The sequence below is a fragment of the Phacochoerus africanus genome, chromosome X (genome assembly GCF_016906955.1).
Source record: "Phacochoerus africanus isolate WHEZ1 chromosome X, ROS_Pafr_v1, whole genome shotgun sequence".
In the NCBI taxonomy this organism is placed as follows: domain Eukaryota; kingdom Metazoa; phylum Chordata; class Mammalia; order Artiodactyla; family Suidae; genus Phacochoerus; species Phacochoerus africanus.
Window position 1 is genome coordinate 128,741,594 of NC_062560.1, and position 109,445 is coordinate 128,851,038.

The 109,445-nt window shown below is 61.4% G+C and overlaps 7 protein-coding genes across 25 annotated transcripts; 2 read left to right on the forward strand and 5 right to left on the reverse strand.

Moving 5' to 3' along the window:
• The first annotated feature begins 12,050 nt into the window (after window positions 1-12,050).
• AVPR2 (arginine vasopressin receptor 2) lies at window positions 12,051-14,522 on the forward strand. Of its 2 annotated transcripts, none has more exons than XM_047764776.1 (4): window positions 12,051-12,161; window positions 12,634-12,683; window positions 12,980-13,864; window positions 14,073-14,522. In XM_047764776.1, exons 1-4 carry the CDS (start codon window positions 12,082-12,084, stop codon window positions 14,315-14,317), a joined length of 1,260 nt encoding a protein of 419 aa, XP_047620732.1. In that variant the 5' UTR covers window positions 12,051-12,081; the 3' UTR covers window positions 14,318-14,522. The 2 variants fall into 2 exon arrangements, with proteins under 2 accessions (XP_047620732.1, XP_047620733.1); XM_047764777.1 differs by having other exon boundaries at window positions 12,054-12,161; window positions 13,997-14,522.
• Window positions 14,523-14,776: 254 nt separating this feature from the next.
• ARHGAP4 (Rho GTPase activating protein 4) lies at window positions 14,777-28,758 on the reverse strand. 2 transcript variants are annotated; one of them, XM_047764775.1, is made up of 22 exons: window positions 28,609-28,758; window positions 24,929-25,136; window positions 24,691-24,853; window positions 24,435-24,497; window positions 23,960-24,175; window positions 23,529-23,657; window positions 23,222-23,443; window positions 19,717-19,818; window positions 19,404-19,595; window positions 19,225-19,309; window positions 19,014-19,041; window positions 18,683-18,785; window positions 18,015-18,075; window positions 17,837-17,914; window positions 17,607-17,741; window positions 17,384-17,489; window positions 17,046-17,279; window positions 16,882-16,955; window positions 16,611-16,794; window positions 16,406-16,498; window positions 15,979-16,072; window positions 14,777-15,323 (listed from the first exon to the last, which is right to left on the reverse strand). In XM_047764775.1, exons 1-22 carry the CDS (start codon window positions 28,673-28,675, stop codon window positions 15,090-15,092), a joined length of 2,871 nt encoding a protein of 956 aa, XP_047620731.1. In that variant the 5' UTR covers window positions 28,676-28,758; the 3' UTR covers window positions 14,777-15,089. The 2 variants fall into 2 exon arrangements, with proteins under 2 accessions (XP_047620731.1, XP_047620729.1); XM_047764773.1 differs by having other exon boundaries at window positions 16,611-16,812.
• A 3,123-nt stretch (window positions 28,759-31,881) lies between these two features.
• Window positions 31,882-36,157, reverse strand: NAA10 (N-alpha-acetyltransferase 10, NatA catalytic subunit). Its single transcript, XM_047764663.1, has 8 exons — window positions 35,974-36,157; window positions 35,406-35,504; window positions 34,933-34,991; window positions 34,050-34,095; window positions 33,851-33,966; window positions 33,591-33,635; window positions 33,045-33,129; window positions 31,882-32,211 (listed from the first exon to the last, which is right to left on the reverse strand). Exons 1-8 carry the CDS (start codon window positions 35,992-35,994, stop codon window positions 31,975-31,977), a joined length of 708 nt encoding a protein of 235 aa, XP_047620619.1. The 5' UTR covers window positions 35,995-36,157; the 3' UTR covers window positions 31,882-31,974.
• A 262-nt stretch (window positions 36,158-36,419) lies between these two features.
• Window positions 36,420-46,068, reverse strand: RENBP (renin binding protein). Of its 3 annotated transcripts, none has more exons than XM_047764655.1 (11): window positions 45,550-46,068; window positions 43,679-43,788; window positions 43,476-43,551; window positions 43,198-43,273; window positions 42,842-43,014; window positions 41,626-41,850; window positions 40,987-41,068; window positions 40,546-40,721; window positions 39,817-39,948; window positions 36,654-36,741; window positions 36,420-36,566 (listed from the first exon to the last, which is right to left on the reverse strand). In XM_047764655.1, the coding sequence occupies exons 2-11, from the start codon at window positions 43,783-43,785 to the stop codon at window positions 36,493-36,495; spliced, it is 1,209 nt and encodes a 402-aa protein (XP_047620611.1). In that variant the 5' UTR covers window positions 43,786-43,788; window positions 45,550-46,068; the 3' UTR covers window positions 36,420-36,492. The 3 variants fall into 3 exon arrangements, with proteins under 3 accessions (XP_047620611.1, XP_047620612.1, XP_047620610.1); XM_047764656.1 differs by lacking the exon at window positions 45,550-46,068 and adding an exon at window positions 44,045-44,117; XM_047764654.1 differs by lacking the exon at window positions 45,550-46,068 and adding an exon at window positions 43,923-43,941.
• Window positions 46,069-46,742: 674 nt separating this feature from the next.
• Window positions 46,743-68,010, reverse strand: HCFC1 (host cell factor C1). 8 transcript variants are annotated; one of them, XM_047764648.1, is made up of 26 exons: window positions 66,839-68,010; window positions 61,682-61,830; window positions 61,410-61,570; window positions 60,821-61,029; window positions 59,796-59,880; window positions 59,261-59,367; window positions 58,106-58,285; window positions 57,659-58,018; window positions 57,407-57,567; window positions 56,680-56,877; window positions 56,152-56,376; window positions 55,925-56,029; window positions 55,521-55,740; window positions 55,261-55,403; window positions 55,019-55,157; window positions 54,646-54,866; window positions 52,779-54,237; window positions 52,430-52,593; window positions 51,372-51,948; window positions 50,761-51,081; window positions 50,546-50,634; window positions 50,286-50,423; window positions 49,818-50,003; window positions 48,956-49,256; window positions 48,742-48,805; window positions 46,743-48,587 (listed from the first exon to the last, which is right to left on the reverse strand). In XM_047764648.1, exons 1-26 carry the CDS (start codon window positions 67,029-67,031, stop codon window positions 48,548-48,550), a joined length of 6,195 nt encoding a protein of 2,064 aa, XP_047620604.1. In that variant the 5' UTR covers window positions 67,032-68,010; the 3' UTR covers window positions 46,743-48,547. The 8 variants fall into 8 exon arrangements, with proteins under 8 accessions (XP_047620604.1, XP_047620607.1, XP_047620606.1 ...); XM_047764651.1 differs by having other exon boundaries at window positions 50,516-50,634; window positions 50,761-51,078; window positions 51,372-51,816; window positions 66,839-68,009; XM_047764650.1 differs by having other exon boundaries at window positions 50,516-50,634; window positions 51,372-51,816; window positions 66,839-68,009.
• Window positions 68,011-68,337: 327 nt separating this feature from the next.
• On the forward strand, window positions 68,338-73,202 carry TMEM187 (transmembrane protein 187). 5 transcript variants are annotated; one of them, XM_047764657.1, is made up of 4 exons: window positions 68,338-69,187; window positions 69,697-70,469; window positions 71,291-71,332; window positions 71,919-73,202. In XM_047764657.1, exon 4 carries the CDS (start codon window positions 72,165-72,167, stop codon window positions 72,960-72,962), a length of 798 nt encoding a protein of 265 aa, XP_047620613.1. In that variant the 5' UTR covers window positions 68,338-69,187; window positions 69,697-70,469; window positions 71,291-71,332; window positions 71,919-72,164; the 3' UTR covers window positions 72,963-73,202. The 5 variants fall into 5 exon arrangements, with proteins under 5 accessions (XP_047620613.1, XP_047620614.1, XP_047620616.1 ...); XM_047764658.1 differs by having other exon boundaries at window positions 68,338-69,036; XM_047764660.1 differs by having other exon boundaries at window positions 68,338-69,036; window positions 70,332-70,469.
• Window positions 73,203-91,798: 18,596 nt separating this feature from the next.
• On the reverse strand, window positions 91,799-99,098 carry IRAK1 (interleukin 1 receptor associated kinase 1). 4 transcript variants are annotated; one of them, XM_047764722.1, is made up of 14 exons: window positions 98,878-99,098; window positions 98,623-98,790; window positions 98,356-98,487; window positions 98,131-98,234; window positions 97,771-97,956; window positions 97,498-97,562; window positions 97,195-97,309; window positions 96,626-96,738; window positions 96,125-96,332; window positions 95,856-95,921; window positions 94,637-94,873; window positions 93,841-94,225; window positions 93,299-93,442; window positions 91,799-92,826 (listed from the first exon to the last, which is right to left on the reverse strand). In XM_047764722.1, exons 1-14 carry the CDS (start codon window positions 99,011-99,013, stop codon window positions 92,765-92,767), a joined length of 2,121 nt encoding a protein of 706 aa, XP_047620678.1. In that variant the 5' UTR covers window positions 99,014-99,098; the 3' UTR covers window positions 91,799-92,764. The 4 variants fall into 4 exon arrangements, with proteins under 4 accessions (XP_047620678.1, XP_047620680.1, XP_047620681.1 ...); XM_047764724.1 differs by having other exon boundaries at window positions 93,841-94,135; window positions 98,878-99,056; XM_047764725.1 differs by lacking the exon at window positions 97,771-97,956 and having other exon boundaries at window positions 98,878-99,058.
• Between the last annotated feature and the right edge of the window lie 10,347 nt (window positions 99,099-109,445).

A 109,445-nucleotide genomic window follows, 5' to 3' on the forward strand; every position in this document is an offset into this window, starting at 1 on the left:
TAGTCACCAACATAGACAATATGCCTCAACAAATGTGCAAAGGCTAGAAATCGTACAAAACAGGATTTCGGACCACAATGTAGTCGAATTAGAAATCAGTAACAAGGACTTCCCGTCGTGGCTCATCGGAAACGAACCCGACTGGGAACCCTGAGGTTGCGGGTTTGATCCCTGGCCTTGCTCAGTGGGTTAAGGATCCGGCATTGTCGTGAGCTGTGGTGTAGGTCACAGACACTGCTCCGATCTGGTGTGGCTGTGGTGTGGGCCGCTGGCTGCAGCTCTGATTCGACCCCTAGCCTGGGAACTTCCATATGCCATGAGTGTGGCCCTAAAAAGCAAAAAAAGAAAAGAAAAGAAAAGAAATCAATAACAAGGAGTTCCCACTGTGGTGCAATGGGATCAGCAGCAGCATCTCTGGAGCGCTGGGACTCAGTTCAATACCCGGGCCAGCACAGTGGGTTAGGGATCTGGCGCTGTCTGCGACTGGGGAAAAAAAAAAACAGAAAAATAATACAGTAAATATATGAATCCAAAGGCTGTGATCAGAAGAAAAGTAGAGAGAAGATACAAGTTACGAATAGCACAAATGAAAGAGGGATGTAGTTACTCTTGTGGCCCACAGGAAACAAATCAGACTAGGATCCATGAGAATGTGGGTTTGATCCCCAGCCTCACTCAGTGGGTTAAGGAGCCAGCATTGCCTTGAGCTGTGGTGTAGGTTGCAGACGAGGCTCGGATCTGGCGTTGCTGTGGCTGTGGCGTAGGTGGCAGCTGTAGCTCCAATTTGACCCCTAGCCTGGGAACCTCCATATGCCGTGGGAAGCGGCCTTGGAAAAGGCAAAAAGACAAAAAAAAAAAAAAAGAGAGAAGAAAAAAAAGAAAGAAAGAAAGAAAAAGAGAAGAGGGGCCCTCAGTACAGATCTCACAAACTTAAAAAAGCATAATGAGGGAATATTGTGAAAAACATATGGAAATACATTAGATGAAATAGATGAATGTTGAGAGGGAAAAAACTAACAAAGTTCATTGAGGAAGAAATAAAGCATCTATTAAAGGAGTTGACTTTGTAGCTAAAAACATTCTCACAAAGAAAACTCCAGGCTTATATGGCTTCACTGGTGAGTTCTACTAAACACTATGGAAGACACGACGCCAATTCTACACCAACTCTTCCAGAAAATAAAAGAGGAGCGAGGAGTTCCCAGCTCATTTTACAAGGTAAGCAGTATCCTTAAACCTAAACCAAAGACATTACTTGAAGAGGAAACTACAGACCGCATCCACTCATGGATGCAGGTGATGTAAGAACACTAACCAAAGTTTTAGCCAATCAAATTCAGCAATATATAAAAAGATAAGACATCATGACCAAATGAGGTTCCAGTTTGCTTTGACAGTTGAAAATCAGTCAATGTAATTAGTCGTATTAACAGAGCAACCACTAAAAAAGAAATGAGGGAGTTCCCGTCGTGGCGCAGTGGTTAACGAATCCGACTAGGAACCATGAGGTTGCGGGTTCGGTCCCTGCCCTTGTTCAGTGGGTTAACCATCGGGCATTGCCGTGAGCTGTGGTGTAGGCTGCAGACGCGGCTCGGATCCCGCGTTGCTGTGGCTCTGGCGTAGACCGGCAGCTACAGCTCTGATTCGACCCCTAGCCTGGGAACCTCCATATGCTGCAGGAGCAGCCCAAGAAATAGCAAAAAAAAAAAAAAAAGAAAAAGAAAAAAAGAAATGACATGATCATCTCAACAGACGTAGGAAAAACATCTGATAACATTCAATACCCAGCCCTTTCCTGTGAGGCATGAGCAGAGCGAGCCCGGGAACGTGGACCCGATCTTCCCGTTCTCATTGTGAAGAGGCCTCTGTTGCAAAGATGGTTAACGCACCGAAGATCCAAAGGAATTTCTGTAGGAAGTGTGGAAGGCATCGGCCTCACAAAGCGACCCAGTATAATCAGAAGGGCAAGGACTCCCTGTATGCGCAGGGACAGAGCCCCTGTGATGGGAAGCAGAGTGGCTATGGCGGGCAAACGAAGCCACTTTTCCAGAAGAAGACTAAAACCACAAAGAACATCGTGCTGAGGCTTGAACGTGTGGAGCCCAAACGCAGATCCAAGAGGTTGCTGGCCATTAAGAGATGCAAGCAGGAGTTCCCGTCCTGGCTCAGTGGTTAACGAATCTGACTAGGAACCATGAGGTTGCAGCTTCCATCCCTGGCCTCGCTCCGTCGGTGGAGGATCCGGCGTGGCCGTGGGCTGTGGTGTGGGTCGCAGACGCGGCTCGGGTCCCGCGTGGCTGTGGCTCTGGCGTAGGCCGGTGGCTGAGGCTCCGATTGGACCCCTAGCCTGGGAACCTCCATATGCCGCAGGAGCAGCCCTAGAAAAGGCAAAAAGACACACACACACACACACACACGAACAAGGCAAGGCTGTCTCCTGTCATCACTTTCACTCATCATTGCACAGGAGGCCCTAGCTAGCTAGCGCTGTAAGATGAGAAAAAGGAATGAAAGGAATATAGATTAGAGATTAAAAAAGTAAAAACGCCTTTATTCAGAGATGACAGGATATTCTATGTAAGGGACAATCCTAAGAAATCTAAAAAAACCAGTAGAGCTAATACGTGAGCTTAGTAAGGTTGCAGGATAAAGAGTCAATGTGCAAAAATCAAGTATTTCTTTATACCTGCGACAATCAGAAATTGAGATTGAAAAGTACCATTACAGGAGTTTCTTTGTGGCTCAGCAGTTCAAGGATCCAGCATTGTCACTGCTGTGACATTGGTTCAATCACGGCCACACTTGGAGAGACACTGATCAAAACCAGGGAGAAGAGGGAGCTCCCATCGTGGCGCAGTGGTTAACGAATCCGACTAGGAACCATGAGGTTGCAGGTTCCATCCCTGGCCTCGCTCAGTGGGTTAAGGATCTAGCGTTGCCGTGAGCCGTGGTGTAGGTCGCAGACACGCCTCCGACCCGGTGATGCCGTGGCTGTAGTGTGGGCTGGTAGCTGCAGCTCCACTTTGACCCCTGGCCCTTAAACTTCTATATGCTGCGAATGTGGCCCTAAAATGAGAAGAAGAAAAAAGAATACTTAGGGATACCTCAGAAACATATGTGTAAAATCTGCTTGGTTTTTGGGGGGTTTTTTGGGGGGTTTTTTGGGTTTTTTGGCCACTCTGTGGCATATGGAGTTTCCAGGCCAGGGATCAGACCTGAGTCACAATCGTGATCTATGCTGCAGCTGGGTCACCCTCTGGATCTTTCACCCACTGTGCTGGGCCAGGGATCAACCTGCATCCCAGAGCTGCAGGGACACCACCGATCCCATTGCCCACCACAGTGGGAACTCCAAAGCCTGTATTTTGTTAACTACAAAATATTGCTGAGGAGTTCCCGTCGTGGCGCAGTGGTTAATGAATCCAACTAGGAACCATGAGGTTGCGGCTTCGGTCCCTGCCCTTGCTCAGTGGGTCAACGATCCGGCGTTGCCGTGAGCTGTGGTGTAGGTCGCAGACTTGGCTCGGATCCTGCGTTGCTGTGGCTGTGGCGTAGGTGGCAGCTGTAGCTCCAATTTGACCCCTAGCCTGGGAACCTCCATATGCCGTGGGAAGCGGCCTTGGAAAAGGCAAAAAGACAAAAAAAAAAAAAGAGAGAAGAAAAAAAAGAAAGAAAGAAAGAAAAAGAGAAGAGGGGCCCTCAGTACAGATCTCACAAACTTAAAAAAGCATAATGAGGGAATATTGTGAAAAACATATGGAAATACATTAGATGAAATAGATGAATGTTGAGAGGGAAAAAACTAACAAAGTTCATTGAGGAAGAAATAAAGCATCTATTAAAGGAGTTGACTTTGTAGCTAAAAACATTCTCACAAAGAAAACTCCAGGCTTATATGGCTTCACTGGTGAGTTCTACTAAACACTATGGAAGACACGACGCCAATTCTACACCAACTCTTCCAGAAAATAAAAGAGGAGCGAGGAGTTCCCAGCTCATTTTACAAGGTAAGCAGTATCCTTAAACCTAAACCAAAGACATTACTTGAAGAGGAAACTACAGACCGCATCCACTCATGGATGCAGGTGATGTAAGAACACTAACCAAAGTTTTAGCCAATCAAATTCAGCAATATATAAAAAGATAAGACATCATGACCAAATGAGGTTCCAGTTTGCTTTGACAGTTGAAAATCAGTCAATGTAATTAGTCGTATTAACAGAGCAACCACTAAAAAAGAAATGAGGGAGTTCCCGTCGTGGCGCAGTGGTTAACGAATCCGACTAGGAACCATGAGGTTGCGGGTTCGGTCCCTGCCCTTGTTCAGTGGGTTAACCATCGGGCATTGCCGTGAGCTGTGGTGTAGGCTGCAGACGCGGCTCGGATCCCGCGTTGCTGTGGCTCTGGCGTAGACCGGCAGCTACAGCTCTGATTCGACCCCTAGCCTGGGAACCTCCATATGCTGCAGGAGCAGCCCAAGAAATAGCAAAAAAAAAAAAAAAGAAAAAGAAAAAAAGAAATGACATGATCATCTCAACAGACGTAGGAAAAACATCTGATAACATTCAATACCCAGCCCTTTCCTGTGAGGCATGAGCAGAGCGAGCCCGGGAACGTGGACCCGATCTTCCCGTTCTCATTGTGAAGAGGCCTCTGTTGCAAAGATGGTTAACGCACCGAAGATCCAAAGGAATTTCTGTAGGAAGTGTGGAAGGCATCGGCCTCACAAAGCGACCCAGTATAATCAGAAGGGCAAGGACTCCCTGTATGCGCAGGGACAGAGCCCCTGTGATGGGAAGCAGAGTGGCTATGGCGGGCAAACGAAGCCACTTTTCCAGAAGAAGACTAAAACCACAAAGAACATCGTGCTGAGGCTTGAACGTGTGGAGCCCAAACGCAGATCCAAGAGGTTGCTGGCCATTAAGAGATGCAAGCAGGAGTTCCCGTCCTGGCTCAGTGGTTAACGAATCTGACTAGGAACCATGAGGTTGCAGCTTCCATCCCTGGCCTCGCTCCGTCGGTGGAGGATCCGGCGTGGCCGTGGGCTGTGGTGTGGGTCGCAGACGCGGCTCGGGTCCCGCGTGGCTGTGGCTCTGGCGTAGGCCGGTGGCTGAGGCTCCGATTGGACCCCTAGCCTGGGAACCTCCATATGCCGCAGGAGCAGCCCTAGAAAAGGCAAAAAGACACACACACACACACACACACGAACAAGGCAAGGCTGTCTCCTGTCATCACTTTCACTCATCATTGCACAGGAGGCCCTAGCTAGCTAGCGCTGTAAGATGAGAAAAAGGAATGAAAGGAATATAGATTAGAGATTAAAAAAGTAAAAACGCCTTTATTCAGAGATGACAGGATATTCTATGTAAGGGACAATCCTAAGAAATCTAAAAAAACCAGTAGAGCTAATACGTGAGCTTAGTAAGGTTGCAGGATAAAGAGTCAATGTGCAAAAATCAAGTATTTCTTTATACCTGCGACAATCAGAAATTGAGATTGAAAAGTACCATTACAGGAGTTTCTTTGTGGCTCAGCAGTTCAAGGATCCAGCATTGTCACTGCTGTGACATTGGTTCAATCACGGCCACACTTGGAGAGACACTGATCAAAACCAGGGAGAAGAGGGAGCTCCCATCGTGGCGCAGTGGTTAACGAATCCGACTAGGAACCATGAGGTTGCAGGTTCCATCCCTGGCCTCGCTCAGTGGGTTAAGGATCTAGCGTTGCCGTGAGCCGTGGTGTAGGTCGCAGACACGCCTCCGACCCGGTGATGCCGTGGCTGTAGTGTGGGCTGGTAGCTGCAGCTCCACTTTGACCCCTGGCCCTTAAACTTCTATATGCTGCGAATGTGGCCCTAAAATGAGAAGAAGAAAAAAGAATACTTAGGGATACCTCAGAAACATATGTGTAAAATCTGCTTGGTTTTTGGGGGGTTTTTTGGGGGGTTTTTTGGGTTTTTTGGCCACTCTGTGGCATATGGAGTTTCCAGGCCAGGGATCAGACCTGAGTCACAATCGTGATCTATGCTGCAGCTGGGTCACCCTCTGGATCTTTCACCCACTGTGCTGGGCCAGGGATCAACCTGCATCCCAGAGCTGCAGGGACACCACCGATCCCATTGCCCACCACAGTGGGAACTCCAAAGCCTGTATTTTGTTAACTACAAAATATTGCTGAGGAGTTCCCGTCGTGGCGCAGTGGTTAATGAATCCAACTAGGAACCATGAGGTTGCGGCTTCGGTCCCTGCCCTTGCTCAGTGGGTCAACGATCCGGCGTTGCCGTGAGCTGTGGTGTAGGTCGCAGACTTGGCTCGGATCCTGCGTTGCTGTGGCTCTGGCGTAGGCTGGCAGCTACAGCTCCGATTCAACCCCTAGCCCGGGAATCTCCATATGCCGCGGGAGCGGCCCAAGAAATGGCAAAAAGACCAAAAAAAAAAAAAGTTGTTAAAAAAAAACAAAATATTGCTGAGAGGAATTAAAGAAACTTAAATAAACAGGAAGAAATACTCCTTTCAGGAGTTTCTGTTGTGTCTCAGTGGTTAAGAACCCAACTAGTATCCATGAGGACATGGGTTCCATCCCTGGCCTCACTCCGTGGGTTAAGGATCTGGCATTGCCATGAGCTGTGGGATAGCTCACAGACATGGCTCGAATCCCGTGTTGCTGTGGTTGTGGTGTATGCTGGCAGCTGTAGCTCTGATTCTACCCCTAGCTTGGGAATCTCCATATGCTGCAGGTCAGCCCTAAAAAGAAAAGAAAAGAAAAGGAAAAAAGGAAAGAAAGAGAGAAAGAGAGAAAGAAAAGAAAGAACCCACATTCATGGGTGGAAAGACTCATTGTTGTTAAGATGCCAATTCTCCCCAGATTTGTCTCCAGATTTAATGTAATAGCAATTAAAATCCTGGCAGGCTTTTTTTTCTTTGTAGAAACTGACAAGCTGGTTTTAAAATGTATATGGAAATGCAAATTACCTAGACTAGTCAAAGTGATTTTGAGAAAGAGCAAAGCTGAAGGATTTATACTCTCTGATGTCAAGACTTAACTAGAGAAGAGGCATATAGATTAAAGGAACAAGGTGTTCCCTGGTGGCCTAGTGCCACTGCTGTGGCATGGGTTCCATCCCTGGCCCGAGAACTTCTACATGCCAAGGGCGAAGCCAAAAAGAAAGGGAGAGGAACAGAACTGAGTGCTCAGAAATAGACTCGCACACATATGACCCACTTGTGGTGAAGGGGGCAAAGCTAATCGGTTCCGGACCACCTGCATATTCACTTGCAACAGAAGGAACCTGGGAGTTCCCGTCGTGTCTCACCAGTAACGAACCCGACTAGGATCCGTGAGGACGCTGGTCCGATCCCTGGCCTCGCTCAGTGAGCTGGGAATCTGGCATGGCTGTGAGCTGGGGTGTCGGTCGCAGACGCAGCTCGGACCTGGCGTGGCTGTGGCTGTGGCAGAGGCCGGCAGCTACAGCTCCGATTCGACCCCTAGCCTGGGAACCTCCATAGGCCGCAGGAGCGGCCCAAGAAATAGCAAAAAAGACAAAAAAAAAGGAACCCCATAATATGCCCAAGATCTAACTCAAAACGAATCATGTACAGACCTAAATGTAAGAGCTAGAAATATAAACTTTCTGGGTGAAACCATAGGAGACCATCTTTGTGACACTGGGTCAGGCAAAGACTTTTATTTTTTATTTATTTTTATTTTTATTTTTTGTCTTTTTGTCTTTTTAGCGTCGCACCCTCAGCATATGGAGGTTCCCAGGCTAGGGGTCCAGTCGGAGCTGGAGCTGCCGGCCTACACCACAGCCACAGCAACGCCAGATCCTTAACCCACTGAGCGAGGCCAGGGATCAAACCGGCAACCTCATGGTTCCTAGTCAGGTTCGTTAGCTGCTGAGCCACGACGGGAACTTTGGCAAAGACTTTAGAGAAGACACAAAAACCACAAACCGTGAAAGAAAAAAAGGATAAAATTAGACTTTGTCGAAATTTAAAACATTTGCCACAGCATGGGAGAAAATAGTCGCAAAACCTATTTGCCTAAGGACTTGGAGCCAAAATATATTAAAAATGAAAAAAACTCTATAACCCGATAAATGAGAAAACTTTAAAAAATTGCCAAAGATGTGACTAGATACGTCACCAAGGAATATATACAACCAACAAATAAGGACATGAAAAATTCTCACCGTCATCCGTCATAAAAATGCAAAAGATATTTATTATATTTTTCCCTTTTGGGGGGCTGCACTGGCAGCAGGCCGAAGCTCCCCTGCTGGGCATCAAACGACCCAAGTCACAGCAGTGACAACTTCACCAGGGAACTCAGAAAAAGCAACATAGGGAGTGCCCGGTGTGGCTCAGCAGGTTTAGAACCTGACTCATCTCCACGAGGACGTGGGTTTGATCCCTGGCCGTGAGCTGTGGTGTAGGAGGCAGACGCAGCTCGGATCTGGCGTTGCTGTGGCTGTGGCGCAGGGCGGCAGCTGTAGCTCCGATTCGACCCCTAGCCTGGGAACCTCCATATGCCGTGGGAGCGGCCCTAAAAAGAGAGCCACGAAAAGAAAATGCAAAATAAAACCAGAATAAAATGGTTAAAATTAAAGAGGCTAAAAGAGAAATTTGCAGACTGATGATAGCAGTGCGGGCGAAGATGCGGCGCCAGTGCAGTGTGCTGGCGGGATGTGAGCCGGTGCGCGGGTAGAAAGCAATCCCATTGGTCATAGGAGCCGCTTCCCTCCAGAGCAGCCTTCTTCCTGAGCGCCCCAAACTGGAAACAACCCCTGTTCATCAGCCGGGAATGGAATAAGCTGTCTCTGGTCCAGCCCTGCCACAGAATCCTCCAAAGTTCTGACTCAAACCGCAGTACAGAGGAATTCAAAGGCATCCTGCCGAGGGAAAGAGCCAGACACAGAATACTGCCTAGTCTATGATGCTATTTATATAAAACTCCAGGAACGAGAAATCTACAGTCAGAGGGAAATCGTGGTTGCCAGGCTCCAGATTGGGAAGGAGGCTGCAAAGGGCCAGGAGGGAAGTTTCTGGAATGAGGCAAATATTCTCTATCATGATTGCGGCGGTGGTTATGAGTGCGTGTGTGTCCAATCTCATGAAACGAGGTGTGAATTGTGCTGTACGCTAAGCAAACGTCAGCAAAGCTGATTCTTAAGTTCTCGACGACCCGGAGAGAAGGCTGACTGCCATGGCCGGGCCGGGGAGAGTTAGACGTGGCTTACTTTCCAGTCTGAGCCACCCGAGCTCCACAGCAGCGCCGCTGGCTCCTTATTTCCCTGAGGGCACCTGTCTCCCTCCCAGTGTCGGGAACCTACGCCCTCCTGGCTGTCTCCTGGCTCTTTCACTGCCCTTTCTCCTTCATCCCTGAAATAGCTTCAAGGATCTTATCCAAGGCCTGGGACCCGCCTTTCCTCCTCAGGCCGTCTGCCTGCCTGCAGGCTTCTCCCGGGGCCTTCCACCTCTGCTCACTTGTTTTTTTGTTTTGGTTTTGGTCTTTTTAGGACCGTGCCCACGCACATGGAGGTTCCCAGGCTAGGGGTCCAAACGGAGCTGTAGCCGCCGGCCTACACCACAGCCACAGCAATGCAGGATCCAAGCCGCATCTGCGACCTCCACCCAAGCTCACAGCGACGCCGGATCCTTAACCCACGGAGCAGACCAGGGATCGAACCCACGTCCTCATGGACGCTAGTCAGATTCTCTTCCACAGAGCCACGACGAGAACTCCAGCCACTTGTTAAGCAAGGGCTTCTGGTTACTGAGAGCCAGTGATGGATGCCCTGCCCTGGCAGCAGGCACCTGGATGGTCCGTGCCCCCCTGCCCCGGCGGCCTCCTGCCCACTTCTGCTCAGACTCGGGGCTGGGGGAGATCAGGGCCCAGCTTCGCCACCCACAGAACCCTTTCCGAAAGTGCAGTCCTGGAGGGAAAGTGTACTGGGCAGGTTAGAGGGGGCATCGTCCTCAGTCCTGCCCTGGGCCTGAGGCCGCTTGAGGCTGACTGGCAGCTCCAGAGCCAAGTCCTTCTTGGTGGCAGGGCTGGGGGTGGGATGCTGGGGCCTCTGGCCTCTGATGAGCTCTTTGCTGCAGGCCTCGGCATTCAGCCTGGCCCGGCCTCTCACCTGGCCCAGCGCCCATGCAACACCCTCCCATGCACCCATGGGCTCCTGAGCCGGGGGGGCTCTCAGACAGGGAGCCAGACTCTGTCCAGCACCCCCTCCTGCCTTGAGGGCTCGGTTCCTCCTAGAGGTTGCCAGCACCTTCCATCCTGGCCTTGCTTTTTGGAGCTGGGAGAAAGCTGGGGGCGGGGGGCGGCCCTTCCCCGAGACTACCACCCCGCCCTGGGCTGAACAACAGGAAGCAGAGACGGCCTGGCCCTGCGCCAGCTCTCCACAAGATGCAACCCTGGGTGACCTCGTCCAGTCCTGCAGAGAAAGCCATGATGGGGTGACTGCCCGCTGACCCAGGAGGCTGGCGCTGCTTCCCTGACCCACCTGGGGCACCTCCCTCCCTCGCTTCCTGCGCGGCCCTCCCCAGGACAAGAAGCTGCTTCATCACCTGCTGGCTCCAGGCTCTGCCTGTCCTATCGCCATTGGTCAACTCGTTAGCGTCAGACTCCCATTTTACAGATGGGAGCTGAGTCCCAGATTGGCTATCCAAGGCCACACAGCTGGGAAGTGGCAAAGTGGGGACATGCGCTCCCCCACCTCAGCTGGCAGTCTTGGGGACCAGGGTCCCAGGAGGCACCCAAGGGGGCACAAGGAAAGAAGACAGGACACATTGGGTGTGGTATGACTTTCCACCAGTGGCTCACAGTTTTCCTTGAGAAATCTGTTCTAGAATCTTGCCCAGGGAGTCCCCTTTCTATCATTTCTGTGGATCTATCGTTTCAAGCGGTTCCAGGGAGAAAGTGAGGCATCCTGCACCCTCCTTCCAAAAGCCTCAGGAAAAGTCATTCTAGGAGTTCTCGTGCAGCTCCGTGGGTTAAGGACCCAGCATCGTCACTGCTGCGGCTGGGGTTGCTGCAGAAGTTCCTGGGACAGGGATCAAACCCGCGCCGCAGCGGTGACAATGGGGGTGTGGTGAACGCCTGCCTCGATGTCCCCTGCTGGCACCGCCAGACTCTCTGGCCAGGAAGATGAGGCCTGGCCTTGGCTGTGCTTGGTCCTGGTCCGGGAGAAGCGGTCCCTAGCCTTGCAGGTCAACAGAGAAGATGGACAAACAGGAAGAAAAGGCCCATCTCAGCCCAGAGCCCAGCGGGCATGCAGGAGACTGCCTCGGGCTGGGCTGGGCCAGCCTGGGCTGAGTGAGGCCAAGGTCTATGGCAAGAGCGGGGGTGGAGGTGGGGTGGGGAGGGGCGTGGGGAACGTGGGTTTGTGGGCCCATGGCTGTTTCCCGTATGCGAGGGTGTGTGTGAGAAGGGGGGGGTGGAGCTGGAGCGCCTGCGTGGGTGCAGGAGCCCCCCTCCTCCCAGGACAGGTAGCAGAGGTGGGGGAGGGGGCAGGGTGGGGCATCCCTGGCTCCCTCAGAGCCTCGGGGAGGAAGTGGATCTCACAGGGGCCCACGGAGCCCTTGGCTGGACCCTGCCCCACCCCCTCCCTTCCTGTCCCGCATCTCCGGCCCTAATTGAGGAGGGGGAGGGGCATGCACCTGAGCGATGCCCTCCGTCTTCGTGGTGGGACCTAGGGAGCCTCGCCCAGGGCCAAAGAGGGGCAGAAGGAAGAAGAGCTTTGCCACGGCAAAGCCATGGGATCCTGCAGCCGTGCCACCCATTTCTCGTCTGCGTCCCCACCTATAAAATAGATGGACTTTCCAATCCGGTGGGCCCCGCGAAGCAGGGGCAGGGGTGGTGCGGGACAGCCGGTTGCTGCTGGGCCGAGCTGGCCACCAGCTCAAGAGGGCTCCGGTCCCTCCAGGGGGGAGAAAGGAGTCCTGGGGCCAGAACTCGGACGGCTGGGGCCAGGAAGGGAAGCAGAGGAGGCCAGAGGCGGGAGGCTCGCAGAGGAGGGGGGAGGAAGTCTCTCCGCGGCAGGTCACTCCCAGGGGCTGGGTTGGGGCGGGGCAGGCGATGGAGAGCAGATCTGAGCTCCTGGGCCACCTTCGTGCCCGCTGCTGCCCAGCTGCCCAGGAGGCCGGGAGCCTGGCCAGGTAAGGGGCTGCAAGGGGGCACAGCAGCTCTCCCACCCTGTCCGCAACCTTCCGATGGCCACCTCTTTTGGCCTCTGTCATGCAGGGGGGGTCCATATGTCTGCCTTGGTTTTCGTGGGCCGCTGAGGTGGGTCCTAGGTTGGTTCATACATCTGTATGTCCCTCTGTCAATCTCTGTCCAGTCCCGAGAGGAGCGTAGCAGGGCTCCCACGTCCATGTCTGGCTCAGTGGCCAGACCTCACCAAACCTGGTCAGGCTAAGGATGTACCCCCAGAGCCTGACCACTGGAGCGCGCGCGCACGCACACACACACACACACACACACACACACACACACACACGCAGGTACAAGCACAGGCTAGACCCCTACCCCGCCGCCCCGGCCCCTCTCTAAGGACCCCTGTCCGAGACTCCGGGCAGCAGGGTTGGTCCCTGGGCTGGGAGGCTGAGCTCACCACCCCATCTCCTCCAGGCACTCCGCACTCCTGCCGAGCCCCACCATGCTCAGAGCCACCACCTCAGGTGAGTTCCTGCCGCCGGGCCGCACCCGTTCCCCCAGCCTCTCCCCAGTGAGATGATGCAGGGGGGGCCGTGCGGGGTTGGAGGAAGCCGCTCTTCTCCAGGCTGCTGCCACGCGGAGGGGAGGACGTGGCCCTGTGTACTCACCGGGGTCGGGGGCTGCCCTTCCCTCGCGGCCACATGAGCTTGGGGGGAGGATGTGTGTTCTGCTGGCAGGCCGGGGCCGGGAGCCGGGAAGTGGGAGGCTGGCGGGAAGCACACGCCCTAACCGGGCACTCTTCCCCCGACCCCCCGCCCAGCTGTGCCCCGGGCCCTCTCGTGGCCCGCCGCACCCGGCAACGGCAGCGAGAGGGAGCCGCTGGACGACCGGGACCCGCTGCTGGCCCGGGTGGAGCTGGCCCTGCTCTCCACGGTCTTTGTGGCCGTGGCCCTGAGCAATGGCTTGGTCCTGGGGGCCCTGGTGCGGCGGGGCCGGCGGGGCCGCTGGGCGCCCATGCACGTCTTCATCGGCCACTTGTGTCTGGCCGACCTGGCCGTGGCTCTGTTCCAAGTGCTGCCCCAGCTGGCCTGGGATGCCACCTACCGCTTCCGTGGGCCTGATGCCCTGTGCCGGGCGGTCAAGTACCTGCAGATGGTAGGCATGTACGCCTCCTCCTACATGATCCTGGCCATGACGCTGGACCGCCACCGCGCCATCTGCCGCCCCATGCTGGCATACCGCCACGGAGGTGGAGCTCGCTGGAACCGGCCTGTGCTGGTGGCCTGGGCCTTCTCGCTGCTTCTCAGCCTGCCCCAGCTCTTCATCTTTGCCCAGCGCGACGTAGGAGACGGCAGCGGGGTCCTCGACTGCTGGGCCCGCTTTGCCGAGCCCTGGGGCCTGCGGGCCTACGTCACGTGGATCGCCCTGATGGTGTTTGTGGCGCCTGCCTTGGGCATCGCCGCCTGCCAGGTGCTCATCTTCCGGGAGATTCACACCAGCCTGGTCCCGGGGCCGGCGGAGAGGGCTGGGGGGCCCCGCGGGGGGCGCCGGGCGGGCAGCCCCGGCGAGGGAGCCCGGGTGTCGGCGGCCATGGCTAAGACGGTGAGGATGACGCTGGTGATCGTGGCTGTGTACGTGCTGTGCTGGGCGCCCTTCTTCCTCGTGCAGCTCTGGTCCGTGTGGGACCCGAAGGCGCCTCGGGAAGGTGGGTGTGGCGGTGGCGAGGGCCGCGGGGGGCCACCGGGGCTGGGCCGCCCCCCCCTCCCATCCGGCCCCAGGCTCGCCTTCTCTGGCCTCCCCCCCCTCAGCCGCAGCCCACACTCCTCCACCCACGCAGGGCCCCCTTTCGTGCTGCTCATGCTGCTGGCCAGCCTCAACAGCTGTACCAACCCCTGGATCTACGCCTCCTTCAGCAGCAGCATCTCCTCGGAGCTGCGGAGCCTGCTCTGCTGCCCCCGGAGGCGCACCCCGCCCAGCCTCAGGCCCCAAGAGGAGTCCTGCGCCACCGCCAGCTCCTTCTCGGCCAGGGACACCGCGTCCTGAGAAGCCAGGGGCTGCCTGCCTTCCAGGGGCTCCGGGAAGCTCAGTTGCCTGCCTGGGTCTGGCCTGGGAGCCGCTGGGAGAAGGGGCCCGCTGGGAATGGGCTCCGAGATTGTGAGGGGCCCGGCAGGCAGCTCCTTGGCGCCGGGCGCGGGGAGGGGCTGCGGGGGTGCGCTGCAGGCTCCGGGGGCCGGCACATGGCTTTCAGCCCGACTGGTGCCTGCTCTGCCGGAGAGATGGAAGCTTCCTTTCCCCACCCCTCCAGTCCGCCTCTGCCCTCCCTTCTGACTCTCTCCCTCATAAACGTTCCAGCTCATTTTCCACCTGGCGAGTCTCCTTGGATCAGGGTAACAGTGGGTGTGGGCAGCAAGGCGAGCGTCTCAGACCCCTCCCCCGGCACGCAGGTGACTGGGCTTCAGAGGTGCAGGTCCCCAGCCCACACAGCCCAGCGCCAAGGAACCCACCTGCCGTCTTTCCTGAGTGCCCCCCGCGAGCTGGCCTTGAGCAGTGGGGGTGCTGGGGGGCCGACCCCACACCCACCTGCCCAGCTCCCCACGACAGAGAACTGGCTCGCATGGGGAGTAATGCGCAGGACTTTATGAATGGTCACCAACGCCCACCGCCCCCCACTGGGCAGGTGCCCTCGGCTGACGAACCGTCACAGCCAAGCCCGGGAAGGACCCGTTCCCAGCCTCCCTCCTCGGCTGCCTCCCAGGGGGGGCCTCAGTCAGGGCGGGGGAGGCGGGGGGGTGGTAGGGCAGCTGTGTCCTCCTCTCTGCAAAGGGTCGTGAGCAGGCGTGCCCGACGACGGGACCAAGGAGAAGCAAAGGGCCTGGGGCGCATGGCCAGTCTCGCCGGCGGCCGCCTGGGGCAGGGAGGCTGGCCACACCTCAATGTGGCTTGAGGAGGGAGTCCAGGCCCTGGGGATGGGCTGTCGAAGGTGAGGCTGGGGTCCCAGGGCCACGCGAGAAGCCTTTGTTCTTGCCCAGGCGGCTGCAGGCTGCGGGCTTCGGGCTGCGGGGCCCAGGGCCAGGGGAGTTGGTGGGCGCTGGCCCGAGGCCCTGCCGGCTAGCAGTCTTCCCCAAGAGCTCCTTAAACACAGAGTCCATGGTCTGCGCCACGGCCTGGCGGGAGGAGGCGGGGAGGGCATCCGGTGAGAGCGGCCCCCCGGCTGGCCAGGCCCCTCCGCAGGTCAGTGCTGCCAACGGGCCCAGGAGCGAGGTGCCCTCCGGCTCCCTGGCCTGGACACTGGGCCACACCCAGGACACCGCGTGCCCTTGCACTCTGTCCTCGTGGTCACACTGTCGTCCGGGCTTCCCCTGGAGGTGGTGGCTGGGCCCAGCGGACAGAGCAGGGAGCCGGGTCTCCCCAGCCTGCGCCCGCTGCCGGGGCCACATCCAGCGAGAACCACGACTCTCCCCGGCTCCCCTGTCAGCTGCCTCCCTCGGCCTCTTTTCCATCTGTCCCTTTCATCCTCCCCGGCTCGCCAAGTGCCTGCCATGTCACCACCTGTCACCTAGCCTGGCTCTTGATGCCAGTCTGGGAGACTGCCCGGGAGCCCCTGGCCCACGCTGCTCACCACTGTCTGCTCAGGAACCAACATGAGACCCCTCTACCCTGCCCCGCCCTCCCTAGCTTGGGCCCGGCCAGCAGGTCTCAGGCCAGGAAGGTCAGACTGGAACCTCAAAAGGGAAGACTCGGGTTCAGAAGGGAGAGCAGAGACCGCCCCCCACCGGAGAAGTGCCCCGCGCCTGCCGCACAGCCAGTCCCAGCTCTCACCTTATCCATTTCCACGTGTCGCTCTGGGGACGTTGGGACCAAGCAGTGCCGTCTGTGCCCAGAGGGGCCCCCGAGTGGGGTGCATGGCTCTGGCCTGCAGAGCACAGAGAGTGAGCCAGGGGAGTCCCTACGCTGCCTGGCAGCGGCTGCTCCCAGCCCAGGGCGTGGCCGAGGGGAGGGGAACAGCGGGGCCGGGCTCTCCACGTGGCAAAAGCCTGACCCCACCCACTCCAGCCTGGGGTGGGCAAGCAGGCCACCGGCAGGGGTCTTCCCGAGGGGCCAGACATCTTCCACTTGTTCACCTCTAATTTTTTTTTTTGTCTTTTTTTTTGGCCACACCCAAGATATGTGGAAGTTCCCGGGCCAGGGATCGAACCCTTGCCCCAGCATTGACCCAAGCCCCCCACGAGAACTCCCCCTGATTCACCTCGGGATGAAGTCCAGGGCCGGGAGACCCTCTGGACCGCTTGCCAGCTCCCCGGCAGCCGGCAGCCCCTGGCCCGCGGCAGGCTTCTCTGCCCTGGGTCAGCAAGACAGGCTGGTTAGAATGCTCGTTCTGGGCTTGGGGTCACTCTGGGCCACCGCAGGCCTTGGGTCACGGGCACTCGGGGGACAGGGCGCCGTTCACTCACCCCCCAGGCAACGTGATGTACTTGTGCGGGATGAGGCCCCGGGCCCCGGCGAGCTCGCCCCGCCACCAGTCGCCTGAAGCCCGCTCGTGCAGCCGCAGCACATCCCCGCGCTGGAAGGTCAGCTCCTGGGCCGTGCGGCCCGTGTAAGCAAAGCAGGCCACGGCCTCCACAACGCCCTCCAGGTCTGCGCAAAAGAGGGGACCTGGATGAGGGGTTCGGAGCGGACACCCTGGGCCGCGTCGGGGTGGGGCCCTCTGTCCGGCTCCCTCACCATCCTCCTGCGCCAGGGTCCCAGCTTCCAGCTCCGGCTCGTTCTCCCCGGCTGCGCCCTCCAGCTGGGCATCCCTGAGGTCCAGAGCAGAGGGAGGAGGATGAGTGGATCAGGGCTGGCCCCTCGGCTGCTGGCCCTCCCTCCCGGGGGCAGCAGGCGCCTACCCGAGGCAGCTGGCAGAAGGCGGCGCCATGCACTTCTCATAGACAGGCCCGGGCAGCAGGGACAGCGGCGGGAAAACCCGTGCGGGCTGCACGATGAGCGTCTGCACCAGCTGATTCACCCGGGCCTGCAGGGCCACCGGGTCCTGCCCGGCAGGCACGGGCAGCAGCGTCGGCCCGAAGCACACGGCCAGGTTGTAGGGGTCCATCATGTTCTCGTCGCTGTACTGGGCCAGGCTGGGGGCACACGCTGGTCAGGCGGGGGGCTCTCCGCCCCGGCGCCCCGGCACCCCGCCCGCAGCTGGGCCGCCCCCTGCCCCCCGCCCCCGAGCAGCACTCACTGGTTGAGGAAGGTGAAGAGGTAGCGCAGGACCACCAGCACCGGTCCAGGCAGCCGGGCCAGGAGGCTGCTCACCTGCTCCACGCGCTCTGCCGGGGCCTCCAGCTCTGCGGCCCAGGCCAGCAGCCAGGAGAGAAGGGCGTGAGGGCCATGGCCACGGCCACGGCCGCCGGGCAGCCCCCCCACCCCCACCGCCCCCGGGCCTCGGCCCCGCCCGGCCTCACCGGCAGGAGCCAGCAGCTCTCCAAACAGGTCTGGGGGGAATATCGGGGGCTGCAGGCTCCGGAAGTAGAGCTTCAGCACCCCTGCCACCGAGTCCAGGTCATGCGCCGTGCAGCCCTCCTCCAGTGGGTCCTCTCCTGAGCGCCACGCGGCGGGGGCGGAAAGGGGATGGTGGGTCACACGGGCTCTCCCAGCGCCCCCGCCCCACCCAGCCCGCCCCGTCGGTCCCCACCTCTTTCAAAAGCGTCGCGGATCTCGGAGACCCGGGGCTGGGCGCCCGACACTCGGAAGATGCCTTCGTGCTGCAGGCCTGCAGGAAGACCAAGAGCCGGTGGCGCTGAGTCTCCTGGGTGCCCTCCAGGATGGGCGCCAGGCTGGCGGTGGCGGCAGGAGGGCCCAGGTCCACTCACCGTTGAGGTTAATGAAGCGGATGCAGCTCTCCACGACCAGGGGCACAGGCTGGCCTGAGCTCTGGGGACAGGGACAGAGAGGGTCCCGTCTTGTCACTGGCTTGCTTTTGTCTTCCCTTAACGAAGCGTGACCCAGTGGACAGCAGGGCCCGTGAGGTTCACGCCTGGCTGTCCAACCTCCCGGGTGCTCTGGCAGGCCGTGCCTTACATCAAATATGCTATTTATTTACGTATTTATTTATTTTTTGCCTTTTCCAGGGCCGCTCCCGCGGCCTATGGAGGGTCCCAGGCCAGGGGTCTCATTGGAGCTACAGCCGCTGGCCTACACCACAGCCACAGCAACGCGGGATCCGAGCCGCGTCTGCGACCTAACACCCCAGCTCACGGCAACGCCGGATCCTTAACCTACAGAGCGAGGCCAGGGATCGAACCCGCAAGCTCATGGTTCCTAGTCGGGATTCGTTAACCACTGAGCCACGGTGGGAACTCCTGTTTCTTCTTTTCTGATCTTTCCTGCTACCCTTATTTCCCTGGCTGGTACCCAGTGTTACAGTCAACTCCTCAGCCCTAAAAACGTTCCCAAGGGCCCCAGCCGGGAAGAGCCCGGCGGCTGGTCCCGGAGGTGGCCTGGGGCTGGACAGGGAGCACAATGCCGGAGGGACAGGTACCTGGATAAACTTCTCCATGTCTCCGCCAAAGAGTTTCTGGTTATACTGGGAGCTGGGCCGAGGAGGACGGCTCTTCTGGAACTTTCTCTGTGTGTACTGGGTCCTGTGGTGAAGAGGAGCTGGCTCCGAGGGGACCGGCATGGAGAATAGGCTGCCCAGACCCCCCGCCCAGCCAGACAGGATGCTGGAGCTCTACGGATCTTCCAGAACCCACCGGGCAGAGTGGGAAACTGAGGCCACGGAGGACCGAACAGCAGAGCTGGGCCCCAAAGAGAGGAGGGAGGGACGCTGCAGGGCCTCAGGACGAACGGGGCCCTCGTGAAGGACTCACCGAGACACCTCCTGCTCCTCCTTGTCACCTGGGGAGGAGAAAACGCCATGAGGTCCCTCAGGGCACCGTGGAGGGCCAGGCGCAGCCTCAGGGCCAAGGGCAGGATCCAGGCTGCGGCCCTCGCTGGGCAGAGAGGACGTCCCAGCCGGGAGAGCCCAGCTGCGGCAGGGGCGGCGAGCAAGGGGCCACGGGGGCCGGGAGCGGGGCCCACCTCGCTGAATGGCCTCCTGCAGCTTCTCGTGCTTGGCCTGCAGCTTGGCGAGGATGCTCCGGCCACTCAGGTACTCCTGCAGTTTCTGGAAAGAGCCCCAAGAAGAGTCCAAAGCTTTAGCGCCAGCTCCGGCCCCTCCCCCTGCCACCCCGGGGCCGCCCTCCCGGGCCGCCTCCCACCGTGACATAGAAGGTCTCCGTGTCCTGCTGCTGGCCCCGCCTCCGGCCGGCCTGCCGCGCACCGGGGTCCGAGCTGGTGGACTTGAGGGACTCGGTGGAGGGACTGGCCTGGAAGGAGTCGAGCATGTCCCCGTCTTCCGATGCCACCACCTCCAGCAGGGCCTGCAGGGTGGCCTTCAGCGTCTTGTTCACCTGGGGAGGGGACGGCACCAGGGCAGGAAGAAGGGACGGGTGAGGGCCAGGGAGTCAAGGTCAGAAGGAAGGGAGAGCGGACGCCACCGCCACCCGGCCCCACGTCTCCCGCCCCTCACACCTCCTCTGTCTCAATGGTCTGTCGGTCCAGGCGGCTCTGGATGTTCTGAGCTCTGGGCAGAATTTCATCCCGCAGCTCCGTCTCAACCCGGATCTCAGCCACCTGCACAGAGCAGCACCCGGGGGCTGAGGGCTGGGCTGGGCAGCGGGCACCCAGGCCTCCGGGGCACATGTTCAGATCTGAAGCATGGCAAGGACGACGTCCCGAGAAGAAGAGCACACCCGTGCCACCAACACTTGTGCACGGATGTTCTCGGCAGTGCTACTCAAAACACCTCTCAGAGTTCCAGTCGTGGCGCAGCGGAAACAAATCCAACTAGTAGCCACGAGGTTGCGGGTTCGATTCCTGGCCTCGCCCAGTGGGTTAAGGATCGCACATTGCTGTGGCTGTGGCATAGGCCGGCAGCTGTAGCTCCCATTCCACCCCTAGCCTGGAAACCTCCATATGCCGCGGGTGAGGCCCTAAAAAGCACAAAAAAAAAAAAAAAAGCTTGAAAAGTGGAAGTAAACCCAATGGAACGTGATTCACAAAAGGACAAAGATATGATTCCACCTGTATGAGGTCCCGAGAGCAGCCAGATTTCTAGAGACAGAAAGTCGGCTGGGGGAGGGGGAGGGGGGTCAGTGTCTAATGGGGACAGTGGGGAAGGATGCCATTTGCAGCAACATGGAGGGACCGCGACATTTTCATATCGAGTGAAGTGAGTCCGACAGAAAGACAAGGACCCCAAGATATCATTTATATGTGGAATCTAATAAAAACGATACAAAGAACTTACTTAAAAGACAGAAACAAACGAATACAAGACTGTAGGTCAACTATACTATACTCAACTAGCATCCTTGAGGAGGTGGGTTCGAGCCCTGGCCTCGCTCAGTGGGTGAAGGATCTGGCGTTGCTGTGGCTGTGGCGTAGGCCAGCGGCTACAGGTCCGACTGGACAGGCCCCTAGCCTGGGAACCTCCATGTGCTGCAGGTGCGGCCCTAAAAAGACAAAAATAAAATAAAATAATACAATTGAAATTTTTTTAAGTTCTGGGGAAAGATGGTGGTGACTGTTGCCCAGCAATGTGAATTCACACATTTACCACCTCCGTACATTTTCTATCTAGGCTCCAGGAGACATTCGAAGACCCACTCCCGCAAACCTACACAATGAGCAGAAAACTAGAGATTTACTCTCTGGAAAGGATAAACCACAGAGATTCTGGACTCAGGGACACTAAGACAAAATTCCCCACTGATGAGAGAGAGCAAAGCGGCTGCCTCCTTCCGGGGTCGGCCGGGAGCTCACAGCTGCGCCTTGGTGTCACCCTGTTGGACACAAGGAACATCACAGAGCATCAATATCAGACAGAGCCACGGGCGAAGACCGAAACAAGAACCTCGCCCAAGCCACAGCAGTGCCCGAACGTCCGTCTGTGACTGTGCCGTCCTCCCCGATGACAGCCAGCCTCACCTCGCCCCCGCTCTGTCTTCTCCATAAGGTTTATTAAGACACCCGGTCATGGTTACGCCTGCCTGCTGACAGCATCCAAGCCAGAGCCAAGCCCCTCCCCCGAGTCCCCTAACCCTCGCCCAAGTCCTGTGAGTCCTTCTAGCACCCGCTTACCGAGCCATCCCCGGTTCCCCATTGGTATGGGTGCCCCTCGCCCAGCCACCCTGCGAGGAAACCCACTGTGACAAGCTCCGTCACACACGTCAAATCCCCAACCCGTCTCTTAAATACAAACGGATGGCCAAGAATTGCCAGCCATCTGAGGGAGAGCTCTAAACGGGAAGACAGATCAAAGCAAGAAAAAGGAGGGCAGTGTCGAGAAAAAAAGGAACATTTCAGAACGATCTGAGAAGACACTGTACCCAGGAAATAAGAACAAAGGGTTATTTTAAACAGGAATTTGGAAAACCAAGCAGAACTCTCGTTTCTACGGCCACATCAGTGGCATATGGCAGTTCTCAGGCCAGGGATTGAATCTGAGCCACAGCTGCGACCTACGCCACAGCTGGGGCAATGCCGGATCCCTTAACCGTCTGCACCAGGCCAGGGATTGAACCTGTACCTGCACGGCGACCCGATTCTTACCCCACTGCACCACAGCGGGAACTCCTGAAAGTAAAATTTTTAAGAAAAAGTCAACAAAGCATTGGAAAAAAGAGTCCAAAAAAGCAGTATTAGAAGGTATAGTAATGACATATCTGGGATCTAACATACGGCACAAATGAACCTTTCCACAGAAAAGAAACTCATGGACGTGGACAACAGACTTGTGGTTGCCAAGGGGAAGGGGGAGGGGGTGGGATGGACGGGGAGCTTGGGGTTCACAGATGCAGACTATTGCCTTTGGAGTGGGTAAGCAATGAGATCCTGCTGTGTAGCACTGGGGACTCAATCTAGTCACTTAGGATGGAGCCTGATGGAGGATAATGGGAGAAAAAGAATGTATACAGATGTGTGTGACTGGGTCCCTTTGCTGTACAGTAGAAAATGGACAGAACCCTGTAAACCAGCTACAATGGAAAAAAGAAAAATCATTTTTAAAAAAAGGTATAGTGATGAGAAATAGGAAAAAGAAAAGGAAATGAGATAATTAACCCACAAGATCGAATATCTGATTATAAGAATTCTTGGAGTTCCCGTCGTGGCTCAGCGGAAACGAATCCAACTAAGATCCATGAGGAGGCAGGTTCGATCCCTGGCCTCGATCAGCGGGTTAAGGATCCGGCGTTGCCATGAGCTGTGGTGTAGGTCCAGACACAGCTTGGATCTGGGGTGGCTGTGGCTCTGGCACAGGCCAGCAGCTGCAGCCGTGATTCAACCCCTAGCCTGGGAACCTCCACATGCCACTGATGTGGCCCTGAAAGAGAGAACAACGACAAAAGAATTCTTGAAAGCAAGAGAAAAGAAGACGAAGGGAAGGAAATTATCAGAGGAGTAATATGACCTCAAAACGTTAAGATGCAAGGAAAAAGCATCCTTAGGAGTTCCCTGGAGGCTCAGCAGGTTAAGGACCTAGTGTTGTCACTGCTGTGGCTCAGGTTGGATCCCTGGCCTGGGAACTTGTGCATGGAGGTGCGGTGGGAAAAAAAAAAAAAAAAAAGATGCCTGGTTATATGGTATTGCTTGAGTGGCTCATTTCCCCCAAGTTTGCATCATAAAATGTCTAACATACACAGAAGCACGACAAGAAGAGTACACGGACAGCCATATACCACCTAGCAGTGGCCCGAGAACTATTGGCATCTTGCCACTGTGGGGAGCGGGGTGGGGAGCGGCACGCGTCCCTTGGCTCAAGGGCAGAAGGGACCTGCTTGCTTCAAAAGCCATTGCGGAAAACTCTGGGCTCCATTTGCCTTGAAGCCATTATTGAATGAAGGTCTGGGAAGTGAGCTGAATGCAGGAGTTTCAACTCCACAGCAACACGAAATTCATTCGGTTCACCTGCCGTCACAGTGAAGACCAGAAAACACAAAGCCATTTGCCTCAAGCGGCAGGCAGCAACCCTCACCTCATCCCCCTCGTGGGGCTGGTAGTCAAAACGCAGCGGGGGACAGAAGGCAACTGCGTGCACCTCCAGCACCTTGGCCTTGTCCCCTGGAGGATCCAGGGCCTCCACTGCCTCTTCCAGGCTGCCCAGGGCCTGCATCTGGGAGGCCTGAGTGCATCTCTCGGCCGCCGCGTAGCTCCGGAGCACCTGCCCTAGGGCCAGGTGGAATCCTGTGTCACAGCACTGGGGAGAAAGCGCGGACGCAGCTCGCGTGGGCTCCGGGTACCAGGCCACCGGGCCCCGGCCCCGCCTGCCAGCCAGCACTCACGTCCATGAGATCCAGGACATCCTGCAGGTAGTAGTTGCGGACGGCAGCATTGACACTGGCCAGGGTGAGCAGGTACTCGTTGCGAGCCTTTGTGCACTTGAGTTTGTGCTCCAAGAACTTGGCGTGACGCTGCCCAGAGCCACGCAAGCCCCAGGGTCACCACGCAGCCGGCTGCCCCTGCTCCGCCTCCCATGCAGCCCCCACCCCCACGCCCCTGCCCCTGCTCTCTCCGCCCGATGCTGCCCCACGGCCGTCTGACCACTCAGGCCTGGTGGCTGGCCTCCTGCCCCTCTGCCTGCCACCCGCGCTGCGGGATCCCTCCAGAGCCAGCCCTGCCTGCTGCCCCCCCCCCAGGGCTGAGGACTCATGACAAAGGACAAAGACAGGGCGCCAGAGCCTTGGGCGACAGACGGGTGCCCCCCCAGGCCCACCTTCTCCACTAGCCGCCCTCCCTTCTTGACGGAGCTCTTGCGGAGGGGCCCTGCCTCGGGGCTGGTGGCCGCGGAGGCGGCGGTGGCGGCGGCGGCGGCCGCAGCGGCGGTGGCAGTACTCCGGCCCGACCGCTTCTCCTCCTGCCGCTCGGCTTCCCGGAGCTTGGCCTCGGCATTCACGCTCTCCGTGTGGTAAACCTGGTACGTCTTCCTGGCCTGCAGCGAGGCCCAGGGCCGGACCGCCCTGCTGAAGGCAGCCGGTCCCCCCGCCCCCCACCAGCCCATCTGGGACTCCGACCCGAGCGCTTAGCCCGACCGCCCAGGGCCCAGAGCGGGAGACAGGGTGCTCTTGGTCCCTGAAAAAGCAGGTGTCTCCTGGGCACGCCTCGTCCTCCACCTCGAGCCTGGCTCGGGGAGATGCGGCGGGCGCGCTGGCCTCCCTGTGACCCGGCAGGCCCGGCGGCGGCGTTCTCACCGTCTGAAGCTCTGACACCACTTCCAGGAGCTCCTCCTGCAGCTGCTGCTCCAGGTCCTTACTCTGGGGAGGAGCGGCTGTGAGCACAGGACCGCCCCCGCTGGGCATCAGGCTCCAACCTGCTCCCCTCTGCCCGCCGCCCCGGGGGGGTGGGGGCAGCCCAGGGCCTCTGCATTGAGCAGCCAGGGGCTCCCGGCTCGCTAGACCCTGAGGCCGCCCACACCTCCGTGCCCCGGGCCAGGACGGGGGGCCTTGCCTTCTTAACTATGCGCCCGACGTCCTCCGCGATGTGACTCAGGCGCTGGGCGACGGGCCCACCCAGCACCTCGCTGAGGGTCGCGCTCTCTCGGCTCTGCTGGCGCGTCTGCTGCAGCAGCACAGCCCAGCAGTGCAAGGGCGACAGGAGGGACGGCTCCTTCCTGGGGGCAGAGGGCCACTCAGACCGGGAGCGGGCCTGGGGCCCCGCCTCGGCCACCCCACCGGCCGGTACCCACCGGAAGCTTTGGTGCTCCCGGCCGCTGCCCCCGAGGCGGCCTGCGCGGCCCGAGAAGCGCTCGGCCAGCCTGTCCAGGCCGCGGGAGTACTCCAGCTCCACCTCGGCACGCCGCCGCATGAACTCGGCCAGCTCCTGCAGCAGCTCCCGCCGCAGCTCGCCCTGCAGCTCCAGGCAGCGCAGCTGCTCACCCAGCTGCCAGCGCATCTCTGCAGGGGGACGGGGGACCGGGCCTCAGGCCGGGGCAGGGCCTGCTGGGGCGGGCGGGCGGTGGGGGGGGGGAGGCAGACACAAGCCGCTGCTGTCCTGCCTGCCCCGAGGGCGAGGGCCTGGGTCTCCGGGGAGGAGACCCAGGCAGAGCCGTCCAGCTGGGCTCGGGCCAGGCCTGAGGCAAGGGACTTCTGGGCTGAGGCTAGAGGGCAGCAGCTAGTCCCAACCGCGGCGGACCCTGGAGGGCAGGAGCGGGTTGGGCGGTGGGACCGCAGAGCTGCCCCGGCCCCAGCGGGCCCGTCCCCACTGGGGCTTCCCATTCTTCCTGGGGGCCCGGAAAGCCCCCAAGTTGCTTCCCCTGCCACTTCCTGCCCCTTGGGTGCCCCGGACACCAGGCAGGGTGGCCTCCCCTGCAAACAACCAGTTAGGCTGGGCTGGCCGCCATGGCGCTCGGCCAAACCTGCAGTGAAGTCGCGGCCTCAGCCCCAGGGCCAGGGCTGCCAGTGACAAGACCGAGGCAGCTGGTCTGTTTTCTGTCCCCAGTACCGACTCCCACTTACCCACCCCCAGGGCACCCCCAACCCCCGCCTCCCGACAGAGAGAGCCGCGCCCTCCAGGGCCCCCACACTGCTGGCTTTTGTCGCCTTATCACTAGCTCGATTTGGCAATACTGCTTTCCCCACACAGACCTAAGGCAGAGAACCGCCTGAATGACAAGCTTCGGCAACTCGTAAAGGAGCAACATTACCAATCTCGGAAATGAATGGATTTCTTCACTCGGCAGAATGTCGGGCCTGGGGTGGGAGCTGGGGGACAACAGAGCGGGAGGTGGGGGGCAGGGAGGGGTGCTTCCAGAGGAAGGTGGACAGGAACCAGTGACACTGGAACAGAGAGCTGAAGGAAGTGACAGAGGGGCCACAGAGACATCCGGGGGACCAGTGTTCAGGCAGAGGGGACAGTGGAGGCTGGAGGGGACGTGGGCGGGGGGGGTGGTCAGAGATGCGGGCGGCGCCGGGCCCATGGTGGGGCCGGACTCCCCCCCCCCGGACCCCGAGGGAGAGGGAGCCCCAGCAGCCGAGCCCTGCGGTCTGGCTTCGTGCTCAGGGCTCCCTTGGGCTGCCGCAGGGAGGTGACAGAGGAAATGTGCCCAGCCTAGGTGGCAGCTACGGCACCAGTCCAGGCAAAAGACAGTCAGGGGCTTGGACCAGGGGTCGGCCTGGGAGGAGGCAGGAAGTGGCAGGACCCAGGGTGGCTGTTGGAAGGGACGCTGGCACCACGTGGATTTCGGCCCCAAATCCAGTGACTTCCTGGGGCTGCGGGGCAGGTGGCAGCCGGCATGGGTTCTGCCTGCCCAGCATCCCCCCTTCTCTGATTCCCCCCGACTCCCTGACTCCAGGCCCCCAAGATGTGGCTCAGGCTTAACCCATGCCCCGGCCTCCCCACCCCCATCCATCACTGGGACTAGCTCAGTGAGACGCCCAGCGGCCACCGCCCCCGCGCTTTCGGTGCAATGACTCAAGGGGGGGCACTCTTTCCACGGAGCAAGTGAAGCCCACGCGGAGGCTCCTTAAGCCGAGGCCAGGCCCCAGGGTCAGCTGGGGTGGGCTCTATGCCACCTGTATCAGGAGAGTCTTCACTGAATCAGGGTAACATTTTTGGGGTAGAAGTTAATTTCATTTCATTCCAAGAGGGCTCCAAGATGTCACCTTCCCCTGGGAACCTAAGACAACTGAGAGCACTGAGTGGCCGGCTGGCACGCCACATCGCTGGGTTTCTTCTTCAGGGCATGCAACCAAGCCTGGGCGGGGACTGGGACCTGCCTGCCGGCTGGGGTCGAGCAGATGCGCGTCCGTGTCTCTCGGACTCCGCAGCCTCTAGGCCCCGTCCGAGTCCAGCTCTCAGCTCGGACGCGCTCATCGGGGAACCCCTCCCTGACCCCCCGCACCAGCTAGGTCTGGTCCTCTTCCCACCCCCTTTGTCGACATCCGCGATTTCCCTCGACGACGGTGCTTTTCATCATAATTGAAATGAATGGTGTGATAGCTTGTTTACGCTCTGTCTCCCCCGCTAGACCCGTGAGCCGGTGCGGAGCAAGGCTGCTTCTCCTTTGCTCGGCACTGTATTTTCAGGGCCTGGCCCGTCTGTCAAAAGGAAGGATGGAATCCACGGATGCTTGAACCACAGAGCCGAGCCCGGGGCCCCCCAGCACTTCCTGTGAGCGAGGCATTCAGTCTCACTTCTGCTGACAAACAAAGCAGAAAAGATGGCCTCCCAAACCACGGCTGTGCTGACCTTTCAGAAGCTAGGGTGGCAGGAGAGCGATCCTGTTTTGCTAGCACAGTAGGAAGTTTCTTTTGGCCGGTGTGGGGGGCAGGGGAACAGGGAACAGAAGCTGAAGTCACTAGACATCCAGGGCAGGCAAGGAGCATCTTAAAGGACAGCCTCGCCCAAGCCCCCAGTTTTTCAGTGTGAATGGACAGCCCCGTATCTACTGACTGAAGAGTCTCCCAAGTCCTTCGGCCTCATGACATTTGGGGGGGGGGTGCAGGCTGGGGGTCACTCTCTCCAGCTGAGAAATGGTGCAGGCAAGGCTTGGAGAGCTGGCTCGCCCTGCACAAAGTCCCCTCCGGGGAGGACTGGAGCATATTTTGGTGTAAATTGCTTTCATTGGACAATCACGTTGGAACCTGCATCTGTGGACTGGAAGGAAACGCAGGGGTCATTTGACTCTACCTCCTGTGAACTACAGGGCTGTGTGACCCCAAGCAAGTCACTGCTCCTCTCTGAGCTTCGATTTCCTTCCTTGGTAAAACTGAGCCACTCAGGGGCGATACAGGAGGTCGTGCGTCTGAAGACACCAGAAAACTTTAGGGCCTCAAACTGCTGGTGCTTGGCTGCTGCCTTCTTCCCTTTGTATGAGTCACCACGCCCTGAATAAGACCCGCAGAAGCTGATTTGCATGCGATGCGACAGAGTGTTTATCAGAACCCAAGGAGGGCTACTCTCCAGGAGGCCCAGATTCCCGGCCCTGGCTTGACCCCGACACAGTGGCCTTCAAACGCTGAGGCAGTCACCTCGGTGCCCAGGGGGAGGGCAGAGGGACGGGGCTACAGGGAATGGAGCGGTCTGAGGGCAAAGCCATCAGGACGCCCTTACCCACCCACTCCCGCCCCAGCAAAGCCAAGGTGTTCGGCTTCCCCCGAGGCTAGAAAGCCACGCTCTGGGCGGCACCTTGGTGCACCCGGTGGATGTCCCCTTCCCTCCTTGGGCTCCTTAGGTGAGGTGCAGGGAGAAGCGGGGAGGGAGAGAAGGGGCGAGGGAGGCAGGGGAAACTGCAGGCGGCCGTGGAGAGGCAGGCAGGCGGGCGGGCGGCTCGGGTTCCTTCCCCCAGCCCCTCTGGGGGACTTTTCCGGCTCCCCCAAGAACACCTCCTGCAGGGCGCCAGGCCGAGCGCGCCCAGCGCCCTCTCACCTTTGACTTGCGCCTCATACTCGGCCTGCGGCCCTCGCTCCCGGCGCAGCTTCCCGTGCGTGGCCATGGCCGCCCGGCGGCCGCGCCGTCGAGCCCCGCTCTTCCCACGCGGCCGTGAGCGGGCCCGGCGCTGGGACCTGGGGCCCAGCAGCCAGCACCCTGCGCGGAGCCCCGCCCCGCCCCGTCCCTCCCCCCCCCCCCCCCCGCGTGGCTGGGGGGGCGGGGCGGCCCAGGGCTGGCACTGCCGCCACCCGCTGCCCTGCCTGGGGCTGAGCGTGGGGGTGGGGGGAAGGAGTTCCCACTGTGGCCGGGCCTCGTGGCCCGCGCACCACCGGGGCGGCCTTGTGCCCAAGCAGCCAGGGCCGGTGTGAGAGCCCCCAGGTGCCATCTTCCCCCCAACCTCCAGAAGGCTGTCTGATCACCACCGCCAGACAGCGCCCTTCACATCATGGCCATTGGCCCTCAATGCCAGGGGACAGGACAGCATAGCCGCCCCAGGCCGTGGGCTCCCCTGGGTCATCTGCTTCCCTCCGGCCCCCGGGACATGAGATGGGGCCCCGTCCTTCCCAAGTCACAGCCCCAAGCGATAAGCACAAGGAGCCTGGAGAGCCAGGTGGGAAGGGAGGTCGGTCGGCAGCAGAAAACAGAAGGGGTGTCCTCTGGAGGCCCCCCCCCCGTGCGGTGGGGGTGGGGGGCAGACAGCAGGGCTGAGCTGAGGTTCCCCTTCTGCTCAGCCCTGTAGGGAGGAACGAGCCTGTTTCCCCATAGGTGGTTACCACTTCCTGCTGCCGGAAGAGACTCTTCTGCCTCCCTTCCCCGGCAGCTTTGCACCTGCTCTGTCCTAGGCCTGGGGGGCTGGGGAGGGGCCGCCCTCTTCCTTCCCCCCTCAGAGGAAGGCCTTACTGAGCCTGGGGGGGTGGTGGTATCTGGGAGCCTCTCTAATCCAGGGGCACTGGAGTTTCCCCTCACCCCTCTCTACCAACTGGAAGTCACAGGACTACAGTTTTTCTCCAGTATACTGAGACGGCAGGGTGCATGCAGCAGGTGACGAGCCAGATTTGACAGCCAGCCATCTTCGGTTGGGTGGGAGGGACATCCCTGGGGTATTGTCGCCGGTGAAAGAGGTGAAGGCAGTTAGGCTCCGGGCTTGTGTCCGGGGAAGGCAGGCTTGTAGGCACTAGTGCAAGGGATCCAGGAGTGTGTGCACGGATGTCAAGGTTGAGCTCTGTGCAAATGTGGGCACATGTGACCCTGACCTGCAGCTCTGGGAAGGAGGGGAGTCTGTGAAGGTACTTCTTGGCTTTGGACTGTGGGCAATTCTCTTGGCTCCTCAGCTCCCTGCCCCCCACCTCCAGAACCAAGGCCCTTCTCTGAGGCGCAGTGTGCCTACGGGGCCCGGGCCAAAAGGCCTGGAAGCTGCTCTGAGGCCAGCAGGGACCCATGCCCCTCATCAGCTAGCCCCAACACACCTCGCCCCCTCCCCCCCATCTGAGCACTGGCTGGGCCCTCCCCCATCCAGCAGAGCCAGGCACCAGGCTCGAGCCCACTGGAAACTGCTGCTCAACTGGACTCAGCTCCTACTTTCAGATACTCTCCTCCAAACTGCTACTTTACACTCCAGAAATACACGCACGTGATGCCCCATTTGGCTACTGCTGTAAAACCTTGGGTAGCCCTGGCTTTTAGGGTGCATGTCTGGCACTTAAGGCCCTACTGCTTTGCTCTATCCTCAGCTCTGTCGTTCCCCTGCAAAGAACCCAAAAGCCTGTTATCACGCAGAAGGGTAGGGCCAAATCTGCAGGACCTTGCTAAAACTGCTGACGGGTGGAGTGAACACTCGGGACTGAGGGGTGACGGCAAGGCGAACGTGGTCAGGTCTGCTGCGTGGAAGATGGACCAGAGGGAGATGAGAGCAATGGGGAGGCTGTTAACAGCTGTCCACGTCAGTCAGATGAGAGCGTGAATCAGACAGCGAGGGTCCCACATCAAGACGCTGTGATGCCCCTCCTATTTTCCCACGTTGGTTTTCTAGAAGAAGTTTCGCAACGGGGGTTTCAGGGGTCAAGGTTGTGCACCTCTCTGCATAGGTTCATCCCCTGGGGAGACGTCCCCCGGAGCCCACTCCCGGCCACAAGGCTAGGGAACAGGGGTTCCTGCTTTTCCCACTCTCTCGGTCTCCCAGCCTCAGCACCTTGGCATTGAAGCGGCCCCTCCCACAGGCGGAGGAAGTGCTGGGCCCCCAGGGCCAGTACGGCCTGCAGCTTCCCCACCCTGCCCTCCGCCCCCGCCGCAGCTCCCACCTCCGCCCAGGAAACCCGACCGCCGGGGGGCAGCCGAGCGTCAACAGGCCGGCCGGAGACGCAGGGCACGGAGGGCAAGAGGGCGGGCCGGACGGCGGAGGAAAGAGAGCGCCGCAGGGAACCGTGGGAGCCTCCGCCGGCTCCCTCCCACCAGCGCTGGGGCGCGGCTCGGGTAGCGCGCATGCTCTCTCGCCCCGCCCCGCCCGAGGCCCCGCCCCCGAGCCAATCAGAGCCTGGGAATGAAGCCCGGCGCTCCCGGCGAACCGAAAGGGACTGACGCCAGCGCGGAGGGCGGGGCGAGGAGCAAGCCCGCAACTCGAGCCAATCAGAACACAGCCTCCCTCCCCCGCCCCGCCCGCGAGCGAGCGAGCGTGCGCAGGCGCATCTTCCTGTTCCCGGCCTCGCCCACTCGTCTCCGCTTCCCCCGCTGCCTGTTGGTCACGTGTCAGGCGCCAGCCAGAGAGAAAACCGAGCTCCGGATCTCAGAGGCGAATTATTCAGTGTAGCAGGGGCGCAGTGTGCCATCTGCGGTAGCAGAGGCATAAGGTACAGTGACAGCTAAGGAGTCCTGAGCTCCGCTGGGAGGTGGGTGGTCCAGGCATGGCTCGCCCAGGGATGAGGAGCAGCAAACAATGGCGCTGCAGCCAGAAGGAATAGCAGGCATGAAAGGCGCAAGAGAAAATTTTAGGGCTGGAGTTGAAGCTGTGAAAAACAGAGGGCTTATATTCTGCGTGAAATGACATGATGCATCTGCATCTGGAGCAGGGCTCAGAAGGCTCCCAGAACTCCAGGGTCTCCTTCCCCCCGGGGACCCCTCAGACACCTCAAAGACCCCGACAACGCTCTTCCCTTCTACTTGGGCTTAGCAGGACCCACTGTGCCAAAAGGACGTGAGGTCCACATCCACAGGGACGCAGAAGAGCCAGAGAGGGGCATTCACACACCCCAAAGATGTGCACACTCGCACACAATCTCCCCAAGGCCACTGGGTGAAGTTTATTGTGAAACCTCTCGCGGTGAGGATGGGATGGGCAGGCCAGGGCAGGGAGCCGAGCACGTGCAGGCTCTAGGAGGCCGAATCCGAGGCCTCTGAGCTGTCCTTGACGTCGGTGCTCTCTGTGGTCTCGCTGACCTCGCTGAGGTCCTTGCTGTCACCACCGCTGTCCTCAGCAGCCAGGCCCTTTTCCTCACGACAGGCCTCTCCCGAGCTTGGAAGCGAGTTGCCCTTGCTGTCTGCCTTGTTCTCGATGGAGCCCAGCACCACGTGCCTGCCCTTGTCCTTCAGCTCCAGGTGCCGCCGCAGCTGCCGCCAGGAGCCCAGGGAGAGGCGGGAGGAGGGAGACAGGGCCTAAGTCCCGAGACCCCGAAGGCCCTCTCCCGCCCCCTGGGGCTTTTCACTTGCTGGGGCAGGGGGCGGGATGCCAGGGAGCCCGGCCAGGGTGGGAAACACAGGCTGAGGTGGGAGAGCCGACGGAGTCCTGGCGCTGCCCTCTCTGTGAGCCTGTTTCTTCTCCCGTAGAGCGGAGGCGCTCCAGACTCCCTCCCACGGCTGCTGTGGCGCCCCCGTCTCTCAGCACCTCTAGGGCCTCCTCCCTCTTGCATCACGCCTCTGTGGCGGTACAGGTTCCTTCCTCTGAGAATGGAAGCTTGGGTCGATGGCCGTCTTTATTTATTTACTTGTTGTCTTTTTAGGGCCGCACCTGCGGCATATGGAGGTTCCCAGGCTAGGGGTTGAATCGGAGCCATAGCCGCCGGCCTGCGCCACAGCCACAGCCACACGGGACCCAAGCTGCATCTGCGACCTACCCCACAGCTCACGGCAACGCCGGATCCTTAACCCACTGAGCGAGGCCAGGGATCAAACCCGCAACTTCATGGTTCCTAGTCGGATTTGTTAACCACTGAGCCACCACGGGAACTCCCTCGATGGCCATCTTTAGAGCTCTGCCAAGGTCCAGCCCCCGCCCCCGACAGCTAGGGCAGCTGAGGTGAGGGAGGGCCGTGACTCCCAGCAAGGCTGGCGCCTAGTCCACCTGGCCTCCAGCCATCACGATCTCCTGCTGCCTCAGGCCATCCCTGCCGGCCTTGCTTTGCTTCATCTGCAGGACGGTGGCCCTGACCCCACTGGACTCTTACCTCGTCGGCCATCTGGGTGAGATCTCGCTTCATCGCATATGCATCCTCCCCGTCTGCGTAGTACTTGGGCTCCACTTCGCTGATCCTGGGGGCGGGGGGGGGGGGGGGGAGAAGGAGGACCACCCAGGTCAAGAGGCAGCCTCTCCTAGTGGGCAGGGCGGCACAGCCCCTCCAAGGACCCTATCAGAGACACTTCCATCGTGGCTTGCTTTCCCTCTGCTCCTGTCCTGGGCCCTTGTCTCTACTGCCGCCCTCCACCAGGCCCCCGCCAGCATCAGGCAGTCTTCTCCCGGCCCAGCAAGAAACACCAAACATCCCCTGGAATCACATCAGGCCTTGAGCAGGCGGCAGCAGGCGGGTGCCCTTGCCCCTGAGAGCGGAGGAGGCGTCAGGGCAAGGTGGGGAGTCCCCGGCCCCCTCCCTGTGTTGGCAAACTCCAGCTATTTCCCCCCCCCCCCCCCCGAAGGCAGCTCAGCCCATCCCGCCACCTGGATAAGCCAGACCTGGGCCCATCGCAGTCCCTCGGGAAAATCCGGATCTACTTACTGAAAGTTGAGGGTGTTGGAGTAGAGGTGCAGGGCGGCCCGGTTACTGCAGGGGAACAAGGCACTGCTGAGCCCCACAGACTCAGCTGTGGGCAGGGACGGCTCATCCAGGTCCTGCCCCCACTGAGTCCCGTCCCCCCCCCCTCCACGCCCCACCCATCCCACTTCCCGACCTTTTCCAAAAGCCAAGGAAGGCACCCCAGGACCCGCATCAAGACAGTTCCTCTCCCCACCCCCCCTTCCCCTTCCCCTGGCTTCCACCTCTTCCGGACATGCAGCGAGACGTATTTGGCGTTGAAGTTCTCAATCATGGCTCGGGAGGCCTGGTCCATCAGCTTCTGAGCCAGGCCAAGGCGCCGGTGGGAACGCTTCACTGCCTGGTGGGAGAAAGGTGGGCCTCGAGGGCTGCTCCCACTAACTCCCACTCCCCCCAGAGCCCGGGGGGGGGGGGGCTACGCACCAATGAGGTGATGTGGCCGTGGGGCACGTCGTCAGGGTCCTCTTCCCTAGCGCAGGAAGAAGGGGTTAGTGAAGAACCTCAGACGTCCCAGCCCCAGGGGGCGGGAGCCAGGACTCTCAGAACCCCAGGCAGCAGCCAAAAGACATGCAGGGTCGATGGAGTATCGTTCAGGGCTAACAAGAAAAGAGCTCTCTGGAGTTCCCTTGTGGCGCAGCGTGTTAGGAACTGGCACTGTCCCTGCAGCGGCTCGGGTCGCTGCTGTGGCAAGGGTTTGATCCCTTGCCTGGGAACTTCCACCTGCCACAGGCAAGCCCCCTGCCCCCCCCCCCCAAAAGAAAGGAGCTCTCAAGCCATGGAAGCAGGTGGAAGAAACTTCAACGCACATGACTAAAGTGAAAGGTGGTTTGAAAAGGCTACACACTGGTTCTAAACATGTGGCCTTCTGGGAAAAGCAAAACTGTGGAGAGAGGAAAGAGATCAGTGGCCACCAGGGCTGGAGGGAGGAAGAGACGGCTGTGAGGAGCACAGGGGCTTTCAGGGCAGTGACACTGCTGGGCCTGACGCTATAGTAGGGGCACAGGTGCTGGGAGCCATCTGTCCACAGAGGGCAGAAGGCAGAGACTGTGGACTTCAATGTAGCAATGTCGCCTCACCACCTGTAACAAATGTCCGGCAGGATGTCAAGGATAGGAGACTAGAGAAGAGGGGAGAGGTCACATGGGAACCCTGGACTCGCCCCTCAGTTGCTTGTAAAGCCACAACTGAACCAGAAACCAACCAACCAGCCCACCCCAGGCACAGCATCCCGCATTGGTGCTTCCCCCCCCCTCCCCCCGGCCCAGGTCAGGCGCCAGGCTTCTCTGTCCATCCTTTGGTGACTCACATTTTGGCCAGGACGTACCCCACGATCTTCCCATTCTCATCCTCGGCGATGTAAGAGAGCTGGGTGACAGCAAAGAGAAGGCAGAAAACAAGCGCCTGTCAGACCCGGAGGCGCCCTTGGCGGACTCCTGGCCCGACCGCCTGCCTCTTACCGTGTGTGTGACAGACGGCAGCCGAGCACAGGCGGGGAGCTCAGTGACAGTTCCTGAGCTCTGGCCCAAGTGGCTTGGTTTTCCTGCACCACACTGTGCCCCGGTCCTTAACCCAGAAAGGGTGGACAGGCACAGAGGCGATCCCTACTTTGGCCCTGTTCCTCCGCCCTCTTCAGGCACCCCCCCCCGCTGCAGACACTCAGGGCCTGTTCACCCCTTCCTCCCTAGGGTCTTGACGACCTTGCCTGCCCCTCCCAAGCTGACCCAGGCTGGAATTTCCTTGGTCTGGTTTCTGCCATCCCTAAATTCAAAAGCTGCCCACCTGGGGCCAGGAAAGGCCGTGGTAGAAGTAATATTTCATCTGGTAGTTCTCGGGCAGGCACAGGAGGTTGCAGTGCTGCATGTTCATCAGGTCCTCTGGCTGCGGGGGAGGAGGGCAGCGGAATGCGGTCAGGCCAGGGGCTGCGGTGACTAAGTAGGCCTCAGACCTGTTACAACTCTGCTGGCTGTCTACTCACCCCCCAACCCCCACCGGGCTGGGCGGGCGCCGTGACTATCTGTCTCTGCACAGGCCTGGCTCACACCCACTGCGCAAAAACTGACTGTTCCAGGAATGAACGTGAGCGCCAGGAAGCTCCCAGACACCATCCAGCTGCGCCCCGACGTCCCGGAAAGAACGGGTTTGCAAGCCCCGGCCCTGCGCCCCTGGCCTCCTATTCGCGTAGGTCCAGTCCCACCGGCTCAGTGGCCTTCACTGTGCCGCGCCGGTCGGCCGCTGGCGCGCAGGGCGACTGGCCCGGGGCTCGGCTGGGCCCCTCGGGAGCATGCGCACGCGGCCACCGGGCCCCGCTCCCACGCGGCGCGGACAGCCTCCGGCCCCGGCCCCTCACCCTCGCATTGCGGATGTTCATAACGGCGGCGGGGCTCGCGGCTCCCAGCGGGTCGTGAACGCGCAGTCAGCTGTCGCCGCGCTCCGGAGCGTCGCCGGAGCTGCCAGGGCACGGCTGGGACTGGAGCTGGGTCCGGGATCGCGGGGGCGGTGGCGGAAGGGGCGGTGCGCACCGGGCCCGGCCACCGGCCGGAAGTGCGCGCCGCGGGCCCGCCCTCTCGGCCGCTTGGCCAATGCGCAGGGTGGGCCAAGGGCGGGGCGGGGCCTCCCCGCGGGGCGTGACGAGGCGGGGCCTGGTCGGGCCAATGACCTGGCGGGCCCCGGGCCTTGTTGGCAGGGTGGGCGGGCCCAGCGCGCGGGGCGGGTCACTGTCCTGGTGAGCAGGTGCCCTCTGGCCAGCGCGGCGGTCTCTCCCTTCCCGAGACCCCAGAGACTCTCGCACACGGCCATGGTGCAGGCTCAGCTTTATTCTGCGCTTCGGCGGGCGGGGTCAGCGGGCGAGGACCGGGCGCCGTAGAGCCTAGGCGAGGCGGCTCAGCAGGGCGCTCAGCATCTCTTCGCACATGGCAAGGCACCGCGGCACGTGGAAGCAGCCTGCGCAGAGGCAGGACGGCGGGTTGGGAGGGCCAGGGGCAGCCGAGTGCTCCGAGCCCCTGAAGCCCTGCCGTATCTCCCACTCACCTTTAAAGGGACCCCCCTTGATAGTGAGGGCGACCTTCCCCTCTTGGCTCAGGTAGCCAAACCATTCCCCGTACTCGGGATCACGAAACTGCAATAACAAGGAGGAAGTGACAGGTGGTGCCTGCAGGAGCCGCCCCGACGCCACAGGCCCTGGGGAAGGGGCGTTCCCTGTCCCCACTAAACCGCTCCACAATCAGTGCTCCTAAGTGAGTCCCGGACAAAGGTGAATGCGAGGGCTTTTCCTTTTCCTTTTTTTGCAGGCGGGTGGGAGTCTGCACCTAGATAACACTGCTTGGGAAAGAGGCCACAGGCTGTGAGATGAAACCTTGCAAGTTGGAATAAGAAATTCTCTATCATGATTGCGCTGGTGGTGACAGATATACACATTGTCATGTCTCAGTGAACTAAATGCTTACAATGGATACGTTTTAGAGTATATAAATTGTACTTCAATAATAATTGATTTAAAAGAAGGAAACAGGAATTCCTTTCATGGCTCAGCGGTTTATGAACCCGAACCCAACTAGTAACCATGAGGATGCAGGTTCTATCCCTGGCCTTGCTCAGTGGGTTAATTGGCAGATGCGGCTCAGATCCCACATTGCTGTGGCTGTGGTGTAGGCTGGCAGCTGTAGCTCTGATTCGATCCCTTGTCTGGGAACTTCCTTGGCCCTAAAATGCAAAAAAAAAAAAAAAAAAGAAGAAGAAAAAGAAACAAAGAAGACATTGATGATGGAAGCGCCCACCCCTCATGTAACTTTATAACAAGTTACTCCCTAGGAGGTCCTGGTTCCCTGCTCCTCCGAGGCCTAATCTTCAGGCCTGTCTTCCAGGGAGATGAGATGGTGGGCATGTAGCAATGGCATCTGACTCCGGCCCTGCCCACCACAGGTCTCAAACACACTCCCCCTCCCCTGGAGCCACCCGAAGCCCGCCCCTGCCCCACAGCTCTGTTGATGCCCTGGGACTCCCTTCTCTCCTGCCCACATCCCACCGGGCACCTATCCCGTGGAGGCTTCTCCAGTTCCTTCCCGACACTCCAGCATAGACCTCAGACCCCTGGTCTAGGCCCTTCTCTTTCCTTTCCAGATAAGAGACTTGAGCGGAAGCCCTTCTCAGAAGGCCCAAGGAAGAAATCAGCGATATTGAAGTCCCCTATCAAAATGTCGTCCTTGGAGTCCCCTCCTGGCTCAGTGGACTAGGATCCATGAGGACGAGGGGGTCGATCCCTGGCCTCGCTCCGTGGGTTAAGGGTCCGGCGTTGCCGTGAGCCACGGTGTAGGTCGAAGACGCAACTTGGATCTGGCGGTGCTGTGGCGGAGGCCAGCAGCTGCAGCTCCAAATAGACCCCTAGCCTGGGAACCTCCATCTGCTGCGGGTGCGGCCCTTGGAGACAAAAACAAAGACAAAAAAACAAAATGTCTGTGTAAATGGGCGCCTGTGAGTTGGTGTACTCTTCTTTTTTTTTTTTTCTTTTTAGGGCCACACCTGTGGCAAACGGCAGTTCTGGGACTAGGGCTCGAATCGAAGCTGCACCTGCCGGTCACAGGCACAGCCACACGGGATCCAAGCCACATCTGCGACCTACACTGCAGCTTTCGGCAACGCTGGAACATTCACCCACTGAGCGAGGCCAGGGATCGAACCTGCGTCCTCACAGAGACAAGTTGAGGGAGTAAGATTTGTTCTGTATGTACTCGGTCCTTATTTTTCGACTCCTGTCTTTCTGTAACGTCTGAATTTCTGCGTTTTGTATATTCTGTTATGATGCTTAGTGAATAATGGTTGACCTGTTGGCTATAACTTTGGCGATGGTTTAGTGACATCGCTACCTCTTTCTTGAAAATTTATCCCTTAAATTTCACTTTACGGCAGTTTCCGTTGTGGCTCAGTGTTTAGGAACCTGACTAGGAACCACGAAGTTTCGGGTTCGATCCCTGGCCTCGCTCCGTGGGTTAAGGATCTGGCGTTGCCGTGAGCTGTGGTGTAGGTCGCAGACATGGTTCGGATCCCACGTTGCTGTGGCTCTGGTGTAGGCAGGCGGCTACAGCTCCCATTCGACCCCTCGCCTGGGAACGTCCGTATGCTGTGGGTGCGGCCCTAGAAAAGACCAAAAAAAAAAAAAATTCACTTTATGCAGTTAAAACCAATGGCCTCGAACGCATGTTCTTTACGAATGCCTTCAATGCTGATACATCGCCTCGGGTCTCGCGGCCCGCATGGTTGGAAGTAGAGACAGGCTCGTGCAATAATTGGAGACGCCTCTCTAACTGCAGCGTCATATGAACACGTTTGGGATTTTTCTTCTGGTGACAAAGTCGGACACTGTAACGCTGCTACGGTTCGCTGCTTTCGTTCATGATGGAAGCGAAAGCTGGATTTCAATTAGAGGTTAGTTTTCTCCTGGGTTTCAACGCCCACAGACCTCAGAATAAGACGCCCTGTTATAACCCCTCCCAAACTGGGCTTTACCAGTGCCGGGAGTCGTGGCTTTAGACACAGATGAGGAATCATCCCTCCTCCACCATCAAGCTGGTACGCGAGGTGCGCCTCGGCTGCAGCAGCTCGGCGCTCTGCTCAGAGCGCTCTGGGCTCAGGGAAGGGGCTTCCTTCCTACCTCACAGCCTGTCCCTCTGTCCTCAAACGCTGGCCTTGCCTCCTGGCTTATGTAGTCGTGTGCCACTCCAGCAACGGTGGCCAGCCTAGACCTCGCCGCCTCTGCAGCTGCCGCCCACGGGCCAGGATGACAGCCACAGCCCTGGGTCCCCTCCCGGAGCCCGGGGACCCAGGAATGCCCAAGTCGGACAGGGTGACTCCTCTGTGCAGAGCAGCCCTTCCAGCCTTTTCTGTCCCACGTGCCTCCCAGTCCCCGGCCGTGCTTTAGGTCTCAGAGCTCTCATCAGCAGCTACATGGTCGGTCCTGCCACCACCACCAGCATGACGCACCCTCAGGGGGCAAGGGCCACTCTGGTGACTGAACAGAGGGTACCAGGGCCAGCCCTTCTGCAGCTCAGACCTGCAGAGGCACCACACCCAGCAGCGGCGGGGGGGAGAGGTGCACGGGGTGAGCCTCCCCATCGCGGCCCAGCTTCCTCCCACCGCCCCCAAGCCTGGCCCTGGCCCGCCTGGGAAGAAAGGGCTGCCCACTGCCGCCTCCACGCACCTGGCGAAACGTGTACTCGGCCACCTGGTAGAAGAGACGCAGTAAGGCAGGGTCCCCGCTCTCACTGTAGCCCATGAGAAAGGCGATCATGGCTTCGCTGTGCGGCCACCAGAGCTTCATGGCCCACTCCAGCTGCGAGCAAGCAGAGGCGGGCGTCTGAGGGCCCAGGGTGCCACCCTTCCGGTCCTGGCTCAGATGCCATCTGGCCTGAGCGTGGGGAGCTTCACGATGGGATGGACGTCCCTGGGGGGCCGAGGGACTAGCTTCCTGACCCGGCTGCAGCCCCAGGAGCCCCTTCCAAAGGCCAAGGGTGGGGCAGGCTCCCCTTTCGCCTTGGAGTCGAGAGCCTTTGTGTCTCGTTAGTCTGTCGAAAGCCCCTTGGACACTCTGCTCCTGCCGGTGGCAGAGCAGCCACCCTCTGTGCACCTCAGCAAGATCCAGGCGCAGTCGCAGACAAGAACAGAAGGGAGCCGGCTGGCTCCCACTGCTGATGCCCCTGAAGATAAAGGAGCCTGGGTCTGCCGTCGTGTTGCTTGCTCCCTTGGGGCATGCCTTTGAGCTTGCGGACCACTGGCACAGGAGTCGAGAGCTCACCACTGGGATCAGAGTGGACCAGTTCACCAGGCCGAGCCCTGGGCCCCTCTGTGAAATGCACGAGGACAGCACCCACCTCCCAGGGCAGGAAGCCTGCAACAGGGGAGGACCATGGCGCCCTGGGCACATCCCCACCTGGGTGGGGCAGAGGCCATCGGCATCCTGGAAGTAGAAGAGGCCTCCGTGATCAGGGTCCCATCCGGAGCGGAAAGGCAGTAGCAGGAACGTGTCGATGATGTGGGCTCGAAGTTTGGCATCACCGCTCCGGCTGCTGTGGCGGAGCAGGAACCAGCCAGCTTCCAGCGCGTGGCCTGGTGAGGACTCGGGGTGAGGCAGGCAGCGGGTCCTTCCCCAGGCAGGGGCTCAAGGCCCTGCTCAGACCACTGACTCGCTTCCTCTCTTCCCCACAGTGGGAGCTGCTCTGAGCTCCCCTGGAGACAGCCGGCCCTCCCAGTCCGTGCCAGTCGCTCTCGTGCGGCTGACGCCCTGGCACAGGAGCCGCATCTCCCCTTCTCCACCTGGTGCTCCGGGGCGGAGGGTGGAGGGAGGCCTTCCCCACGCTCCCCGCCCCATCACCTGGGTTCTGGTGTCTCCCCAGGCAGCCAGAAAGTTCCTCGCCATCTTCCGACACATTCTCCAGCACAGCCTGCCCATCCCTCTGCCGAGGGAGGAGGAGAGAGGCCGCTGGGCCTCGGCGCCCCCCCACCCCCCACCCCATCATCCAACCAGCAAGATGCCCCTCCCCTGCTCCCTCCCTCCTGATCTGCGGGCTTGGGTGGCCTGGCTCTGAGGAGCATTTGAGAGGGAGTCCATTCACTCCCAAGGGTCTGAGTGGGTTCTAACCCTTGCTCTGGGCCTGGGTGTGTAGGCTAAGACGCTGAACGGGGACTGAGCTTGGGCGGACTGGACTGCCCACAGAGGCCCGGGACCAGCTTGGTTCTGGGCCGGGTTTCCTGCGCCGTGCGGTGTCTGGGGCTCTGACCCCGACCCTCGGGCCCTCAGTCCCCCCCAGGCTCCCTTGGAGCCCTCCTCCCCTTCCCGAGGGGCCCGGGCCACACCTCACCCTGGCCCGGCCTCCCCATGCCTCCAGGTGCCTGAAGGGGGCCTTCGGGGCCCAGCTGGAGCGAGGGAGGCGCCCCGGGGTGGGGGCGGGGGCTGCCCTGCCCCCCAGCTCCCAGGGCCCGTCTGGCACCGGTGTCTGCCCCCGGGCCCTACCTGGACGTGCTGCAGGATCCTCCGAGCGCACCAGTGCCCCAGCTGCGCGTAGCGGCCCGCCAGCTCCTCGTCCTCCTCCCCGAGCTGCTCCACCAGGCACAGCAGCATCATGGGCACTGCCATGGACTCCGAGGCCACGGCCCCGGGGAGCTGGGGCCGGCCCAGCCCGGAGGGGTCCTCTCGCACCCAGTGCACGATCTGATCCATCATCTCCACCGCTTCGCTCTGGGGGTGGAGGGAGAAGAGGCTCAGGCTGAGGCTGCATGCCATCCAGTCTGGTCCCCCAGGTCCTGACCTGCCAGGTCCCCAGGGCTCAGTCCTGGGGTGGGAGAGCTGTGTCCTCCCACCCACTCATAGGACACCTCACCAAGGCCTGCTTTGGGGCCTGGGCCTGGTCTCCGGGTGCAGACCATTCCCGGGCAGTGAGGTCAGGTCTAAACGCCAGAGGGGGACCGGGCGAGGGGGGTGCAGGGAGCGAGCGGCCCCTCCCAGCCAGGGCAGCTCCCTTCAAAACTAAGCAGGACCCTGCGGGGCCTTCTGGGTGATAGGCGTCCCCTGTGTCCCTCACCCCTTATTTGTAGGCAAGCGTTAGCCCTCTAGGCTTTCCCCAAGTTCCAAAGAGCAAACTTGACCGGAGAAGTGAGCAAAGGCAGAAACAAAAGAAAACAGTCCAACAAGACGAAATAATAACAGTTTAGCCATGAGAAAAAGCCAAGGACATTCTAGCTCCTCCTCAAAGGCTGTAGGTGACATCCGGACTGACACGCTCACCGCGTGGAAGACGTTAACTGCTGCCCAGGGGCACGTAGACCCCAGACCCGTTGGAACCAGAAGGTTGATGATGCGGCCTCCCGATGACCTCACCACCCACCCATCAGAAGAATGTCCCTCACCTGGCTTTTAAAGACCCTCCCCTGAAAGCCGCCGGGGAGTTTGGGTCTTTTGAGCACGGAGCTGCCTTTTCTCTCTGCTTGGCCTCACGCTGGGTGCCCCGCGCTTTGGTTGGGAACCACCTCTGTGCCCAGGGTCCCTGTGGGGCTGTGGGAGCGGGGGCAGGAACACCCGCAGGCCCACAGTGAACGTGCGGGGGCCCAGAGGACGGGTTGCCATCGATGACAGACCCGGCCTGCGGACAGGACCCGGGCAGCGGCTCGCACACGGGGACGCAGGCGAGGGAGGGCGCGGAGCCTCCCCAGGCAGCCTTCCTCCCGCGCACCTGGTACCGTGCCTCCGCCGTCACCCTCCACAGCTCGTTCATGGCCATGGTGTAGAAGCATTCACTGAAGATGCTCCGCTGCACCTTGACGGGCCGGCCATCCCGCGTCAGCACAAAGGCACACTTCTTTTCAGGAGGTGCCACTCGGGCATGGCGCAGCAAAAATTCGCCCCCTGGTGGTCAGGAAGGTGGCAGCTAGAACTCGGGGGAGGACGGCCCCGCCACCCCTCCCTCCCTGCCTGTGAGCCTTCAAGGCCTTTCGTTGCTTCTAGAGCCCTCTAGGAACTAGGCACACGTGGTGCACGACTGGGTAACTTGAAGGGGCCTCCACGATGCTGGGGACAGGGAGGGGGCACCTGCTTTAGCCGCATCCAGAAGCTCAGGGCGGTGGAAGCGCTCAAGCTTGCGGTACAGGCGACAGTACATCCACACCTGTTGCGGGCGGGGGTGGGGGGGACATGGCTTAAGTCCTTAGGGCTGGGATGAGGGGGGAGTCCTCAGTGCCCCTGGAGTGGGAGGAAGGGTGCTGAGCCGACAAGCCCTGTCGGCGTGCTGACCGAGGCAGGGCAGAGCAAGCCCAGGTCCGACTGGCTTCCGCCCCTGGGAGAGCTGCGAGCCTGGGCACGCCTTGTACCTGCCTCCCCTGCAGCCAGACGTACTTGAGGTCGTCATACACCCGCCCGTCGCGGCCCAGGCACGTGAAGAAGCCCCTGTGGGACAGGCAGCATTAGCAAAGGGGCCAGGAGAAGCCCAGCAGAGCCGAGTCGGCTGCGAGTGAGGCGGGGGGCTCCGGCAGGGCAAAGCCCCTGCTGAGGGCTCCAGCAGGGCGAGGCGCACCCGTGCTCCCGGTCGTGGGAGTGCTCCAGCCAGAAAGCCATCACGCGGTCCAGCTCTTGCCCCACACGCTCCTTCCAGGCTTGCAGAGTTTCGCGCTCCTTCTCCATATCCTGGGGAAAAAGTTGGGGCTTGGGGACGCAGCTACCCCACAGGCCTCCCCATCTTCCCGGGTCCCAGCCTCCCCCGTGGGCTCCCTGGGGGTCCGGGTCACTCCAGGCTCTGGGGAACCCCAGGGTTCCCTAACCTGTGTCCCCTAGGTCCCCGGGCCTCAGCACCCCGCCTTCAGGGTTCCCCCCAACCCCCTGTGCAGATCTGCCCTCGGGACAACACCCTCCCCGGCCCCGGCCCCGGCTCCCTGCCACTGGCCTGCCACACTCGGAGACCCCCCCCGCCGCTCAACCCTCCCTCTCCTCCAGGAAGCCAGACGGAGCTGATCGCTGTCCCGTGACTGTCACTCAGCTGACCCAGCCTAGCCCCACCCACCCCCTCCTCTCCGGGGTTCCGCCGGCCCTGGGGGCGGGGCCTGCGGTGGGGGCGGGGCTTGGCGGGCGCGCTGCTCCGCCCCTAGCCTCGGCCCTGCCGCGCCCCTCGGTGGCAGAGCCCCGTGGAGCCCCCCTCTGGAGGCGCCCTGGCTCCTCCTGGCGGGAAGCGCCGGGTGAGCTGGCAGGACCGGCTGGGACCCGGGGCGGGGTTGGGGGACCGCAGGGCCGTCTTTCCTCCTCTGGCTGAGGCGGGATCGCTGTCTACTCAGGTGGTCAGCGTCGGAGCTCCGGCTTCCATGCTTTCTTTGATAGGGCCGTCGACTAAGGTTTGTGGCTTGAGGCTCCAGGGAGTACCGTCGCTGCAGGCCCTGTTTAAGGCGGGGGGGGGGGGGGGCGCGGTACCTGTTTCACGTCCTGGTGGACGCTAATCTCTAACCCTCTCTTAGCGCGAGGAAAGGAATGAGCGGAATGGTGGTGACTCTCAGTCTAAGGATGAGGCTCACGGGCGCATCTCCAGCCCCAAGACGGCTCTTGGGCAAGGAGACTGGGCCAGGCCAATGGGAGAAAACCACATCTTCCTGGACCCCACGTTGGTCTCCCCCCATCTTTAAGGGATACAAACCCCTCTAGGACAACAGAAAGGGGGGGGCTCTTCTCCCCCCTCGCCGCCGTCCTGGGAGCTGTTTGCTTTCTTGTGATAAAGACTTGGCTTGCTTGCTGCCTGTGTGTTCGCCAAGTTCATTCTTCAGTTCCGGGGTCAGTCAAGAACCCGGATTCCAGTAACATCTTTCCGGCATCATAGCCACCTCTGCCCCTCACCGCCCCAGGAGAGCGTGGGGTGCAGTGGGAGAGGGAACAGCTGGAAATGCCTGAATGCCGAGCCTCCTCGGGCCTGGGACCCACAGGATGGGCAAGTCCTCCGATGAGTCGGCTCCTGGGCACCCGACTGCACTGCGAAGGGCAGAGTGTGCATGCTGGCTGGCACCTCTCTGCCCTCAGCTGCCCAAGTTCTCCAGACCTGGCTACCAACCCCCAGGTCTGGTTCTCGTGGCTCCTGGGACCTCCATTTTCCCAGCCAGCAGAATTACGTGCAGGGGAGGCGTTGCAGGGCCCCGAGGGGGTGTGGCTTGGGGAAGCTTGGACTTTTTGGGGGTCGGTGGTCCTGTCTCCTGGAAGGATGGATGGCAGCCCGGGCGGTGTGCAGAAGCTCGGCTCCCGGGCCGTAGCTGTGCGGGGGGCTCGCGCTGCTCTGGGCTGCTCAAAGTCTGACACAGCAGCCGCGGCTGCTTGGCAGGCAGAGTCCTTGCAGCAGGTGGACCCCCGACCCTCAAACAGTCGCCCTCTGCCTGGGCTCCCTGGAGCTGCCCTGCATCCCCCCCACCGCCTTACCTGGTTCGCGGGGTCCTGGCTCGCAGCTGCCTGTCGTTGGGTTGTGGCGTAGCCCTGGCCTTTCCAGGCCTTCCTGGGACTCGGTCTCCCTCAGGCCTCGCCCAGGACGAGCCTTGGGATGTGGAGGATTCGAAGGTTCCAGTGGACGGGGCCTCAGCCAATCCGGCAGCACTCCTCTGAAGAGTGCGCTCTTTAGACCAGAGCCCAGCACTGGCGCGGCCTTGGCTTCCAGAGTGCAGGTGAGCAGAGGGGCGGTGGGACACCCCCGCGGCCCCCACGGAAAGCACCCCCTGAGCCATCTATCATGGGGCTGGCAGATCCGCACAGGCCCCTCCCCTTCCGGGGCCAACCGCACAGGGACCCTTGGCTCCCAGCCAGGCCATGTCCGTCAGGCCTGGGCGTCGCTCCCCCTGCTCCAGTCCTTGGGGCACCTGTCCACCCCTGTCCCCGGGCCTCAGCCCCTGCGAGGCAGGGGGCGCCTGGGCTGACGCAGCTCAGGGTTGCTGTGGAGGGGAAGCCAGTGCCTTGGCTCCCGGTGTCGCGACGGACGGTGCCATGGTGACCTGCCAGCGGGGGGGGGGAATGAGGCGGGACCGAGGGCCCCAGTCAGGAGCACGGGGACCGGGCAGCATGGTGCTGCTCCCTTCTGCCTGGCTGGCACCCAGGCTGTGCTGGGGCTCTGGCCTCTCCCCAGGCCCTCTGCCCAACTAGCCCTGGCGGCGCCCCCACTCCAGATATTCCCCCCGCCCCACCAGTGGCACCGTCACAATGGGCTCAACACCAAGTTCTGCCGCTTCCCCTTCGGGGGCCTGATGGGTATGTAGGAAGAAGGGCCAGACGTGGGAGCCACTCTGCCTGACCCGGCTGCCCCGCAGAGGTGACACCCTGAGGGCCTTGAGCTCTTGGTGGGAGGAGCTCAGGCCTGGCCCACGGGCCAAGGAGGCCAGGGGTGGAGACCTGCCAGCCCGCTGGTCCGGAAGAGGGAAGGTGACTTGGTGTAGACACACGGAATCAGCAGCAGCTGCCCCGGGAGCCCCCGGGTCTGTGCCGCGCACTGCGGCTGCCATGGGATCTTCCGGGCGCCACCCAGTCCTGGTCCAGCAAAGCTTTGAAACACGGGAGGCAGCTGGAGGCGGTTTGGCGAGTCTTGCAGGGCCACTGCCACCTCCCAGACACAGCGAGACAGCAAGTGGTTATTTCAAAAAAAGTCTTTTTAATTGTTCAAAATAGCACAAAACGACATCGCACTATGGTAATATTGAGTCACAGGGGTTACTCTACAATAGATGAACGAGAGATCAAAGGGACAGGAAAACGACGGGACCAGGCGAGCGGGCTCCAAGGTGACTAAACGTGACATTTTTCCACAGCGAAATATACTATAATACAACCAACCAGAGGCCCCAGAGGGCGTGGGCTGGGGTGGGGGCTTGAAGAGGCTGGGGTCCCTCCAGCCACAACTGCATCTCCAGGGCAGAGAAACGGGTTTTGAAAATATCGGCTGCTCGTTTTAAATTCTTTCTTCTGTGCGACCTGCTCGCAAGCCTGGCTCCTTGCCCAAAGCTTGGGCTTGGGGCAGAAAGCTGCCTTGCTAGCCACTCCAAGCAGAGCCCCAAGCCCCCCCCCCCCCCCGGCCAAGTCTGGCCCCAGCTTGGGGACCGCACTGCAAATTCATAGAATGGGTGGCACCACACCACCGGCCCTCCCAGGCCGCCTCTGAGGCCGAGGCCCCTCCGTCCCGCACCAGCTTTGCCGTGAGGGGGTGGCTGCAGGAAGCCGCAGCCATGGGTGTCACATGCTCTAAGCCGGTCATAGGAGCCAGGGAGTGCGCTATGACCCAGGCCTGGGGACCAGGCCCCGGCCCCCACCTCGGGCCCATCCTCCTCAGACATCCGGCTTCGGGCTCCGGCGGCCTCTCCAGCTCAGGGCTCCGGGTGTGGAGCAAGCGCCCTCCTTCGTCCCAGAGGCCCGGGGACAGGCAAAGGGGCAGAGGGCAGGGCCCACCAGAACAAAGCGGCTGGGCGGCACACACCAGAGCCACAGGGGAGGTTCCGTGCCTCTCCTGGCCTGGCTGCCACCAGCTTCTCCTCCAGAAAGATCCCTGCCAAGGCTTAGCCAAGGAGAAAAAAAATGGAAGAAAAAAAAGATACACATTCTGTACACAGCTAACGACAACAACAAAAAAAGGGACAAAACCCCACACGCTAAGGCTAAAATTACAATAAAAATGTTAACTTCATCAATTTCAACTTAAAAAAATACAACAAATGCAGCAGTTGGTGATGCGGCCGAGGCCAGGCTGGGTGCGGGCGGCTCAGCGCCGGGGGCCGGGGGCTTTCACAGAACACGGCTCGGCCCCGCGGGGCTCCTTCGCCACCTCCTTCTTTTTCTTCTCTCTCTCTCTCTCTCTCTCTTTAAATGGGGAAGAAGAGGGCAGAGGAAAAGGGGGAGCACGAAGGCCTCTGAGCAAAGGCGTCAGCTTCCCGGGGACTGCTGGGCAGGGGCGGCCGCTTGGTGGTGGGACCTCAGCCAACAGAGAAAGATGCCGGACCAGAGAGACACCCGGTGCTGGCTGCCCCGAAAAGCCTCTCGCAGCAGAGGCGGGAGGGTGCTGGGGGCGCCCATCCTCAGCTTCCAGGCCCCCCCCCCCCACCTCGGGCCTTGGCCGCTCCCCGGATCCAAGGGTCACGAACAGCAAGAGGCCTGCAGGCTCCGGAGGCGCCTGCCGTGTCCTGTGCGTGTCCTTCGTCCTTCGAGTTTCTCGGTCCCGCCCTCTGAGGGCGTCTGCTCTTCCCGCCTCCGCCTCCTCCCACGGCCACGGTAAAATGTGCTTTCTTGAGATCATTTTAAAAACAGAGAGAGAGAGAGGGAGGGAGGGAGAAGGGCAGCCAGGGCTCGAGAGGGTGAGGCGAGCGCTGGGTGGGTGACGGGCAGGCCCTGGCGGGTGGCGTTCCCGAAGCAGGAGGGGCCAGCGAGGAATCCGGGGCCGGGTGGCCTCTCACGGACCGTCTGCCTTTGACTTCTTTGGAGCGGATTTCCTGGGAAGGCGGGAGCAGAAGCGGAGCGTCAGGTGGGCCTCGGCGGGGCCTGCGGCGGCACCCGGCGGGGCCAGCCGCCCTCCGGCTCCCACACGCCCCCCTCCCGGGCCCGGCCCCGGCCCCGAGGGTTCCTCGGAGGGCCCCCCCCGCTTACATTTCCGGAGAGGACATGGGCCGCTTGCTGGCCGGCTTGGTGCCGGAGCTGTCTTTACTGGTTTCTGGGAGGAAAAAGCACAGGGGAGGCAGCTGGTGAGCAGCCTGGCGAGGCGGGTACGACACGCTCCAGGGCGCAGCAGCCCCAGGGCCGCCTGCCCCGCCCCGCCCCACCCTGGGGCTCGGCAGTCCTGCCGCCCCGACCAGGCACCCACCTTGCAACCACCTGACTTGGGTGGCAGGGCCGTAGCCCTTCTCGTTGCGGGCGGCGATGCGGAAGATGATAGCGGGCTTGGTGGTGTAGTCGATGTGGGCGTTGGAGAGGCTGGAGGACTGCACGAGGCAGGAGGGGCTGGGCCCGCAGTACACCCGCATGAAAGCCAGCTGGGCCGGGGCGGCGCTCTTGGGCTCGCCGCCGGCCTGCGAGCTCTGGATGGCCAGGTACACCGAGTACTCGATGATCTTGCCGGAGGTCACGGAGGGCGGCTCCCAGGTCAGGTGGGCTCCATCGGGACTCTAGAAGCGAGCGCGGGGCAGGGGTCACGGCGGGCCCTGCGCGGCCTTTGTGACTTATTCTCGCCCTGCCTGTCCGGGAACAGAGAAGCTTCCAGAACGGGCTGCTCGCCCTTCACTCGCCCTTTGCTTGCCCTCCTCGCCGAGCAAATCTACCTCACGGCCGAGGCCGAGACGCTCCGAAGGAAGGGCTTCACCCGCCCCCGCCTGGAAGGCAGCCCGACCGGGAGCAAGGCGCAAGCAGCAGGAACGCGGGTTTAGGACACCTCGCGTACCGCCTGTCCCTCAGCCTCCCGGTGCCTCCGTTTCCTCATCAGGAAACGGGAGCTGATGCGCACGAGTCCCCGAGCTTCCGCCGTGAGAGGAGCGTCCGGACAGAGCAGGACGCTCACCGCAAGAGGCTGCCGACAGGAACCCGGCCAATCGGAAGCAGAGCCAGGAGCCCCAGCCCGCCCCGCACCTCGGGGTCTCTCCCGAGCCACCGCCACCTGGGCCGGCACGAAAGGGAGCCCCCGGCGTACGGACTCGCGGCCGGGGCGGAGGGGGTCCCGCAGCAAGACGTACTTTGCTGATCTTGATGGCACAGGGGGCCCCCGGGAAGCCAGGCAGACACGTCTTAAAGGCCGAGATCTCGCTGAACGGCCCCCGGCCGCAGGCGTTGATCCCGGCGACTCGGAACTTGTAGGCAGTGCCCGGCTGCAGCTCCTGCTTCTTCAGCTGGTTGTAGTCGGGGACAGTGCCGGAGTCGTCCTGGGGAAGAGGCCGGGTGACAGAGCGAGATGAAACTGATGGGACCGCCACCGTGGAGAGGGCTGCTCGGCAGGTGGCCCTGGAACCTGCAGGCAGGCGGTTTTCGGCCCCCGGGAACGAGGCAGCCCCTTCCCCGCGCGGGGTGGGGAGGGGGGGGGCAGAGCCGAGCAGGCTGAGAGAGGGCTTCGCCGCCGCCCGAAGGGAGCCCGCCAGAGGGCGGGCGTGGGGCTGGCTGCAGAGGTCACGCCCCACTGGAGCGCGGCAGCTCCCGCAGACACTTACGTCCGACGGCACAGCATCATCGGGTGGCAGGAAATAGTGCGTCACCATCACGTTGGTGCCCTTGATGACGCCCACGTCAAACCACTGGTTCTCCTTCTTCACGGGGGCTTTGCTGGGCGGGGGTGGTAGGTCCGGCTTCTGGAGGGCAGAAGGGGGGGGGACGCAATCAGGCCCCCAGCCCTCGGGGGCCAGGGGCGCAGCCCCTCCCCACACAGGCGCGCCCGACGCACCACGCCCAGGGGCTCAATGCCGTTGGCCACCTCGGTCAGGGTAGCTGCGGCCTGCAGCTTCGCGGGACTGGCGACCACGACTGGCTGGGGGGCCACAAACGTGTTGGATGGAGCCAGGCCTGGGAGGAAAGACGGCATGAGCGGGAACAGGAGCCAGCAGCTGCCCCGGGGAGGAGGGGCCTGCAGCCAGTGGGACCCGCGGCACTGCGGGAAATGCGCCCGGGGCCGCACAGGGTCACACTCACTCTCGGTGGCCGTGGGCGGCAGCAGGGCCACGGTGCTGGGGACGGCCCCCGCCAGCTCGTTGAGGCAGTTGCTCTCGATGGTGGGGTCGTTGAGGCTGTCGGCAGGGGCCAGGGCCTCGGTGGGGAGGTGGTGCTGCTGCTGCTGGGCCTGCGCCTCCTGGAGCTGCTGCTGCTGCACCAGGGCGGCCAGCTCCTGCTGTGTCAGCACAATGGGGATGGTGGTGGCCTGACCCTCCTGGCCCTCAGCCGACAGGTGGCTCAGCTCCGCCTGGGTCACCGCCGCCGCCGCCTCAGATGTGTCCATGGGCTCCCCGGTGCCTGCTCCAGGGCGGAGGAAGGGCTACTCAAGAGGGGCGTCGGGCAAGGGGCGCCCGCCCCTGGCTTCCTGGGGTCCCGCGCCGCGCGGCCTCAGAGCCGCTCCCACAGCCCGTTTTCCAGCCCGTCCCGATCTGGAGATGCTGCCCCCCTCCCTCCTGGGGCCCACCTCGGCCGGCCCTCCCTGCCACGCCTCCTCTTCTCGGGCCGCCCGGCACCAGCCAGGCTCCAGAACCCTGGGTCCTCTCTCCTCCCGAGGGGCCTGTCTTCCCCTGGCGGCTCCCCCCTGCACCTACCCATGACGGCCTGCTGTGCGGCCTGGAGCACGGCCTGGATGGCCAGGGCCTGGGCTTCCTCCGTGGCCGCGGCCTGGGCGGCCGCCTCGGCAGCTGCAGTCACCGCCAGCTCCTCGGGGGTGAGCCCCGTTACCATGAGGGTGGTGGTCCCCGCCTGCGCCTCGGCCATCAGCTCTTGCGGAAGCGACAACTGGTCTACTTCGGACTGCGTGGGCGGGGGAGGCTGGACCACCACAGTGGCCACCACGGCCGAGGTGGCAGGCTCCTGGCCTGAAGACGGGTCCCCTGTACTGCTCAGATCCACGGCGGCCTGGAGCTCAGGGGTCTGGGAGGCAGACAGCACCTCGGCGGACTCCCCCATCAGGGGCGTGGCGGCGGGCTGCAGGAGTTGCCGTGGCGGAAGCTGCTGGCGAGGCCCTGGCGAGGCCTGGAGCTCCTCTGGGGGCTGCAGGATGTCAACAGCAGAGAAGGGCATGTCAGAAGTTTCTGTGTTGGCTATGGTCACTGTTATCGTGGCCGGGATGGGGACTTCGGTGGTCAGAGCCCCTGGGGTAGTTTCAGTCACTGATGAGATCTTCTAGAAAGGGAGAGAAACCCCGTCAGAGGGGAGGAGAGGGGGGCCAGAAGCAGGCAGACCCGGATCCTTCCCCGTGGGCCTGGATCTGCATCCCCAACGGGCCTGCGCCACCCCGTGTGATGGGCGGGGGCGCGGCACGAGTAGAGACCGTCGATGGGCCGGCCAACTGCGACCCATCCTCGGACGTGTGCCGTGCCACCCTGACAGCGGGCGGCAGAGGGACAAGCCACGGAAGACAGCTACAGAGGCAAAAGCGCCCGTGAGACCCCCCCAGGACGGGGGGGGGGGGGGAGGGGGGGAGGGGGCGCTCTTGCCTCCTGCCTGCCAGGCACCCAGGCTGCCCTTTTATGGTCTGGACAAGGAGCCGGAGGGGCGCGTGCTTGGTGCGACAGTGCCATCTAGCGTCCAGTTCCGGAACAGCCAGGCCCGAGCTGTGGGAGGCAGCAGCGAGGCAAAAGGGAACCCCTCCCAGGGCTCTTACCGGCACCGAAGGGCCGGGCGCCGGTGTGGACTGTGTCACGGTGGTCACAGCCCGCGTCAGCGTGGAGGACCCCGTCGTTGCAATGGGACTGGAACTGGCGATGTTCATGCTGTCGCCCTGGGTGCTCTCCACCTCTCCCTGGTCGCTGGCAGGTGGTGGGGGATCTGTCGGGGCGCAAGCAGACAGTGGGCTGACTGACAGGCCCCTGGCGACCAGGGCTCCCGTCCGGCGCCAGCACCGGAGGCCGCCACCGCCCGGAAAACACCCGTTGCCCGCACCAGTCAACTGAGCCCCACGGAATCTCACGCAGGCCTCTCGCGGAGCCCCAGGGCTGGCGGATGCCACCCACCTTGGTTGGAGCTCATGTTGGAGGTGACGGTGGTGGCCGTGTGTGTGGTGCCCGTCTCGTGGGTCTCGCAGGGGGGGTTGGAGCAGACCCTCTGCGTCGGGAAGGGAGCCAGCAACGAAGCGGCGGCCTGGGGAGTGACCGTGGGGGACGGTGCCCCCTCCAAGCCGGACTCCGGGGTCCTGTGGGCGGGCACGGCGTCGGGGAGCAGGGCGCCCACGCTGACCGACATGGTGGTGCCAGTGGAAGCGGTCTGGTGCGTCTCGCAGGGGCGGCCGGCGGGGGGCTGCTGCCCAGCCTCTGGTTGGCCCGCGCCCCCGCCCGACGTGGCGGTGGTGGGCGTGTGGGTAGTGCCCGTCTCGTGGGTCTCGCAAGGCGGGTTGGAGCAAACCCGGGTCACGACGGCCGAGGAGCACAGCAGCGCCTCCAGAGCTGTTGCAGTCACGGCGGGGCCGGCTGAGCTCTCGTACACGAGCACGGGGGTGCCCTGCGCCTCGCCAGGCTCCCCAGCGCCCAGGTCAGTGCAGGCCGCAGCGGGGGTGCTGGTCGTGTGGCTGCGGTGTGCCTCCAGCGGGCGCCCCACAGACACCAGCGAGCCCAGGCCGGCCAGGGGGCTGTCCTCGCCGCCCAGGCTGCCGGCTCTGACCTGGGCGCTCACGGGGCCTAATTGCACCAGGGTGGTGCCGTGCCCGCCGGCCTCCAGGGCCAGGCTGGGTCGGAGGAGCGGACCAGCAGGACACGGGGCCCCAGTGGCCATCACAGTCATGGTGGTGCTGGTGGCGCTGGTCTGGCGGGTTTGGCACGAGGGCTTGACGGCGCCCTGGGCGCCCTCTGCGGCGCCAGCAGCTGCGCCAGCTGCCACGCCGACCCGGACCGCGGCGGCGGGCACGGTGCCGGCCGCACAGGCCAACCGGGCGTCTCGCCGATGGCCGGCCCCGAGGCCCGACATGGCGGTGGTGGCCGTGCTGGTGGTGCCCGTCTCGTGGGTCTCGCAGGGCGGGTTGGCGCAGCCGTGCTGCCCGGCCATGTTGGAGGTGGCAGTGGTGGCCGTGTTGGTGGTGCCCGTGTCGTGGGTCTCGCACGGCGGGTTGGAGCAGACTCGGACCACGCTGCCATTCTGCTGCCCCACCGCGGAGGTCACGAGAGAAGCGGCGGCCTCCTGTCTGTCACAGACGAACTGCACTTGGGTGGGCTGGGGGTGCCCCCCGAGGTTAGCCACGACGGTGGTGGTGGCCGTGTTGGTGGTGCCCGTCTCGTGGGTCTCGCAGGGCGGGTTGGAGCACACCAGGGTCACGGTGCCAGGCTGCACGTCGCCCTGGCCCGAGTCGGCAATGGTGACGGTGGCCGTGGGCTGTTCCGTGGTGGGTGAGGCCAGGATGGACACCGGGAGGTCGTGCACGGGCTGGGCCTCGACCCCGCTGGGGGCTGTGATCAGAGTCACCTGGGTGGGCTGCGAGACGGGCTGGGGGGGGGAAGGCGACAGGCAGCGTCAGCGCCGCCGCCCCGCCGCGTCACCCGCGCCGGCTCCTGGAGCCACATACAGTCTCGGCAACCCCAGGACCTGCCTGCCTGCTCAGGGCCCAGGGAGGAGGTGCCTCAAGGACTAGGGGCCCGTGAAGGGGCGGGGAGTCTGCCGACCCCGTGCTGTGCCAAAGCCCCGCCGCTTCCAGAGATTCGGCTTGAGATGCGTGAAGAGGAGACCAAAGCTCAACGCATTCGAAATAGGAGGAAGGACCCGGCCGCCCACAGCGGCGGTGGCGGCAGCGGCAGGAAGCCTAGAAAGGCTGCCCCCGGGGCGGAGCCTGGGAGCCTCAGACCGGGGCATCCCTTCCGGCGCTGGCACTGGTACCGGCGCACGGCCCGCACCTACCTGCATGGTGATGGTGGGCGTGGTGAGGCCGCCGGCCGCCGTCAGCGTGGTCTGCGCCGCCGACACAGTGATGGCAGTGGGGTTGATCACCTGGCTCGAGAGAGTGGCAATGGTGCCCAGGGTGGTGATGGGCGTGGCCAGGGAGGCGCTGGTGCTGTGGCCCCCGGCTCCGGCGAGGCTGGTGGAGACCGTGCCTGTCACTGTGCCCAGAGTTGTGACGCCTGCAGGCGGGGAGGGAGGCAGGCGTGGGATGCGGGCAGAGGTCTGCAGCTGGCGCCCTCTTCTCTGCCACTGTCCTCCCCTGGGGCAGGGCTGGGGGCACCCGACGGGGACGGGCCCCCGTGCCCTCGCCCCGAGCCCAAGGCCTACACACCTGTGGTGCCCTTCACAACCAATGTGGTGACAGCCGGCTTGACTGCGGAGACGGTGACGGGGGTGACCAGGCGGACGCCCCCCATGGGCACGGTGCGGAGGATGGTGCCCGGCTGGCCCGGCGCGCCCTTCAGCACCACCTGGACACCAGAGGAGAGCGCCCCTGTCAAGACAGGCCGCCCCCCCGCCCCGCCCCGCCCCTCCCTGTCCCCAGGGGAGGACACAGGTGGCCCGCGCGCGCACCTGGGTCACGCCTTGCTGCCCGTGGCCGGTGGCGATCTTGGGCACGGCAGTGATGATCTTGGCGGGGGCTCCGGTTCCGGAGGTCATCACCTTGGTGGTGATGATGGTGATGGGCGACTTGATGCCAGGACTGCTGGTCACACCTGGACGGAAGAGGGCGGAGGACACGCCCCGTTTCTCTCAGGCCCCCTTCCGACGGCCTCCCCCTGCAGCCCCTCGACTCAAGCGCGCCCGCGCCCGCCCCGGGCGCCGGCCCTCACCCGTGGCGCCCGCCTGCGTGATGATGGCTGACATGGGGATGGTCTTGATGATGGTGGTGGTGCCCGGCTTCGTGGTGCTGGGGGACACGCTGCTGATGCCAAGAATGGTGGGCTTCGTGCCTGCCCCGCCGGCCTGCGTGGTCGTGATGATGGTGGTGGGCTTGCCGTCTGCGGAGGTCACCAGCTTCAGGATGGTCCCGGCTGGCAGGGGCCCTTTGGTCTGTACGGGGGGGGGGGGAGACACGCAGGCGGGGGAGGTGGGCGCGCGGGGAAGCGGCATCACGGCCAGGGTGGAAAGTTCCACGGCCAGACGGGTCTGGCTGGTCCCTGAGGACGCGGTGCCGCCCAGGCTCGTGGCAGCTCGTCTGGGCCCGGACACAGTCGGGGGGCCCCCAAGCTCTCACCTGGATGATCTGAGTCACCGGGCCTGTGGACGCCTGGCCCGTGACGGCGGAGGTCTGAACTGGCTTGGTCTGCACCACAGACATCACCTTGCCCAGATTGGAAATCTACGAAGCAGAGGACGGAGCAGCAAGGGTGACCCAGAGCCCCGGCCAGGACCCAGCCTGGGCGGGGCTCTCTCGGAACGTGCCACATGCGGCAGGGGGCTCCCCCCCGCCCCGTCGCTCACCAGAGCACTGCCTCCGGGGACGGAGATGGGACTCTTCACCAGGGTGATGGTCTTGGTGACCCCACCCACCACCGTGGTCACCACCTGGGCTTGCTGGGCCACTGTCACAGTCCCCGACTTGTGCACGGTGATGATGGGACGGGTGGATGTGTTGGCCGCAGAGGAGACGGACGTCCCCACCTGGGCAGCCGCGGTCTTCAGCATGCGAGTGGCTGGGTTGCTCACCTGGAGGGAGCGGAGCAGAGCGGCGGGCGGGGTGGAATGAGCCCAAAGGTCCAGGCAGTCCTGCCCCCTGCAGGGGTGGGGCCACTCCCCAGCAGGAGCTCAGCTCGGGTTTACCTCTCCTCCCGCGAAGCAGCGGAGGACACCGACAGGCCGCCTTCTGCCACCCCCCTAAAGGTGCCAGCCCGTGCCGCAGCCCACAGCAAGCACCACGTGTGCACCGACGGCCTCGCAGGAGGGACCGCCGTCCGACTACAGTGCCCAGAACCCCTGGCGTGGAGGCCGCCGGCTCAGGGGGACGCTCACCATGACAGGCGAGGAAGCCACCTTCACGGTGGCTGGGAGCGTGGTGGTGCCAGGCGTCACGGCCACGGTTTTGACGATGGTGGTGCCAGCTGGGACACTCAGCACCGTGGGCGCCGAGGACGGAGGGATCTTCTGGGTGGCGGCGGCCGCTGCTGCCAAGGCGGCCATGCCACTCATCTGCGGGCTGCTGCCGATGACCTGCGACGGCACGGGGCGCGTGAGCCCGCGGAGCGCCGGGGCCGAGGCCGCCCGACCCCTGCCCCTTGGGCTCTCGGCGCCCCCGAGGCGGCGCCCTCTCAGCTTTCCGGACCGCCTGGGCCTGCTCTGCCGGCCCCAAACCTGGACTCCTACCACTGCCGGCAGACCCGGACCGCTCCCCGGGTCAGATCCACCTGTGCCGCGTGCGCCTGCGTCAAGGCCCAACTGGCTAGACGCTCCCCTCGGGCTTCAGGACAAGAAGGCACACGTTTAAAGCGCCCTTGAGGTCAGAGGGCAGGGAGGTCCTTCTGAGGGGGTAATTCCTCTCTTTTGTTTCTCTTGGCTGCACCTAGGGCACATCAAGGTCCTTGGGCCAGGGACTGAACTGTCGCACGGCAGTGAGACCCAAGCCGCTGCAGTGACAACTCGAACGACTTATTAATTCCCAAGCTGGAGATGAGCAAAAGCCCCGGTTGGGACTCGGATCCCCTCTGCAGGCCCCCGGCCACCAGGAAGCCTGGCTCCTCACCGTGCCCTGGGCGCTCTGCGTAGGCACAACCATTCGCACGCCTGCAGGGAGGGAGGTCACAGTGACGGGGGCTTTCCCAGCCTGGCTGGCAGGTCGCATGGTAACCAACGGGGTTCCCGTTGTAGCCTGAGGACCAGTCACTTTGAGCACAGCAGGGACACCTGGCAAGAAAAGGGCTTCTGTGACGCGCCTGTGCTTGACCTCTGCCCGCGCAGACGCCCAACGGGCAGGAGACGCCGGCCCCCGGCTCACCTTGAGTCCTGGCTGCAGCGGGCACGGAAATCGAGCTGCCGGGCACCGTCGGCAAGACCTGGATGGTGGTGGTGGTCGGGGGCGCGGCGGCAGCCTGGGGCAGGAGCGTGATGCCTACTTGGGTCAGCGGCTGCACGGCAGGTGCGGCTGCTGCGGGGGCAGGGCTCTTGGGAGGGTTGGCAGGCACAGACGGGACTGGATTGGGTGTGGGGGAGGTGGCAGTAGCAGCCGTGGCAGGAATGTCATATTTCTGGAGCTGCAGAAGGTAACTGTCGGCTGTGGCCACTGCCCCCCAGCTCACCTCCAGCGAGTTGGTGTTGGCTCGCACCAGCTGTACCCGGGCCGGGGGCGGTGGCTTTTCTGTGAGAGAGCACCGCGGGTGAGAAGGGCGGGCAGAGGCCGCCGGGGCGGCCATGGCAGAGGCGACGTCCCTCCAATGGGCCTTACCTGTCTCCAGGTACCAGAGGTCCTTGCAGCAGACCTGGTTGTTCCAGGCCTTTCGGTAGCCGTCACGCCCACTCCAAATGTACAGGCGGCTGTTGATGGCGACGGCGCAGTGGCCGGCTCGGGCCCGGGGAACGTTGTCCTCCAGCGTGTCCATCAGGATGGTCTCCCAGGCCATGGTGTCTGGGGAGGGCAGACGCGGAGGTCAGCACGGCCAGGGACCCCCCCCCCCCCCAGTGGCTTTCGGCCTCTTGCCGTCGGGGCCGGGGACTTAAAAGCAGGAAGTCATCAGAGGTTACTAACTGCAGACAAAAGCAAAAAACACGACTCTGGCAAAAAGACCGCAAAAACGGCCAACCACAAGCTACACGCCCAAGATGTCACTTCTCGCACATCAAACAACACAAGAGCCTCTGGAAAGAGATGGGAGAGGAGGGACGCCAAGCTGCGGAAGAGGTGACAGGAGGACCTGAGCAAAAATACCTACCCTTGCTCAAGGTAAGAGAAATGCCAGCTCCACCCGTAGGGTGCCTGGCAGAGTGACTCTCGTGCCCGAGCCGTGGGCGGGGCGGCCCCCGGGGAGACACGCTCACCCGTCGGGCCCGCCGCCGCCGCCGCCGCCGCCGGGGTGTCTGCGTTTGGCCACACCCCTCGGACGGCATCTCTACCTCTAGGGGTCCCCCTCCAGGTAGGTCACTTGCACGTGCTGAGAACATACTCACGGAGCAGCGTCGCTGCAAGTTTCGACACCACGAGAGCACGTCAAGAGAATGAGGCCCCTCGCCGTGCGGGCTGGGACGGTCTCCGGGACGGAGGGGAGGGACGTGGCCAGGCGCGGCGCCGCGTGGAGCGGGCTGCCGCCTGGCGGCTCACCTTTAAAGGCACCTATAGGCAAGGCTCGTCTATGCAGCCAAGTCCCGGCAGGGTGGGTGAGCAACCCCCGGTGGGAGACGGGAGCGGGGCTGAGCCTGCGCGCACAGGGTGGAGGAGAGCGGCCCTCGCGGCGCCCTGACCACTGGCTACCTCTGGCGGATGCTAGAGAGAGGCCCGGGCCTCGCGAGCTGCTTCGCCCCCGGCACTCCCCACACAGCTCGGGGCCGAGGGGGCCCGGCCTCCCGCAGCCCTCTGCAGGCCGCTCCGAGCCCGAGGAGGCCATACCCAGGTTGAGACAAGCCAGTGTGTTGGTACACTTCCACTCCTTCTCGTGTGTGGCCACTTTGACGTCATCCATGACGAGAGGCACCCAGCCACCAAACACGTACATTCTGGGACGAGGGAGGGAAGAGCAGGAGAGGATTGTAGAGGAGGTGCCGAGCTAGAGGCCACCTCTTCCATCCAGAAAGGTCTAAAGACACTCGGTCCTCTAGCTCTCCCCAGGACACACAAAGCTCCTACTTGGTGGCTCAGCCCTCACGAGAACTGTGTCACCCAGTCCCCACTGCTTGCATTCGCTTGGGACCGTGGCATGGCCGAAGACTTGCGGCTGCTGCTGGGGAGGGTCTTGAACCGTCTGTGCCCCTCTCCCCGGCCTCTGTCTTCCCTCAGTCCCCCAGGGTCAAAATGCAAAGACGGGGCTGCTAAATGCCAGCCCGGCCAAAAAGAGGCCTCCTGCGGCCTCAGGGACGGCTGGAACGAGACTGCGAGCCCGGGGTGGGGCTGGGTAGGAAGGAAAAAGCCCCGGCTGGCTACTCACTTGTTTCCTATCGTCGTGGCCGAGTGGAGGCTCCGAGGAAGAGGTGCCACCCCACTGAGACTGGGCTTGTTCCACGTCAGAGTCTCTGCAGAGACCAACGGGGAAGGGAAGGTTACCCACGCCGGGTCAGACACCCACCCTCCGGCCATCGCCAGGCCCTGGCATTTCCCAGCCTGTCTCCCATCCTGGCAGCAGCCTCTGTGAACGTCCGCTCAGCACGCGCTCCCCTCGACGCCACCTCCACGGCCTACTGCACGGGGCGCCGGGCAGGCCGGGCGGCAGGGACCCCCGCCCCCAATGAGCTCTCTTGTCAGTGCCAACCCTGGCCGCACAGCCAGCTTCTCACCAGCCTGAACTTCTTGCAACCACCCCGGATTCCCCAGCTGGTGCCCAGGCCAAAGAGCCCCCAGCGGCCTTGTGGTCTCTCGGCATCCCATCTGCCGGCACCGGAGCAGGGTCAGTGCCCCAGCACAGCCTAACCACTTGACAGCTGACGGGGACTCGGGCAAAGAAACCTACACGGTTCCCTTCTAGAAAGGCCCTTACCTCTCCCCTTACTCTCCGGTAACCTAGCAGACCAACTCTGCACACTGAGCCTCCCTCCTCTTACTGATTCATTTTTCTAGGGCTGCATCCGTGGCATAGGGAAGTTCTCAGGCTAGGGGTCGAACTGAAGCTGGAGCTGTGGGCCTACACCACAGCCACAGCAATGCCAGATGTGAGCCGCACCTACATCCTACACCACAGCTCACAGCAACACTGGATGCTCAACCCACTAAGCGATGCCAGGGATCGAACCCACCTCATGGATACTACTTGGGTTCCTAACGTGCTGAGCCACAACGGGAACTCTGAGCCTCGCTCTCCCTTAAAGAAGGGCCAGAAGCTCGGGGAAAGACGACAACGCCAAATAGGGGCCTCTCCCCATTGTGCCACGAGAAAGATGCCCGCCCATGAGCCCACCTCAACACCCCGCAGACTAGCTTGGCCCCGGGGCCCCTGCAGCCGCCGCCCCCATGTCTTACCAATATCCAGGGTCCAGAGGTCGCCTAGCCTGCAGCCACTCATCCCTCCATAGATCACCAGCTTGGACTTCTTGTTGTCTTTCTCGGTGTAGACCACGGCTGTATGCGACTCCCGCGGCGGGGGCAGGACGCCGTAAGTGATGGGAATGTCCCAGGCTACCACTCCAGAGCCCGGCCGCAGTTCCAGGATGTATAAGTCATTCAGGTACCTGGAGAAAGAAGGCCAGTCCTGGCAAGCCTCGCCGGCACACACCAGAGGGCCCCCCCCCTGCTCCTGCCGGGACGAGCAGGAGTCGAAAAGGAAGAGCAGGCGGGCCATGCCAGGCTGCACAGCTCGCGAAGCTGGGTGTGGGACAAGAGCCTCCCAGGCGCCAAGGGGGGCACCTGGCTCAGAAAACAGCCAGCAGGGAAGCTGCAGGCAGCAGACCCCAAGGAGGAAAGTGCCAGCTTGACACCGGGTCTGAGGAGCAGGAACCAGCCCCGGGCAGGGCGGCGCCCACCTCCCAGCCTGCCCACCCCCGCCCCCCCGGCCTCGCCAGGGCTGGAAAGCTCCTTGGAGGGCACTGAGCGCCAGCCTCCTCCGCCTCACCTGGGAATGTTGTTCTTGGGGTCCTCGCTGTCGTTGGCCAGACCTCCGAACAGGTAACATTTGTTGCCCACGAGGGAGAAGCTGTGCCCGAGCCGAGGACACGGAGGGGGCCCGTTTTTGGGCGTCTTTGCCTTCAGTCTCTTCCACTCCCATCGGCTCGCCTGCAAAATCAAGAGCCAGTAATTCAACGCGGGGTGAGCTGGGCCACCTGTCCCGCGGCGGCGAGGGGGGCCGGGCTGGAGTGAGGGGCCCGGCCGTGCCCAGGGCGTCACCTGCAGCTCGTAGAGATCGTTGCTGTATTTCCCGTACTCCACCATGCCTCCGAACACCAGCAGGCGCGTCCCGTCGCACACGAAGCCATAGGCCGCGCAGCCTGGAGGGATGTCCCCCCTCACGGCGGGGATGAACCACTGGTTGGTCGCTGGGGGGACAGGAGGCGGACGTCAGAACACCTCGGGAGCTCGCGGCACCAGAGCCCCTGGCCCTGCTCCGCCGGCCGTGCAGCGAGCGGCCGTCCGATGCGGTCCAAGAAAGGAGAGGCTGGGACGCCACCTCCTCTCCCGAGGGTGTGGGACTCTGTCCGTTCAGCACCCGGGTGCCAGCCCCCATCCCGGCCGCTTTCCACCCGCCCCCACCTCAGCGAAAGCAGCCCGGCACGGCCCCGCCTCGTGTCCCGGCCGCGCCAAGAAGCAGGAAGTCGCGGACCAAGGGAATCCTGGGGATGTGGCCACCAGCTTCCTTCCCCTGCTCCTCTCTGGGCCATTGGAAAGAAACGGCTGACACCCGAAATGCCCGCTGGGCGGCTCCGTGCCCCTCCCTCCGGGCGCCCTGGCCTGCGGCCTGCACCTCCCCGTGCAGGAGAGAGCCAGGGGGCGGGGACCCACCTCTGCTGCTGTTGCCCAGTGCCATGGTCCATGGTACCCCTTTGCCCTAGAACAGGGTCAGAGGTGACAGCAGTGCAGCTGGGCGTGGGCTGGGGGCCTTGCAGCCAGGCTCACGACCTGCCCTCGCTCGGCCTGGCACTTCCACGCCTCACTTCAGGCTGCCCAGCAAAATCACGGGGCGAAGGTCCCCCTCTTCGTTACATGTCATTTAAAGGGCTCTCCCGTCAAGGACACTCCACACTCCCTCCAAAGCCTCCAACTGGCAGCCACAAACCTCATTCCAGGTCCCTAGGTCAGTTTGGGTCAAAAGTGAGAGAGCAGACCGGGACTGACTGGCAGGTGGCCAGGGAAGGGACTGGGGCATGAACGGAGCACCTCTTGGGGTCTGACTGCTTCTTGGCCTGACTTGCTGCCGGGCACGCCCTTGGTCAGCAGGTAACCCAACCCCTCTGCTGTCACCTCAAGATTCAGCGCACACCCTGGCAGAGAGGCCTGCGCCCACACAGAAGCACAACTCTAGGGCCTTTCCCGACAGAGGGGCCTGCGCGCCCCTACACGGCTGTATGGCTTGCTTCGGGACAGGCTGCTGGCCCCCCGACAGCTCTGTGGAGTCCCTGGGCCTCCAGGATGCCCTCCGGCTCACCCCTCCCCTCTCCCGCAGAGCCAGCCCCGGACTCCCGCTCCCTGCCTCGGTCTGTCTCCCCCGTGGTACAAACACGAAGTAGGAAAAGCAGCAGCTCTCCACGCTGCGGCAAATCGCCCCTGCACACACGGGGGGGGGGGGGATGGCCTCACATGATCCCTGGAGTTTCATCCAATGGCCAGAGTTCCCGCTGCGGCACAGTGGGTTAAGAACCCGTCTGCGGCAGCTTGGGGTGGGTTCCATCCCCGGCACAGCACTGCCAAGCAGAGGCTCAGATTTGGCCCCTGGACTGAGTACTTCCACGAGCCATGAGTGCAACCACAAAATAAATCAAAAAATAAAAATACAATAAAAAGGCCGAAACACCTCTGAGAGCCCCTCCGTCAACCTCCTTCAACAGCTAATGGCACAGAGTCCGGGAGCAGCAGCGACTTACTCGAGGTGACCGAGCAACACACACACACAGAGACAAGAATCTTGCTCCAACTTCAAGGGACGGCATGGTGCCCACACAGGGGCCCTCCGCACAGGAGCCAAGGGCCACCCTGGCTCACCCACGCACCCGTGTGGCCGCCACACACAGCTTTCTCATCACACCCCCGACCGCTGGGTCAGCTGGCCAGGCTAGACTCGACCGGTGACACATCCCCAAGCTCCTCCCACAGGACCGCAGAGGGGCCGTCTGGCTCTGGAACACTCCGGTCAGGGCGGGGGCCCTCCGCACGCCCATCAGGAGCAGAGCCCGTCAGGCAGAGGTAGGGACCCTTCTTCCCGTTGCCCCATCCGGGTTCTGCCCTGGGCCGGCCTAAGGGACCACCTGCGACGAGCACAGCTGCCCTCCGTGGCCCCTCATCGTGGTAGCTCATCGGGGGAGGGGGCGGCACGTCGCCCAGGCTCCGGGTTCCTCCCTCCCCACAAGAGGAGGGGTGCGGGGAAGGGGGCCTCGCGGCGGGAGGCGGGAGCTGGCACGGGCCTGGCCTCGAAGCACCCGCAGCGTGGGTGATCGGGAGGGGCCACTTCTCAGAAGAGGGGCCACCGGAGCAGGGCCCTGAAGGCTGAACAGGATTTCCCGACACAAGAAGCCAGCGGGGCTGATCAGGAAGTGACTGTGCGAGGCACGGAGGGCCTGGGGCGAGGGGGGCCGCTTCGAGACGCGCTCAGCCCTGGGCCCAGCCCCGGGCCCGTGGGCCGCGAGGACCCCGCTGCCGCCTCTAAGCCCGCGGCGGGAAGAGACACGGAGCCGGCCTGACTCAGCCGCCGCTGGCAGAGTGACCCTGGACGCGTCACTTCCCCTCTCTGACCCCAACCGCCTCAGGGTGAAGACGGAGAGGCGCCCCCAGACACGTGGGGGTTCCTGCCCGCCCACCCCACCCTCCCCCCTGCAGGTCGCGCCCCACCCTGCCGGGCCGGGGCCGGGTCCTCGGGCTAATCCGCTTGGCTGCGGCAAGGAAACTCCCTGAGGTCAAAGGCAGCGGCTCCCCTAAGGCCCCCCAAAGGCCGGCTAAGGGTCCCGCAGCCCCCGAGGCGGGAGGACACACACTTTCCCCTCCCCGGCCTTTAGGTGCAGCCCCCCCCCCCCCCCCCCAGTGGCTGAAGGGCTGAGCCAAGCCAGACGGCGAGCACGCACATGCCCCCCGGAGCCTTTGTCTTAGCGACCGGGAGCCCTTCCAGATGCGAGCTCCCCCCAAAGGGCGAGTCTCTCCGAGCACTCATCGCACAGAAGGAAAAGTGCTGGAGAGCACACTCTGACCTCATTTGAGACAAAACCAAGAGAAGCAGAAGGCCAGCTGTCAAGGTGGCAGCTGAGGATGCCCGAAGGATGCCCAGCATCTGCGCCCCGGCTGGCGGGAGAGGCACCACGGAGGCTGCAGGAGGAGAGCGAGCGAGCAAGCCCTCCGCGAGGACCGGGGAGTCACCCAGGAGACCCATCAGGCAGGGCACTCTGCGAACTGCCGCCCTGGAGGAATCGGGGCCGTGGCCTCCAGAAGGCTGGCGGGCCTCTACCCGGCACGTCCTTGCAGATGGAGAACAGAGTAACGCCCAAGCGGTCCCCTCATTTCAATAAACTAAGGAACACACAGAGGCCCCAGGAAGCAGTGGACTTTGGACCTCACGGTAACTAGGCCCCTGCCCTACTTTCTAAAATTGTATTTCCCTGCCAAGGAGCCTGCTCCAGGCCTCACGAGGAAGAAGGGGGTCCGAGGAGTGCGGGAGGTTCTGCTCAGGGCAGCCGCCTCTCTAAAGCCGGCCCTGCCCCTCGGCCTCACCGTACTGGGCCACTGCTGCCACCGCAGCTGCGCCAGCTGGCACGCAGCCCCGCGGCCAGCCCAGCCTCACTGGAGACAACAGGTGCTCAGACCCAGAATGGGAAGGGCCACCAGCAACCCTCCGGCCTCTGAAAGTCAACTCTGTAGGGTCAACAACCTTCGAGATGCACAGAACACTGTCCTTCGCGCCTGGGGGCTGGTGGGGGAGGGGAGCACCCCACCAAGAGCCCCGCTCCAACCCACATCTCACCCCGGGGCCACCTCCAGGCCAGGAGGAAGAGGAAGTGCTCAGGCGCCAGGACCTGGTACCGCCAGAACCTTGGCGCGAGAGGGGTTCGCTAGACGGGACAGCGAGGGAGAGACAACTGGAAGGCGGCCAGAGACCGTGGCTGCTGGGAATGCACCTCCCCGGCGGCGAGGCGAGGCGAGCTTCCTAAAATCACGCCGTCCCACCCGCGCCGCCTCCCCGTCTCTCCACCGGCACAGAACGTGCAGGTCCACCGTCCTGCGCTCGTCCTCGGTGAGGACGCCCAGCCCCTCGCTCGCTCGGAGCAAGGCCAGGTCCTGCGGGGCAGCAGCGACTCAACAGGCAGCTCCGGCCCCAGGCGGCGCTAGGGGTACAAAGCTGGCCAAGTGGCCACCACGGGGGCAGGAGCTGCAGGAGGATGTGGCTAAGCCCCCGAGACGTAGCAGGGACACCAGGCAAGAGGCCGAGCCGGCGCGCCAGCAACACCGGAGACAGAGGCGCAGCGCAGTCCTCAGTCTGTCACCCAATTCCGCTCCTCCCAGCCAGCCAGGCCGTGGGTTGGGGGGAGGCAGGAGAACGGCCGGGGTAACCCCCTCCAGCTCACAGAAAGCAGTGAGTCGGGAAGGGGTGAAATTCATCTCTTACACCAAAGGGCCCCAGATCAAGACGACAGGCGATGTGAGGAGAAACGCCCCAGAAGTAAAATGCTGAAAGTGATCAGAAGCAATGCCATCTGATCTGTGCGTCCCCAAGGCTCGGGCACAACCGGCGAGACGGTCACCCCGCAGGGCACACAACCCGCCCCTCCTCCAGGTGGAGAGGAGGCTGCTCAACTCTGCCCCGCTCCTCTAGAGAGGCAACCAATCTGGAATCCAGAAGTTGTCATTTCTCCCGAAAGAGCACTAGAGCCGGGGAAGAGCGGAGCAGGCGCAGGAGGGAGGAAGGGGGTGGGACTCTGCGCCAAAGGGACGCATCCGCCCGCTTGGCGGGGGTAACGGTGTATGTCTGAAGTCACCACCGCTGGCGACGCCCCCGCTCCCTCACCAGCCGGACTAGAGGGTTCCTCTCCAATAATGAAAAGCACCCCTCAAACACAGAAGCAGCAGGGGTGTGAGAGCGGGGAAAAGCAGGGAACAGAAGGGAAAAGCAGAGGAGCCGGGCACGGCAAAGGGTCTCGGAGGGGGGAGAAAAAAGCAGATCACTGCGGATAGAGAAGGGGAATGGGAGGAGGAGGAGAGGGAGGACGGGGAGGGAGGAGGGAGGAGAGGGAGGGAGGGAGGGAGGGAAGGCAGGGGAGGGAGAGGGAGGGGATGGAGAGAGGGAGGGAAGAGAAGGGCGAAGAAGGGAGAGAGGGAAAGATCGAAGGACCCAGCGGGCTTTGCACTCACCCGTGTTGTACACGTGCAGTTCGTCCACGATCCCCTCGTTGCCGCCGCCAAACACCACGATGAGCTCCTTGATGGCCACGGCGCGGTGGCCGTGGCGGGGCCGGGGTACTGGACCCGACCAGCCCACCACTCGCTTCCAGCGAGGCTGCAGGAGCACCGCTGGCGAGTTGGCGGGTGACACGGCCGAAGCCATAGTTCCGGGAAAGGGCGCGGTGGAAAAAAGTCACCAAGCGAGAAGGGAGCCCCCCAATTCCACTCACACACACCCCCTTTAGTCTAAGACGGCTCTCACGGAGAAGCGGTTCCTCACACAGCGGTGGACGGCTCCATGGAGGCCGCCATCTTAACTGTTCTCCTTCCCTTCTGCTCTTCCCCTTCTTCTTGCTCACCCCGTCTCCTCAAGAGCCTCCTGAAACTGCCGAGCGCCTGGGCCCGAGAAGCTGGAGGCCGCCGAGTCCCGCCGCCCTGACTCCTTGCCTGGGAGCTCCCACTTACAAGCTCGAGCGGGAGGCCCTGGGAGCCGCCATCTTGAGCCGCCTCTCTCTCCTCCCTTCCTCAGTCGTAGCCCTCCCCCGCCGGAAATGGCGGAGCCCCGGCCCGGTTCCCACACCCCCCAAGTCCCCTGCACTGGCCGGCTTCCGGGGCGGGTGGAAAGCAGCCACAAGCGCCGCGGTCGTCCCAGCCCCGCCGGCGCTCAGACCACAATTGTGGGAGCCGCCATCTTGAGACCGTCCCGCTTCCCCGCCCAGCGCTTAGTGCAGCGGCCGCTCCCGAAACAGCCTCGACACTCTTAAGGAATAGAGTCGCGCCAGAGGCCAGTGGACCGAGCCCGAATTCTCGACGGCTGCTCGGAGGCCCACGCCGTACGGCTCGTGAGGTCTCGAAGCTCTCCCCTTAGTCCGCCTCTGCGGCTCAGGCTGAGCCTGCCGCCCTGGGAGCCGCCATCTTGAGACAAGCTCCCCCTTCCCCCCTATTCTCTTCCTCCTGGGTCAGTTCTTCCACTGCAAACCAAACGCAAGGCAGCGTCCGATCCTCGCTTCCCTCCTTATGACTCCTTCCCACAGGAGCCGCTCCAAAGAGGTAGAGTTAGGCCCCGAAGTGGCAACTGTACGGCAGGAGGAGCGGTAACGGCAGGGCGCTCATGCCTCCTCCCTGGGAGCCGCCATCTTGTGTGAAGAAGTAACAACTAAACATGGCGGCGGCGGCGGTCGGGCGAGGGGGCGGAGTCGGGCGACGTCACTGTTTTCCCCACCACCACCTCTCCCCCGCCCTCGCGGGCTTCTCCACCCGGCCGAGGCCTCTTAAAGGAACCTCGCGGCGAGGGACCAGGGCTGCTGCGCGCTCGGCTTGGAATGAGGCCGCGCTAGGGTCAGGCACAGGCGTGCCCAGCCCTGGGGCCCCCCCGAGAGCCCCTCCACGCCTCCGCCCTGGGAGCCGCCATCTTGCCACTTCCCCTCGCCCGGCCGTCCTCGGGCGTCAATAGCGACTTTCAGCACAAAACAAAGATGGCGGCTGCGGCATCTGGGGAATGCCCGGATGAGAAGGCCTCAGACGGGGTTGGCCCCGCCCCCCATGGGAACTGCCCCCTGGGTCGCTGAAGGGACACACTCCAGAGGCGTCGCCTTTAACTAGCAGTGGGGACAGGAACAGAGGCTGCTGAAGGCGGCTGGCGGGACACATTCGAGTCAGTCCTAGGGTCGAGGGAGCGGACGTGTTTCTGCTCCGCACACCCAGCTGCCTTAGAGCGGCGGCCCGAAGCCCGCCGCCGGGAGGAGCCGGGGGCGGGGCGGGAGTGGGCGGGAACGCGGCCGGGCGCGCGGCGCCGGGGGCGGAGCCCTCCCAGGCTCCCAGGCCCGCCGCCCCGCCTCCAGGCGGGGGCGCCGCCGCAACCGCCGGCGCCCCAAGGAGACGAGCCGGGCCGCCGCGCGCCGGGCAGGCCCCCCGCCCCTCTGGCTGTCGGGCGGGCAGCCCGGCCTGCGGCGCCTGAGCCGGGCGGGCGGGCGCAGGGGAGCTCCGCGTCGCCTCGCGTCACCCCGCGTCACCCCGCCCCGCCCGCTTCCCAGAGCCTGCGCCCCGCCCCGCGCGCAAGCGCACAGCCGCCTTTCGGGTCCGCCCTTTTTCGAGATTTGAATTTCCCCCAGCAAAGCCGAGAGGCCAAATACCCGGATGGTGCTCGCTGGCCTTTTCGCGCCAATACTGTAAGTTCTCATAACAACCTTCAGAGGTGGGTACTGGCGTCACCCTCACGTTCCAAATCTTGCAGGAGACCGTCTCGTCGCAGCACCTTCATGGTCACTGCCAGACGCAGGCTGTAATGCGCTGCTGTCCAGGGTCTTGGAGTGACAGCAGGTGAACTTCCCAGATTCTGTCCTCTTTATTTCATCTTGACATCCACCAACCTCTAGCCGAAAGTTGGCCTGTCCTACAATTCCAAGTGTAGGCAGCCAAGCCCAGAGCGTTAGCCTGGTGACTATGTCACCAAAAGAAATGATGAGAGATCATTTTAGATCAGATGGCTTTTCCTATGGAGATCCTGAAATTAATTACAAGACCTACTGGCAGGCTGAATAACTGCTTTGAAATTACCGTAGTTATTCAGCCCCCCGCAGAGCCTGTCATTTAACCTGTTAATAAAGAAGCACAGGAGTTCCCTGGCAGCCCAGTGGATTAAAGATTTGGTGTTGTCATGGCTGTTGCTCCAGTTCCATCCCTGGTTTGAGAACTTCCTCATGCCCCAGGTGGGGCCAAAAAAAAAAAGAAGAAGAAGAAGCGAGCACATATGTTATCACACATTTTCAAAAATGTTTTAATACCTGTCTTTAGACGTATTAAGTTTATGTTGGAATTTTCTGTCGTAGTTTATGCATCTGGAGGCATTTGTTTGAGAACGGCCAAAGAGTCCTGTGACGCAGCTAAAGACGAGAGCCCTCACCTGTGTTTGTGTGGCCTCTGACCATTCACAGCACCGCTCTGGCCCCAGGTCCTTCCCCTGTAAAATAAGGAAGCCGAGCTGCTGGTTCCCAGGGAACTCGCCCCCATGCAGTGACTCTCTTCTCAGAGTTCAAGAGTCACGGTGCTGGCTCTAAGCTCCTTGGACATCCGGGTGGCCCCTGATCTGCAGAAGGGCAGCAAGGCTGGTCCAGGGAGTCAGGGGCACAGCAAGCATTTGTTAGAGATGCTCCCGGCCGAAGAAGCCAGTACTGCAACAGGCGATGGTGGCTCCTGACCCAGGAAGCAGGAGCACTTCTTAACGGTCAGCCAGGAGTTGTCATGTTTTGCAGGACTTCCCCCAAAGACCCCAGAACCAGCACCCGCGGGGATAATGCTCTTGAGCCCGCTGGCCATCCTGTGCTGAAGCAGGCTGGGAAGAACGTGGAGTGTTGGGTCCCAAGGCTCCTGGCAGCTCAGGGGTACAGCGGAGCTGGGCCGTAAGGTCCCCAGCGTGGTCTTCTGGGTGGACCTGGAAAGCAGGTTTCCCTTTCCGTTTGCACAGCGGCCGGAGAGGGCTCACTTGCCCTGCCCTGTCCGGACCTCCTTCTCTGACAGGCTGACAGTTTGGCTCCTGTCCCTGGCTCTCCTCCATGGCGGCGGGCAGACAGGAGGGTCTTCACGCCAGCGAGTCAGGCCCCAGGTGGGTTCAGGGAAGGACCCAGAGACACTAGGTGTTGCGCTGAGCAGGGCCATGCCAGTGCCACAGAGGACAGGACAGCCGAGTTGGGGGTTGTAAGCAGGCCAGGCGCAGGGGGGAAGGAGGGCAGACTGTGGCCTGCGACTCGCTCGCAGGACTACATGCAGGTGGCCCTTAGGCATCTGGCCCAGAGGTTGCCTGTAGCAGAGGGCCAGCCCCCGAGGGGGCCGAGCACGGTGCCGTTGGCCGTACGCAAGGGAGATGCTGGGGACTGCAGTGCCTGGACCCCTTTAGAGGTGGCCCTCCTGGAGGTGGGCACCTGGGGCGGGGCAGCCCCCTGGGCTGGAGGCCGTGGTAAGCGGGTGGCGACAGGGCCCCGCGCTGAGGTGTTGCAGAGTCGGGGCAAGGGCTTCAGTTCAATCTGTGAACTTAACAGCAGGCCCTTGCGGCAGGATTAGAGCCAGGAAGCTCCCCCTGAGGCCCGGCGGGCCCCAGTGCCAGTGTGCCAAGCGAAATGGCAAACAGGCACGAGGAGCGGGCAAGGAGCCAGAGGGAGAAGGCGCAATCGGACCCTCGCCCTTCCAGGGCTTAGACTGCCAAAGGCAGCCTGGACCTTGTGCTAAGTGGTCCACACATCTAAAAACTCACTTCATTCACCCAGCGACTCCGTAGGAAGGTGCATCCTACAGGTATGCAAACAGGCCCAGAAGGGTTCTAAGGCCTGGGTCACACAGTCCGTGCCTGCCTGCTGTCTTGCCATTGAGTCATTTTCAGAGCATTGAACCGCCTCTCTCATGAATATTCTTGCATTTCTCCGCCCGTAGGCCAACTCTGAGCACAGCCGCCCCAGAGCCTGACAGTCCACGGTAAGCCCACGCTGATGGTCTGCCTGGGACGGCAGGAAGTGGTGGTTTGGGAAGGTGTCGCACTTCAGGGCAGGGCAGGCTGGTGAACCAGGGGGGCAGGCCTGGGGGCCGCTCCCCGTGCCACCAGCCTCAGCCAAGAGGCGGAAGCGAACCTTTCCTTCCCATCTCCCCTCCTCGCCGACCCCCGGCGCCCCGTCCCTCGCTCTAGAGACCAGAACTCGGACCACAGCTTGTGGTTTCTAATTGACCTGGCTATTGGGTTAAAAGGGCTTCGGGGCACGCCTGGAAACTTCCACAGTTGTCATAGCACCGAGGTGGGTTCAGCCATAAACCTGGGCAAGCTTTCAGTCTCTAAACGCGGAAGACCAGCATAGGTGTCAGGAGAGAGCACCACGAAACCGCTAGGTCAGAGGGTTCCAGAGGGTTCCCGAGGCTTCTGGAGGCCACGCCCACGAAGGCAAATGGACTGTGGCTCTCGCTGCACTTTTCTTTCTGTTTTTTTCTGATGCGAGCGGGTGGCGGATCCCGAGGCTGAGAATTGGGGGAAGATTTTCTTTCTAACCGCACTGTCTTTGTAACCACAAAGGAAAGAGGCAGAACGGGCCTCCGCCGGTGCCAACCAATCAGCAGAACCCCCGCCTTCCCCTGGCCCGCCCCCGCCCCTGCGGAGCAAGGTCACAGCATCTGCGGCGGAAATCACGGGGACGGCTTCCTGCTGGCTCAGCCGGGAGGCCGAGGCACGGCGTTGGGCCAGAAACTGTTTCTCTGAATTCTGAAACACCCGCGGCGACAGCTGCTCCTTGCGCTCTCCGGCCTGGGTCGCACCTCGGGGATGAAGGCCGCGTCGGGGCGGGCCCTGCTCCACGTGGCCCTGGCCAGCTGCCTGTGCGTGGCCGCCGTCCGCAGCGGTGTCTTCGACGGTGTCTTCGTCCAGGTGGGCCGCGAGCACTACGCCGAAGCCCCGCTCGCCGGCCTCCCCGCTTTCCTGGCCATGCCCTTCAACTCACTCGTTAACTTGGCCTACGTGCTCCTGGGCGCCTACTGGCTCCAGAGCGAGGCCGGCGCCCCCGGGGGCCCCGCCGAGGTGCGGAGGGCGCGCTACCTCAAGGATGTCTTCGCCGGCATGGCCCTGGTCTACGGCCCGGTCCAGTGGCTGCGGATCGCGACGCAGACGCGGGCCGCCGCCGTGCTGGACCAGTGGCTCACCTTGCCCATCTTTGCGTGGCCCGTGGCCTGGTGCCTCTGCCTGGACTGGGGCTGGAAGCCCTGGTTGCTCCTGGCCGTCGAGGGCCTGTCCCTGAGCAGCTACGGCCTGGCCCTGCTGCACCCCTGTGGCTTTGAGTTGGCGCTGGGCGTGCACATGGCCACTGCCGTGGGCCAGGCCCTGCGCACCCAGGGGCGCCGCGGCGGCACGTCCTCGGCAAAGTACTTGGCCCTGGGCGTGCTCTCCTGCGTGGGCTTTGTGGTCCTCAAGCTGTGTGACCATCAGCTTGCGCGGTGGCCTCTCTTCCAGCGGCTCACGGGCCACTTCTGGTCCAAAGTCTGCGACGTGCTCCAGTTCCACTTTGCGTTCTTGTTCCTGACGCATTTAAACACTTGCCAAAGACGCCCTCCCGGGGGGATGAAGTAAAGCGAGGAAGGAAGGTGCTCCCAGTGTCAGGTGACGGCCTGACAGCGCACACAACGATGCCGTGGGAGCCTGTCCCTTCCTGTGAAGCTGCGGGTTCGCGTGCTACAAAGAGTCAATTTCATGAAGTGTTAGGGTCTCTGCGACTTACTTTCAAGGTGCAGGGCTGTGGGGAGCCTTTGCCCTATTCTTGTGTCTTTACTGCAGCTTGAAATTTCTCAAAGTAAAATGTTGGTTGTCAGACGCGGGATGTCGGCTGCAAGTGCATGGGACAGGGTGGCTTCTGGCCCGCCTGCCAGGCCAGGCGCTGGGGTCACCCGTGAGTGTCCCCAGAGGTGTCTGGGTCCAGGGAGCCTGAGTCATAGCAAACTCATGCTGAGCAGACGGATGGGGAAATCCAAGGCCAGAACACTTAACTCTGCGGCATCTGTGACGGCCAAGCTGACAGCAGGTCACATGGAAGCCACGTCACCGCAGAGCCTTTGTGGAACAAGGCAGGGTGTGTCTAGATGCAGAAACACGCACCAGAATGTTGCCTGGTGGGTATGGCGTAGGTGTCCTCAGCAGCCAGGGTCACCGAGGTGTCAAGTGTCTGTCACCAGGTCCTTAGGAACCATGATCCCCTGATGACATCTCAGGGTAGGGCCCTGGCGTTGGCATCTTGAAACCCTGAAGCGTTCTTCTCACGCAGATGACAGTGTGCGGTGGGGACACCGGGCCCAGGAGCTGCTGAGGATTCTGCCTCTCCCACCCGTGAACGTGCTCTCTAGGCGCCCGTTTCATGGCCCTGTCACCTGCGGTGAGGGCAGACGGAGAGGACACCCTCAGTTGCTACCTGGCCTCCTCCCTCCCCCAGGGGCTGGGGCTCGAGGCAGGCGCCGCAGGGGAAGGGGCGGCTTCGCTGGGGGAGGGAGCTTTGTTCCGCTGCAGGTGTCTCGAAGGCTCTGTGTGTCCTGGGAGAGGCCGAGGGAGGGAGGGAGGGAGGGAGGGGCTGAGACGGGGCGGGGGAGGGACGGGGAGGCCCAGGGGCCCATGCGGGCTGCACGCGTCCCCTGGCCCCGCTTTGCTGGCCCTGACAGAGGGGAGCCACTGAGAACCGGCGCTTCGCGGAGCCTTATTCACGCCATACCTTTGAGCCCCGAGCACTCGTAACTTATTTTGTTGTTTTCACTTAATTTTGACCTATACCCATTTAACAAGTGACCCTGAGAAGCTTCTGGGTTTCATTCCTCGCCTGTGTTGGGCTGGGTCAGCACACTCAGACAAGGGCGACTCAGGACTGTTTCCTGGACGGTGGGGTGGACCGTGGGGGCTTTACCACTCCAGGGCCAGGGAGACCCTGGGCAGCAGCGTGGACTCCACCCAAAGGAGAGACTCAGGTGGGGCAGAAACCTCCAGAAGCCCAACCCCCTGCCTCAGATAAAATGCAGGGCGACAAACAATGGTTTAGAACCAGCGCGTCCCACGTGTTGTGAGAGACACGCTCACACCAAAAAATTTCTCATTGTTTATCTGAAATTCAGATTTAACGGGGCCTCTTAGCTTTATTCACTAAAATCGTACAACCCTTGGAGTTCCCATCACGGCTCAGCGTAAACGAATCTGACGAGTATCCATGATTCTCATGGATCAGTTCCTGGCCTTGCTCGGTGGGTCAAGGATCCGGCGTTGCCGTGAGCTGCGGTGTAGGTCGCAGACGTGGCTCGGATCCCACGTTGCTGTGGCTGTGGTGTAGGCCGGCGGCTACAGCTCCGATTCGACCCTCAGCCTGGGAACTTCCATATGCTGCGCGTGCGGCTCTAAAAAGACACAAAATAAGAGAAAATCACCCAATCCTACCTTGAGCCAATCCAACCAAAGCCAGAGGCCTGGAACCTTCTCTCTCTTCTGCCTTTTTTTTTTTTTTTTTTTTCTAGGGGAGGGGGTTGTTTTGTTATGTCGCTTTTTAGGGCCACACCCGAGGCACATGGAAGCTCCCAGGCTAGGGGGCCAGTTGGAGCTACAGCTGCTGGGCTACACCACAGCTACAGCAATACCAGATCCCTAACCAACTGAACGAGGTCCGGGATCAAACCTGCGTCCTCATATATCCTAGCCAGGTTCTTAACCTGCTGAGCCACAGCGGGAACTCCCTCTTCTCCCTGTTTTGGATTAGTGTTTCTCCAAGTGTGGCCAGCCCTCACCAAGCAGCCTCCTGCCTCCCCTGCTGCCCTGGGGACCGCCTCGGCCCCACCCCCTGAGTTAAGGGCGCCGGGGGATGGGCTGGCAGCTGTGCCCCCTCCCGGCTCTGCCCTTTGGTCTGCCTTTTGCCTCGGAACGGCAGAGAAGCATCGGTTACCAGATGGGCCCTCTCCCCGCGTCTGGCCTAACGGTTCAGCGTCCCAAGGCTCAGAGACACCTGCACGAAGCCCTCGTCTCACAGAAACTGAAACTCTAGGTGCTCACGAGGGGGCCAACGAGCCACCTGCCCCAGTCTTGCCCACTCCGCAGTGCTGGGCGCAGATGCTGCTTGCGGGGCATTGGCCCTGGGCCCCCTCACCCCGCCCGAAGCCAGCGCCAGGGGCTCGCTCGTGGCGCTCCTTTCTAACGGCGACGAGAGGGGCCTCCCCGCTGCCCTCCCACCAGCAAGGTGTCAGCTGGCTTTCCCGTCTCGCGCCCCGCCACACGCGCACACACACAGGTGCACAACTGGTGCCTGTGCATTTGGCTATTGGAAGTTAGGAGTCGTTCTTCTGTGAGTGGCTGGTTTATTTCCTTTCCTCATTTGGGGAATGTTTCTTCTAATAGTTTGCAGGAGATTGTTTTATAGCTCAAATCTTAAGTATTCATCTGTCATATCATTTTCTTTTGGGAAGGGCTGCGCCCACAGCAAATGAAAGTTCCCAGGCCAGGGGTCAAACCCTCGCCACAGCGGTGACCCAATCGCTGCAGGGACAACGGCAGATCCTTAACGCCCTGCACCAGCAGAAAACCACATGAGTTTTCCTGAGTTCATTGGTCTTCGGCTTGGTGGGTATCTCAAAGTCTACCGTGGCGGATTCCCAATGCCTGTCTTTTTCTTGGTACCTTTCGAGTTTCTGGTCTTGCTTAAAGCAGTTTTGGGGCGTTCCCGTCGTGGCTCAGTGGTTAACGAACCCGACCAGTCTCCATGAGGATGCGGGTTCGATCCCTGCCCTTGCTCAGTGGGTGAAGGATCCAGCGTTGCCGTGAGCTGTGGTGTGGATCGCAGACTCAGCTCGGATCCCGCGTTGCTGTGGCTGTGGTGTAGGCCGGCAGCTACAGCTCTGAGTGGATCTCTAGCCTGGGAACCTCCATATGCCGTGGGTGCGGCCCTAAAAAGACCAAAAAAAAAAAAAAGTTTTACAGGTGCTTCGATTATACTTGTGTACACATCAGTAGCTTTGTCAAATTGTCATATGTCCTACATATGCACACTAGTATATATAAAATAGATCACCCACAAGGACCGTGGATGTGGCACTAAAAGGACAAAAGCCAAAAAAATTAAAAATAGCAATAAATAAATTTTAAAAATCTCCACTAGCTGCTTCGGGTAGTCGTTTTCATTATGAAATTTTCATTATAAAGTTATTTAAAATAGTACTGATGACAAAATAGTTAAAATCGACATTCAGACACAAAGCAGTGCAGCTGTCGCCGTCAAGAACGGGACAGGTCAGCCGAGTGCACCTGCCTGGAGCCCCCCGGACTTCTGCAGGGCTCCATGAGCAGAAATCTTTGGATAAATATAAACGGGGCCCCAGTTAGTCACGTGATTAGAAAGGGCCTCTTCCGCTTCTCCGTGGAGGCTTGACGTCCCCGTGTTTTCAGCCCCAATGTATTTCTGTCAGCCCCCTGCTGCGTGGCCTACCTGGTGGCTGTGGGCCCCCAGCCGTGACCTCCAGGGCCCGGCCCCCTGCGTGTTGGGAGCGCTCTTTGCCCAGCAGACCCTTCCACCCACTTGCCGGTTTCCAGTCTCTTCTTCCGTTTCCTGCCTTTCATTTTGATCTCGCCTCTCTGTTTCTCTTCAGAACCGCTGCCTCCTGGTTTGACTTCTGCCTCTTCTTTCCTTCCTCTCAGGGCCTCCGTTTGTGCTGCCCCCATCTCAGCCGTCTCACGAGGGGTCCACTTCCTACCCTCCCACCGTCCGGAGTTGGGTGTAGCCACTCCCTGGCTGGCTCTTCCACCCGGGAGGTGCCCTGGCTGTATACACTGCCGGCTCCCGTGTCTTGTAACCTTTAAGTGCACCCCGTGCACGGAGAACTCTGTTCAGTGTCTTTTGATAAAGCATCATGAAAAAGAATATATATATATAAAAGACGTGCATATACGTATAACTGAGTCACTTTGCTGCACAGCTGAAGTTAACACAGCATTGCAAATCAACTAGACTTCAATTTAAAAACATGTTAAACGCACCACGTGGTCCAGAGCCACGTCCCACCCGTGTTCACAGCAGCGTTATTCCCAGGGACCAAAAGGCAGAAGCAGCCCGAGGCCCGTCGATGGACGAGTGGATAAAGAAAACAACTTCCATCCATACACTGTGTTACTAACTGGACCAGTATCCACAAGGACGCAAGTTCGATCCCTGGCCTCACTCAGTGGATTAAGGATCTGGCGTTGCCACGAGCTGTGTAGGTCGCAGAAGCAGCTCGGATCCTGCATTGCTGTGGCGGTGGTGTAGCCCGGCGGCTGCGGCTCCGATTGGACCCCCGGTCTGGGAACCTCCACGTGCCGCAGGCCCGAAAAAGACAAAAAAGGGAGAAACAGTTAACATCTCGGCAATTCACTAGCTGGGAGGCCTCAGTTTCCCCCTCATGTGGTGTGGCTGGTTGTGAGGGCTGGACCAGGCGACCGAAAGAGCAGTTGAGGCAGGTGTCTGCACAGAAGCAGGTGCGGGGCCACTCCCAGGCTGGGCTGCGTTGGACGTGAGGACAGTCCGTTTAGAGGAAGGCGAACGAGGTCGCGGAGGTAGGAAGTGGCCAAGGCGGGGTGGTGATGGGAGCCCTTGCCGCCAAGGCTTGGGCCAACTTTTCTTTCGAAAATACATTTTCAAGTTGAGATCTAGGAAGTTCCCGCCGTGGCCCAGTGGGTTGCAAATGCAGCTCGGGTTGGATCCCCTGCCCGGGAACTTCCACGTGCGGCGTACATTTCAGTGGTTTGTAGTTAATTCAGCAGGCGGGCCAACCATTCCCCCCCCAATTGTGGACCCCGGCCATCACCCCAAAAGAACCGCTCTACCCATGATGGACACTGGATTGTTCCTGAGTTTGACTCTCCGGAGGAACGTGTTGTGCACACGCTTCCGTGTGGATGGATGCTTTCCTTTGTCTTGGGTCTGCAGCTGGGAGTGGACGGGCTGGAACGTGGGCTAATGCCGCGTTGAATGGTTACCACAGCAACGGACAGGGCTTCCCGGTTGCCGGTTTGGGATTAGAAGCATCCTAGTGGCCAGGCAGCCACTGAGAAATGTTCTCCATTTGAAACGCTTCACCTTTGCCGTTCACATGGGCTCTCTTTGCAGGTGGACGAGCTGAGTCTGGGACACCGACGAGCTGAACCAGCCCTACGGGGGGCGCTTCTGTGGCGGCCAACACAACAGAGCTGTCACCTCTGAGCGGCTCTCAGAGATTTACGGAGATTGTCACATCGCGTCCACACCACAACCTCCAGGCATGTGGTGTTTATGACACACTCACCTGAAACATATGGCAGCAAGCGGATCCCATGCGAAGGAACGAGGAAAAGAAAAAGCGTGGACCACGCAGCCCCTAGTCAAGAGGGAGCCGGCGTCGCTCTATTAATATCAGACAAAACAAGAACGTTTTCGGAACAGTGTTAAAATAGTTTCAAAATATATAAAGCAGGCGTTCCTGTGGTGGCGCAGTGGTTAACGAATCCAACGAGGAACCATGAGGTGGCGGGTTCGGTCCCTTGCCCTTGCTCAGTGGGTTAACGATCCGGCGTTGCCGTGAGCTGGGGTGTAGGTTGCAGACGCGGCTCGGATCCCACGTTGCTGTGGCTCTGGCGTAGGCTGGTGGCTGCGGCTCCGATGAGACCCCTAGCCTGGGAACCTCCATATGCCGCGGGCGCGGCCCTAGAAAAGACAAAAAAAAAAATATATATATATATGTATATATATAAAGCAAAAATGAGCACAACCCCAGGGAGAAATCGAGAAAGCGAGCACCATGGAGGGAACTTGCCACGGGCTTCCCTCAGAGGTATTTAGGTCAAGCAGACAGCAGTTCTGCGGAGGTAAAGCAAACTGCCCTCAGCCCCCTCAGGCAGCAGTGGCAGCGCCTAGGGAGTGTACCAGTCGAAACTTCCATACACACAGTGCAGGCGCCATCAAACCAACACCTAAAGCAGACAGTTTTGTGGCCTCTATCACTACAGATGGGTTTCACACATTCTAGAAGTTCATTAATTCCTTTTTGTTGCTGAGTTAGAGAGTCGATGATATGTTTATTTGTTGGGCTGTTGGTAGGCTTTTTTCGGTTTGGTTTGGTTTTTCAGGGCCACACCCGCACCCTGTCGAGGTTCCCAGGCTAGTAGTCGAACTACTACAGCTGCCGGCCTACCTCATGCTGCCTAGTCGGCTTCCTTACCACTGAGCCACAGCGAGTACTGCTGCTGGGCATTTAGTCTGCTTCAGTTTGGGGCTGCTGCAGACACTCGTGCAGCAGAATCGCTTACTTAGGGTGGGTGAAGTTCAAGTTCATGAGAAGCCCACCGACAGTTACCTAAAGTGGCTGTCCCTAGAGTTCCCTCTGTGGCACAGTGGGTTAAGGAGCTGGCATGGTCTCTGCCCAGTCCAGGAATGACCATATGCCACGGGTGCGGCCTGCTTCCTCGCCGACGCTTGGTGTGACCAGTGCTTTTAGCGTTAGTCATGCGGTGTGCACAGCCATCTCACGCTGGTTTCATCGTGCGTTTCCCCACAACCAGTGAGGCTGAGCCCCGCTCCCCTCGGCTGCCCCAGGGCGGCGAGGCGGGCGGGGCCCCACGGGGAGCTGCGCTGGGGGCTGGGCTCCCCACTCTGGAGCCACTCTAAGCCGAGGTGACGTTGCATTCTGGGTCTGAGCCGCGGCCTTGAGCAACCTGCTCTGCTGGAGCCTCTTCCTGGCTGTGCTCCAGGCCCGCTGGCTTGGGCACGGCAATCGCTGTCGCCAAAACGGACCCGAGAAGAAGGAGCAGAGAAGCAATCGGGAGAGGGCAGTCGAAGGCAGTCGCGTCGTGTCACAGTCCAGAGAGTCCAGAAGAGCTTCCGGCAGCAAAGCAGCAGCACCCAGGCAGACTCTCCACTGCAAGGGTCCAGGCCGCTGTCGGGCGCTCCGTAGGTGCTCGCGGCCTGCCCCACAAAGGTGCCATGGCGCCCACACCAGAAAGAAACCTGCCGTGATAAGAAATGAATATGCCCTGACCAGGGGCCTTCATTCCAAGAGGGCAGACATGAGTCAATAAGGAATTATGTTCCTATATGTAGTAATATTAATATGTCCAAGGAGGAGACCAGGACATCAGGAGATGTGAAAAAGATATTTGCAGCGATTCCACTGGAGGCTTTCTGTTCAAAAGAATTGAAAGCAGGGGAGTTCCCATCGTGGTGCAGTGGTTAACGAATCCGACTAGGAACCATGAGGTGGCGGGTTCGGTCCCTGCCCTTGCTCAGTGGGTTGAGGATCCGGCGTTGCCGTGAGCTGTGGTGTAGGTGGCAGACGCGGCTCGGATCCCGCGTTGCTGTGGCTCTGGCGTAGGCCGGCGGCTACAGCTCCGATTCGACCCCTAGCCTGGGAACCTCCATATGCCGCGGGAGCGGCCCAAGAAATAGCAACAACAACAACAACAACAAAAGACAAAAAGACAAAAGACAAAAAAAAAAAAAAAGAATTGAAAGCAGGGATCGGAACAGATACTGAAGCCCAGTTCACAGCAGCAGCACAGCAGCCGAAAGGCCAGGAATGAAAGACGCCAAGACACAATTGGACAAAGAGTGTATCAATCGGAGTTCCCGTCGTGGCGCAGTGGTTAACGAATCCGACTAAGAACCGTGAGGTTGCGGGTTCGATCCCTGGCCTCGCTCCGTGGGTTAAGCATCTGGTGTTGCCGTGAGCTGTGGTGGGGGTCGCAGACGCGGCTCGGACCTGGCGTGGCTGTGGCTGTGGTGCAGGCCGGCGGCTCCAGCTCCGATTGGACCCCTAGCCTGGGACCCTCCATAGGCCATGAGTGTGGTCCTAGAAAAGACAAAAAGACAAAAAAAAGAAGGTGTATAAATCCACATTCACAGCGACAGCAAGTAGGTTGGTGGGTGCCGAGGCCATGGAGAGGAGGAGGAGAAATTGGGGAAGGTTCAGTTAAAAGTGGTCAAACGGTAAAATTTTATATGTATTTCACCACAAGAAAAAATACCCTAAAAGAAAAATCAGTCAGGCCAGGGGTTGAACCTGCACCGTAACAGCAACCAGAGCCGCAGCAGTGACAACACTGGAGCCTTAACCTGCTAGGCCACCAGGCAACTCCAGGAAGCATTTTCATTGGCCGAGAACCAGACAGTAGTCCCATGATCATCATTACTATTTCATTTTGGAAAAGATGGAGTGCCCGTTGTGGCGCAGCAGAGGTGAATCCGACTAGGGACCATGAGGTTGCAGGTTCGTGCCCTGGCCCCGCTCCGTGAGTTGAGGATCCGGCGTTGCCGTGAGCTGTGCTGTGGGTCGAAGACACAGCTCGGATCCCGCGTTGCTGTAGCTGTGGTGTAGGCCGGTGGCTACAACTCCGACTGGACCCTTAGCCTGGGAACCTCCATATGCCTAGGGTGCGGCCCTCTTTGACAAAAGACAAAAAAAAAAAAAAAAAACCTTGGAAAAGATACAAAGAATGCATGTTGGAAAGGACAAAACAACCTTCTCATTTTTGGTAAAAGTCCAAGAGAATCAACGGAAAAAGAATTCTAAAAAAATAAGCAAATGCAGTCAGTCGGCTGGTTACGAAATTGACACCATACCCAGAAAAGGGTGGGCTTCGATGAAAAAACAAGTCAGGAAATGTGGCGGGTTATCCCGGTCCATGCCCGTTTCCTGAAGCCAATATGCCGGCGTCTTTCTGGTGGCAGTGGAGAGGGCGTGTCCCCTGCCCGTGGCTCCGAAGGGGCCCCTGGGGCGGCACGTGCAGCGGGACTGGGTCTGACGTCAGACGGGCCCTGTTTTCACTTCACGCTTGCGCCCGGCTTCACTGCTCCAACCGTCTTGGGAAGCATTTGCACGAAATGGGTTTCCTTTGGCCAGCAATGCTCCCCACCCCCCCACCCCCCCCGTAGTTAGTCTCGTTCGGGGTCTTCAATCCAAACCTGACCCTCCTACCCGGTTCGAATCGCTCCCCTGCCTAGGAGTCCATCCACCTGGGGCTGGCCTTTCCCCGCCTCTCAGGCCTGCGGGCCCCAGGGCCCTGGCTGCTTTTGATCTCCTCAGGCCCCGGCCAGGAAATTCTTGTCTAGGACGGGGAGGTTGCAAATAACTTGGTTGTTTATTCCAGGAACTTCCTCAAGACCCATTTATCCAACCATTAGAGGATCGAGCCCCCATCAGGGTAAGAGCCTCCGGCAGGGGTTACCACCAAAGCCCTGGCCGGGCGGTGTCTCCCAATCCTGGACCGGGTTTGCTCCAGCCCAGGCGGATCCCCTCATTCAAACACCTCGCCCTTCACCTCCCCCTTCCGAGAAGCTTCTGCGGCTCCGTCCAGGTGGCCGTCTCTCTTACTACAGGCCACAGGGGTCTAGGTGGTCTCATAGGGACTGACAGCCGACCGCATCCTTTCCTAGTCCTGCTTTAAACGGTTGAGCCGCTCTGGGAGCAAACAAGCCACCGTGTCCCCGTGTGACAAACGATTCTGGGGCCAGGTATCCTTTCCCAGCCATCGCCAAAGGGAACCCAGCAGAGACCCCAAACCTCTGGCTCCAGGCCACACCTGCACCTCCCAGGCAAGACGGTAGCCCCACCCCGGGCGGAGGCCCGCCCGAGGCCGTGTCCACCGGCCCAAGCGACCGCCCTTCAGGCTCTCACCCTGAAATCAATGCTGGGCTCCAAGCCTCCGGGCTTTTCTTCCAGCTTCCTGAGCGGGGCGCTTCCTTTGCGGTGAGCCCAGTAAATTCGGCTGTGCCGGAGCAACGGGGTTTTCTGGGGGTCATTTTGGGGAACCAGCCGCTAACCCCTGCGACTGGGACAACAGGGGAAGGGGTCCCCTTGGTCACCTCTAGTGGCGCTGGTTGCTGCACACGGGTAGCAAGGGCACACAGATGCAGAACTGTGTCTGAAGCCAGCTGATGGCCACACCGGGCAGAGGCAGACGCGGCCCCGGCCCCCAACATGCCTCAGGCCGGCAGGGCCCCCTCGGGCCGGCAAGGCCCGGAGCCACACTACACAGAACCATTTGCTCAACACGGGTCCTTTGCGCGAGGCTGGCAATTCCCTCTCACACATGATTTTTGTTTTCAGTTTTACGACTTTATGTTTGTTTGTTTGTTTTTGGCCACACCCAGGTCATGTGGAAGGAAGTTCCCGGGCCAGATATCCAACCTGTGCCACAGCAGCCACCCAAGCCCCGGCAGTGACAATGATGGGTCCTTAAGCCCCTGAGCTGCAAGGGAAGTCCTGTTTCTCTAATACTTTTGAGACAATTTTGGAGATTTCTGTTTTTCAACAAAAAAGTCGTTCATTTAGTCTAGAATTTCAAATGTGAAAGTTATATTTTGTGTTCAGCACATCAAAATTTTAAAATTTCCTCCTGAACCCACGAGTAATACTCCATTGCATGCATGTGTCACGTCGCCTTTGCCAGTTTATCTGTCGATGGACATTTAGGCTGTTTCCATGTCTTGGCTATTGTGAGCAGGGCTGCAGTGAACATTGGGGTGCACAAATCTTTTTAAATTAGAGTTTTCATCTCTTCTGGATAGATGCCCAGGAGTGGGATTGCTGGATTATACGGTGGTTCTGTTTTTAGTTTTTTAAGAAACCTCCACACATTCCCACCAAGAGTGTACTAGGGTTTCCTTTTCTCCAGATTCTCGCCAACATTTTTTTTTTTTTTCACTTTGGGGCCACACCTGCAGCATATGGAAGTTCTCAGGCTGGGAGTCAAATCGCAGCTGCAGCTGCCAGCCTACACCACAGGCACAGCGACCCAGGATCCAAGCCGAGCCTGCGACCTACACCACGGCTCATGGCAACGCCGGATCCTGAACCCACTGAGCGAGGCCAGGGATGGAACCCGCAACCTCATGGTTCCTCGTCGGATTCATTTCTGCTGCGCCACGACGGGAACTCCTATTTGTGGTCTTTTTGACGATGGCCATTCTGACGGGTGAAGAAGAGCACATTTTTTAATGTAAAGGACCAGGAACAAAGTTAAAGACGCATCGCAAACGAGGATAGAATACATGTAACACATAAGGAGAACCCGAGAGTTATTAGCCCATATATGGAAAGAACGAGACTCAGAGGTCGGTGGAAATCTGACCACGGGTGTGACCACAGGCCGGTGAAGACAAAGGAACATCCAAACTCACTCATACTGAAGAAATGGAAATAAAAGGAAAGATAGGCTTTTTCGCTGATTAGATTTGCAAAAGCGGAAACTTTGGCCAATACCCAACTCTGGGTACCTCCACGGGAATGAGGTACCGAAATGAGACCCCAGCTCCTAAGGACCTCGCTTGAAAAATACCCTTGCGGAGTTCCCGTTGTGGTGCAGTGGTTAACAAATCCGACGAGGAACCATGAGGTTGCTGGTTCGGTCCCTGCCCTCGCTCAGTGGGTTAACGATCCGGCATTGCCGTGAGCTGTGGTGTCGGTTGCAGACGCGGCTCGGATCCCGCGTTGCTGGGGCTCTGGTGTAGGCCAGCAGCTTGGACCCCTAGCCTGGGAACCTCCATATGCTGTGGGAGCGGCCAAAGAAATGCCAAAAAAGGAAAAAGGAAAATACCCTTGCCTGACTGTGTGCGAATCCACGAGCAAGGACACAGGATTGTTGACGGCGACCATCCCCAGAGGAACGAGAGCGGGGTTGGCGTGCGCACCGGGGCGCGGCCTCACGCGCGGTGCTTGGTGCGGGAGCGCGGGCTGGGTCCCCGGACATGGACGGTGTGGGTTTGCGTGGCTGTTCTCTGCTCTCGAGAGGGGATTTCAGGGAGGAGAGTGAGAAGGGCTTTGTCCCCCCTTGTGCACTACATGTGTGTAACGTTGGGGTTTCTTTGTAAGGAGCACGGTTTTGGGGGGGTTTGGTTTGGTTTGGTTTTTTCCAGGAAAGGCTTGATTTTTAAAAAACGGACTCTAAAGATGTTCTGGCTAAGGGGGAAAAAATGACCACACGGTGGCTCGGAATGGGACTCCTGATCCCAGGTTGGCTTCGCTCCCAGCCTGCTCACGGGTTGCCTTAGAAACAGGCTAAGCGCCACCGGGGACACAGTTATCTCGGGGAGCCATTAGGCAGTGACTCAGCAGAAAACCCAGCCCCGGGGGCGGGCGGGGAAGGCGGGGGAGGTCTCCACTCCCTGGAAAACAATTGCGACGACGGAGTGTTTCGGAGAAGGCGATCTGGCGTGATGATCAAAAAACGAAGGGTGACAGGACAGGCCGGCCCTCTCTTTGGATGTGCCAGTAGCCGAGCGCTGTTCCTCTGCCGTCCCGTCCCTAGGACACCATGGGTCCCCCTTCTCCTGCCAGCCTGCCTTTGGCTCGACCTAACAGGCAGCCTCGGCTCATTCCGGGTGCGGCATCCTCAACCCTCCCGCTGACTGTGTAAAGCGAGCTTCCTTTCCCAAGGCTTCCTTGGGGTTGCCATAGCAACCGGCGGCCTGCAGCCCACAAGCCCAGCAAAAAGGCCACTCAACAGAGGGCACAGCTGACGGACAGAGGCTGGCGGTCACTTCATCCTGGCGGATCTGGCCCAGCCGAGGATGCAGGGACGGCACAGTTTGACATCTGAGAGACCCGAGTGGCAGGACACGAGGCCAGAGGGCTGTGACAGGGCTGATGGTGGCCTGGGCCAAGGCAGGGCAGAAGCCTACAATTTGGAAGAAGATAAGCCGTGTCGGTTCACTGGGGTCGGAGGTGGTGAGGGAGGAGCGGGAGGAGTCAAGCAGAACTTCTGGTGACTTCTGACTCTGGCCATGGCTGATAGAGGATATCAGACCAACTCACTGAAAACGTGCTCACAAGTGTTCCACAAGCAGGGCTGAACGGACGCTCATGTGCCGGTTCCCCGGGGCTGTGGCACTTTCTCCAGGAGTGGAACTGCCAGGCGATAGGGGACTTAGGAGCAACACTTCGAGGGTCTGACAAACTACTTCTGCAAGGGTGGCCCCGCGTCCCCCCGCCCCCGCCCCAGCAGCGTGCGCTATTGTCTTCTGTAGCCAAAGAAGTTGGACAAGATGTACATTTCTGGGGTGTTTTTAGGGCTGCGCAGGCGGCATATGGACGTTCCCAGGGTAGGGGCCGAATCTGAGCTGCAGCTGCCGGCCTACACCACAGCCACAGCAACGCCAGATCTGAGCTGCATCTGCGACCCACACCACAGCTCACGGCCACATCAGATCCTTAACCCACGGAGAGAGGCCAGGGATCGAATCCACATCCTCGTGGATCCTAGTCGGGTTCTTAACTCGTTGAGCCACCACAGGAACTCCAAAATGTATATATATATTTTTATTTTATTTTATTTTTTTGTCTTTTTGCCATTTCTCGGGCCGCTCTCGCGGCATATGGAGGTTCCCAGGCTAGGGGTCCAATCGGAGCCGTAGCTGCCAGCCTACGCCAGAGCCACAGCAACGCAGGATCCGAGCCACGTCTGCAACCTACACCCCAGCTCACGGCAACGCCGGATCGTTAACCCACTGAGCGAGGGCAGGGACCGAACCTTCAACCTCATGGTTCCTAGTCAGATTCGTTAACCACTGCACCATGACGGGAACTCCGCAAAATGTATATTTTTTAAGAACCATTTGAATGCGCCAGAGAATAAGCAGCAAAGGCAGAGAAGAACCCTTCAAAGCAGCGACAGGGGGAGTTCCCTGGTGGCCCAGCAGGTGAAAGATACAGCGTCACTGCTGTGTCCCAGGTTCGATGCCTGGGACCGGAACATCCAAATCCTGTGGGCACAGCGAAAACCAACCGCCCAGACAAAGAAAACAGAGCAGTTAGACGGAAACACAACACTGCCTGCTGGTTGGCTTCCCAACAGAACTCATGAAAGGTGATGGGATCCCTTTAAAGTGTTTACAGAGAAAAACTGCCAACCTGGAGTTGTGTACACAGCAAAATGAACACATTTCAGGCAGAGGCTGGGGCAGCTCGATGCCAGCCGACCTGTCCCGTAGGAAAGAGCGCCCCCAGCGAGTTCTCCCAGCTGATGGACGATGAGGGAAGGAGCAACTCGGACACGAAGCTCGCTCTTCACACCTGCTAGAACGGCTGTCCTCCGAAGGACCGACGAGGCCGAGTGTTGGCGGGAGGAGTTGGACAGGCCCTCGAACGGATCCACCTCAGTTATTACTGTGTCACCGAGCAATTCCAACCCTAGAGAAACTGCCACGGCCACACGGACACAGACACACAAACGTCCCTAAAGCAGTGTTCCTAGAAGCAGCCGACTAGAAACAACCCAAATTTCCGTCTATGGACGAGTGGATCCACACAACGTGGTCCTTTCGTGTGGCGGCATGTTGGCCAACCATCAAAGGCGTGGAGTAATGACCCACTGTGGGTGAACCCTGAAATCCCTCTAGTAAGAGAAACCAGCCAGACCCAAAAGATCTGGGGTGCAGCGGGTTAAGGATCTGGCAGCGCCACTGCTGTGGCTCAGGGGCCATCCCTGGCCTGGGAACTTAACCACGCCTCGGGCACGGCCAAAGGGGGGGAGAAAAAAAAGATCCCGTTTGTGTGATCCCATGTACACGAAACGTCCAGAACAGGTAAAAGCACCCCCAGAAAGGAGATCGGGGGCTGCCTCGGGCGGGCGGGGAGGCGACAGGGAAGGACAGACACATGTTTCTTTTTTGTAAAAAAATACAAGGTATCTCATTTAAGCACCATATTGTTGGGGGCTTTTCATGTTTAATCCAGCCTGGCAATCATTGTTTATCCACTGATATGTTAGTGTAATTGCCGATGTGCGTGCTTTTTTCTTTTTTTTTTGCTTTCTAGGGCCACTCCCTTGTGGCATATGGAGGTTCCCAGGCTAGGGATTAAATTGGAGCTGTAGCTGCTGGCCTACACCACAGCCACAGCCATGCAGGATCCAAGCCGCATCTGCAACCTACACCACAGCTCACGGCCACACCGGATCCTTAACCCACTGAGCGAGGCCAGGAATGGAACCCCCAACCTCATGGTTCCTAGTCGGATTCGTTTTCGCTGTGCCACAATGGGAACTCCTTTCTTTGAGTGTGTGTGTGTGTGTGTGTGTGTGTGTGTGTGTGTGTGCGCGCACGCATGCGTGTGTTTATTCTGGTAAAACATACCCAACATCATATTTATCTCATGAACCGTTTGTATACACTTCAGTGGCATTTGATACATCCAGCGTCGTGTAACCATCACTGTCCATCCGTCCCCGAACTCCGCCCCCCCCCCTCCCCCGAGAGGGCCATTTAAAAGCACCATCCTCGTCGAACCCGTTGTCACATCCACCTTCTTTCAGTGTGTGTGGCGCCTGGCTCCCTCCCTGCAGCCCTCGTCATGCCAAATTCCAGGCCGGACGTGTGCGGAGTTTGGGCCGAAGGGTGCCCACTGGTCCTGCAGCACTGGGACCCAGTGGGACAGACGCGGGCGCTGCCTGGCGTTATTCTCCACCAATGTCTGTCTCTCCTTCCCGGGGGCCTGCCTAGAGCACTGCTGCCTCTGGGATTAAACCCTGACTCATACGACTCCTCAGAGAAATCGAGGCCTCTGTCACCCAGACATGCACAAAATGTCCATGGACCCTTTATTCACACCAGCCCCAAACTGAAGACAACCCAGATGGCCGGCGAGGGGACGAGGGATGGAGGGTGGCGGTTCCACCCGGGCCCCCTAACGGGCGCGAAAAGCAATCAGCTCCTGCTGCTCACAACAGCGTGGCTCTGTGTCCGAACCACCGAGAGCCCGGGCCACGTTGTCTCATTTCTGGGAAGTTCAAGAACATGGCAGATTCATCTCCGCCTCTGAGGCCAGCGCGGGGAAACTTCTCGGGGTGACGGAAATGCCCCTGGGCGCATTTTAAACCTATCTACGAGTCCTTCCGACACTGCCCTCGTCAGAAGCCAGACTGGAACTCCCCAGCGCCTGCGGGTGCAGCAGAGAGCAGGCCTCGAAGGGGCCTCGGCCTCCGCCAGGCTGCCTCCCCGAGATGCCGACTCTCAGAAGCCAGCCCCTGCCGGGAAGGCGGCCACAGGAAGATGGGTGGGTGTCCCTGCCCAGCAGGGTCCTGGCTGAGCTCCAGCATCCACTGCCAGACACCGGCGGGAGCCGTGCAACCGTCCCGGCGAGCAGCCTCTGGCCGCTCCAGCTGCCACGGACTCGTCCCATCGGAGCCCCTCCCAGGCTGCAGGCTCCTGGGCAAGACAATGCCATCGCGTCGGCCCTTCGACTTTGAGGGGGCTTTGGCGCAAGGGGTAACTGGACCCGCCTTGCGTCTCAGGGGTGGCTCTTTACGACAGCTTGTGTATTTTTCTGCTGTTACCTTACAGCTCCCTAACGAAGCCCACTGAAGACGCCTAACTCTGCAGGTCTGGCTTGTAGCCACTGGGCATCCAACGCTGCGCTCTGTCCTTTAAGCTCATGGGCCTGAGAGGCACGAGCGGCGACGCGTCGCCACCGGAGGGGGGCATGGGCACCAAGAGGCCCCGAGGATGAGGTCCGGAGGGGCCCCTGGATTCAGCAGCCGGGCAGGAGCCGGACTGGAAGGTGTTTGAGAAGCCTGTCTGGAAAGAGGAAGGGACGCTACCAGGACGGATGGGATGAAAGCAGATCCGGGAAGCGACCAGAACCAGACCCGCCCTCTCACCGGGAACGACCTGAAAACGAGGCAAAATGTCTGAACCCACGATTTTCAGGTCCTGGGCCACAGGCAGCGCAGGACACTGACCAGAAGGCAAACGAACACGGTGGCCCCGCGAGTGGCAGCCTTTCTGCCTGGAGGCACTTTCCAGAATATGGGGCAGGAAGGGGCTCCTGAGCAGAACCAATGGTCTTGGTTATTAGAGCTAACGGGCCAAGAGTAGAGAAAAAACAGAGTATCAGAAACATCTGATTAATCAAAAGAAGTCGGGAACAGAGGAGAAGGGGCAGAAAGAGCGGGTGGACCAAGCAGAAAACAGAGAAGGACCAGACTTAAACCCAAGCCTTACGTGTACACACGGCTTAAAAGGCTGTGAGACTCGACAAGAAGTAAGACAGAACCGTATGCTCCCTCCGAGTTCACTTCAAAGACACAGGTGCAAAGAACAGGACACAAAACGTCACATGCCACGAGGCACATCAGGCCTGAGGAAGCTGGGAGCGGCCACATTCGTACCAGACCAAGCAGACGTCGAAACATGGAGACGAAGAGGCGCTTCGTGACAAGACAAGGGCCGACTTCTCAAGACGAGAGCAACCCTAGATGTGCACGCACCCAATGGGAGCCTCGAAATACGCGCAGCAAAGTCTTGATAGAACTGAAAACACCGAGACAAGCTCACAATTTACTCTGTATGCTTGCATTTCTTTTCAGATTACTGAGACTTGCTGGACACATGGTTTCGCTTGGCGACCAGTCTGGCCTGCTCTTCTCTCAACGACCTTGACCCACCGGCCATGTACATAACACGCTGCCCACCTGCTGCATACACGCCCTTTTCAAATACACACGGATTGGTCACCAAGCGAAACCATGTGTTCAGCAAGTCTCAATAATCTGAAAAGAAATGAAAGCATACAGAGTAAATTTTCCTCTGGTCACAATAGAATTAAAAACACCGGAGTTCCCGTCGTGGCGCAGTGGTTAACGAATCGGACTAGGAGCCATGAGGTCGCGGGTTCGGTCCCTGCCCTCGCTCAGTGGGTTAACGATCTGGCGTTGCCGTGAGCTGTGGTGTAGGTTGCAGACGCGGCTCGGATCCTGCGTCGCTGTGGCTCTGGCATAGGCCGGCGGCTACAGCTCCGATTCGACCCCTAGCCTGGGAACCTCCATATGCCGAGGGAGCGGCACAAAGAAATAGTAAAAAGCCAAAAAAAAAGAAAGAAAAGGCAAAAAGACCAAAAGAGGTACTAGCAAATGGAATTCAGCAATACATGAAAGGATAATACATCATGACCAAGGGCTATTTTTATGTAAGGACTGCAAGGGTCGGCTCGATGCTACAGGGAAAGAAGTGTCCACTTCCACCACTTCTACTGAGCCTGGCGTTGGAGGCCTCAGCTGAGTTTTAAGGCAGGAAAAAGACCTGAAAGGCACACAGGCTGGAAAGGAGGAGGGGCAAGTGTCTGTCTCAGCAGATGAGGTGACCGTGCGCATAAACTACCCACGTCGCGGGATGTCAGGCCGATGTGCAAAACTCAGTTGGACTTTTGTGCTCTGAAAGCTCAATCAGGAAACGAAAGCAAAAGATGCCATGTGTATTACAACGGTGTCAAAATCCGCAACATGGGGAACACTTAAGGGCCTGTGGAGTTCTGCTGGGCAGTCGCGTTGTGGCCCCGCCACCCGTCAGGCGGCTTCCCGGGAGTGCAAACTCGAGTCTGCAGAGGGAGCCCTGAGATGTCAAGCGCGGCAGAGCTCAAGGCTCCCAGTCTCACAAAGTCTGCAAGCGCAGCCAGAGCTTGAATGGTAAGCTTTTATTGCTCCAGAACAACCTGGATTTCACCAATGCCTAGCTTCGTGGGGCGTGTAGTGTGACTCAGGACTGCAAACGCCAAATTCTTGTACGCACGGGCTACATACAGCCCTGGGCTGCTTTCAAAGACCCTCGGTTACAGGAAACCTGACCTGCCTTGAAAAATGCGAGTCGAATTTTCTTTTTCCTTCCCCTCTGCCTTGCTCCCAACCTGCTGCCTTCTTGGGGCTTCGCCCTGTCTAGGTAACACAGAGCTTGGGCCTAGCCAAACCTTGGGTAGTGGCCCCTCTGTCACAGTCCGTGCCTCGGCCTGAGGCCGAGCCTGGGGCCTCTGGAGCCTGACCTGGTTGGGTGCCGACTGTGGCACCCAGACGCTGGCCTGGCGGGGGGGGGGGGATCTCGCCACTGCCACTTCCAGTCGGTGGGCTGAACCTTAGGGCAGCCACAGCTCGCTCTCCTTCTTCCCGATTACAAGCAGCCTCCCGAGCTCTGCCACCAGAGGGCTGCTCTCCCCCAGGGTTCTGGCAAAGTCCCCGAGAAGGGCGAAGGGCTGCTGCTGTCGGCCTGGGCTGCGGACACCCTGCCCACCTCTCGGGGGAGCTGGTGCGCCACCAGCCCCACTGGACCAGGGCCCCACTGCCCTCTCCTGCCGGCCTGTGTCGCCAGCAGCCGTCGGTCACGCGCTCCTCAGCCCCCCATGTCCTGCAGTCACACGGGGCCTCCCCGCCCTCTGAGATGCCCTGCCCTGCCGTGCCGACAGCGAGCAGCAGCAGCCGGGCCAGGCGGCTCCGAGCCCTGCCTGTGCCCACAGCCCTAGAGCAGCAGGGCCGCCAGCGGGACTCCCGCACGAGGCTGGAGCCCCCGCCGCCCCCGCCGTGGCTGCACGAGCCTTGAGAACTTCTGACCATGAGAACTTTGGTTTCCGGGTTGAGGACCTGCCCCGGTGAAGGGATCAGCTCTGAAATTCATCGCTCTCTTCGGGCCCCCGTCTGCTCTGCCGCTCCAGGCCCAGGCCTGTGGAGGGACCAAGAGAGGCCCGGTGGTTAGCAAACGGGGGCCGGGGAGGCGCCCCGTCTGCCCGAAGCCCCGGCTCAAGGGCCGGGCTGTGCGCGCCCCCCCCCCCCCCCCCCCCCGCCGAGCTCCCGGACGCTCTCGGGCATGGGACTTCTGTGCCTCAGCAGCGCGTCCTCACGTGGCATCTGGGGCGTCACGGGTCCTGGAAGCTTGGGCGGGTGCGTGTTGTCAGGGGAAGGAGAGGGAGCTGGCGCAGGGCTTTGCCCGGAACACACAATCTCCCGAAGGGGGCAGGCTGGGCGCCCGGCCGTCATGAGAGGGGGTGGCGGGCTTGTCCGGCCCTCGCACCACACACGCCCCAAGGAGCCCCGGAGCCCAGCCGTCCAGCTGCAAGGCGCGCCCGGGGCCCCCTCTGGGTTCGCAGCCCTGTCAGCCACAGCCTCTGGCACCAGGAGGGTTGGGCCCGGGGTACCTGGGAGGGAGCTTGACGACAGCAGCTGCAGGCTGTCCAGAACCCCATCCTCGTACAGGGCCAGCTTCCGCAGCATCTTCTGTCGGGCTGGGTTGATGACGATCTGCGGGGGCGGGGCTGACGCGGAGCCGCCCGGGAGGGAGCCTGAGGTGGAGAGAGCGCCCTCTGAGCCGCAGGGGCCGACGGCCCGGGCCCTGCTCTCTGACACGTCTGCCCTTCTGGACAGAGGTCCTGAGCTCTGTTTCCGAGGGCAGGGCTGGCAGGGGCCTCGCCGCGGCCCCTGGCTCGCCGCCAGGCCCGGAGCCCGGTCCCGGACAGAGCCTTCCTTGTTCGCGGCTTTCAGGCAGCGAGCTCCTGGCCTCTCATCCCCCACCTGTGTTCCTTGCCAAGGCTGGGCAGTGGCCTGGCACTTGCTCAGGACAGAGGGAGCTTCAGAGCAGGCCCCAGGTCTCCTCTCTCAGAGGGCCAGGGCTGGGGCGCATGGGGACCATCACCGGGGGGGCCCCGGGTCTCCCCTCTTCTGGGCACATGTCCCCAGCTACCTTCCACAGCTGTGGGCTGGGGCCCCGGGCCGCTCTCCCAGCCAGACTGTCCAGTGGAAGCCCCTTGCGTACGGCCAGCCTGTCCGAGGGGTGCTGGTGTCCACACGGCGGCCCCTGGGCCCAGGCTGCCTGGCTGGGCTGGGCCCGGGGGGCAGCTCGGGGTCAGGTGCCAGGAACGCAGGGCAGCAGACAGGCCGGACACGCTCTCGTCGCTCTCCACGGGCTGGTTGGTGCCTTTCTGAAGCCGCTCTGTTGCCTGGGCCAGGGCTCCCGAGGTGGACACATAGGAGTTCTCCTGCGGGGAAGAGGGGGTGCGGCTGGCAGCCTCTGGCTCCGGGGATGGCCCTGCGACTGCCGCCTGCAGCGTCTCCAGCCTCTTGTACACCTGCGAGGAGAGACGGGCCCTCCGGGTGAGCGGTCCAGACCTGGTCACGGTCCTCGCGGGAGATGCTGAAACCGCAAGGTGGCCCCGGGTCGTGGCTGAAGAAGAGAGTCACGGCTACCAAAGCTAAGGCCTGGGAACGGGGAAGAGGTGGGGGCTGGGGAGGGGACACAAAAAGGCAGGCGCAGTGGCGCGGTCCACCCAGGAGAGGGCGCAGGGAAAGCCTTTTGCCTCGCCCTGCACGGCAGGCGGGAGGGGCTCTCCGGGCAGAAGGGCCCCTTTGGAGACGTCTGCGGCAAGAGGGCTGGCAGGGGCTGGCTCTGGCTCCCTACAGGGCAGGCCGCTGGCCCCCCGCAGGCGGCTGGCTGCTTCCCATCCCTGTCCCCCCACCCCGCCGCCGCCGCCCAGGACTACCTGGGTCATGGGGGGCCTCCGCTTGGCCCGGCGGTGCAGGCAGCAGCAGGCCAGCTGACCCAGGGCCAGGCCCAGCTCCGGGGGGCACGGCCCAGGCCTGGGGTCCACGTGCTTCTTGTAGATCTGGGTGGCGATCGGGGCCGCCCAGGCGTCTTCGGCCAGGCCGGCTTGGAGCGGGGACTGGGTGCTTCTCAGGACCACCCCGGCCTCCTCGGCTTCGTCATCAACCAGGTCTTTCTGCGGGACGGGGGACAGTGAGCGCGGCCACAGACACGACCCCTGGGGCCTGCTTTCAGAGAGCGGACGACTGCCTGGGAGGGGAGAGCAGCGGGCCGGCCGGCCTCTGCACCGCGGGGGGCTTCAAGTGCGGCCCGAGCACGTGGTGCGCCCGCTGGAGAGGGAGGAGAGCTGAGGGAGCGCCCCGCGGAGCGGAAGGCCGGGGCGGGAACGGGCGCAGAGGCGCCCTGAGTTCCGAGAGGGGAAAGGCCAGGAGGAAAGCCCCGGGGGGGTGGCCTTTCAGGCAGAAGGAAATTCCGAAGGCCCTGGGTCGGGCGCCAGGGAGCCAGCGGAGGACGGAGCACAGAGGGAGCCCACGAGCGGCAGAGTCAGGCCGCGTCGAGGGACTGGGCCTGGACCCCCAAACACGGCGGGCACGTCCAGGCTTCCTCAACCTCTACCCGGGTCTCAAAGATCCCTCTGGCCGCGGCGTGGAGGACAAGGGGGAGAGCAGCCGAGAGGAGCCTCAGCTCCTGGCTGCTTGCCGGTCCTGGGGCCAAAGGCCAGCGGCCTGGTAACAGCCACAAAGAGCCCTCGGCCCGGAGAAGGGGGCACAGCAACACGCCAGTTACACCGCGTGAGGCACAAACGCTGGCCGCGCGGAAGCAGGCCCAGCGCCTCGCTGGCCTCCCGGCTCCATCCCGCCTCCAGGTGAAACAGGAACCGGGAAGTCCAGGGGCAGCCTGGGGAAGGCTTGCTGGAGGCTGCGTGCCCCCCCCCGCCCCCGCCCCGGGCGCTGGCTGCCCAGCGGAGGTGCACCCTCCCCCGCCCGCAGCCCAGGCCAAGGAAGCCCTGCTGACTTCCAAAGAGGAGCCAGCAGCAGCAGCAGCAGCAGCAGCAGGGGCGGTGCTGTGTTCCAGATCCTTCTGCCCTCCAGGGCTACACCTGTTGGTTGCCAGGAGCGGTGCCTCCCCGCCTCCCGCCGGCCCGGAGGGAGGCTCACCAGGTACTTGGTCTGGGCGCCGTGCGTGCTCACAGCCCTCTGGCCGGCCAGGGTCTCCAGCAGCACCTGGAGAGAGCGCAGGGGGAGGTGGAGCAGCGGCTTCTGGGCAGAGGGGGCCCGGCTCCCGGTAGGGACAGGGCCCCGGGTTGGGGGACGAAAGCTCTGGCAGGGTGGAGGCCCCCCTTGAAGAAAAGGAATTCGAGATGACAGCCGCGTGACGGGGCCACGGCCCTCGCCCCCCCCCCCCCCGCCCCCGGGCAGCGGCTCACCACGCCGAAGCTGAAGGTGTCGGTGTCCACAGCCAGCCTCCCGGTCTTGACGTAGTCCTCGGGCAGGTAGGCCAGGGTGCCACGCACGGTCCGCGTCCGAGCCACGGCGCTGCTCTGGCCGGGCTGGGCCCCAGCAAAACGGCTGAGACGGGCCAGGCCGAAGTCTCCCAGTTTGGGCAGCAGCCTCTCATCCAGAAGGACGTTGGAACTTGGGGAGGGAAGGGAAGTGGTCTCGGCCCCGGGGACCCTCGCCCAGGCCAGCCAGCCCCCGTTCCTCTGCGTCCACACCTGTCCCGAGCCAGGTACTCAGGGACCCGGAGCCCTCGGCCCAGCTGTCCCCCAAGGTCAGCCTCGAGCAGGAGGGGGCAGGCCCTCCTCGAGGAGAGCACGCGGGGTGAGGCCTCCTGGAGCAGACGCTCCTGCTCCCTGCTGCCGCAAGGAGGCGCTCCTGCAGCTCCGCGCCCCCCCCCCCCCGGGGGGCACGGCTGTGTCTCTCCTCACCTCTTGACATCTCCGTGGACGAGGCTGGGACTGTCCTGGTGTAAAAACTGAATCGCCCGGGCCGTGCCCACAAGGATGTCCAGCCGCTGAGGCCAGGAGAGAGGGGGCCAGGCCTAGGTGCGGGGTGGCAGGAGGGGCAGAGGGGCAGAGGGGAGGCTGGGGGGGCCATCGTTCTCTGACCCCCACGCTTCCCTGCACCCGCGACTCGCTGGGCCCCCGAGGAGCGAAGTCACCGTCAGCTCCTTCAGAGGCGGCCGGGCGCGTGGCCGCCCTCGGCTCCTGGAGGTCAGCCTTCACTCCAGAGCCCCCTCCCCGCCTTCCCCGGCACGGCCTGCTCGTCCCGAGCGGCTCGGGTGCGAGAGCAAAGACACTGGCCCCGCGCACGCAGCCCCGGTGTCTGGAGGGCGCCTCACGGGCTGGGCCCAGGTGCGCAGGCAGGCGGGGCGGCCTCCTCCGCTCAAGCCCCTCTGAGTCCGGAGCCCCGCTTTCAGAGGCTTCCGGGCAGGTGAGAGCAGCAGGTGCCAAGCGTGCCCGCCTCGGGGCGGCCATGCCAGGCCGGGTTAGGCTACCTGGACGTGGAGGCGGTCTTCCAGGGAGCCGTTGGGCAGGAAGCCGTAGACGAGACAGTAGCAGCCACTCTGAGCACAGTAGCCAGCAAAGTCCACGATGTTGGGGTGACGAAACCTGCTCGACAGAGTTGGGACTGAGTGCTGTGGCCCCCCGCATCCACCGCGCCTCCCATCTGGCCATCCCGGGGTGCGCGGTTCCTGCTGGCCCCTCGGCTGGCCCGGGCCTGGCAGGCTCCGCGGGACTGAGGGAGCCAGGTCCCAGGGTGTACGACCCTAGAGGCCGATGGGGCACCCCAGGCTCACCGTGACAACTGCTCCACTTCGGTGCGGAAGCTCTGCTTCACCGCGCTCCACTCCAGGTCTGCCTCCTGCAGCCCCCGGGGAAAAGGAGGGACGGGGACGGGCAGTGTGAGGCTCGTGCGGTCAAGGCTGCACGGCCACTCCCACTGCCACCTGTTCTGGGCCCAGAATAAGCAAGGGGCTGGGGGCTTTGAACAGGGGCATCGGAGGGTGGAAGAGCGGTGTGGGGGAGCAGCGGGGGGGAGGACCGGGGCCTCTGCCGGCTGCTCCACGCACCTGCTTCAGCCTCTTCACAGCGTACACCGTGTTTCTCATCACCGCCCGGTACACACACCCGAAGCCACCCTCCCCGATCTTCAGCGCGTCTGAGAAGTCCTGGGTGCCCTGGCGGATCTCGTGGAGGGGCCAGCAGAACGAAGAGGGGGCCCCCGGCAAGAGGGACCCTGAGCTTTCTGGGCTTGGCTGTGGGCAGAGACCCCGGATCAGGGGAGGGCCTGTCTCCTCCCCTCTGCCCAGGCCACAAGCTCCTTCAACTCCCAGCGCCCCTGCTGGGCTGGCTGGGGCTCCCCAGTGTAGCGAAGGCTGGGTTTCTTCCGGGCTTGTCTCAGACCCGCGGGCCCCGCAGGACCCACCTACCTGGGTAGAGAGAGGGGCTGCAGATAGCGCTGGGGGCTGGAGGGCGGCAGGGCTTGTGTGAGGGCCGAGCTCAGGGTCAGAATGAGTCTGGGAGCCTGGAAAAGCTGCATAAAGACACCAGTGACAGGGAGACAGCGACCGGCCGCAGGATTCACTGCCATGGCCAGGGTCAAGGGGGTCCTTTTCTCAGGTTCCTCAAGCCCACACCCGGCCGGGCTGTCTTACCTGGGGAGAGGAGGGTGGAGGCTGACGAGTGCAACTTCCGGGGGCTGGGGGCCTTGGCCTCCGAGGGTGCAGAGATGCTGTTGGGCCTCGGGGTGGTGCTGCTCGGGGGCAGAAAAGGGGCGGAAGGGTGCCCTAGGACGCCGAGGAAGGAAAGGACTGTTAGGCCCAGGCGCGGGGCGGGGGCGGGGGGGGGGGAGCTCCGTGGGACGCCCTGGGCGACCCCTAGCCCGGGGCCCGGCGTGGGGGCGAGGGCCACCGCGCGCTCACATGCTGTGATGATGTCCCGCGCGCGGAGCAGCTGCAGGTGCGTGAGAATGCGCACGAGGTCGGCCACGCGGGCGTTGCGGTTGATCCAGGGCCACAGGACGCTGGCTGTGCGCTGCCCAGAGCGCTCGCACAGCCTCAGCTCAGTCTGGTCGCGCACGATCAGGGCGGCTGCGGGGCGGGGGTCGTCAGGCCTGGGCGCCGGGGCCCCGCGCGCTCCCCGCCCCGCCCCGCCCCCGCCGGCCCGCCGCCACCCACCGAACTGGCACCAGTCGGCGGGCTCCAGGGCGTCCATCACCTTGTAGAAGCGGCACATGACCCAGGGCGGCACCTCGTACAAGAAGTGCTGGGCGCCGGGGACCGCGGGGTCTCCCGGGCCTGGCCCCCCGGCCATGGCCGCTGCCGCCGCCGCCCGGCCGGGGCCTCTCGCGGCCTTTCGGGGCCGCGGCGGGCGCGGGCCTCGGCCGGCCGGGTCCGCGGACACTGACTCACTTCCCCTTTAAGCCGGCCTCGTGCGACGCCCGGCGGGGCGGAAGGGGCGGTGCCCGGGCCCGCCGCCATGTCGCCCGCCGCCGCCGCCGCCGCCGCCGCCGCCGCCGCGACCCCCGGCCACACGGGGGCGCCGCGCGCGGCCGCTCGGCGGGAAGGCTGCGCAGTGGGCCCGGCGCGGGGGGGGGGGGCGGGGTTAGGGTGCGGGGGGTGCGGGCTCCCAAGAGGAGGGGCCGGGCTCGGAGCGGCGGCGGCGCGGGGTTGTTCCGGAAAGGGCTGGAACCGGGCCGGCCGAGGGGCCCCGGGAGGCCGTCTTAAGAAGTTGGTTTTATCTAGGAGGCAGCGCAGGGTGGTCAACGGATCCGGGCAGGGCAGGGCAGGGTCAGATGTGGGTTCCAGAGGCGGCCTGGCCGAGGCGGGGTGCAGAAGAACGGTCTGGAAGCTTTACAGCAGGTCAGCCCAACTCAGCACTTCCAGCCACCTCCCGGGCGCGGGAGCCCATCTTTCCCGCTCTTTGCAGCACCTGCCGTATCTCTTTGTTGGCTCCTCCGCCGCTGGCACATGAAACGTGTTTACATCTCTTGAAAAGAGGCCTTCGGTTCCTGCTGTCGCTCCTCCCTCTTGTCACCCTCCTGGCTCAGCTGGCGGTCCCCCCCTCCTTTCTGAAGCGCTCATCGGGCACCGAGCTCCCGGGGCTGGCCGCACACTGGTCGCACTCTGCTGGGCAGCCATTGGTGTCCTTGGGGTCTCAGGCGCTCGGCGCGGCAGCAGCTGCTATTTCCCTGTCACCTCCCTGAGCTTTCCTGGAGTCCATCTCTTCTTGCCCACAGGCCCACTGCCCCCAGTGCTACGTCTTAGTGCCCGGGTCGTCTTCCTTAGGCACAACTCAAGCCACCTCACTTGCCTGCTTCGGGCCTTCCCTGGGTTCCCCGAAGCCCTCCGCTGGGGTCCCGGCTCTTCTGCCCCGGCCCCCACTGCTGTCGTCACCCAGCCCCTTCCTGTCCACCTCTGTCTAGCTCTCGGCCCACAGTAGCAGCCTGCAGCCATCCAGAGCTCCTTAGGGTTCGGAGAATGCGACCTGCCCTGCAGCTGCATGGCCAGCACCGGACCAGCTGGAGCTCAGACAGCCCCTCGGGCGGAAGCTCGGCCGAGAGCTCCCTGGGCCCCTCAGGCGAGCCTCCCACAGCCCCTGCTCGGCCTGGCACCTCTGACGCGTCCTTCTTCAGCCTCTCCACTTGGCTGCCTCCCCCACCAGATGGCAAAGACCCCCCCCCCCAAGGCAGCCAGGGTGACTTCGCCTGTTGTTTCTCCAGCTGCTTGCCCGCTTCAAAGGCAACAGGTCTTTGCTGACCCCAAAGGGCTGCTCACCCCCCCCCCCCGCCCCACGCCAGGCGGCGTTCCCAGAAAACAGGTCTGCCCAAGACGGGCCTCTCCCCGAACGACGCGGCCACCTCCAGCCACTCCCAAAGAGGAGGCCGGCCGCGCCCGGAGCCCCAGTGACTGACTCCCCACCGGGACAGCCCTAAGACTCCCCTTAACCACAGGGAACAATCGTGCGCGCCCACGCCGAGCTCCAAGCGAACCAGGACTGGGGCCGACTTGCTCCCGCTACACTGCAGCTGGCTCCCGGGACAGCGGACAGCCCTGGCCCCGAGGGATGCTCAGCACACACCCACGGTGAACGTCGACCCTTAACGTTCACGGACACGGCTTTGCAGCGCACCGCCTAGGAGGTGTGTCCACGTTTGTGTGTGATGCTGGACTCTGAGCAGTCGTTGTCCCCTCCAGGCCATCGGCAGCCTGCTGGAAGTCGGCTGGGGCGGGGCTGGCAGCTCCAGAGAGCCCACCGCCTTCCAGGACGCCGGGGAGCACAGGCAGGGTGTGAGCGCGCCCCCTTCAGGCCGGGATCCAGGTCAGCCGAAGCCAGGGGAGGGTCGTGGGCGGTAGGCACAGCAGCAGGAGCCGAGCTGGCGGCTGGGGCGCGGTGTTTCCAAAGGCACCTGGGCACATCCCTGGGGCACAGCCAGAACTGGAGACACCCCTACCCTGGCCCCTCAGGAGCAGGGACGTCGTGCTGCTGTGCTGAAGGCCTGCCGCCCCAGAGCTTCCCGGCCCGCGCAGGCGTGCCCCAAGGGAGGCCCGCGGGAGCGGCTTGCCCTTTCTTCCCACGCCAGTCCTGAGCGCGGCTGGCTTCCTCGTGCTCAGGGCCAGAGAGCGAATCAGGGAACACCGCCGTGCTGTCCTGTGAGCTGTCTGATAATGAAAGCCCAGACCTTGAGTCACTTTCACAGAGAGATTTATCGAGAATGCTAACAGCACAGGATACAGTACTTCCCAACAAAAGGTGCAAACGCGTCACTTAGAAAGGCATGCTGAGTATTCTTGGCTTTCACACGTATTAAAAAACTTACAAAAATAAAAGGAAACTGCGTGCTGCCCATCTTTTCAAATAGTAAAAGAACCTTATGAAAAAATCACTTGATTTTACAACAAAAGACACAAACGGACATTTTTATGTAAATTTATAAGGCAAACTCTTTATATAATAAATAGGTTACAGGGATTCAGTGGGGGGTGTTTTTGAAACGTATACAGGTACATTCAGACAGGTTTACTGAAATGGTACAAATTTCCTTAATAAATTGCCTTTTGTTTTTAAATATATCAGTGCTTTCAGTCATTTGGCTATACACAAAGAACCTTTTTTTGAACACTACAAAAAAGCAATCAATATTTTTTGTTTTTAAAACGACCTACTTATTTTTCTAAAGTAATTGTCCCAAAACACAAAAACTGAAGGTGAATGCGATAGAGGGCTTTTGGAGACATCTCCAGCCAAGTCTGTCCCGGGCTGCTCCCCGCGCCCCACGCACGCCTTGCCCACCCTCGGGCGGGCTTCTGGGCTGGAGCCAGCTCCCTCTGCACTGGGCCACCTGTGTCACCGCGACTCAGGACGGGGCAGCGACTCTGTCGGGTTCTTGCCGCTACTCAACCCCACGCGCAAACAGTCGCCACAGTCAGCACTGTGCTCACCTTTCAGAGGAGGGGCCGCCAGGCGCTAAGGGGGCACGCGTTTGTCCCTGCTCCATCAGCCCTCCACAGTGTCTGGGAGGCAACGGCTTCTCTGAGAAGGAGGATCTGGACTTGCCATGAAAAAAGAAGGGGGTTTCTCACGTCCAAATTTTGCTGGGGATTGGATGACAGCAAAGAGAGGGCACCCCCTCCACCATCACCTCTTCGTCTGGGCACGTGGGGGGGTCGAGAGGTCACGTCACGAGCGAGCACTGCGGGACGGGGCGGGAGGGGACGACGGTGCCCTGATCAGTAATGCCCACCCTGAACAGTAATGCCCTGTCAACGTATACCCGACCTGTGGCCACGGCGCAGGTCTCCAGGGAGATGCCCACCCTCTGTCTGAGCTGCGCCACTCGGGCCCGCCCCAACCTTCTCCCACTGAGGCCAGGTTGGCTCTGCTCACACCCCTCGCGGGAACATCAGCCTTGTCTGTCCTTATTGAAAACATAACCATGATGTGAATAATCTCGGGGGGGGGGGGGGCAAAAGAATTCACCGAATGGAACAAAACCTGGTTTGGCTCTAACTTCGAAAACGGCAACACATCAGCTATTCGGTCCATTGGCTTTAGGCTTAACTTCTTTGGGTGGCTTCTGGCTGGTCTGGGCAGGGGTCTCGTCTTTGGATCTCCCCTCCTGGGGAAAAAGGACAGCCCCTCCAGTCTCGGTTACTGTCCCCTCCCTCCGAATTCTTTTGTTTGTAAAGAAAAGGTGTCTAGAAGCATTTGTCTCTGGAACAATTACTTTAAACATGGTTACAATACAGACTTCAGTTCAAACACAGAAGAGATTTACTTAGCAAAGTTCCTTTCACCCACCAAAAATTACACAAATATAAGCCTCAACACCACAGTTAAGAGGACCAGTAGAGAGAATCTTATGTTTGGAACACAAAAGGAGAAATAAAAATCAAACCAAACCCAAACAGAAAAACCCCAGAGAGACGAGGGGAGGGTGGAGGAGGGCAGGAGAGCAAACACAGCACACGTTACAGTGTCGGGGACACGGGAGCCCCGCGCGAGGAGGGGCTCGGCACACACTGAGTAACAGTCCTGGTGATATTTGGTCATATATTCATCAACTACGGACTCCGGAGCGGCTGTTATTGATTGAAGCAGTGACAAATCGAACGGAAAAGGAGGCCTCGGTAGCAAGGGAAGGAGTAGGCGTCAGGTTCCGCAAGCCTTTTTTGCGCTCCACCGTCCAGCTCCCCAGAAACACTGACCTGGGTGGGCCCCCGCTCTGCCGGGCGGGGCCGGAGGTCAGCGGGTGAGGCTACCTCTGCGCTGATCTCGGATTCCGGCAGAAAGCACGCACGTGGACACACGCGGACACCCACCTGTGACAGCCGGGCGGCGGCGGTGGCGGCGGCGGCGACGCCTCCTCTGCCCCCCCACCCCCACCCCCGGCCCTCGCCAGACTGGGTGGGAGAGGAGGCTGGGACCCACCGCTAATACTGAACGAAGCCTGGAGCGAGCCCCCGGCCCCGCCCTCCGAGGGGCCCCGAGGGCAGCCTGGCCACCCAAAGGGCCTGCGAGTGTTTCTCATTCGGATGCAGGCCTCAGAAGTAGTAATGACGCAGGGAGGGAAGCTTTTGGCCCTGGTGATTTTATAATGCTCTCTGCTTTGGAAGAACAAGTTTCTGGATTTTTTTTCTTTTTTTGGTGTTTTTAATTACTTAAAAAATGATCAAAAAGAACTGTTACGGCTAAACTCCAGCAGATATTGCTCATTAAGAATTACAAAAGCAAATGCAATTACTCGTAGGATAGGGGAGAAGAGAAAGGGGCATTTCTGGAGTCTTCGCTACCTCCTGGAGGGGACCCACGGGACCTCATAGGTGGTTTGGGGTCCCTGGTGTTCTACCTGGTACGGCTCAAACGTTCAGAGACGCGGCCTTCCATCTCCCCTCCAGCCCCCGGGACTCAGCAAAGCGGGAGCCCTCCTGCTGGCGATGGCTCTGACCGGGTCACTGGAAGGGGTGGGGCTGGGTGTCAGGCCATCCCCATGGACTCCAGCTGCCCCACCCAGAGATCGAAGGGGACCAGGCAGTGCCAACTACCTTCTGGGCTTTGCCAGAGCGAGCGAGGGCGCACTGTGGCACCCCACCCCACCGCCACTGAAATGAGCTGTCCTGAACCAGCACCCTGGGGCCCCTCTCACGAACTCGGGAGAAACAGTGCAAAACCCAGGTACTGCCTGGGGCCTCCTCCGCTTGGCACAGGGAAGCCCTTGAAAAAGCGAGGAAAGACCACAGATCTGCTTGGACAGAAGAAGTGACCAGCAGACAGATTTGTCGGTTTTTTTTTTTTTCATTTGTTTGTTTTTTTTTTTGTTGTTTTTTTGGTGTTTTTTTTTTTATTTTCCCTTGTCCTATGCTATGGTTATCAGAAATATTGTAATTAAGCAACAGGTATAATTTTAACAGGTCTTTTTTGTGTGTGTGGAGCCACAAGCAAAATGAGTTTATAACTGTGCAATATACAGATATATATAGATATAAAACTTCAACCGCTCTGTGTGTCTACTCGGTGCATTAAATAAAAGGGACAGAAGAACTAAAAGCAAAACTAAAAAGCAAAACAAAAGCCCAGGACAGAAGAGACCAAGCAGGCCTATGCGTATAGTCTACAAGATACTGCAGAGAATCAGGGTCACCAGGAAGAACAGCTTTGTCACTTGACACGCAAACACTGCGGGGACAGGGACTACCAGTGGGCAGGAGCCAAACCTCTTGGCCTTTTTCTCTCACTGCTGAGCAGGACCTGAGGAGAGGCAGGAGAGAGGGGGCAGCGAACAGAGCAAAGGCCATCTGCAGGTTTCCCATCGGTTCTGGAACTCGAGGCTGGAGGTCTCGGCTCTGCCCAGCACCTGTCCTTGCCCCCGCCCTGCCTCTGCCCCAGGGGCTCTTGCGGGTGAGGGGCAAGGGGGGCAGAGCCCAAGGTGAGTGCCACCTCGCCTGGGCCCTAGGCTCCAAGGAGTGTGGAGCAGGGGACCGGCCTTGGGGGCGGGCTGCACCCCTCTCCGTCCCAGTCGCCTGGGCCCTGTTAGAACCCATCCTCCTGACACGGCCGCACTGGGGTGGGCTCTGCGGACCTGAGAAAGGAGGCGCTGGGCAGTGAGAAGGTCGCGGGCCTTCCGATGCCCTGCCAAACACGCTCCTTCCCACCCCGGGAACTGGGCTCCTGCAGCTTTGGGACAGGCAGGCCTCCCTCCCAGGACAGAGGCGGCAGCTGAGTCCTTGGGGACTGCTACCCCCTAAGGAGAGGGGGGCTCTCCAGGGACAGGACGACCCTATGTCTCAGACCCAGCCGTTTCAGGCTGGATTCCCCCAGGCCTGCAGCGCCCACCACATACCAGGCCAGGCTCCAAGTGTCATTGCATCAGCATTTTTGCCAAGGCTTTTGCTCTTACTCCTTCGGAAACATCTCGATGTAGTTTCCTGCTAAATGTTTCCGAAGTCTTCCTTCTGAATTGTTGACAAGGGGTTTTGCCGTTCACTTTCCCCCCTTGAACACGGAACTTTAGACCCTGGGGGAGGCAGTATCCTAGCGGTTTGTAACAATCAGACCACGCCTTTTCTAAAGACTGGTACGGTTTCGAAAAGAGAAAGCAGCAAAAACAGAGGCTCCACCAGTCCCCGGAGTGGACGGGCGCACTGGCAGAGAGCAGCTGGGAGCGGGCCCTCTGTGCGGCGGGACCTCGACGACAGGCAGGCAGGGCAGCGCTGCTGCGCTTCCCCCACCCCGACCCCCAGGCCACCAAGACTCAGGGGCCTGGCCACGCCACGGCCACAGGGCTCTGGGCCACCCGTGGGTGAAACTCGCATCGGGAAACAATCTGAGGCAACCAGCCCACCAGGGATGGACGCACGAAGCTCGAACTGGTACCCTACCCGTGACCTCCCCTGGCCCCGTCAGCCCAGAGAGCCTGGCAGGAATGCTCTGGAAGGCAGGCACGGGGCTCAGCTGCCAGGTGCCACCTGGGCTCTACAGTATCCACCTGGTGCCTCAGTCCTCACGCTCTGCTCCCTCCTGCGCTTGAGCTGCTCACTGAGAGGTACTTAAAATCCAGCCATCCTGCCCGCTAAGGAAAGTCCTTTGCCACCACACACGGGGGATGGTTTCCGGCCGGTGCCGTCACAGCAACAAGCTGGGCGGAGGGGCAGGCGACCACCTGGGGCCCCTAGCCTGGGATGACACCCCCACACAGACTGGGGCCCACACCTGCGTGGGGTCTCCTTCCAAGCAGCTGAGGGGACGGGGTCCCTGGCGGCTTTGGCACTGATGGACTGGGGGCCGTGCCACTTCCAGGCGCCTGCTGTGCCCTCGGACGCGGGCGCGCAGCACCCGCCGAAGGGGGCTGTACCAGACCCTGGCTGTGGCCGTGTCCCCAGCGCACTGCAGTGTCGAGGCCAGCAACTACACGGGTTGGGGCAGGCCCACTGCCGGGCGGGGCGGGGCGGGGCGTGCGGGAGGCGCTGGAGGACACGCGGAGTTCCGTCGGGGGAGGAGGTAGTCACTAGTAACCGGAACAGGGTTGGGGAGGGCGAACGCGACTCTACCTTGCCCCACGGGTACCGGGTACTGGGTACCGGGGCGAAAGCTGGCGGGAATGCCTATGTTCTTGACCCCGTCCCTCAAAGATGCCCCCCATCTTCCTGGACTTGAAGGACACACAGACTGGAGGCCCCAACCCCAAGCTGGGCGAGACACGGCTGGTGGGAATTCCGTGGCGTAGGCTTTCCCGCCAACCTGCCTGACTGCAGGCGGCTCACTCGGCCCGTCTTCGTGTAGGGAAGAGGCTATGCGCAAGAGGGGAGGGAAGCCGAAAGCCCCAAGGTTTTCGGCCCCGCCTGCAGCCTTGAAACCCTAGGGGAAGATGCTGAGGAGAGAAGGGGCTGCAGGTCAGGCTGGGCTGAAAGGAAATGACACTGGAGAGGGTGTGTTTTCAGCTGCCGACGCCCAGTCCGCCCCCGAATGAAGTGTTACGCGTGAAAGGGGGGCAGGGCCAGCCTAGCTCTCCTTGTCCCAGGACCAGATGGTACCAAGCCAATGGGGAGGCCAGCTCTTGATACTGGTCCCAGGAACCACATTTTACTGGAATCCAAGTGTAACGCCTAAAAACCGGGCCAACCAAAACAGAGGGCGCCTCCACGACAAACTGGCTGGCCATCGCGCTCACACGGACAGGAGTCCTTGGGGGCGTGCCAGGAGCCTGCTGTCCTCAGAGGAAGAGGGGTCCCGAAGGACGCGACCCTCCTCCAACCCCCATCCCTTCCTGGGGAGGTGTCAGAAGTGAAGCCTGGAGGGTCGACAGGAGAGCGGGTTTGGTCGTGGGCCGTGCTTTTGCAGCATCAGGAAATGGATACAAAAATGCTAGAAAGGCAACTACAAGGCTACAAACAGAACGGGGCAGACTCCCTTGCTTCTAACCATTCTGGGAGAGACAGACACGTGTTGTTTTCTTAAGCTACTGATTGGAACTGTCCACTATGGTTCCTGATCACTAAGGACTGGCGAGGAGGTGCTAGACAGTTTCTAGGATGTTTCACTCCTTCATGGTTACACCGCAGTGAGGAAGCCAGGGGACAAGAACTGAAATACACGAGACAACACGCACTTGACAGTTCATGGCAGCAGCTCACGTGGGACGTGCTTGTGGGTGTTTCTGGAAGCATAAGACTGCTGTCTCGTTTGCTACTTTGATAAGGTACTTCTTAGTTGGACAGATTTAGATATAAGAGACATCTCTGTAAACACAGAAAAGGATATACCAATATGATGAAGATATGCAGCTAGATAAGGACTTCCTGAACAGAGGATGAAAGCACGGGATCCCACATTGAAACCCATCAATTAAGAGCCCACAGCAAAGCCAAGCCCCACACCACAGCCCCGGTGCAAAGGCGTGAGACACACCTGCTCTCCTGCAAGCGGAGACCAAGCGGGGCCCGGTAGACAAGAACCCGCGTGGAGAGGAGCGGCAAGGGGGCACCCGCACTGGTTCCGCCTGCCGCCCCGCCCTGCTCTGCCCTGCCCTGCCCTGCCCTGCCGAGGTCTGGCAGAGGCCAAGGGCAGGGCTGGGCCACTCTATGACTCTGGCAGGCCGCTGTGGGTCTCTGTGCTGCCCTTGGCTCCCAAGCCCAAATTCGGCCCAACGTCTCCCAGCCACTTCTGTGGAGCGGAAGGGTGAAAAGGCATGGCATCTGGGAGCTGGGATCTGACCAAGGAAGGGGCCTCCTAGGAGAGTAGGACCTCACCGCTCCCTTGCCCTTCAGAGAGGCTGAGGTGCTAGGGCCGGGTGGATTCGGCAGAGCCTGGGGCCTCCTCAGGGCCCAGAAGTGGGTGGGGTGAGTTCTAGGGGCCTGAGCGGACCGGGGTCGGCTCAGGGTACAGCTGGGCACTGCGGCTGCCTGGAACAGAAGGGATAAACGAGGAGGACAGCAGAGGGGAAGAAGTGAAGGATGAAATGAAAGGAGGCAGAAATGGCAGGAGAAAAGAGAAACCAATCAGGAAGTCCTTATAAATTGCAGCAAACACTTAGAGTTTCGGAGCTTCGTGGGAACCCTATGTGCTGAGCCCACTTGAAAACAAGCGCAGGTATATACAGATCCAGGTAGTTCTCAACCCCGTCACGTCTGGTGGCTTAAGGGACAAAGTGTCACGCATTCAAGCCAGTCTGCTCTCTCAGAGGGTGTTTGTTTTGAAGTGGGCACATGAAGACTCAATAGTGCAAATAGTTCTAAGCTGTCCCTACGGGAGTTCGAGTTGGGAAGTTTTGGAAGAACGTTTTCCCTTCCTTGGCCCTAGCCCCCTGCCCCATCTCCTAAGGCTCTAACTATCAGGTACAACTGCTCTGAGCGACGGGGAGGCCCTCCTGCCGCTGCGCTGGGCCGCCTGGAGGCCCGGCCAGCCTGCCCGGGGGGCCTCGTCCCACCACCGCTGCTGCCGCCGCCGCTGCCGCCGCCGCTGCCGCCGCCACGGCCTCTCTCTAGCGCCACCCGCTGGAGGTCGGCCCTGGGCCATCCTGTCCTCGGGCTCAGGCCATCGTACACCCAGCAGCTCAAAGGACGCCTCCCTCCTGGCCATGCCAGCACGGGGGCCAACAGGTGCTACGTCCCGCTCCTGGGAAACATCCTTGTCGAGGTTGGATGGGGGCTGGCGTGGCGCCGGGCTTCTGCCACCCCGGGTGGGACGACACGGGCTATAGCCGCTGGCCGTCTCTGTCTGCTCTAAAGAAGCCAGCTGTCCCTGGCCGCAC

Excerpts from the sequence above, each read along its gene's own strand:
- NAA10 (XM_047764663.1), bottom strand. The coding sequence starts at position 35,994 with ATGAACATCCGCAATGCGAGG. Across the intron at positions 34,992-35,405 it reads ACGGCCTTTCCTGGCCCCAG|CTCTCTTACATCGCCGAGGA; the intron begins GTGGGCAGCTTT and ends GCTGTCACCCAG. Across the intron at positions 34,096-34,932 it reads GGGTACGTCCTGGCCAAAAT|GGAAGAGGACCCTGACGACG; the intron begins GTGAGTCACCAA and ends TTCCTGCGCTAG.
- AVPR2 (XM_047764776.1), top strand. The coding sequence starts at position 12,082 with ATGGAGAGCAGATCTGAGCTCCTGGGCCACCTTCGTGCCCGCTGCTGC. Across the intron at positions 12,162-12,633 it reads GAGGCCGGGAGCCTGGCCAG|GCACTCCGCACTCCTGCCGA; the intron begins GTAAGGGGCTGC and ends CATCTCCTCCAG. Across the intron at positions 12,684-12,979 it reads GCTCAGAGCCACCACCTCAG|CTGTGCCCCGGGCCCTCTCG; the intron begins GTGAGTTCCTGC and ends CCCCCCGCCCAG.
- HCFC1 (XM_047764645.1), bottom strand. The coding sequence starts at position 67,031 with ATGGCTTCGGCCGTGTCACCCGCCAACTCGCCAGCGGTGCTCCTGCAG. Across the intron at positions 61,831-66,838 it reads ACTGCACGTGTACAACACGG|CGACCAACCAGTGGTTCATC; the intron begins GTGAGTGCAAAG and ends CTGTCCCCCCAG. Across the intron at positions 55,404-55,520 it reads CACGCAGGCGGGCGCCACGG|GTGTGACCAGCAGTCCTGGC; the intron begins GTGAGGGCCGGC and ends TCTTCCGTCCAG.
- ARHGAP4 (XM_047764773.1), bottom strand. The coding sequence starts at position 28,675 with ATGGCCACGCACGGGAAGCTGCGCCGGGAGCGAGGGCCGCAGGCCGAG. Across the intron at positions 17,490-17,606 it reads AGAGCTGCTGGCTCCTGCCG|AGCTGGAGGCCCCGGCAGAG; the intron begins GTGAGGCCGGGC and ends CCTGGGCCGCAG. Across the intron at positions 17,280-17,383 it reads CTCTTCACCTTCCTCAACCA|CCTGGCCCAGTACAGCGACG; the intron begins GTGAGTGCTGCT and ends GTGTGCCCCCAG.
- IRAK1 (XM_047764722.1), bottom strand. The coding sequence starts at position 99,013 with ATGGCCGGGGGGCCAGGCCCGGGAGACCCCGCGGTCCCCGGCGCCCAG. Across the intron at positions 95,922-96,124 it reads ACACCTTCAGCTTCGGCGTG|GTGCTGCTGGAGACCCTGGC; the intron begins GTGAGCCGCTGC and ends CGCTCTCTCCAG. Across the intron at positions 94,226-94,636 it reads GGAGGCCCCCCATGACCCAG|GTGTACAAGAGGCTGGAGAC; the intron begins GTAGTCCTGGGC and ends CTCTCCTCGCAG.
- RENBP (XM_047764655.1), bottom strand. The coding sequence starts at position 43,785 with ATGGAGAAGGAGCGCGAAACTCTGCAAGCCTGGAAGGAGCGTGTGGGG. Across the intron at positions 43,274-43,475 it reads TCTGGCTGCAGGGGAGGCAG|GTGTGGATGTACTGTCGCCT; the intron begins GTACAAGGCGTG and ends CGCCCGCAACAG. Across the intron at positions 41,851-42,841 it reads CGGCGGAGGCACGGTACCAG|AGCGAAGCGGTGGAGATGAT; the intron begins GTGCGCGGGAGG and ends CTCCACCCCCAG.
- TMEM187 (XM_047764657.1), top strand. The coding sequence starts at position 72,165 with ATGAAGGCCGCGTCGGGGCGGGCCCTGCTCCACGTGGCCCTGGCCAGC.